Source organism: Phyllobates terribilis, unplaced genomic scaffold, assembly GCF_046119375.1.
Source record: "Phyllobates terribilis strain yellow unplaced genomic scaffold, ASM4611937v1 Scaffold_3__8_contigs__length_932513732, whole genome shotgun sequence".
NCBI lineage: Eukaryota > Metazoa > Chordata > Amphibia > Anura > Dendrobatidae > Phyllobates > Phyllobates terribilis.
In genome coordinates this window covers 819,585,385-819,729,563 of record NW_027362763.1, presented here as the reverse complement: position 1 = coordinate 819,729,563, position 144,179 = coordinate 819,585,385, and positions in this window count along the sequence as shown.

Here is a 144,179-nt window from a genome sequence, read left to right as displayed (position 1 = left end):
CGCTCAGCATAAGTGAGTACACCACTGTATTATCAGTACATTATATATACAGCGCTCAGTATAAGTGAGTACACCCCTGTATTATCAGTACATTATATATACAGGGCTCAGCATAAGAGAGTACACCCCTGTATTATCAGTACATTATATATGCAGTGCTCAGCATAAGTGAGTACACCCCTGTATTATCAGTACATTATATATACAGTGCTCAGTATAAGTGAGTACACCCCTGTATTATCAGTACATTATATATACAGGGCTCAGCATAAGTGAGTACACCCCTGTATTATCAGTACATTATATATACAGAGCTCAGCATAAGTGAGTACACCCCCTGTATTATCAGTACATTATATATACAGGGCTCAGCATAAGTGAGTACACCCCTGTATTATCAGTACATTATATATACAGAGCTCAGCATAAGTGAGTACACCCCCTGTATTAAAAGTACATTATATATACAGGGCTCAGCATAAGTGAGTACACCCCTGTATTATCAGTACATTATATATATAGGGCTCAGCATAAGTGAGTACACCCCCTGTATTATCAGTACATTATATATACAGTGCTCAGTATAAGTGAGTACACCCCGGTATTATCAGTACATTATATATACAGGGCTCAGCATAAGTGAGTACACCCCTGTATTATCAGTACATTATATACACAGCGCTTAGCATAAGTGAGTACACCCCTCTATTGCCAGTACATTATATATACAGTGCTCAGTATAAGTGAGTACACCCCCAGAATTATCAGTACATTATATATAGAGGGCTCAGCATAAGTGAGTACACCCCTTGTATTATCAGTACATTATATATAGAGGGCTCAACATAAGTGAGTACACCCCTGTATTAGCCGTACATTATATATACAGGGCTCAGCATAAGTGAGTACACCCCTGTATTATCAGTACATTATATATACAGGGCTCAGCATAAGTGAGTACACCCCCTGTATTATCAGTACATTATATATACAGTGCTCAGTGTAAGTGTGTACACCCCGGTATTATCAGTACATTATATATATAGGGCTCAGCATAAGTGAGTACACCCCTCTATTGTGAGTACATTATATATACAGTGCTCAGCATAAGTGAGTACACCCCTGTATTATCAGTACATTATAAATATAGGGCTCAGCATAAGTGAGTACACCCCTGTATTATCAGTACATTATATATACAGTGCTCAGCATAAGTGAGTACACCCCCGTATTATCAGTACATTATATATACAGTGCTCAGCATAAGTGAGTACACCCCTGTATTATCAGTACATTATATATACAGTGCTCCACATAAGTGAGTACACCCCTGTATTATCAGTACATTATATATACAGAGCTCAGCATAAGTGAGTACACCCCCTGTATTATCAGTACATTATATATACAGTGCTCAGCATAAGTGAGTACACCCCCTGTATTATCAGTACATTATATATACAGTGCTCAGCATAAGTGAGTACACCCCTGTATTATCAGTACTTTAAATATACAGCGCTCAGCATAAGTGAGTACACCCTGTATTATCAGTACATTATATATACAGGGCTCAGCATAAGTGAGTACACCCCTGTATTATCAGTACATTATATATACAGTGCTCAGTATAAGTGAGTACACCACTGTATTATCAGTACATTATATATATAGGGCTCAGCATAAGTGAGTACACCCCTGTATTATCAGTACATTATATACACAGCGCTTAGCATAAGTGAGTACACCCCTGTATTGCCAGTACATTATATATACAGTGCTCAGTATAAGTGAGTAAACCCCCAGTATTATCAGTACATTATATATAGAGGGCTCAGTATAAGAGAGTACACCCCTGTATTATCAGTACATTATATATAGAGGGCTCAACATAAGTGAGTACACCCCTGTATTATCAGTACATTATATATAGAGGGCTCAACATAAGTGAGTACACCCCTGTATTATCCGTACATTATATATACAGGGATCAGCATAAGTGAGTACACCCCTGTATTATCAGTACAATATATATACAGGGCTCAGCATAAGTGAGTACACCCTCTGTATTATCAGTATATTATATATACAGTGCTCAGTGTAAGTGAGTACACCCCGGTATTATCAGTACATTATATATACAGGGCTCAGCATAAGTGAGCACACCCCTGTATTATCAGTACATTATATATACAGTGCTCAGTATAAGTGAGTACACCCCCTGTATTATCAGTACATTATATATAGAAGGCTTAGCATAAGTGAGTACACCCCCTGTATTATCAGTACATTATATATACAGTGCTCAGCATAAGTGAGTAAACCCCTGTATTATCAATACATTATATATACAGCGCTCAGCATAAGTGAGAACACCCCTGTATTATCAGTACAATATATATACAGGGCTCAGTATAAGTGAGTACACCCCCTGTATTATCAGTACATTATATATACAGGGCTCAGCATAAGTGAGTAGAACCCTGTATTATCAGTACATTATATATACAGGGCTCAGCATAAGTGGGTACACCCCCTGTATTATCAGTACATTATATATACAGGGCTCAGCATAAGTGAGTAGAACCCTGTATTATCAGTACATTACATATACAGTACTCAGCATAAGTGAGTACACCCCCTGTATTGTCAGTACATTATATATAGAAGGCTCAGCATAAGTGAGTACACCCCCTGTATTATCAGTACATTATATACACAGCGCTCAGCATAAGTGAGTACACCCCTTGTATTATCAGTACATTAAATATACAGTACTCAGCATAAGTGAGTACACCCCCTGTATTGTCAGTACATTAAATATACAGTACTCAGCATAAGTGAGTACACCCCCTGTATTATCAGTACATTAAATATACAGTACTCAGCATAAGTGAGTACACCCCCTGTATTGTCAGTACATTATATATAGAAGGCTCAGCATAAGTGAGTACACCCCCTGTATTATCAGTACATTATATATACAGCGCTCAGCATAAGTGAGTACACCCCTTGTATTATCAGTACATTATATATAGAGGGCTCAACATAAGTGAGTACACCCCTGTATTATCCGTACATTATATATACAGGGCTCAGCATAAGTGAGTACACCCCTGTATTATCAGTACATTATATATACAGCGCTCAGCATAAGTGAGTACACCTCCTGTATTATCAGTACATTATATATACAGTGCTCAGCATAAGTGAGTACACCCCCTGTATTATTAGTACATTATATATACAGTGCTCAGCATAAGTGAGTACACCCCTGTATTATCAGTACATTATATATACAGTGCTCAGTATAAGTGAGTACACCATTGTATTATCAGTACATTATATATAGGGCTCAGCATAAGTGAGTACACCCCTGTATTATCAGTACATTATATATACAGCGCTTAGCATAAGTGAGTACACCCCTGTATTGCCAGTACATTATATATACAGTGCTCAGATTAAGTGAGTACACCCACAGGATTATCAGTACATTATATATACAGGGCTCAGCATAAGTGAGTACACCCCTTGTATTATCAGTACATTATATATAGAGGGCTCAACATAAGTGAGTACACCCCTGTATTATCCGTACATTATATATACAGGGCTCAGCATAAGTGAGTACACCCCTGTATTATCAGTACATTATATATACAGTGCTCAGTGTAAGTGAGTACACCCCGGTATTATCAGTACATTATATATACAGGGCTCACCATAAGTGAGTACACCCCTGTATTATCAGTACATTATATATACCGTGCTCAGCATAAGTGAGTACACCCCCTGTATTATCAGTACATTATATATACAGGGCTCAGCATAAGTGAGTACACCCCTGTATTATCAATACATTATATATACAGCGCTCAGCATAAGTGAGTACACCCCCTGTATTATAAGTACATTATATATACAGGGCTCAGCATTAGTGAGTACACCCCCTGTATTATCAGTACATTATATATACAGTGCTCAGCATAAGTGAGTAAACCCCTGTATTATCAATACATTATATATACAGCGCTCAGCATAAGTGAGTACACCCCTGTATTATCAGTACAATATATATACAGGGCTCAGCATAAGTGAGTACACCCCCTGTATTATCAGTACATTATATATAAAGTGCTCAGCATAAGTGAGTACACCCCCTGTATTATCAGTACATTATATATACAGGGCTCAGTATAAGTAAGTACACCCCTGTATTATCAGTACATTATATATACAGTGCTCAGTATAAGTGAGTACACCCCTGTATTATCAGTACAATATATATATAGGGCTCAGCATAAGTGAGTACACCCCCTGTATTATCAGTACATTATATATACAGTGCTCAGCATAAGTGAGTACACCCCCTGTATTATCAGTACATTATATATACAGGGCTCAGTATAAGTAAGTACACCCCTGTATTATCAGTACATTATATATACAGTGCTCAGCATAAGTGAGTAGAACCCTGTATTATCAGTACATTATATATACAGGGCTCAGCATAAGTGAGTACACCCCTTGTATTATCAGTACATTATATATAGAGGGCTCAACATAAGTGAGTACACCCCTGTATTATCTGTACATTATATATACAGGGCTCAGCATAAGTGAGTACACCCCTGTATTATCAGTACATTATATATACAGGGCTCAGCATAAGTGAGTACACCCCCTGTATTATCAGTACATTATATATACAGTGCTCAGTGTAAGTGAGTACACCCCGGTATTATCAGTACATTATATATACAGGGCTCAGCATAAGTGAGTACACCCCTGTATTATCAGTACATTATATATACCGTGCTCAGCATAAGGGAGTACACCCCTGTATTATCAGTAAATTATATATACAGGGCTCAGCAAAAGTGAGTACACCCCTGTATTATCAGTACATTATATATACAGCGCTCAGAATAAGTGAGTACACCCCCTGTATTATCAGTACATTATATATACAGGGCTCAGCATAAGTGAGTACACCCCCTGTATTATCAGTACATTATATATACAGTGCTCAGCATAAGTGAGTACACCCCTGTATTATCAGTACAATATATATACAGGGTTCAGCATAAGTGAGTACACTCCCTGTATTATCAGTACATTATATATACAGGGCTCAGCATAAGTGAGTACACCCCTGTATTATCAGTACATTATATATACAGTGCTCAGCATAAGTGAGTACACCCCCTGTATTATCAGTACATTATATATACAGGGCTCAGCATAAGTGAGTACACCCCTGTATTATCAGTACAATATATATACAGGGTTCAGCATAAGTGAGTACACTCCCTGTATTATCAGTACATTATATATACAGGGCTCAGCATAAGTGAGTACACCCCTGTATTATCAGTACATTATATATACAGCGCTTAGCATAAGTGAGTACACCCCTGTATTGCCAGTACATTATATATACAGTGCTCAGTATAAGTGAGTACACCCCCTGTATTATCAGTACATTATATATACAGGGCTCAGCATAAGTGAGCACACCCCTGTATTATCAATACATTATATATACAGCGCTCAGCATAAGTGAGTACACCCCCTGTATTATCAGTACATTATATATACAGGGCTCAGCATAAGTGAGTACACCCCCTGTATTATCAGTACATTATATATACAGTGCTCAGCATAAGTGAGTAAACCCCTGTATTATCAATACATTATATATACAGCGCTCAGCATAAGTGAGTACACCCCTGTATTATCAGTACAATATATATACAGGGCTCAGCATAAGTGAGTACACCCCCTGTATTATCAGTACATTATATATAAAGTGCTCAGCATAAGTGAGTACACCCCCTGTATTATCAGTACATTATATATACAGGGCTCAGTATAAGTAAGTACACCCCTGTATTATCAGTACATTATATATACAGTGCTCAGTATAAGTGAGTACACCCCTGTATTATCAGTACATTATATATACAGTGCTCAGTATAAGTGAGTACACCCCTGTATTATCAGTACAATATATATATAGGGCTCAGCATAAGTGAGTACACCCCCTGTATTATCAGTACATTATATATACAGTGCTCAGCATAAGTGAGTACACCCCCTGTATTATCAGTACATTATATATACAGGGATCAGTATAAGTAAGTACACCCCTGTATTATCAGTACATTATATATACAGTGCTCAGCATAAGTGAGTAGAACCCTGTATTATCAGTACATTATATATACAGGGCTCAGCATAAGTGAGTACACCCCTTGTATTATCAGTACATTATATATAGAGGGCTCAACATAAGTGAGTACACCCCTGTATTATCTGTACATTATATATACAGGGCTCAGCATAAGTGAGTACACCACTGTATTATCAGTACATTATATATACAGTGATCAGCATAAGTGAGTACACCCCTGTATTATCAGTACATTATATATACAGAGCTCAGCATAAGTGAGTACACCCCCTGTATTATCAGTACATTAAATATACAGCGCTCAGCATAAGTGAGTACACCCCCTGTATTATCAGTACATTAAATATACAGCGCTCAGCATAAGTGAGTACACCCCCTGTATTATCAGTACATTATATATACAGAGCTCAGCATAAGTGAGTACACCCCTTTATTATCAGTACATTATATATACAGAGCTCAGCATAAGTGAGTACACCCCCTGTATTATCAGTACATTATATATACAGGGCTCAGCATAAGTGAGTACACCCCTGTATTATCAGTACATTATATATACAGTGCTCAGTATAAGTGAGTACACCCCTGTATTATCAGTACATTATATATACAGCGCTCAGTATAAGTGAGTACACCCCGGTATTATCAGTACATTATATATACAGTGCTCAGTGTGAGTACACCCCGGTATTATCAGTACATTATATATACAGTGCTCAGCATAAGTGAGTACACCCCTGTATTATCAGTACATTATATATACAGCGCTCAGCATAAGTGAGAACACCCCTGTATTATCAGTACATTATATATACAGTGCTCAGTATAAGTGAGTACACCCCTGTATTATCAGTACATTATATATACAGCGCTCAGCATAAGTGAGTACACCCCTGTATTATCAGTACATTATATATACAGTGCTCAGTATAAGTGAGTACACCCCGGTATTATCAGTACATTATATATACAGTGCTCAGCATAAGTGAGTACACCCCTGTAATATCAGTACATTATATATATAGGGCTCAGCATAAGTGAGTACACCCCTTTATTAGCAGTACATTATATATACAGCGCTTAGCATAAGTGAGTACACCCCCTGTATTACCAGTACATTATGTATACAGAGCTCAGCATAAGTGAGTACACCCTTGTATTATCAGTACATTATATATACAGAGCTCAGCATAAGTGAGTACACCCCCTGTATTATCAGTACATTATATATACAGGGCTCAGCATAAGTGAGTACACCCCTGTATTATCAGTACATTATATATACAGTGCTCAGTGTAAGTGAGTACACCCCGGTATTATCAGTACATTATATATACAGTGCTGAGCATAAGTGAGTACACCCCTGTATTATCAGTACATTATATATACAGTGCTCAGCATAAGTGAGTACACCCCTGTATTATCAGTACATTATATATACAGAGCTCAGCATAAGTGAGTACACCCCCTGTATTATCAGTACATTATATATACAGGGCTCAGCATAAGTGAGTACACCCCTGTATTATCAGTACATTATATATACAGTGCTCAGTGTAAGTGAGTACACTCCGGTATTATCAGTACATTATATATACAGTGCTGAGCATAAGTGAGTACACCCCTGTATTATCAGTACATTATATATGCAGTGCTCAGCATAAGTGAGTACACCCCTGTATTATCAGTACATTATATATATAGGGCTCAGCATAAGTGAGTACACCCCTTTATTAGCAGTACATTATATATACAGCGCTTAGCATAAGTGAGTACACCCCCTGTATTACCAGTACATTATGTATACAGAGCTCAGCATAAGTGAGTACACCCCTGTATTATCAGTACATTATATATACATTGCTCAGCATAAGTGAGTACATCCCCTGTATTATCAGTACATTGTATATATAGGGCTCAGCATAAGTGAGTACACCCCTGTATTATCAGTACATTATATATATAGGGCTCAGCATAAGTGAGTACACCCCTCTATTGTGAGTACATTATATATACAGTGCTCAGCATAAGTGAGTACACCCCTGTATTATCAGTACATTATATATACAGCGCTCAGTATAAGTGAGTACACCCCGGTATTATCAGTACATTATATATACAGTGCTCAGTGTGAGTACACCCCGGTATTATCAGTACATTATATATACAGTGCTCAGCATAAGTGAGTACACCCCTGTATTATCAGTACATTATATATACAGCGCTCAGCATAAGTGAGAACACCCCTGTATTATCAGTACATTATATATACAGTGCTCAGTATAAGTGAGTACACCCCTGTATTATCAGTACATTATATATACAGCGCTCAGCATAAGTGAGTACACCCCTGTATTATCAGTACATTATATATACAGTGCTCAGTATAAGTGAGTACACCCCGGTATTATCAGTACATTATATATACAGTGCTCAGCATAAGTGAGTACACCCCTGTAATATCAGTACATTATATATATAGGGCTCAGCATAAGTGAGTACACCCCTTTATTAGCAGTACATTATATATACAGCGCTTAGCATAAGTGAGTACACCCCCTGTATTACCAGTACATTATGTATACAGAGCTCAGCATAAGTGAGTACACCCTTGTATTATCAGTACATTATATATACAGAGCTCAGCATAAGTGAGTACACCCCCTGTATTATCAGTACATTATATATACAGGGCTCAGCATAAGTGAGTACACCCCTGTATTATCAGTACATTATATATACAGTGCTCAGTGTAAGTGAGTACACCCCGGTATTATCAGTACATTATATATACAGTGCTGAGCATAAGTGAGTACACCCCTGTATTATCAGTACATTATATATACAGTGCTCAGCATAAGTGAGTACACCCCTGTATTATCAGTACATTATATATACAGAGCTCAGCATAAGTGAGTACACCCCCTGTATTATCAGTACATTATATATACAGGGCTCAGCATAAGTGAGTACACCCCTGTATTATCAGTACATTATATATACAGTGCTCAGTGTAAGTGAGTACACTCCGGTATTATCAGTACATTATATATACAGTGCTGAGCATAAGTGAGTACACCCCTGTATTATCAGTACATTATATATGCAGTGCTCAGCATAAGTGAGTACACCCCTGTATTATCAGTACATTATATATATAGGGCTCAGCATAAGTGAGTACACCCCTTTATTAGCAGTACATTATATATACAGCGCTTAGCATAAGTGAGTACACCCCCTGTATTACCAGTACATTATGTATACAGAGCTCAGCATAAGTGAGTACACCCCTGTATTATCAGTACATTATATATACATTGCTCAGCATAAGTGAGTACATCCCCTGTATTATCAGTACATTGTATATATAGGGCTCAGCATAAGTGAGTACACCCCTGTATTATCAGTACATTATATATATAGGGCTCAGCATAAGTGAGTACACCCCTCTATTGTGAGTACATTATATATACAGTGCTCAGCATAAGTGAGTACACCCCTGTATTATCAGTACATTATAAATATAGGGCTCAGCATAAGTGAGTACACCGCTGTATTATCAGTACATTATATATACAGTGCTCAGCATAAGTGAGTACACCCCCGTATTATCAGTACATTATATATACAGTGCTCAGCATAAGTGAGTACATCCCTGTATTATCAGTACATTATATATACAGTGCTCCACATAAGTGAGTACACCCCTGTATTATCAGTACATTATATATACAGAGCTCAGCATAAGTGAGTACACCCCCTGTATTATCAGTACATTATATATACAGTGCTCAGCATAAGTGAGTACACCCCCTGTATTATCAGTACATTATATATACAGTGCTCAGCATAAGTGAGTACACCCCTGTATTATCAGTACATTAAATATACAGCGCTCAGCATAAGTGAGTACACCCTGTATTATAAGTACATTATATATACAGGGCTCAGCATAAGTGAGTACACCCCTCTATTATCAGTACATTATATATACAGCGCTCAGGATAAGTGAGTACACCCCTGTATTATCAGTACATTATATATACAGTGCTCAGTATAAGTGAGTACACCCCCAGTATTATCAGTACATTATATATACAGGGCTCAGCATAAGTGAGTACACCCCTGTATTATCAGTACATTATATACACAGCGCTTAGCATAAGTGAGTACACCCCTCTATTGCCAGTACATTATATATACAGTGCTCAGTATAAGTGAGTACACCCCCAGTATTATCAGTACATTATATATAGAGGGCTCAGCATAAGTGAGTACACCCCTTGTATTATCAGTACATTATATATAGAGGGCTCAACATAAGTGAGTACACCCCTGTATTAGCCGTACATTATATATACAGGGCTCAGCATAAGTGAGTACACCCCTGTATTATCAGTACATTATATATACAGGGCTCAGCATAAGTGAGTACACCCCCTGTATTATCAGTACATTATATATACAGTGCTCAGTGTAAGTGAGTACACCCCGGTATTATCAGTACATTATATATATAGGGCTCAGCATAAGTGAGTACACCCCTCTATTGTGAGTACATTATATATACAGTGCTCAGCATAAGTGAGTACACCCCTGTATTATCAGTACATTATAAATATAGGGCTCAGCATAAGTGAGTACACCCCTGTATTATCAGTACATTATATATACAGTGCTCAGCATAAGTGAGTACACCCCCGTATTATCAGTACATTATATATACAGTGCTCAGCATAAGTGAGTACACCCCTGTATTATCAGTACATTATATATACAGTGCTCCACATAAGTGAGTACACCCCTGTATTATCAGTACATTATATATACAGAGCTCAGCATAAGTGAGTACACCCCCTGTATTATCAGTACATTATATATACAGTGCTCAGCATAAGTGAGTAAACCCCCTGTATTATCAGTACATTATATATACAGTGCTCAGCATAAGTGAGTACACCCCTGTATTATCAGTACTTTAAATATACAGCGCTCAGCATAAGTGAGTACACCCTGTATTATCAGTACATTATATATACAGGGCTCAGCATAAGTGAGTACACCCCTGTATTATCAGTACATTATATATACAGTGCTCAGTATAAGTGAGTACACCCCTGTATTATCAGTACATTATATACACAGCGCTTAGCATAAGTGAGTACACCCTGTATTGCCAGTACATTATATATACAGTGCTCAGTATAAGTGAGTAAACCCCCAGTATTATCAGTACATTATATATAGAGGGCTCAGCATAAGTGAGTACACCCCTTGTATTATCAGTACATTATATATAGAGGGCTCAACATAAGTGAGTACACCCCTGTATTATCCGTACATTATATATACAGGGATCAGCATAAGTGAGTACACCCCTGTATTATCAGTACATTATATATACAGGGCTCAGCATAAGTGAGTACACCCCCTGTATTATCAGTATATTATATATACAGTGCTCAGTGTAAGTGAGTACACCCCGGTATTATCAGTACATTATATATACAGGGCTCAGCATAAGTGAGCACACCCCTGTATTATCAGTACATTATATATACCGTGCTCAGCATAAGTAAGTACACCCCCTGTATTATTAGTACATTATATATACAGGGCTCAGCATAAGTGAGTACACCCCTGTATTATCAGTACATTATATATACAGCGCTCAGCATAAGTGAGTACACCCCCTGTATTGTCAGTACATTATATATAGAAGGCTCAGCATAAGTGAGTACACCCCCTGTATTATCAGTACATTATATATACAGTGCTCAGCATAAGTGAGTAAACCCCTGTATTATCAATACATTATATATACAGCGCTCAGCATAAGTGAGAACACCCCTGTATTATCAGTACAATATATATACAGGGCTCAGCATAAGTGAGTACACCCCCTGTATTATCAGTACATTATATATACAGGGCTCAGCATAAGTGAGTAGAACCCTGTATTATCAGTACATTATATATACAGGGCTCAGCATAAGTGGGTACACCCCCTGTATTATCAGTACATTATATATACAGGGCTCAGCATAAGTGAGTAGAACCCTGTATTATCAGTACATTACATATACAGTACTCAGCATAAGTGAGTACACCCCCTGTATTGTCAGTACATTATATATAGAAGGCTCAGCATAAGTGAGTACACCCCCTGTATTATCAGTACATTATATATACAGCGCTCAGCATAAGTGAGTACACCCCTTGTATTATCAGTACATTAAATATACAGTACTCAGCATAAGTGAGTACACCCCCTGTATTGTCAGTACATTAAATATACAGTACTCAGCATAAGTAAGTACACCCCCTGTATTATCAGTACATTAAATATACAGTACTCAGCATAAGTGAGTACACCCCCTGTATTGTCAGTACATTACATATAGAAGGCTCAGCATAAGTGAGTACACCCCCTGTATTATCAGTACATTATATATACAGCGCTCAGCATAAGTGAGTACACCCCTTGTATTATCAGTACATTATATATAGAGGGCTCAACATAAGTGAGTACACCCCTGTATTATCCGTACATTATATATACAGGGCTCAGCATAAGTGAGTACACCCCTGTATTATCAGTACATTATATATACAGCGCTCAGCATAAGTGAGTACACCCCCTGTATTATCAGTACATTATATATACAGGGCTCAGCATCAGTGAGTACACCCCCTGTATTATCAGTACATTATATATACAGTGCTCAGCATAAGTGAGTACACCCCTGTATTATCAGTACAATATATATACAGGGCTCAGCATAAGTGAGTACACCCCCTGTATTATCAGTACATTATATATACAGGGCTCAGCATAAGTGAGTACACCACTGTATTATCAGTACATTATATATACAGTGCTCAGCATAAGTGAGTACACCCCCTGTATTATCGGTACATAATATATATAGGGCTCAGCATAAGTGAGTACACCCTGTATTACCAGTACATTATGTATACAGAGCTCAGCATAACTGAGTACACCCCTGCATTATCAGTACATTATATATACAGTGCTCAGCATAAGTGAGTACACCCCCTGTATTATCAGTACATTATATATATAGGGCTCAGCATAAGTGAGTACACCCCTGTATTATCAATACATTATATATATAGGGCTCAGCATAAGTGAGTACACCCCTCTATTGTGAGTACATTATATATACAGTGCTCAGCATAAGTGAGTACACCCCTGTATTATCAATACATTATATATATAGGGCTCAGCATAAGTGAGTACACCCCTCTATTGTGAGTACATTATATATACAGTGCTCAGCATAAGTGAGTAAACCCCTGTATTATCAATACATTATATATACAGCGCTCAGCATAAGTGAGAACACCTCTGTATTATCAGTACAATATATATACAGGGCTCAGCATAAGTGAGTACACCCCCTGTATTATCAGTACATTATATATACAGGGCTCAGCATAAGTGAGTAGAACCCTGTATTATCAGTACATTATATATACAGGGCTCAGCATAAGTGGGTACACCCCCTGTATTATCAGTACATTATATATACAGGGCTCAGCATAAGTGAGTAGAACCCTGTATTATCAGTACATTACATATACAGTACTCAGCATAAGTGAGTACACCCCCTGTATTGTCAGTACATTATATATAGAAGGCTCAGCATAAGTGAGTACACCCCCTGTATTATCAGTACATTATATATACAGCGCTCAGCATAAGTGAGTACACCCCTTGTATTATCAGTACATTAAATATACAGTACTCAGCATAAGTGAGTACACCCCCTGTATTGTCAGTACATTAAATATACAGTACTCAGCATAAGTGAGTACACCCCCTGTATTATCAGTACATTAAATATACAGTACTCAGCATAAGTGAGTACACCCCCTGTATTGTCAGTACATTACATATAGAAGGCTCAGCATAAGTGAGTACACCCCCTGTATTATCAGTACATTATATATACAGCGCTCAGCATAAGTGAGTACACCCCTTGTATTATCAGTACATTATATATAGAGGGCTCAACATAAGTGAGTACACCCCTGTATTATCCGTACATTATATATACAGGGCTCAGCATAAGTGAGTACACCCCTGTATTATCAGTACATTATATATACAGCGCTCAGCATAAGTGAGTACACCCCCTGTATTATCAGTACATTATATATACAGGGCTCAGCATCAGTGAGTACACCCCCTGTATTATCAGTACATTATATATACAGTGCTCAGCATAAGTGAGTACACCCCTGTATTATCAGTACAATATATATACAGGGCTCAGCATAAGTGAGTACACCCCCTGTATTATCAGTACATTATATATACAGGGCTCAGCATAAGTGAGTACACCACTGTATTATCAGTACATTATATATACAGTGCTCAGCATAAGTGAGTACACCCCCTGTATTATCGGTACATTATATATATAGGGCTCAGCATAAGTGAGTACACCCTGTATTACCAGTACATTATGTATACAGAGCTCAGCATAACTGAGTACACCCCTGCATTATCAGTACATTATATATACAGTGCTCAGCATAAGTGAGTACACCCCCTGTATTATCAGTACATTATATATATAGGGCTCAGCATAAGTGAGTACACCCCTGTATTATCAATACATTATATATATAGGGCTCAGCATAAGTGAGTACACCCCTCTATTGTGAGTACATTATATATACAGTGCTCAGCATAAGTGAGTACACCCCTGTATTATCAATACATTATATATATAGGGCTCAGCATAAGTGAGTACACCCCTCTATTGTGAGTACATTATATATACAGTGCTCAGCATAAGTGAGTACACCCCTGTATTATCAGTACATTATATATATAGGGCTCAGCATAAGTGAGTACACCCCTGTATTATCAGTACATTATATATACAGGGCTCAGCATAAGTGAGTACACCCCTGTATTATCAGTACATTATATATACAGTGCTCAGCATAAGTGAGTACACCCCTGTATTATCAGTACATTAAATATACAGCGCTCAGCATAAGTGAGTACACCCTGTATTATCAGTACATTATATATACAGGGCTCAGCATAAGTGAGTACACCCCTGTATTATCAGTACATTATATATACAGTGCTCAGTGTAAGTGAGTACACCCCGGTATTATCAGTACATTATATATACAGTGCTCAGCATAAGTGAGTACACCCCTGTATTATCAGTACATTATATATATAGGGCTCAGCATAAGTGAGTACACCCCGGTATTATCAGTACATTATATATACAGTGCTCAGCTTAAGTGAGTACACCCCCTGTATTATCAGTACATTATATATACAGTGCTCAGTATAAGTGAGTACACCCCGGTATTATCAGTACATTATATATACAGTGCTCAGTATAAGTGAGTACATCCCCTGTATTATCAGTACATTATACATACAGTGCTCAGCATAAGTGAGTACACCCCCTGTATTATCAGTACATTATATATACAGTGCTCAGTATAAGTGAGTACACCCCGGTATTATCAGTACATTATATATACAGAGCTCAGCATAAGTGAGTACACCCCTTTATTAGCAGTACATTATATATACAGCGCTTAGCATAAGTGAGTACACCCCCTGTATTACCAGTACATTATGTATACAGAGCTCAGCATAAGTGAGTACACCCCTGTATTATCAGTACATTATATATACAGAGCTCAGCATAAGTGAGTACAACCCTGTATTATCAGTACATTATATATACAGAGCTCAGCATAAGTGAGTACACCCCCTGTATTATCAGTACATTATATATACAGGGCTCAGCATAAGTGAGTACACCCCTGTATTATCAGTACATTATATATACAGTGCTCAGTGTAAGTGAGTACACCCCGGTATTATCAGTACATTATATATACAGTGCTCAGCATAAGTGAGTACACCACTGTATTATCAGTACATTATATATACAGTGCTCAGCATAAGTGAGTACACCCCCTGTATTATCAGTACATTATATATACAGTGCTCAGAATAAGTGAGTACACCCCGGTATTATCAGTACATTATATATACAGTGCTCAGCATAAGTGAGTACACCCCTGTATTATCAGTACATTATATATATATGGCTCAGCATAAGTGAGTACACCCCCTGTATTATCAGTACATTATATATACAGTGCTCAGTATAAGTGAGTACACCCCGGTATTATCAGTACATTATATATACAGAGCTCAGCATAAGTGAGTACACCCCTTTATTAGCAGTACATTATATATACAGCGCTTAGCATAAGTGAGTACACCCCCTGTATTACCAGTACATTATGTATACAGAGCTCAGCATAAGTGAGTACACCCCTGTATTATCAGTACATTATATATACAGAGCTCAGCATAAGTGAGTACAACCCTGTATTATCAGTACATTATATATACAGTGCTCAGTGTAAGTGAATACACCCCGGTATTATCAGTACATTATATATACAGTGCTGAGCATAAGTGAATACACCCCTGTATTATCAGTACATTATAAATACGTTGCTCAGTATAAGTGAGTACACCCCGGTATTATCAGTACATTATATATACAGTGCTCAGCATAAGTGAGTACACCCCTGTATTATCAGTACATTATATATATAGGGCTCAGCATAAGTGAGTACACGCTTTTATTAGCAGTACATTATATATACGGCGCTTAGCATAAGTGAGTACACCCCCTGTATTACCAGTACATTATGTATACAGAGCTCAGCATAAGTGAGTACACCCCTGTATTATCAGTACATAATATATACAGGGCTCAGCATAAGTGAGTACACCCCCTGTATTATCAGTACATTATATATACAGGGCTCAGCATAAGTGAGTAGAACCCTGTATTAGCAGTACATTATATATACAGGGCTCAGCATAAGTGAGTACACCCCTTGTATTATCAGTACATTATATATAGAGGGCTCAACATAAGTGAGTACACCCCTGTATTATCCGTACATTTTATATACAGGGCTCAGCATAAGTGAGTACACCCCTGTATTATCAGTACATTATATATATAGGGCTCAGCATAAGTGAGTACACCCCTCTATTGTGAGTACATTATATATACAGTGCTCAGCATAAGTGAGTACACCCCTGTATTATCAGTACATTATGTATATAGGGCTCAGCATAAGTGAGTACACCCCTGTATTATCAGTACATTATATATACAGGGCTCAGCAAAAGTGAGTACACCCCTGTATTATCAGTACATTATATATACAGTGCTCAGCATAAGTGAGTACACCCCTGTATTATCAGTACATTAAATATACAGCGCTCAGCATAAGTGAGTACACCCTGTATTATCAGTACATTATATATACAGGGCTCAGCATAAGTGAGTACACCCCTGTATTATCAGTACATTATATATACAGAGCTCAGCATAAGTGAGTACACCTCCTGTATTATCAGTACATTATATATACAGGGCTCAGCATAAGTGAGTACACCCCTGTATTATCAGTACATTATATATACAGTGCTCAGTGTAAGTGAGTACACCCCGGTATTATCAGTACATTATATATACAGTGCTCAGCATAAGTGAGTACACCACTGTATTATCAGTACATTATATATACAGTGCTCAGTATAAGTGAGTACACCCCGGTATTATCAGTACATTATATATACAGTGCTCAGCATAAGTGAGTACACCCCTGTATTATCAGTACATTATATACATAGGGCTCAGCATAAGTGAGTACACCCCGGTATTATCAGTACATTATATATACAGTGCTCAGCATAAGTGAGTACACCCCCTGTATTATCAGGACATTATATATACAGTGCTCAGTATAAGTGAGTACACCCCGGTATTATCAGTACATTATATATACAGTGCTCAGTATAAGTGAGTACATCCCCTGTATTATCAGTACATTATATATACAGTGCTCAGCATAAGTGAGTACACCCCCTGCATTATCAGTACATTATATATACAGTGCTCAGTATAAGTGAGTACACCCCGGTATTATCAGTACATTATATATACAGAGCTCAGCATAAGTGAGTACACCCCTTTATTAGCAGTACATTATATATACAGCGCTTAGCATAAGTGAGTACACCCCCTGTATTACCAGTACATTATGTATACAGAGCTCAGCATAAGTGAGTACTCCACTGTATTATCAGTACATTATATATACAGAGCTCAGCATAAGTGAGTACACCCCTTTATTAGCAGTACATTATATATACAGCGCTTAGCATAAGTGAGTACACCCCCTGTATTACCAGTACATTTTGTATACAGAGCTCAGCATAAGTGAGTACACCCCTGTATTATCAGTACATTATATATACAGAGCTCAGCATAAGTGAGTACAACCCTGTATTATCAGTACATTATATATACAGTGCTCAGCATAAGTGAGTACACCCCTGTATTATCAGTACATTATATATACGTTGCTCAGTATAAGAGAGTACACCCCGGTATTATCAGTACATTATATATACAGTGCTCAGCATAAGTGAGTACACCCCTGTATTATCAGTACATTATATATATAGGGCTCAGCATAAGTGAGTACACCCCTTTATTAGCAGTACATTATATATACGGCGCTTAGCATAAGTGAGTACACCCCCTGTATTACCAGTACATTATGTATACAGAGCTCAGCATAAGTGAGTACACCCCTGTATTATCAGTACATAATATATACAGGGCTCAGTATAAGTGAGTACACCCCCTGTATTATCAGTACATTATATATACAGGGCTCAGCATAAGTGAGTAGAACCCTGTATTAGCAGTACATTATATAAACAGGGCTCAGCATAAGTGAGTACACCCCTTGTATTATCAGTACATTATATATAGAGGGCTCAACATAAGTGAGTACACCCCTGTATTATCCGTACATTATATATACAGGGCTCAGCATAAGTGAGTACACCCCTGTATTATCAGTACATTATATATACAGCGCTCAGCATAAGTGAGTACACCCCCTGTATTATCAGTACATTATATATACAGGGCTCAGCATAAGTGAGTACACCCCCTTTATTATCAGTACATTATATATACAGTGCTCAGCATAAGTGAGTACACCCCTGTATTATCAGTACAATATATATACAGGGCTCAGCATAAGTGAGTACACCCCCTGTATTATCAGTACATTATATATACAGGGCTCAGCATAAGTGAGTACACCCCTGTATTATCAGTACAATATATATACAGGGCTCAGCATAAGTGAGTACACCCCCTGTATTATCAGTACATTATATATACAGGGCTCAGCATAAGTGAGTAGAACCCTGTATTATCAGTACATTATATATACAGGGCTCAGCATAAGTGGGTACACCCCCTGTATTATCAGTACATTATATATACAGGGCTCAGCATAAGTGAGTAGAACCCTGTATTATCAGTACATTATATATACAGGGCTCAGCATAAGTGGGTACACCCCCTGTATTATCAGTACATTATATATACAGGGCTCAGCATAAGTGAGTAGAACCCTGTATTATCAGTACATTACATATACAGGGCTCAGCATAAGTGAGTACACCCCTTGTATTATCAGTACATTATATATACAGGGCTCAGCATAAGTGAGTACACCCCTGTATTATCAGTACATTATATATACAGTGCTGAGCATAAGTGAGTACACCCCTGTATTATCAGTACATTATATATACAGCGCTCAGCATAAGTGAGTACACCCCCTGTATTATCAGTACATTATATATACAGGGCTCAGCATAAGTGAGTACACCCCCTGTATTATCAGTACATTATATATACAGTGCTCAGCATAAGTGAGTACACCCCTGTATTATCAGTACAATATATATACAGGGCTCAGCATAAGTGAGTACACCCCCTGTATTATCAGTACATTATATATACAGGGCTCAGCATAAGTGAGTACACCCCTGTATTATCAGTACATTATATATACAGTGCTCAGCATAAGTGAGTACACCCCCTGTATTATCAGTACATTATATATATAGGGCTCAGCATAAGTGAGTACACCCTGTATTACCAGTACATTATGTATACAGAGCTCAGCATAACTGAGTACACCCCTGCATTATCAGTACATTATATATACAGTGCTCAGCATAAGTGAGTACACCCCCTGTATTATCAGTACATTATATATATAGGGCTCAGCATAAGTGAGTACACCCCTGTATTATCAATACATTATATATATAGGGCTCAGCATAAGTGAGTACACCCCTCTATTGTGAGTACATTATATATACAGTGCTCAGCATAAGTGAGTACACCCCGGTATTATCAGTACATTATATATATAGGGCTCAGCATAAGTGAGTACACCACTCTATTGTGAGTACATTATATATACAGTGCTCAGCATAAGTGAGTACACCCCCTGTATTATCAGTATATTATATATACAGTGCTCAGTGTAAGTGAGTACACCCCTGTATTATCAGTACATTATATATACCGTGCTCAGCATAAGTGAGTACACCCCCTGTATTATCAGTACATTATATATACAGGGCTCAGCATAAGTGAGTACACCCCTGTATTATCAGTACATTATATATACAGCGCTCAGCATAAGTGAGTACACCCCCTGTATTGTCAGTACATTATATATAGAGTGCTGAGCATAAGAGAGTACACCCCTGTATTATCAGTACATTATATATACAGGGCTCAGCATAAGTGAGTACACCCCCTGTATTATCAGTACATTATATATACAGGGCTCAGCATAAGTGAGTACACCACCTGTATTATCAGTACATTATATATACAGTGCTCAGCATAAGTGAGTAAACCCCTGTATTAGCAATACATTATATATACAGCGCTCAGCATAAGTGAGAACACCCATGTATTATCAGTACAATATATATACAGGGCTCAGCATAAGTGAGTACACCCCCTGTATTATCAGTACAATATATATACAGGGCTCAGCATAAGTGAGTAGAACCCTGTATTATCAGTACATTATATATACAGGGCTCAGCATAAGTGGGTACACCCCCTGTATTATCAGTACATTATATATACAGGGCTCAGCTTAAGTGAGTAGAACCCTGTATTATCAGTACATTACATATACAGGGCTCAGCATAAGTGAGTACACCCCTTGTATTATCAGTACATTATATATAGAGGGCTCAACATGAGTGAGTACACCCCTGTATTATCCGTACATTATATATACAGGGCTCAGCATAAGTGAGTACACCCCTGTATTATCAGTACATTATATATACAGCGCTCAGCATAAGTGAGTACACCCCCTGTATTATCAGTACATTATATATACAGGGCTCAGCATAAGTGAGTACACCCCCTGTATTATCAGTACATTATATATACAATGCTCAGCATAAGTGAGTACACCCCTGTATTATCAGTACAATATATATACAGGGCTCAGCATAAGTGAGTACACCCCCTGTATTATCAGTACATTATATATACAGGGCTCAGCATAAGTGAGTACACCCCTGTATTATCAGTACATTATATATACAGTGCTCAGCATAAGTGAGTACACCCCCTGTATTATCAGTACATTATATATATAGGGCACAGCATAAGTGAGTACACCCTGTATTACCAGTACATTATGTATACAGAGCTCAGCATAACTGAGTACACCCCTGCATTATCAGTACATTATATATACAGTGCTCAGCATAAGTGAGTACACCCCCTGTATTATCAGTACATTATATATATAGGGCTCAGCATAAGTGAGTACACCCCTGTATTATCAATACATTATATATATAGGGCTCAGCATAAGTGAGTACACCCCTCTATTGTGAGTACATTATATATACAGTGCTCAGCATAAGTGAGTACTCCCCTGTATTATCAGTACATTATATATATAGGGCTCAGCATAAGTGAGTACACCCCTCTATTGTGAGTACATTATATATACAGTGCTCAGCATAAGTGAGTACACCCCTGTATTATCAGTACATTATATATATAGGGCTCAGCATAAGTGAGTACACCCCTGTATTATCAGTACATTATATATACAGGGCTCAGCATAAGTGAGTACACCCCTGTATTATCAGTACATTATATATACAGTGCTCAGCATAAGTGAGTACACCCCCTGTATTATCAGGACATTATATATACAGCGCTCAGTATAAGTGAGTACACCCCGGTATTATCAGTACATTATATATACAGTGCTCAGTATAAGTGAGTACATCCCCTGTATTATCAGTACATTATATATACAGTGCTCAGCATAAGTGAGTACACCCCCTGTATTATCAGTACATTATATATACAGTGCTCAGAATAAGTGAGTACACCCCGGTATTATCAGTACATTATATATATAGGGCTCAGCATAAGTGAGTACACCACTCTATTGTGAGTACATTATATATACAGTGCTCAGCATAAGTGAGTACACCCCCTGTATTATCAGTATATTATATATACAGTGCTCAGTGTCAGTGAGTACACCCCTGTATTATCAGTACATTATATATACCGTGCTCAGCATAAGTGAGTACACCCCCTGTATTATCAGTACATTATATATACAGGGCTCAGCATAAGTGAGTACACCCCTGTATTATCAGTACATTATATATACAGCGCTCAGCATAAGTGAGTACACCCCCTGTATTGTCAGTACATTATATATAGAGTGCTGAGCATAAGAGAGTACACCCCTGTATTATCAGTACATTATATACACAGGGCTCAGCATAAGTGAGTACACCCCCTGTATTATCAGTACATTATATATACAGGGCTCAGCATAAGTGAGTACACCACCTGTATTATCAGTACATTATATATACAGTGCTCAGCATAAGTGAGTAAACCCCTGTATTAGCAATACATTATATATACAGCGCTCAGCATAAGTGAGAACACCCCTGTATTATCAGTACAATATATATACAGGGCTCAGCATAAGTGAGTACACCCCCTGTATTATCAGTACAATATATATACAGGGCTCAGCATAAGTGAGTAGAACCCTGTATTATCAGTACATTATATATACAGGGCTCAGCATAAGTGGGTACACCCCCTGTATTATCAGTACATTATATATACAGGGCTCAGCTTAAGTGAGTAGAACCCTGTATTATCAGTACATTACATATACAGGGCTCAGCATAAGTGAGTACACCCCTTGTATTATCAGTACATTATATATAGAGGGCTCAACATGAGTGAGTACACCCCTGTATTATCCGTACATTATATATACAGGGCTCAGCATAAGTGAGTACACCCCTGTATTATCAGTACATTATATATACAGCGCTCAGCATAAGTGGGTACACCCTCTGTATTATCAGTACATTATATATACAGGGCTCAGCATAAGTGAGTACACCCCCTGTATTATCAGTACATTATATATACAGTGCTCAGCATAAGTGAGTACACCCCTGTATTATCAGTACAATATATATACAGGGCTCAGCATAAGTGAGTACACCCCCTGTATTATCAGTACATTATATATACAGGGCTCAGCATAAGTGAGTACACCCCTGTATTATCAGTACATTATATATACAGTGCTCAGCATAAGTGAGTACACCCCCTGTATTATCAGTACATTATATATATAGGGCACAGCATAAGTGAGTACACCCTGTATTACCAGTACATTATGTATACAGAGCTCAGCATAACTGAGTACACCCCTGCATTATCAGTACATTATATATACAGTGCTCAGCATAAGTGAGTACACCCCCTGTATTATCAGTACATTATATATATAGGGCTCAGCATAAGTGAGTACACCCCTGTATTATCAATACATTATATATATAGGGCTCAGCATAAGTGAGTACACCCCTCTATTGTGAGTACATTATATATACAGTGCTCAGCATAAGTGAGTACTCCCCTGTATTATCAGTACATTATATATATAGGGCTCAGCATAAGTGAGTACACCCCTCTATTGTGAGTACATTATATATACAGTGCTCAGCATAAGTGAGTACACCCCTGTATTATCAGTACATTATATATATAGGGCTCAGCATAAGTGAGTACACCCCTGTATTATCAGTACATTATATATACAGGGCTCAGCATAAGTGAGTACACCCCTGTATTATCAGTACATTATATATACAGTGCTCAGCATAAGTGAGTACACCCCCTGTATTATCAGGACATTATATATACAGCGCTCAGTATAAGTGAGTACACCCCGGTATTATCAGTACATTATATATACAGTGCTCAGTATAAGTGAGTACATCCCCTGTATTATCAGTACATTATATATACAGTGCTCAGCATAAGTGAGTACACCCCCTGTATTATCAGTACATTATATATACAGTGCTCAGTATAAGTGAGTACACCCCGGTATTATCAGTACATTATATATACAGAGCTCAGCATAAGTGAGTACACCCCCTGTATTACCAGTACATTATGTATACAGAGCTCAGCATAAGTGAGTACACCACTGTATTATCAGTACATTATATATACAGAGCTCAGCATAAGTGAGTACACCCCTTTATTAGCAGTACATTATATATACAGCGCTTAGCATAAGTGAGTACACCCCCTGTATTACCAGTACATTATGTATACAGAGCTCAGCATAAGTGAGTACACCCCTGTATTATCAGTACATTATATATACAGAGCTCAGCATAAGTGAGTACAACCCTGTATTATCAGTACATTATATATACAGTGCTCAGCATAAGTGAGTACACCCCTGTATTATCAGTACATTATATATACGTTGCTCAGTATAAGAGAGTACACCCCGGTATTATCAGTACATTATATATACAGTGCTCAGCATAAGTGAGTACACCCCTGTATTATCAGTACATTATATATATAGGGCTCAGCATAAGTGAGTACACCCCTTTATTAGCAGTACATTATATATACGGCGCTTAGCATAAGTGAGTACACCCCCTGTATTACCAGTACATTATGTATACAGAGCTCAGCATAAGTGAGTACACCCCTGTATTATCAGTACATAATATATACAGGGCTCAGTATAAGTGAGTACACCCCCTGTATTATCAGTACATTATATATACAGGGCTCAGCATAAGTGAGTACACCCCTGTATTATCAGTACATTATATATACAGGGCTCAGCATAAGTGAGTACACCCCTGTATTATCAGTACATTATATGTATAGTGCTCAGCATAAGTGAGTACACCCCTGTATTATCAGTACATTATATATACAGCGCTCAGTATAAGTGAGTACACCCCGGTATTATCAGTACATTATATATACAGTGCTCAGTATAAGTGAGTACACCCCTTGTATTATCAGTACATTATATATAGAGGGCTCAACATAAGTGAGTACACCCCTGTATTATCCGTACATTATATATACAGGGCTCAGCATAAGTGAGTACACCCCTTGTATTATCAGTACATTATATATAGAGGGCTCAACATAAGTGAGTACACCCCTGTATTATCCGTACATTATATATACAGGGCTCAGCATAAGTGAGTACACCCCTGTATTATCAGTACATTATATATACAGCGCTCAGCATAAGTGAGTACACACCCTGTATTATCAGTACATTATATATACAGGGCTCAGCATAAGTGAGTACACCCCCTGTATTATCAGTACATTATATATACAGTGCTCAGCATAAGTGAGTACACCCCTGTATTATCAGTACAATATATATACAGGGCTCAGCATAAGTGAGTACACCCCTGTATTATCAGTACATTATATATACAGCGCTCAGCATAAGTGAGTACACCCCCTGTATTATCAGTACATTACATATACAGGGCTCAGCATAAGTGAGTACACCACCTGTATTATCAGTACATTATATATACAGTGCTCAGCATAAGTGAGTAAACCCCTGTATTATCAATACATTATATATACAGCGCTCAGCATAAGTGAGTACACCCCTGTATTATCAGCACAATATATATACAGGGCTCAGCATAAGTGAATACACCCCCTGTATTATTAGTACATTATATATACGGTGCTCAGCATAAGTGAGTAGACCCCCTGTATTATTAGTACATTATATATACAGAGCTCAGTATAAGTGAGTACACCCCCTGTATTATCAGTACATTATATATACAGTGCTCAATGTAAGTGAGTACACCCCGGTATTATCAGTACATTATATATACAGGGCTCAGCATAAGTGAGTACACCCCCTGTATTATCAGTACATTATATATACAGAGCTCAGCATAAGTGAGTACACCCCTGTATTATCAGTACATTATATATACAGGGCTCAGCATAAGTGAGTACACCCCCTGTATTATCAGTACATTATATATACAGAGCTCAGCATAAGTGAGTACACCCTGTATTATCAGTACATTATATATACAGTGCTCAGCATAAGTGAGTACACCCCGGTATTATCAGTACATTATATATAGAGGGCTCAGTATAAGTGAGTACACCCCGGTATTATCAGTACATTATATATACAGTGCTCAGTATAAGTGAGTACACCACTGTATTATCAGTACATTATATATACAGTGCTCAGCATAAGTGAGTACACCACTGTATTATCAGTACATTATATATACAGTGCTCAGTGTAAGTGAGTACACCACTGTATTATCAGTACATTATATATACAGAGCTCAGCATAAGTGAGTACACCCCTGTATTATCAGTACATTACATATACAGGGCTCAGCATAAGTGAGTACACCCCCGTATTATCAGTACATTATATATAGAGGGCTCAGTATAAGTGAGTACACCCCGGTATTATCAGTACATTATATATACAGTGCTCAGCATAAGTGTGTACACCACTGTATTATCAGTACATTATATATACAGTGCTCAGTGTAAGTGAGTACACCACTGTATTATCAGTACATTATATATACAGAGCTCAGCATAAGTGAGTACACCCCTGTATTATCAGTACATTACATATACAGGGCTCAGCATAAGTGAGTACACCCCCGTATTATCAGTACATTATATATACAGTGCTCAGTATAAGTGAGTACACCCCCTGTATTATCAGTACATTATATATACAGTGCTCAGCATAAGTGAGTACACCCCCTGTATTATCAGTACATTATATATACGGGGCTCAGCATAAGTGAGTACACCCCCGTATTATCAGTACATTTTATATATTTTGGACGCTATCTGTTGTCTGTAGCCAGGATCAGTGTCACCTGTGCAGTGAGTCGCCAGAGTCAGTATGTGTGTATACCGCACTGCTGCGCCATTTTATTGAAGACACTGCGTTTGCGAATTCACAGACAGAGTCTTCAATAAAATGGAGCTGGATATCGTGGGATGCGCACGCCGGGCATTACAATTATCCCTATAGGCGGGTGTGCGCTCTGCTATGTTGCCGGAGTCAGAACGTGCGCATCCTGCGATATCCAGCTCCATTTTACTGAAGACACTGTCTGTAAATTCGCAGACATAATGTCTTTAAAAAATGGCGCAGGATAGCGCGATAAGCGCACGCGCCGACTCCTCTGCCATTAATAAAATTAAAAATGTACCAATAAAAATGCTCGCCACCCGGCCGTAGAACGGGTTCAATAGCTAGTTTTTATATCAATATATACACACAAGCTTTGAACGCTCTTTAATGCAGGTACCCCTGATGAAGCCGCACTAGTAACGGCGATTCGAGTGGGGGAACACCCTTCCAGGTCTTATCCTGTACTGAGTAGCTCAGAATAGTATCCTACTTAAATGGGTTGTACCACCATAAACCGACTAGAAAAGGTGGAAATAGTTTTGTAATTTCTAGTCACCCCCTCCACCTGCGCTCACAGCTGATCTCCAGGTGAGATACCTCCTCCCCCTGCACTCACAGCTGATCTCCAGGTGAGACACCCCCTCCCCCTGCAATCACAGCTGATCTCCAGGTGAGATACCCCCTCCTCCTGCACTCACAGCTGATCTCCAGGTGAGATACCCCCTCCCCCTGCACTCACAGCTGATCTCCGGGTGAGATACCCCCTCCTCCTGGCCTCACAGCTGATCTCCAGGTGAGACACCCCCTCCCCCTGCCCTCACAGCTGATCTCCAGGTGAGACACCCCCTCCCCCTGCACTCACAGCTGATCTCCAGGTGAGATACCCCCTCCTCCTGCGCTCACAGCTGATCTCCGGGTGAGATACCCCCTCCCCCTGCACTCACAGCTGATCTCCGGGTGAGATACCCCCTCCCCCTGCACTCACAGCTGATCTCCAGGTGAGATACCCCCTCCACCTGCGCTCACAGCTGATCTCCAGGTGAGATACCCCCTCCTCCTGCGCTCACAGCTGATCTCCGGGTGAGATACCCCCTCCCCCTGCACTCACAGCTGATCTCCGGGTGAGATACCCCCTCCCCCTGCACTCACAGCTGATCTCCGGGTGAGAAACCCCCTCCACCTGAGCTCACAGCTGATCTCCGGGTGAGATACCCACTCCCCAGGCGTTCACAGTTGATCTCCAGGTGAGATACCTCCTCCCCCTGCACTCACAGCTGATCTCCGGGTGAGACACTCCCTCCCCCTGCCTCACAGCTGATCTCCGGGTGAGACACCCCCTCCCCCTGCCCTCACAGCTGATCTCCGGGTGAGACACCCCCTCCCCCTGCACTCACAGCTGATCTCCAGGTGAGACACACCCTCCTCCTGCACTCACAGCTGATCTCCAGGTGAGATACCTCCTCCCCCTGCACTCACAGCTGATCTCCAGGTGAGATACCCCCTCCTCCTGCACTCACAGTTGATCTCAGGGTGAGACACCCCCTCCCCCTGCACTCACAGCTGATCTCCAGGTGAGACACCCCCTCCCCCTGCACTCACAGCTGATCTCCAGGTGAGACACACCCACCTCCTGCACTCACAGCTGATCTCCAGGTGAGACACCTCCTCCCCCTGCACTCACAGCTGATCTCCAGGTGAGATACCCTCTCCTCCTGCACTCACAGCTGATCTCCAGGTGAGACACACCCTCCTCCTGCACTCACAGCTGATCTCCAGGTGAGATACCCCCTCCCTCTGCACTCACAGCTGATCTCCAGGTGAGATACCCTCTCCTCCTGCACTCACAGCTGATCTCCAGGTGAGACACCTCCTCCCCCTGCACTCACAGCTGATCTCCAGGTGAGACACCTCCTCCCCCTGCACTCACAGCTGATCTCCAGGTGAGATACCCCCTCCCCCTGCACTCACAGCTGATCTCCGGGTGAGAAACCCCCTCCACCTGAGCTCACAGCTGATCTCCGGGTGAGATACCCACTCCCCAGGCGTTCACAGTTGATCTCCAGGTGAGATACCTCCTCCCCCTGCACTCACAGCTGATCTCCGGGTGAGACACTCCCTCCCCCTGCCTCACAGTTGATCTCCGGGTGAGACACCCCCTCCCCCTGCCCTCACAGCTGATCTCCGGGTGAGACACCCCCTCCCCCTGCACTCACAGCTGATCTCCAGGTGAGACACACCCTCCTCCTGCACTCACAGCTGATCTCCAGGTGAGATACCTCCTCCCCCTGCACTCACAGCTGACCTCCAGGTGAGATACCCCCTCCTCCTGCACTCACAGCTGATCTCAGGGTGAGACACCCCCTCCCCCTGCACTCACAGCTGATCTCCAGGTGAGACACCCCCTCCCCCTGCACTCACAGCTGATCTCCAGGTGAGACACCTCCTCCCCCTGCACTCACAGCTGATCTCCAGGTGAGATACCCCCTCCCTCTGCACTCACAGCTGATCTCCAGGTGAGACACCCCCTCCCCCTGCACTCACAGCTGATCTCCAGGTGAGACACACCCACCTCCTGCACTCACAGCTGATCTCCAGGTGAGACACCTCCTCCCCCTGCACTCACAGCTGATCTCCAGGTGAGATACCCCCTCCTCCTGCACTCACAGCTGATCTCCAGGTGAGACACACCCTCCTCCTGCACTCACAGCTGATCTCCAGGTGAGATACCCCCTCCCTCTGCACTCACAGCTGATCTCCAGGTGAGATACCCTCTCCTCCTGCACTCACAGCTGATCTCCAGGTGAGACACCCCCTCCCCCTGCACTCACAGCTGATCTCCAGGTGAGATACCCCCTCCTCCTGCACTCACAGATGATCTCAGGGTGAGACACCCCCTCCCCCTGCACTGACAGCTGATCTCCAGGTGATTCACTACCTCCACCTGCATTCACAGCTGATCTCTGCGTGAGATCATCTGATTCACAGACTAAGCACAGGAAGAGTCTCTGCTATGCTGCTTACAAGTCTGTGAACTAGATGATCTCACCCGGAGATCAGCAGTCAGCGCAGGGGGAGGAGGTGTCTCATCCAGATTTCAGCTGTGAGTGCAGGGGGAGGAGGTGTCTCATCCAGATTTCAGCTGTGAGTGCAGGGGGAGGGGGTATCTCACCTGGAGATCAGCTGTGAGTGCAGAGGGAGGGGGTGTCTCACCTGGAGATCAGCTGTGAGTGCAGGGGGAGGAGGTGTCTCACCTGGAGATCAGCTGTGAGTGCAGGGGGAGGGGGTATGTCACCTGGAGATCAGCTGTGAGTGCAGAGGGAGGGGGTGTCTCACCCGGAGATCAGCTGTGAGTGCAGGGGGAGGGGGTGTCTCACCTGGAGATCAGCTGTGAGTGCAGGGGGAGGAGGTGTCTCACCCGGAGATCAGCTGTGAGTGCAGGGGGAGGGGGTGTCTCACCTGGAGATCAGCTGTGAGTGCAGGGGGAGGAGGTGTCTCATCCAGATTTCAGCTGTGAGTGCAGGGGGAGGAGGTGTCTCATCCAGATTTCAGCTGTGAGTGCAGGGGGAGGGGGTGTCTCACCCAGAGATCAGCTATGAGTGCAGAGGGAGGGGGTGTCTCACCCGGAGAACAGCTGTGAGTGCAGGGGGAGGGGGTGTCTCATCTGGAGATCAGCTGTGAGTGCAGGGGGAGGGGTGAATCACCTGGAGATCAGCTGTGAGTGCAGGGAGATGGGTGAATCACCTGGAGATCAGTTGTGAGTGCAGGGGGAGAGGGTGTCTCATCTGGAGAACAGCTGTGAGTGCAGGGGGTGGGGTGAATCACGTGGAGATCAGCTGTGAATGCAGGGGGAGAGGGTGTCTCATCTGCAGAACAGCTGTGAGTGCAGGGGGTGGGGTGAATCACGTGGAGATCAGTTGTGAGTGCAGGGGGAGGAGGTGTCTCATCTGCAGAACAGCTGTGAGTGCAGGGGGTGGGGTGAATCACCCGGAGATCATCTGTGAGTGCAGGGGGAGAGGGTGAATCACCTGGAGATCAGTTGTGAGTGCAGGGGGAGAGGGTGAATCACCAGGAAACCAGATGTGAGTGCAGGGGGTGGGGTGAATCACCTGGAGATCAGTTGTGAGTGCAGGGGGAGAGGGTGAATCACCAGGAAACCAGATGTGAGTGCAGGGGGTGGGGTGAATCACCCGGAGATCAGTTGTGAGTGCAGGGGAGAGAGTGAATCACCAGGAAACCAGATGTGAGTGCAGGGGGAGAGGGTGAATCACCTGGAGATGAGCTGTGAGTCCAGGGGGAGAGGGTGAATCACCAGGAAATCAGATGTGAGTGCAGGGGGTGGGGTGAATCACCTGGAGATGAGCTGTGAGTGCAGGGGGAGAGGGTGAATCACCAGGAAACCAGATGTGAGTGCAGGGGGAGAGGGTGAATCACCTGGAGATGAGCTGTGAGTGCAGGGGGAGAGGGTGAATCACCAGGAAATCAGATGTGAGTGCAGGGGGAGGGTCTGAATCTGAGCCTTGTGACAGAGAATACATTGTGCACGCTGCGGGTGGGGAGCTCTTATGACAGGAACTGCGCAAATTCAACCAGCTGATCACCCACTACCAGGACGTAATGGAATAACATGAGGGGGCACCAGAGAGCAGCATTCAAAAAATAAAAGCTTGGTAACTTTTGAATGAAGCATAATTTTGAATCACTATGAATTACAAAACTATTTCCACCTTTTCTGGTTGGTTTACTGTATTCTTTATGGTGGCACAACCCCTCTAAATGGACCCACTTTTAATTGGTGGTGCTGGTATTGTATTACTCTTTTATAGTGAGCTCATGCTAATCTACTCTGTACTAAAAACTCCTCATAAGTGCTGAATACCAAAACTGCAGATTAACATTAGTAATGCTGCGGATTGATATAGGATTTTATTCACATATTTGCTGCTGTGTATACGTAAAGCATATTTGCTTCCCATTGCACTTGATATGAATGTTATGCACTTTCTATATTCTTGAGTACATTAAATTTATCAAGTATATGAGCCCTGACTAATCTGTATGTAATCATCTTTTTTGTATAATTATTAAACATGTTATACACCAATCATGTTATACATTGTTTGAGGTTTCAGGGCAGTTGGCTGGACCCAAGTCCTACAGAGACTAGGTCAGTTTTTGTCTTATTATCGTTTTGGTCTTTTTAAATGTTTTTTACATTATACGAGAGTAGAAGCCAACCCGAATAAAAGCCGAGGCACCTAATTTTACCACAAAAAATAGGAAAAAGTATTGACTCGAGTATAAGCCAGGGGTGGGAAATGCAGCAACTACTGGTAAATTTCCCCTTCCTGGCAAGCATTGCCCCTCATCCCCAATCCTTGTATGCATGGGTCCCTCATCCCTCATCCTGGTATGCATGGGCCCCTCATCCCCAATCCTGGCATGCATGGGCCCCTCATCCCCAATCCTGGCATGCGTGGGCCCCTCATCCCCAATCCTGGTATGCGTGGGTCCCTCATCCCTAATCCTGGAATGCATGGGTTCCTCACCCTAATCCTGGTATGCATGAGTCCCTCATCCCCAATCCTGGTAGGTATGGCCCCCTCATCCCCAATCCTCATATGCATGGTCCCCCAATCCTGGTATATATGGCCCTCTCATCTAATCCTGGTATGCATGGCTCCCGTCATCACCAATCCTGGTAAGCATGGTCCCCTCATACCCAATTCTGGTATGAATGGTCCCCTCATCCCCAATCCGGGTATGCATGGTCACCTTATCACCAATCCTGCTATGTATGGCAACCCTCATCCCCAATCGTGGTATGCATGGCCCCCTATCCTGGTATACATGCCCCCCCCATCACCGCACACAAGAAAAAAATAAACACTTTAACTCACCTTCCTTCCTCCCCTCTGCTCCAGCGCTGTATCCTGTTCTGCCACTAGTTCATCTCAGCACTTGAGCATCGCATGATGTCACTGCCATGCGCCCTCAGATGCCAATGTGAGCTGTGGGGATATTCACTCCTCTTCACACCAGGACTATGGGCGTGGAGAGGAGTGAATATCCACTTTCTTTAACAGCGCATACTGTCAGCAACAATCCTGTGTGTGCCCATGGGAGTGGAGAGGAGTGAATATTCATTCTCTCTAATAGTGGTCACAGAGGATAGCTGAGCCGCAGCAGAAGCTGCGGCGCTGCTGACAGTGCGCGCTATTAAAGAAAATTAATATTCACTCCTCTCCACTCACATGAGCATGGAGAAGAGTGAGTATTAATTTTCTTTTAGCAGCGGGCACACGTGGTAGCTGCAGCAGCGGCTACTGCCTGTGCAGTGCTCTTCTGCTGCCGCAACCTCCCCACCACCATCGGAACGTATATACTATACCTGAGTATATAACGTATAAGCCGATGGGGGCTTTTTCAACATAAAAAATGTTCTGAAAAAGTCAGCTTAGACTTGCGTATATACGGTATATACCATTTGATCATGTCAACTAAATAAAATTGCCTTTACATCACGTGAGGTTTGAATAACTGTTACTACATGACTGAGAAAAATTAAGAATGTGATTTTTAATAAAGTGTATCACATTCCCATCATCCACACAGGGCTGTGCATGGTCTATAGAAAATAAATTAATAGGTTAGTTGAGAAAGTGATTTACAAAAATAAAAAGCTACAAGGGAGTAGAGAGAGACTCTGAAAGTTGCAAAACAAAGTGCTGTATTACATTAGAATCTCCTCTTCATTAAAATCACTGGGGAGGGCTGAGAAGCATATACATCAGTAGGGACAGCTGGTGTATATATACATCAATGTGGAGGGCTAGGGGGCACAGACATCCCTGGGGGCATAGACATCACTGAGGAGGGCTGGGAGGCATATACATCAATGGGGTGAGCTGGGGTCATAGATAACGCTGGGGGGCATAAATATCACTGAGTAGGGCTGGGGGTATGGACATCACTGGGGAAGGCTCCCAGCCTGCCCAGTAATGTCTATACCCCGAGCCCTATAAAAATTAATAAAAAACGTTTGATTTAAAAAAAAAATAGTCGTAAGATAAAGTTTTGGCAATGGGTTTCTTGACACAAGCAGATTTTACTGGTACGCTATAAAAGATAAAATCTCTAATAGCAGAATGACAGCAGATAGGAAAAACAAGGCAAAGACAAACTTGATTATTTTCATGCTGTCATTAAAAAGTAATTAAAGCAATTTAAGAACTTGACAACACCTCATTAAATAACAGTGGATGAACATAGTAGTTGCTGTATAAAGTATGTAGACTGCATGGGAATCATTAAAGGGAACCTGTCAACTAATTTGTGCTGAGTAAATCATGGGCAGCACGAATCAGAGCCTGGCAGCACGAATGCCAGTGACTCTCTCAGCCAGCTTATCACAGTGATGCACCAGGGAATTGAGAGGACTCTCCCTATGTACACACAGGAGAGACCTGTCAATCAGGTAGGTTGCAGGATACAGTGCAGAACAGAGCCAATCAAGATTTTCTTTATGAGTGAATCAGTGAAGATATATACACACACACAAACATATACGTATGTACAAATATATATTAGAAATAGTTACTACAGACAGTATAAAACACACACACACACACACACATATATAACATTCTATATTCCCACTTACAGTAGGGCAGCCGGTCGTGAACTAAGAATCACAGCCTGTGATAAAATTCTTATATAAAATGTGGAAGGCCGGCATTGTTTTTATTGGCTTTTCTTCTTTTAGATTACACGAACTGTTGATGGAAAAATAAAGAGGTTTCAATAAATAAATACTCTTGACTCTTGCAATCAAGTCTTTACAAGTCTGGTAATTTAACACAGATAATATTATGTGTATATATATATTATGTTTTTTTGAAGAGAATTAAGTTAGGCTAAAAAGCTTTTCTCACCACTTTCCAAAAAATGCTAATGACGCTTCAAGGTTACATGGACAGCTTGGTGAACATCAAGCCACAGGTAAACTAAATGCAACATGGTAAGAAAGGATCCCGCACTTTACACAAGCCCACTCCTTCTGAAATGATCCTCTACCTGACTCAGGCATGTGCCAGCTGCATGCCAACACAGGGGGGTGGGGGGGAGGTATTGCTTTATCACTTTTATGTATCATCCTAACAACCCTTTTAACAGGTCTAATACAAGGAGAGGACTGGAAATAACATTTTCATAAAACAGAAGGAATTTGAAATTTCCAATTAATTAAAAGATTTCAACCAGGACTTAATTGTAGAAGTCAACTTCTAGATCATTATTACTATAGGAATACAATAAATCATTATTGATATCGAAAAAAGATTTTCTTTCCATTTTCCATATTACAATATTTAAAAGAAAAAACTGAAATATTGTAATTTTCACACATCGCTGAGCATAATACTGGATTTCCTGTTCTGTACAGATGACTTTTCAGCAGTCGCATTATCATTACATTCAGAACTACAACAGCTTCATTTACAATCACCATTCATTAAGCTGCATGTCAACAGCGTTATCATGCTGCACGGCGCCTGCGCGTAGCCGAATGCAGCGGGGAGAAAATTAACTGTATTCTCCCCACCAGCGTTCAGTTTCAGTCATGGGGGTGAGGGTGGTGCTGGCCAAGTCACCTGCTCCGAGTATAGACCGCAGCGGCTGTAATGGCGCCCCAGCATTGACTGACAATCAGCCGCAATGCAGAGCCAATGTCAGTCAGGGCCGGGGGTGCGGTTAAACTTGCAGATTAACCGGATATCTGCAAGTTAATAGTATTATTTCTGATGACTAGTGATGAGCGAGTATGTTCTGTTAACCCTTTCATCGAGCATGCTCGAGTGCTCGCCGAGTATTTTCAGCGTGCTCGGGTGTTATGTTTAAGTCTCTCTGTGCGCATGATTTGCGATTGTTTGACAGCTTTAATACATGTGAGGAATGCCTAAGAAACAGGCATTCCTCACATGAATTAAAGCTGTCAAACAGTTGCAAATCATGTGCACGGAGTGAGTCAAACATAACACCCGAGCACGCTGAAAATACTTGGAAAACGCTTGACCATGCTCGTAAATCTCGAGTAACGAGCATGCTCGCTCATCACTACTGGTAACATGTTCCCTTTAAGGTGACTTAAAAGTAAAGTAAAGTAAAAATAAAATAAAAACTTTGTTCATAAAACATAAAAAATCCAATTATACAAAAGTTTATAATCAGTCCTTTGTTCCCTTCAAAAATAAAAAAGTTAAAAATTAGTATAAAAAAACAGCAGCTCGGGATGCAAAAAAGCAAGACCCCCAGAGCTCCATTGATGGACAGGTCTCAGAAAATGGCAGCTTTTCTGCAATAGATTTTTATCATTATTTATGAAAAGTATAGCAAGATAACACAGAATTGCAAGAACAAGCAGTTACAAGAAAACATCTGCTAGCACACAGGCCAGCATATATAAAATGTAGTATATATCATATAATGTGATATGGAAAATGCCATCATATGTCAGCCTGTCAAGTATGAGTAAAATAAGAGAAGAGGAAGAAAGAAGAAATAAACTTAAGATGTGCAAGATGGGGAAAGAAGGAGGAAGGGATGAAGAATAAAGATTTGGAGGGGGAGTAGGTAGGGGTGAGGAGGTAAAGAAAATAGCAAACAAAAGACTAAGACTATGTTCACACACGTTGTGTTTTTCAGCGAATTTTGTGGCAGATTTTTATGCAAATTTTCAGTTGCGTTTTGAAGTACCAGCAAAGTCTATGAGAAACCAGAATTCTCTGTTCACACAACTTGTGTTTTTTTGCTGCGTATTTTCTGCCTTGGTTGGGTTTTTGGAAAATAGAGCATGTCACTTCTTTCAGCGTTTTTTCACCCATAGGAAGTAATGAGTGGTAAAAAAAACCCGTTGAAAAAACGCACCAAAAAACGCAGGTACATTTTTTCAGCATTTTTGATGGCAAAATAGAAAGGGGTTCTTTTTTTCACAGAATTTTATGTACATGCATGAATAGAGACAGAAGGACAGTGAAAAAAATGCTGAAAAACCCCTGAAAAAAAGCAGCAAAACAAGCATTTTTTAGGCAGATTTCCTGCCAGAGATCAGTTTTGCTGCATATTTTTGATTGAAAAAAACACAACGTGTGTGAACATAGCCTAAGACTCAATAGAAGAAGTAGCCAAAGACTAGGATGACCACAGGGACCATATTTTTCAATTTCAATTGCCAGTTTCATGATGAAAATGAGTTTATTTTAAGTGGGATATCTTCAACGACAATATTCAGATCTGCTAAACCTGGATGTGCCTGGATGTCAGTTTTAGTAACCATAGAAAGAGGTTTTAAAATATCAGTCCGAATTCCACTCACTATTGGACAAAACCACCAAGCATGGCTTAGATTCCTGGTTGGAAACAGCCTTTCCAACAGAAAGGAAAAAACCTTGAGAACAGTTGGCTAGTCTTCCAAGTGTCAAATAGCATCTCTATAGCAAGGGTGGAGAATCTCAGGGCCAAGGGCCATTTACAGCCCTAGATGGCCTTTTTTCCTGCCGCCAAGCAGATTTCTGGGGACTACAGTGCGTGGGTTGGCAGCTTAGTTTTGATGCCCCTTAGTTTCTTCTTACTCTGTGAGCACATGCAATGCAGCTTTCACTACTGAACGCTTTCACTACGTAATGCTGATTACGTCCTGACACCAGTGCCAGCGTTAAGGCTTAATTTGTGGGTGGAGTTAGCATACAATTTGTACGGTCCCCGAAGGATGGTATGAATATCCAAATGGAGGTTTCTTCACCCCTGTTCTATAGGACTAATACATGTAGTTGTTTTTTGAGACCCAACTAGAGCTCAATGACACTGCGTTCATGTAAATGGAAAGGATGAACCCTCCTTCCATTTGACCATATAAGGGAGTTTCTGATCATCCAGGGGGCATTTAACAACTTGTAAATAATTGAGGACTTGTGTATTAAGAGAAAAGTTTTGAAAGGGAAAGAAAGAAGAATTACAAGAGTAAGGGAAAACGGAAGATAAAGTGTCTAATCTGCAGATATTGGTAAAAACTATCCATGTTGAAGAGACGAAAAGGAACTTAACAGCTGATACATTCTGCCCGATCAAAGGGCACCATGTATCAAACCCTGGCTGCATGATTCCAGCCATATAAGTCTAACTCTGAAATGCCATAGTGTTTCAGATAAAAACATAGTTGGAAAGCTACCGGGTACTGTCATACAAGAGACTAGTCAGACGGGAGGGTCCCTGGTGGCTTCTCGCCAACACCTTGCCCTAGAATGAGAGGTCTCTCCCTGCAGAGGGAGAGACGTGTCCATGGCCGCAGTCCACGGCGACTATTAAACTATGTTTTTCTCTGAAACTCTGCAGTGTTTCACAGTTGCACATGAATGGCTGAAGTCGTGCAGCTAGTGTCTGATACATGCTGCCCGGTCCACGGGCAGCATGTATCAGCTGTCAGGTGCCCTTTAACAATCTCATCAAATGATAAAGGAGAGGAACTTCCACACGTCTGCTAGAGTCAATAACTCATGATGACATATTTAGATAAGGAATATGATTTAACGGAAATCTCAGATAAATGGACATGTTTTTAATCATCCAGTGTTTCCAAACGGTGATGATAGCAGACATGGTTGGAGAATTGAAGCAAAAGAGGATGCTTTCATATCTTCTGTATCAAGAGTTCATCTAGCAGAACAAAGCTTAGCAAACTAATTTTAAATCTGTTACCACCTACCGTATTTTGCGGATTATTAGAAACACTGGATTATAAAACGTACCACAAATTTTGAAGAAGAAAATAGGAAAATTTTTTTTAAAATAAAATGATGGTGCGTCTTATAGTCTGTTTTTACGGTAGCTGGAGGCAGGAGTGGGGCGATGCTGTGGGCCCCAGGCTGGTAGGAGAGGGTGTTCAGTAGTGCGGGGGCTCTGCTGACATTTTGTGAAGGTGGCACATGCGTAGATTGATATCTCAGCACCAAGATGTCGATCTGCCATGCGCCGCCTTCGGCGACCATTTTCCCAAAGTCCACTGCATTCAAAATCATGGAAAGTGTGGGGGCTCCAGGCTTTCTCAAAATGTCGGCGAACCCCTCCACTGCCCAACACCGAATCCTACCAGCCTGGGAACAACAGCATCGCCGCACTCCTCCAAACGCCCCCAGTTTCCTGCAGCAATGACCCTGGGTCCCTGCTCCACCTCAGCCGGTAAGCTACATTCAGATTATAAGACGCACCCCCATTTCCCCTGCAAATTTTGAGGAAAGAAAGTGTGTCTTATAATCTGAAAAATAAGGTATGTGTCATATTTGAAATACACCAACCTTTAGTCAAGTCTAAAATTGCAGGCTTAGCATAGACCATAACGTGAGGGGCTCCCATCAGACATAAATTATTAGAAAAAAACATCCCTTTTTGTGCAAATCTTGGGCCCAGAATCAGTACGACTGGCGTTTCGCACAAATTTATTAAGACCCACTTAATAAATTTTGCACATCTTATAAAAACTGGAATAACATTTTTGCCATAAGAGAAAAAAAATAAATAAAAAAATCGCAATTTTTTTTCGCAACATCAATTTGCAAAAAATTTTTATGAGCCTTTTCAAAAAGTTTTGGCCGAAAACACTTTGATGAATAGAGCTTGGAATTTAGAGATTCGAGTCCTTGGAATGTTTACAGCAATGCTTCTGAAGAGATACAAAATCTTCGTCATGAAGATCATTCTAAAATAGTGGACTGCAGATCAGATTTGAGAGAGATATAAAGATCAAAGTTCTTTTTCACAATCATGTGAGAAGTAGTCAGTGCAATCCCTTGTTTGCGATACCCTCCTCAGACTGTCTGAATGAAAATAGTGATTCAAGATTGGCCTTACTTTGTATAAGGACATAAATTGGGAAAATCAGGGACTTCGTAGCCTCAAAGGGGTGGTTGGGCACCTAAAATGTATTTTCTAATTATCTATCCTTACACCCTAACCACGTTTGTAATGAGTTTTATTACACAAGACCCTACACTTTTCCATATCTAGCTAATCTCTAAATGTGCTTTTTACTGTACTTCCTGTGACGTTTCATTTGAGGAGTCTCAAACGTGAAGTCACAGAAGGCTTGGACTGCACTCACTCCCCTCAGAGTCCATTGCCTGTCTGGAACAGGATGTCACAGGGGACAGTGCTGCAATTACTCACTAGTTTCTTGCATCGCTGCCCCCTCTGAAGAAGTCCTGAATCATGGGTATGGATGCCATGGGAGATGTGAGTGCTTCTATCTCAACTGTCGCTTCTGTGAACGAAGACGTCATCAGGGGGCGGAGATAATGTAGAAGCAGTGAGTAATACCAGCATCGCCCAACAGCTTCTAGTACCGCCCTCAAACAAATCATCATCCGGGGGAAAGACTCTTCTCAAACAAAACGTCACAGGATGTACAGTAAGAAAATACATTTAGAGATTAGGTAGATAGGGAAAAGTGTAGGGAGTTACGCACGTGGTTGTGGAACTACTATGCCACAGTCCGGGGAGAGTCTGGAGAGGCATAACTAAGTGACCACTTGGTTCTTCACTAGAATCCCTGACGGTGGGGCAGACCCCGGAGCCGCAGCAACTGTCCCCCAAAGGGTCAGGGAAGCAGAACCGGCAAGGAACTGGTAAATAGGAAGACGTGTGGCTGGTTAGACAGTACAGGTTCAGGATCTGGACTGCTCGGCTGGTAGACAGAACAGGTTCTGGATCAGGAATGGACAGGATAGGTTAAGAAACACAAGCAGGGTCACAGGTGCAGGTTCAGACTGAATTGGTGAGGGTAGCGGTATACAGTGCTGGCCAAAAGTATTGGCACCCCTGCAATTCTGTCAGATAATACTCAGTTTCTTATTGAAAATGGTTGCAATCACAAATTCTTTGGTATTATTCTCTTCATTTAATTTGCTTGCAAGGAAAAAACACAAAAGAGAATGAAGCAAAAATCAAATCATTGATCATTTCACACAAAACTCCAAAAATGGGCCAGACAAAAGTATTGGCACCCTCAGCCTAATACTTGGTTGCACAACCTTTAGCCAAAATAACTGCGAACAACCGCTTCCGGTAACCATCAATGAGTTTCTTACAATGCTCTGCTGGAATTGTAGACCATTCTTCTTTGGCAAACTGCTCCAGGTCCCTGATATTTGAAGGGTGCCTTCTCCAAACTGCCATTTTGAGATCTCTCCTCAGGTGTTCTATGGGATTTAGGTCTGGACTCATTGCTGGCCACCTTAGAAGTCTCTAGTGCTTTCTCTAAAACCATTTTATAGTGCTTTTGGAAGTGTGTTTTGGGTCATTGTCCAGCTGGAAGACCCATGACCTCTGAGGGAGACCCAGCTTTCTCACACTGGGCCCTACATTATACTGCAAAATTTGTTGGTAGTCTTCAGACTTCATAATGCCATGCACACGGTCAAGCAGTCCAGTGACAGAGGCAGCAAAGCAACTCCAAAACATCAGGGAACCTCCGCCATGTTTGACTGTAGGGACCGTGTTCTTTTCTTTGAATGCCTCTTTTTTTTCCTGTACACTCTATGTTGATGCTTTTTCCCAAAAAGCTCTACTTTTGTCTCATCTGACCAGAGAACATTCTTCCAAAACGTTTTAGGCTTTCTCAGGTATGTTTTGGCAAACTCCAGCCTGGCTTTTTTATGTATCGGGGTAAGAAGTGGGGTCTTCCTGGGTATCCTACCATACAGTCCCTTTTCCTTCAGACGTCGACGGATAGTACGGGTTGACACTGTTGTACCCTCGGACTGCAGGGCAGCTTGAACTTGTTTGGATGTTAGTCGAGGTTCTTTATCCACCATCCGCACAATCTTGCGTTGAAATCTCTCATCAATTTTTCTTTTCCGTCCACATCTAGGGAGGTTAGCCACAGTGCCATGGGCTTTAAACTTCTTGATGACACTGCGCACGGAAGACACAGGAACATTCAGGTCTTTGGAGATGGACTTGTAGCCTTGAGATTGCTCATGCTTCCTCACAATTTGGTTTCTCAAGTCCTCAGACAGTTCTTTGGTCTTCTTTCTTTTCTCCATGCTCAATGTGGTACACAAGGACACAGGACAGAGGTTGAGTCAACTTTAATCCATGTTAACTGGCTGCAAGTGTGATTTAGTTATAGCCAACACCAGTTAGGTGCCACAGGTAAGTTACAGGTGCTGTTAATTACACGAATTAGAGAAGCATCACATGATTTTTCAAAGGGTGCCAATACTTTTGTCTACCCCCTTTTTTAGGTTTGGTGTGGAATTATATCGAATTTGGCTTTAGGACAATTCTTTTTGTGTTTTTTTCATTGAAGACAAATTAAATGATGAGAATAATACCAAAGAATTTGTGATTGCAATCATTTTCAGGAATAAACTGAGTATTATCTGACAGAATTGCAGGGGTGCCAATACTTTTGGCCAGCACTGTAGGTGCGGACAATGCAGATCAGACTCAGGACTTTGTAGAGATAGGACTGGCTCAGAAACAGGTTACAGAGAAATGGGCAGGATCACGATCAGACAGGACAAACCCAGAGCCCCAACATGTGTGTTTTACCCTGCTTCCGCAGGTGACGTGTGTAAAGGGGAGAAAGTGCTGTGGATTAAAGTATTGTGTAATGACCAATAGAATGAGGCCAGAACCGCAATTCCAGCTGAAATCAATAAGCATTCAAGTCGCGTGTGTGGCGCATAGCATGTCGGCTCATGGGATGGTGTAATGTCCTCTTTCTGTTTCGGGGCAGCGAGACGCAAGCCAGGCCCAGACACCATTGTAGCGATGTGCAAAGTACGTCCAGCATGCGCCGGAGTCCCGCTGTGCTGTGCTACATGAGCAGGAACCCAGGAGTTAAGGTCAAGCATGCGCACTTCGACACGAGGTGACGAGGAACCTCAACGAGTAGCAGGAGCGTTATTGCACTATTAAGAACAACAGCATGTCAAGGATGAATGAATGAGTGTGGCTGCTCCGATATATGCAAGGGCTTAGAAAAATCTTTAGCACCGAGTATCCAAGGAAGGCATTAAATGAATGGATGATGACTACCCCTAATAATAAACGTACTTTGTGTGCATGGAAGAAGATAGGTAAATGATGGTGATAATAGACCAATATAGACTATAGACCATGAAGTAAATATAACAAATGGGATCCTAAACAATATTGGAATTATTGAAAGTAAAAGTGTAAAAAAGAATTAACAATAAATAAAAAACATACATAACAAATACATAGCTAAAAATATATATATGTATATATGTAATACATAAATAATAATGAATACATTATTTTTTTCAACTTTTGTTTTTTTATTCATTATTATTAGTTATTTATTATTTTTGCATGCGATTGTGCATTGTTCTGCATGAAAATCATGTTTTTCTGGGAAGATGCAGTCTTTTCCTGCAGCACAGCTTCTAAAATCTGGCAGTAGGTTTGGAAGTTGACATTGAGTTTTCAACCAAAAAAAAGTCCAAATAGCTAATCTTTAATAAAACCAGCCCATAGCAGTACCCCACCTCCACCTTGCTGGCATATGAGTCGAAGTTGAGGTCTCTGCCCACTACTGATCCAGGAATGAGAGTAATGATGGTGACCAGCAGCTAGAAGAACATTCTGGGTCCACAGACACAGAAATGTTTGAAATAGAGGAACACAGTATTGTAACTGAGGAGCAAATTGAAGTTGCTTCACATGAACAGCAACATGATAGTTTAGATGATCTTGTTGAAACTGTGTCAATACGTTCTTTCATTCATCACATGCGCTGTGTTGTGCATACGCTACAGCTGGTTATAAGAGACTGTCTGCAAGAAGGACATGCTGCTGCACTGATTGGCAAGGTGAGAAAATTGGCTACTGTTGCCAGAACCCCTAAAGTTGACTCAATTTTGAAGAGACGTGCTGGAAAAAGGGCAATTATTGATCAAGCCACACGATGGGGCAGTACTTACTTAATGATTCAGCGCTTGGTTGAACTGAAAACCTTTCTTGTAGACATGGCTAACCCTCAACTGACGCTAAATGAAAGTCAGTGGCATCAGGTGACTGAGCTGGAAAAATTGCTAGAGCACCCATTTACAGTGACTAAAAAATTACAAGCAGAGGACTTAACTCCAGGTATTTTCTTAAAGGAGTGGAAGAACCTGATGTTTCGCCTGTCCCAAAGAGGAGGGTTAATTGCAAGTGGCATTGCTACATCAATGAAACGGAGAGAGGAGCTACTATTACAAAATAACATTCTTTTGGCAGCTGTTTAGGTAGACCCAATGCATCGGATTCTTCTAGATGATCAACAGCTAACTAAAGGAAAAGAAGCTCTGTTTGAAATAGCAGTAAGGATGAAAGGGTTGCAGAACAGTCAGGAGGAACAAGAAGAATTTGGTCGTCCTGCCACATCTTCACCCTCATCAACTGATGAAGAATTTAATTTAGAAAAATATTTGGATCACAAGGACCGTGCAAAGCGTTCCCGCATAGAAGAGTCATCCCCATCAAAGAACACAGCCAGTACATTTCAGCAGAATTTTTCATGTGCACTAAAAGAAATTGAGAAATTTGACCGTTCATCAAAAATAACAGTGCAACAAGCGATTCCTCTGTATCCTGACATTGTCAGAGATGTTGCCCGAGTGGTTACTGCTTTGCCACCAACCCAAGTTAGTGTAGAGAGGTTGTTCTCTGCTCTCAAAATAATTAGATCAGATTTGAGGGCATCCATGAAGGAGGATCTGACAGAGGCAATACTTTTTCTGAGGACAAATTTATAGACTTCTTATTAACTGCATAACAGTGTTTATTGCATATTTACTTACAAGAGTTTAGAAAAGTTTATAAAAGTTATTTGCTATATTCTAATTGTATTCTAATAAATATAGTTTTTGCTCTAAGTGGTCTGATTACTTATATGATGGTGAGAAACTGAATAAGCACAATGTTAATATTTTACAACAGTAAATTTATTGTTACAAATTGGCCATTTATGAAGGAGTCGGAGTCGGAGCCGGAACCTGATAAAATCCAGGAGTCGGAGTCGCAACTGTGGCTTACCGACTCCACAGCCCTGGTTTACGCTCCCCTTCTTTTTCTTGAGCAGCCACCACGTCGGCTGCAAAATGAGTGAAATCCGTGTTCTCGTCGCCTTCTAGATCTTCATCTGTGTCTCCCTTTGGACTTACTGAAGTGACTTGAGACAAATATCGGCATGGATATTCTGAGCTTTTGACCAATACGCGATTCAGCACTGGTACTTGGATATTCTGGCAACCCACCTTTGTTCCAGCGCTCCTAACTTTGCATTTTCGCGATGAGCAAGGGGATTGTTATCGGTTCTCACCTGAACCTCTGACCCTGACAGATCCTTAACAACCTTTTCAGCTCTAACTTGAATGAACTGTTGTTATCAGGGTTCCTTTCAGTTTCTCTCAGTGACCAACTAGCATATACAATCACCCGTTCTTTGCCTTCTTGAATTTGCACTAATACTGCTCCTAAGCCGTACAGACTTCCATCGTGTATAGTAAGAAGGGTTGGGAGAAGTCGCCATAGGCCGATATGGGAGCATTGGTTAATGCCATATTCAGGGTACAAAAGGCTTCTTGCTGTGGGCGCCCCTACTGAATGGCCCATTGTCTATGTTCCCCAGCTGATCCTCTCAGAAGCTTGTGGTGAGGGGTCGCTATTTAGGCAAAATCTTTGATGAATCTTCGATAGTAGCCTGCCAGGCCCAGGAACGCTCTTAGCTCTCTTATATTAGTCGGAATGGGCCAGTTCTGTACAGCCAACACTTTTTCTTGGGTGGGGTAGACCCCAGCACAGGAGACTGTGCCCCAGATACTCAATCTCCCTCTGGAACAAGTGAAATTTCAGAGTATTAATCTTCAGCCCAAGCTTTTGGATCCTCTCTAACACTTGTTCTAACCGACGGAGATCTTCCTCGAAGGTGGAAAATAATACAATGTCATCCAGATAGATTAAGCTCGCTTTTAAATTGATCTCTCCATCAACCGTTGAAAAGTTCCAGGTGCGTTAGTTAGGCCAAAGGGCATCTGGTTGAACTCGTACAGACCAATGGGGAGGATGAAGGCAGTCTTCAACCGACCCTTATCGGCTGTCACGGCACAGCTGCCGAGTGCACAGGGTTCAGGGGCTCCTACCCTGACCCTAACACTAGGGGGCGCCCTTGCTTGCCCTATTCCACAGGATACCTCTGAAGATGAGGATACCGTGGCATCCACCCTCTCCCTAACTCTTGAGTTAGCCCTCCGATTGATCTCCTCCCCCACCCGGGGAAGAGGGGCGCTTCTGTGCACCGAAGTACACCCACCCGACAAACAGGGCAACACAGAAAGGGGTAAACAGAAAACTCCAGGCACACAAAATATTCTCTCACATATAACAGAGGGAATCACCAGGGTGTGAATGAACCAAAATGGAAAAGGAATAACCACACATACGAACAAAACACCAGTCACAAGTAATTCCTCCAAAGCTCCTTTTCATAAACTCCACTCTCCACTAGCCATGCAGCAAGATGCTAGCTCTGACAAAGAACAGAGTCAGAGCCCAGATTATAAAGGGAGAGTGAGTGATTAACCTAGCTCAGCTGTGAACAGGGAAATTCAAGATGCCCGCTTAACCCCTGTTCTGCCAAAAGAAACCAACACATTTAAAATGAAGGAGAAGTGCTTCTTCTCAAAGCAGCAGTAGGAGCCATCTGACTCTGAGGTCTTCTGGCTCTAAACTGTCACGGTAACCCCGTGACGTCGGCCATAGGAACTTGCCAGTAGCCGCTGGCCAGCTTGAGGGAGGAGAAATATTAAGCTTTTCCTAAATCAGACAGGGACTCTTCAATCCGCGGCAGGGGATAGGAATCCCACATCGTACAAGCGTTCAACCGTCCCATTCTTCTTCCGAACTAGTACAATGGGTGCAGCCCAAGGGCTCTGACTTTCTCAAATTACTCCATTTCGTAACATATGGGACAAGAGGTCTTTCACTTCTTGATACATTCGTGGCAGAATCTTACGGTATCTCTCTCTAATGAGAGCGGTGTCCCCCATAGGTATCTCATTCTGGATAGCCTCAGTGCACCCAAAATAGTCTTCACGACGAGCGAACACCCCGTGATAACGCTGCAGTAGGCCCTCAATTTGTTCTGCTTGCTCAGGGGAAAATTCGGTAAGGTCAGCCTTCATCTGTTCTAGGAGAGAGCAACCAACCCGTGCTCCCCTTTCTTTTATTCTCTTAGTGAGAGACACTGATAGAGTCCATGGATCTCCTTCCAGGGGTGTTAACTCAATGGAGTCTAGTTTGGGGAGATCCTCTGGCATTAAGTTCACCTGGGCGATTTCATTCTGAGGGTTCAACTATAAATTTATTTCGCTCAAGTTAACGCAGCATACTGGCACATGCCTGTGCCATACTGGGGTGAGAGTTCAGGTGACCAAGAGCCCAGGTTTTGTCACCTTCTCTGGGCTCAATTTGCAACTTCACCCCCTCGATAGGTACACAAGCCCTTACAGGGAGGGTGAGTGTAGTTTGTCCAATGGGTAGAGTCACGGCAGCCTCCGGAGGCATAATCACTTTGCCAAGAAGCTGAGAGGTGTCTGGTAAGTTCTGGACCTGACTCCCTTGGATGAGTTATTGAAAAACACTTTGTCTAACGTGACGCCTGGTTACGCGATTCCAGTTGCCTCTTTGTGATTCACCAATCAGGAACTCCCCTACTTCCTTTAGGCTATTCATTCTCAATGTCTCTATGGGCCCGGGGATTATTGGGCCTTTCACCAACACAATCCTTTTCTTTCCTAATTTTCATCCACACATACAGACAGTCATCCATATCACCCCAGCCACTGGAATGGGGAGCTGGTTGGCAGCTACTAGTCTAATATTCGGCCCCTTGTTGGACCAGCTGACTGCAGGGAAGTGAGCGTGGAAGTATTCTTCAGCCACAGTGGTCACCCCATGTCCATTAAACATTGAATGCATTTCCCATCAAATCCGTCCCAAATCATGGGCCTTTCAGAGACAATGTTTTCGGAGCCTTCCTCCCCTTCTCCTGGGACATGGTACCCCACGGTGTGCTCCTCAACTGTGGGGCTCCTTAGTTTAAAGGATGCCCCCTTCTTCCTTGGCTCCGGCTTGGGCACTCTCAGGATATATGTCCTCAGCCACCACAGTTCCAACATTCAACTCTTTGCTCTTCCGTCCGGTGACGGGTCTGAGACAAGGAATGTGTGGGTATAGCATCCTCTCCTTGGTCCTTCTTTTATATATCTGAGGGGCCATCCCTTGGCAAGTTACTAGAGGCTCCTTTGAGATTGTGTAACTCTCCTCGAATATTTCTAATATCCTGACGAAATTCTCGTGCCCAGTCAGGTTCCCTGTTAGCCTCCGATGCGGTAGCTACCTGGTGACTCCAGACCAAACCCATCAAGGCGGGTGCCTCTTTTTCTCGAACTTGTGCCTCAGCCCCGTTTCCAAGAAAGTCATGTCCGGATTAGTCAGTTACTGCTCCTTCAGAGCCTGTCGCAGGCAGGGCTCCCTTAATCCGGCAACAAATTGATCTCACAGTACTTCGTCTAAGGATCCCAGCCCTTGAAATTCCTCTTCTTGGCGATATGGGCCGTCACCTCCCGCAGAGCAATAGTCTCACTTTCCCCTTGAATTAATTTAAATAAGCGCATGGGTAAGTTACCAAGGTCAGTAGTGTCACTGTGCATAAAGGCTAGCTCTGCCTGCATGGCTGGGGTCATAGGGTACATGCTGATCATCATCTGCAGTCTCTCCACCCAATCCCTCAACTCTATATTATTCCCCGCAAATTTTGGGAAGTTACTGAGCAGGGCCCCTAGGGCAATACTTCTCCTGACATGTCCGCCATCACCCTGTCCCGCCTTTTCCGCACTGGAATGTTGCATCCTGCCGAATACGCCAAATATAGTGCAGTCAAACAAGTAATATAAACTGTAAAATGTATTATATGGTAACAATTTCTTTACAACATTTGACAGTAAAATTAGCAGCCAATCACATAACAGAATAAATTATCAGAGTACACTAGAATTCAGGGGTTGGTAGTTTCAAATGATCTATTGGAGGAAAGGGGAACTATGTTAACTATAGTGGGCAAGAGGCAGTCTTTTAAAGCTTTGGCAATACTCTGTTCCTATCACAACTCGCTGTCCCTTTGCCCCGTAACTCCCTATCCACTTTTGCAATGCCGCTCTGGCGTCTGCTGGTCCTCGAATGACTACTGTCTTTCCCTCTATCTGTGACCGGTACCATATGTCCCTGTCAGCGGTAACGGCCCGTTTCGTGTATCCTTCTTGGTCGTCGACCCGACCATGAATCTCCAATCTGACAACTGAAAAGCTTTTGCAACGTCTTGTCACTGCCGCACACGTCTGAGAACTGTGCCACCACAACCTGTTCCCGTTCTGTTGACAGACGTCACCCGTATGAAGAATCTTGACTGGCATCGCTCGAGTCTTCACCGTCGACTTCTGGGCTGGGAACCTTTACTGGCATCACTTGGGTCTTCGGGGCTTGAACGTGGACGTCTGTCCTCGGTGGATACGTGGCACCTTTCTTCCTGACAGGAGCTCCGGACGCTACTGTTGCTCCTCCCGTCTCTCTCTTTAGTGTCATAACCACCTCAGAACTTGTACACGTGCTGTTTTTCTCCTCAGCTCATTTTCCTGACAATGCTGTCCCCAGAGACCTGATCAAACTCCTCCCCTCTGCCACACCTCCATGCTGTTCTGGTACCAGTGTCTTGTCTCTTCACACACAAAAAAAATTGTATATCATGTGGGAGACTCCTCAAATGTATGGAAGAAGGTGCAGTGGTCAGATGAGACCAAAATAGAACTTTTTGGCCACCAAGGTAAATGCTATGTCTGGCACCAAACCAACACAGCTCATCAACCCAAGAACACCGCACTGAAGCATGGTGGTCGCAACATCATGCTGTGGGGATGTTTTTCAGCAGCAGAGACATTGAAAATGGTCCGAGTCTGAGGTAAGGTGGATGGCGCTAAATACAGGGATATTCTTCAGCAAAACCTGTTTCAGTCTGTCAGTGATTTGAGACTGGGAAGGAGGTTAGCCTTCCAAAAAGACAATGATCCAAAGCATACTGCTAAAGCAACACTCAAGTGGTTTAAGGGGAAATGTGTAAATGTTTTGCAGTGGCCTAGTGAAAGCTCAGACCTTAATCCAATTGAGAATCTGTAGTCAGACTTGAAGATTAGTGTTCATCAGAGGAAACCACATGACTTGAAGGAACTGGAGCACTTTTGCCTTGAGTAATGGGCAAAACTCCCAGTGACAAAGCGATAAAGAAAGCTCAGAGACTTATCCAAAGTGACTTTCAGCTGTAATTGCAGCAAAAGGAGGCACAACAAAGTAGTCACTTTAGGGGGGTGAATAGTTATGCACACTGAAGTTTTCAGGTATTTTGTCCTATATGTTGTTTTCTTCACAATAAAAAGAAAACCAAATGTTCACATTTGTAGGCATGTTTTTTATATAAACTTATGCAAACCCTTAAAAAAAAATCTGTGAAATTCCATGTTAGGTAGCAAAACACGAAGGGGGGTGAATACTTCCAAAAGCCACTGTATATAGTTTTTTTTATGTTTGGCTGCTGTCATGCTGTCACACACTAAAAGACGCATTGTTTTGCAAAATAAAGTTTTTGCATCGCCATATTTTGAGAGCTATCATTTTCACGCCGACAGAGTCATGTGAGGGCTCTATTTTTGCGGGACAAGTTGATGTTTTTATTGGTACCATTTTTTAGCTTATAACATTTTTTGATCGCTTTTGTATTATGATTTTTGGGAGGCAGAATTAACAAAAAAGAGCAATTCAGAAATTGTTTTTTGGGCGGTTTTATTTAATGGCGTTCACAGTGTGGTAAAAGTGATAACATTTCTTTATTCTTCTCTTCGGGTCAGTACGATTACAGCGATACCACATTTATATAATTTTTTATGTTTTGTCACTTCTTCACAATAAAAACTATTTTATAGAAAAAATATTGTTTTTGCATCGCTTTATTCTGAGAGCTATAACTTTTTTATTTTTTTCACTGATGGGGCTGTATGTTGGCTTGTTTTTTGAAGGGCAAGGTTGTATTTTCAGCGATACTCTTTTTAGTAACATTGGTCTTTTTGACTGTGTTTTATTCTACTTTTTTTCCACCGGTATGATGAAAAACCATAGTTTTTTCCACTTTTTTTTTTTACAGTGTTCACTGAAAACGTTAACTAGTGAGACAGTTTTGTAGATCAAATCGTTCCAGACGTGGCAATACTAAATGTGTGTACTTTTTTGTTTTTGCATCATGCATTGCAATGTATGAGACCTGTGTGATTACACAGGCAGAACCACTGTTATAACCAGTCTATGGCTGGGTGTAACAGGCCACTGTACATGGCACACCAGGTGGTTATTGTTTGACATCTGGGTGCCGTGACAACCATCGACTCCCCTTGATTTGGTCACGGGGGTGCCAATGGGATTTAGAGAGGGAGCCGCCTCCCTCTCACAACCTTTCAAATGTTGCGATCGCTCTCAATCGTGGCATCTGGAGGGATAATGAGCCTGGGGCTGTGCTGGCACCGTCTCTGGCTCTCATTGCAGGAGCTCGGTTGTTAGCTGCGTCAAGCTCCTGCGGGGATCATGTGGGAGGTGCTGATATTTTAATACTTCCTGCATGATCATACTGTGTCAGTCACATTGACTGACCAAACACAGCACTCTGAGCACGTTGACCACCGGCATGGGTCCCCGCACCTCTTCCCGTGCTGCTCAGCTGTTAGCATGTTACTGTCACAGCATGTTTACACGCATTGACAGTTTTAAATCACAATGGACATAGCACGTCATGATGTGGAAACTGCTCATGACATGCTATGTCCGCCATTGGTCGTAAAGGGGTTAAACAAACCGCCAGTACTGTGTTTTGTTGCTCTGGTCCCTGTTGTGTGGATTCAGCAGTGACGCTACGTCGAGAGCCCTGCAGCTAATCACTCCACTCAGCAGGTCTGCGAATGTAAATGGCAGAAGCTACGGAGTTTAGTATTGTTTGGGTGCAGCGCTGTTGACATTATGCTGCAGCTAAACAGAGAGAGGGGTAGTGGGGAAGACTCAGTATATAACCCAGTAAGAGCAAGCAAAGCTAGCGTGCAAAAGATTGCTGAAAGAGGACAATCCCTTCAACCCCTTCATCCCAGGGTGATTTTCCGTTTTCACCTCCACCTTTTCCAAGAGCCATAACTCCTTTACTATTCCAACAAAATAGAAGTATGATGGCTTGTTTTTTTGTGGGGTGAGTTGCACTTTTAAATTACATCATTCATTTTATCATGTGATGCACTGGAAAGCAGAGAAAAAAAATAAAAGTGTGCTGAGTTGCAAAAAAATTGCAATACCAAAATTGTTTTTTGGGTTTACCATGTACACTAAAGTATGTAGTAAAACGGACCGGGCAGTATGATTCTCCAAGTCAGTCAGAGTATGTAGATACCACATACAGTGGTGGCCAAAAGTATTGGCACCCCTGCAATTCTGTCAGATAATACTCAGTTTCTTCCTGAAAATGATTGCAATCACAAATTCTTTGGTATTAGTGCCTTCATTTAATTTGTCTAAATTGAAAAAACACAAAAAGAATTGTACTAAAGCCAAATTGGATACAATTCCACACCAAACCTAAAAAAGGGTCCGGACAAAAGTATTGGCACTGTTTGAAAAATCATGAGATGCTTCTCTAATTCGTGTAATTAACAGCACCTGTAACTTACCTGTGGCACCTAACAGGTGTTGGCAATAACTAAATCACACTTGCAGCCAGTTAACATGGATTAAAGTTGACTCAACCTCTGTCCTGTGTCCTTGTGTGTACCACATTGAGCATGGAGAAAATAAAGAAGACCAAAGAACTGTCTGAGGACTTGAGAAACCAAATTGTGAGGAAGCATGAGTAATCTCAAGGCTACAAGTCCATCTCCAAAGACCTGAATGTTCCTGGGTCTTCCGTGTGCAGTGTCATCAAGAAGTTTAAAGCCCATGGGACTGTGGCTATCCTCCCTAGGTGTGGACGGAAAAGAAAAATTGACGAGAGATTTCAACGCAAGATTGTGCGGATGGTGGATAAAGAACCTCGACTAACATCCAAACAAGTTCAAGCTGCCCTGCAGTCCGAGGGTACAACAGTGTCAACCCGTACTATCCGTCGGCATCTGAATGAAAAGGGACTGTATGGTAGGATACCCAGGAAGACCCCACTTCTTACCCCGAGACATAAAAAATCCAGGCTGGAGTTTGCCAAAACTTACCTGAGAAAGCCTAAAACGTTTTGGAAGAATGTTCTCTGGTCAGATGAGACAAAAGTAGAGCTTTTTGGGAAAAAGCATCAACATAAAGTGTACAGGAAAAAAAAAGAGGCATTCAAAGAAAAGAACACGGTCCCTACAGTCAAACATGGCAGAGGTTCCCTGATGTTTTGGGGTTGCTTTGCTGCCTCTGGCACTGGACTGCTTGACCGTGTGCATGGCATTATGAAGTCTGAAGACTACCAACAAATTTTGCAGCATAATGTAGGGCCAAGTGTGAGAAAGCTGGGTCTCCCTCAGAGGTCATGGGTCTTCCAGCAGGACAATGACGCAAAACACACTTCCAAAAGCACTATAAAATGGTTTGAGAGAAAGCACTGGAGACTTCTAAGATAGCCAGCAATGAGTCCAGACCTGAATCCCATAGAACACCTGTGGAGAGATCTCAAAATGGCAGTTTGGAGAAGGCACCCTTCAAATATCAGGGACCTGGAGCAGTTTGCCAAAGAAGAATGGTCTACAATTCCAGCAGAGCATTGTAAGAAACTCATTGATGGTTACCGGAAGCGGTTGTTCGCAGTTATTTTGGCTAAAGGTTGTGCAACCAAGTATTAGGCTGAGGGTGGCAATACTTTTGTCTGGCCCATTTTTGGAGTTTTGTGTGAAATGATCAATGATTTGATTTTTGCTTCATTCTCTTTTGTGTTTTTTCCTTGCAAGCAAATTAAATGAAGATAATAATACCAAAGAATTTGTGATTGCAATCATTTTCAGGAAGAAACGGAGTATTATCTGACAGAATTGCAGGGGTGCCAATACTTTTGGCCACCACTGTATGCGGGGCTGGTGCCACCATCCGGCGAACCCAGGAAATGCTGGGGTAATTGGACAAACGGGGAGGCCAACTCGCTGTCGGCATGGGGAATAACTACCGCAGTCGCAGTTGTGATTGCCTGGGCCCAGCGGGTGAGGAGCCCGCCAACATCAGCAAATATTTTAGCTAGATGTGCATCCTCGGACGCACATTCAACTGAAGTGTAGTGTAGCGAACAGACCCATTGGGTCCGTGCGCAGCAAAACACACTGCCAGCCAATCAGAGGTAAGCAGCTGACGTTGGCGTGCACGTGACCGGGGTCGCATGGGGTCAACTTTTATATATATTGCCTGGAAAAGTGCGGGCTCAGTGTTGGAGCCCGCGCTGAACAGGGGGTTATGATATCAGGAGTACTATTACGTCTGACGTCATAAAGTGGTTAATATATGGAACACTATAGGCTGTTCATTATACTGTATGGGTGACTATGGGTTGCGCATTATACTACATTGATAAAAAAAAATATGAAAATGGGCTGTGAAAATGGGCTGTGCATTATACTATATGGATTACTATTGGTTTTGCATTATACAACAAGGATGACTATGGGATGAGCATTATACTCCATGGATAACTATGGAATGAGCATTATACTCCATGGTTGACTATGGGATGAGCATTATACTCCATGAATGACTATTGGCTGTGTATTATACTACATATATGGATGACTATGGGCTGTGCATTGCACTACTACATTGATGACATTTTTTTATTTAAATGGTGAAAAAAAATTATGAAATTCTTAAGACAAAATTTTGCTTTGTCGCCATTTTCCCAAGACCTATAGCATTTTTATTTTTTGTGATATGGAGCTATATGAGGGGCTATCTTTTGTGCCGTGAGCTGACATTATATTGATACCATTTTGGGATAGATACAATGTTTTGATCGTTCTTTACAGCATTTTATTGCAATGTTGTGGCGGCCCAAAAAAAAGTAATTCTGGAGTTTCAACTTTTTTCTCATTACGTTATTTACAAATCTGATTAGCTTACTTTATATTTTTTATTTGTTTTATTTTGAATGGAGCAAAAGGGGGTGTTTTGAACTTTTGGTTTTCATTTTTTTATTACTTTTTAAAACTTTTTTTTTTTTTAACTTTTTACTGGCTTCAATAGTCCCCTTAGGAGACTTTGAAGCTGTGATCATCCGATCGCCTGTGCTACACATAGAAGGGCTTTAGCCCTGCTAAGTGTAGTTGAAATCACTATCTCTTATGAATGCCGAATCTTCGGCAGACCCCTGGCTCTCATGACAACCCATCGGCGCCCCGTGATCACGTGACAGGAGTGTTGATGGGTGGGTCTTGTGACACAGTTCTAGACATTGCGTGTTAAATGCTGCTGTCAGTGATTAACAGCCGCATGTGGATGTCGCATGAGCAGGGAAAGATGCGGGCTCAGCATCGGAGCCCGTATCAAAGGAAGGGACACGACCTTGGACGTACCAATATGTCCAAGGTTGTGAGGGGGTTATACCTTCTACTAAATTTAGGTCATTATAATTTAGGACTAATTATGAATATATCTGAAATTTGATGAAAATTTTAAAAATTTTAATTTGTATACCTTTAAAACAGTCAGTTCACATAAAATGGTTAATAGATAACTTTTACAGAATTAAACCTACAGTACATTTAAGACCATGTCCAGCATTTAGTCAGTATTTTACATCAGTAAGCCAAAATCAGGAACGGAACAATAAGGCCACGTGTATACGTGAAGTATTTGGTGAGTATTTTAGCTGAGGATTTGTAAGCCAAAACAAGGAGTAGAACAAAGTATAAGGCTACATTCCCACAATGAGCTTTTGATGTTGCCGAATTTCTGCACCATTTCTACACCTATTATTTAAATTAAGTCATTTGCATTTTTTCATTGTGTTTTTGTGAGCGTTATTTAACACTGTCTCTGTTTGGTGTGTCATTCTTTAAATAAAGCTGCTTTGTTTTTGAAACTCCTTGGTATTTTGATTTCATTGAAATTTATTCATATAGTTAGGTGCGGATTACATGTGTTTTTGATGCGTTTAAGCTGTGTAAATGCACTAAAAACACATGTGCATTTTTACCTGCGGATTTTCCGAATCTAGCGTAAGTTTATGAGGAAAATCTGCACAGAAACCTCAGCGTACCCTCAAGGGAAATTGACATGTTGCGCATTTGAAAAATGGACCTCAGGTCAGTTTACACAACGTAAAGAAGAAGCACGGTGGGCGTGAGATTTCTAGAAATCCCATCCACTTTGCTGGAACTGTAAGATGTTGCGTTTAAGATGCAGGGAAAATGCGCAGTGTCAAAAACGCAATAAAAGCTCATCATGGGAACGAAGCCCGTAGAAACACGCAACACTTCTGTATTTTTCACCCACTCCTGATTTTGGCTTACAAATACTGATGTAAAATACTGAACATGTGAACGTAGCCTAAATCTCCAAACACACTACAACAAGACCCCTGTGAGATGAACTAAACACAAAACAAACCAAATGGGACAGGAACCAGTTAAGGCCATTTGCACAAGCGTCTTTTTCAGCTACATTCTGCCCAGAATCCGCTTGAAAAAGTGCCACATAGGCATCCCATAAAATGAGCATTGTGCACAGTAATGTATTGTGATTGCTGGCCACGTTATGCCTTATTTCACTTCTTTTAACTGTTTTAGGGTTCGTAAACCCTGAAGCGGTTAGAAAAAGTAACATGTTCAATCTTTGGGCGGCTTCTTTTGGGAAGCTGCCATGCTCTATATTCAGAGTACAAATTGAAAACCGCCAGTGAAACTGCTTTAGGAAAACAATTGCAGGCGTTATCATCAAGTGGCTTCAATTGGGAATATGTGGCAGCTGCGATGCTGTGTGCACATACCCTAATACTGGATTTGTCAAATGAAAAAAAAAGATTGTAATAATAATATAAGAGGCCAAACTAAAAAGATAAGCATCAGGGGGAAGTTCTGAAAATATGGTAGCAAACAAAAGTCTCCCTGATGCAAGAGGCATTCCCCCCCCCTCCACATTTTGTAGCCATCGGTTTACAATAGTAATGTGGCACTAGCAACACTAGGAAAGCAATTAGCATATATTATCAATATAATTGTACATGTCATAAGAAATACTGAAAGTCACACAGTGTAATAATGTTAGATATAACTAAGATAATACCACAATCATGAAACCAAGAGCTCAGAGATGATCCCAGAAATAAAGGACCTTTATATAGATACAATATATTACTTGCCAGTTAAACAGCGTAAAGAGCAACAAGCCTACTGTGAGACAGTGAGTGGAATTATATTCGAGGACCGGTATGTATCCCCCAGGATGTGCTTAAAAGCATATTGAATCGCTGGAGAGCAGAGTAATCACAGTTACTATACAAAATAAAAGTGTGGACTGGGTCAAGTTATTTGACCAAATCAGTTTAGGAAAACCTGTATTGGGCTTTTATTTTTGGAGAGATCTGTAGGATGGTAGTGGGACGGATTTCTCCCTCCATTCTGGACTGTACAAATGGCCCATGGTCATGGTTTTTATTTAAACCTGCAGTTAAGATTTGGATTTCACATGAAGCAGAACTGAAGGCACTGTGGATGTATGACTAGCTGTGTGAAGCTAGCACAGACCAGAGCCAGCAACGTGGGCATCAACGATGGCACCCAAGAGCCTTACGGGGATGCAAGTGCTAGCTGCACTGGGCTTTATTGAAGTGTTCCCAGCTGCTAATCGGAGGTGAGCAATTTCATGTGTGCAGTATTTGGACAATAAAGGACATTTTACTTAACTTGCCTAGGTCACTGTCTCACTAAATTTTGTGGTGGAAACACTGCTGCCTTACATATGGTGGAGAATGCGAGCAGTGTGAATTGAAACATACCCCAAAGAAAACTGCGTGTCGGTAATTAAGGCTGCAAAATTACAAATCAGGCCCTTGGTCCTCCCCCAGCAGCAGCAGCTGCAGTTTAAGTGGCAACAACAGGATCAGCACAAACAGCAACAGCTGTACCAGTAGAAGCAGACGAACAATCTGATTCTGCAACAGACTGTGGCCCTGCGAGAGACTGCCAACCCTGGTTCGTCTTGAGGCCTGGGACATAGTCAGGTCGACACTGAGGAAGATGAGTCCAGAGGACAACATAGAAGCTTTCCTCACCATGTTTGAATGCACAGCGAAGTGGGAGAGCTTGCCAATTTTACAGTGGGCTGAAGTGGTTGACTCCGTTCCTGATGCGAGACTCCCAGCCAGGAACGGAGGTACTTTAACCTCCGCCAGGAGGATGGCCAGAACTATGGGAAACTCAAAGGTGAGATCCTTGCCCGTATGGAAGTTAATACATATGTATGGGAACACCTTGAGTACCAGTTGTCATTTGTAGAAACCAGCCCCGCTTGGCGTTTGATTTGTTACAGTTACAGTAAAAAATGGCTCCAGCCTGAGACCTTGAGCCCAGCCTAGATGGTAGAGAGGGTAGTAGTCGACCAGTTGGTGCGACCTTCGCCAGTAGCCATACAGCGCTTGGCGTGACAAGGGGACCCATGAAGCCTATATCAGGTGGCCTGATCTAGGGTAAGGTGGCCACACACGACTTTGTACGAGATTCTGCCCCACTGCAAATATCATGCCGGGCCCTACGAGCCCAGAAACATGTCATAGGGATACGATTCTCTGCTGCGGTTAGTCCGGACCATGCCACAATTGAGGGGGAAGAGTCCAGTATACCCTAAACCGATCTCGCTAAGTCCCACTGCTATCAGGTGCTGGCTGTGCCAAGGGCCAGGACATGTGGTGGCTGCCAACTTCTCCCTGACTGCAAAGCCCAATGACTGCGGGTTTACTCAACGGTTATCTATATATGCCCAGACAAGCAATGAGGGGAATGATGGGGTCATCAGATGGTTTCTGTCCTTAAAAAAAATTAGTTTTTGAGTGGAACATCGAGGTAGGAAGTCACAAAGGAATGTGGATGCCCTGTCACGGGCACCCTGTTCACAGGTGTTCAACCCCACAAGTTACAACAGAGGGGTGGGTGGTAGGATAATGAGGGGAATCAAATTCGAGGGCCATTATGTATTCACCAAAATGTGCTAAGAAGCATACTGAACCGCTGGAGTACATACTAATCACAGCCACGGCTGTTGTTATCATGCAAAGTAAAAGTAAGTGTGGACTGGGTCAAGTTATTTGACCAAGTCAGTTTAGGAAAACAACCCTCAATACACCAGTAAACAAGCAAAATCTTGGTTCCAGTCCAACAAATTGGAGGTTATGGAGTGGCCAGCCCAATCCCCGGACCTTAATCCGATAGAATACTTGTGGGGTGACATAAAAAATGCAGTTTCTGAGGCAAAGCCAACAAATGCCAAAAAATTGTGGGATGTAGTCAAAGCATCCTGGGCTGGAATAACAGTTGACAGGTCCCAGAAGTTCGTTGACTCTATGCAACATAGATATGAAGCAGTTCCAAAAAAACTGTGGGTATACAACTAAATATTAGGTTAGTGATCCACAGGAATGCTAAATCTCCAAAAAAGAGTACATATTGTGAGTTTGTAAAGACAAATGCAGACACTGCTATTATTTTGAACAGCCCAATGTTCATTTTTTTGTTATTTTCTGTAAAGTAGTTAAAAATTATATACATTTCTCTTCATGTTTTGAATTAGAAAACAGTGTGCAATGTTTCCAATGAATCGAAATAAAAACTAGTATGAAGATTTTGTGCTTAACTCATGTTTTTGAACTCTGCTATTATTTTGAACACTACTCTATAGGTCATTAAGGGTATACAATTAACTTTCAAAGTTTCATATTTTTCAAAATTTTCTGAAACTTTGAAATATTTTCATGAATAACAACAAAACATACTGATCTAAATTTACCAGTAGCAACAGGTACAATGTGTTACAAAAACAGGATTTTTGGTTACTGACCGTAAAATCTGTTTCTCAGAGCCTTCATTGGGGGACACAGGAAACCATGGGTGTATGTTGCTGCCACTAGAAGGCTGACACTATGCTGGGGAGGAGCTATTTTTTTTTGTACATTGTACACCTCACCAACTGCCATTAAGTTAATCAGTTTGTATACAAGCAGTAGGAGAAGCAACATTAAACAGAGAGAAATACAAGAAAAAAACAAACTGTAACATAACAATAAAAGTTAGTAAAGCTGTCAAAATGGGAGGGTGCTATGTTCCCCAATGAAGACTCCGAGAAACAGATTTTATGGTGAGTAACCAAAAATCCTGCTTTCTCTATTGGTTCATTGGGGGACACAGGAAACCATGGGATGTCCAAAACCAGTCCCTGGCGAGGGAAACAACAGAAAGAAACTCCATTCAGGTGGGAGAACTAACCACTGTCACCTGAAGGATTCTCCTACCTAGGGTGGCATCTGCTGAAGAATAGGTATGAAACCTGTAAAACTTGGTGAACGTGTGGATGGAGGACCAGGTTGCCGCTTTGCAAAGCTGTTGTCACAGCTGTGTCAGGTTTGACAGACAGTCATTCTGGATCCAGCTATAGAAAGTCTCTGCACTTGGCCTTGCAGACATCTTCTTGATCCTTCCATCATCGGAGGACCCAGCGGTGATCTCCACCTTCTACGGCTAATTGACACACCTTTGCTGGATCTTTAACCCCTTTCCGACGTGGTCAGTAATAGTACGCACCACATCGGAAAGGCCGGTTCAGCGGGGGCTCCGGCGCTGAGCCCACGCTGAACCGGGCACATGTCAGCTGATTTATACAGCTGACATGTGCCCGCAACAGCCGCGGGTGCAATCGCGATCCACCCGCGGCTGTTAACCAGTTAAATGCCGCTGTTAATCTATGACGGCGGGATTTAACTTGCACTTACAGGAAGCATGTCCTAAGCCCCGCCCATCGGTGACCCAGTCCCGTAATCGTGGGTCATCGATGGATTGGCATGTCTCGATTGCTTTGAGCGCCACCCAGTGGTCGGCACTCATAGTAAGTGAGCATTTCTACTACATAGAGGCGATCTGCTCATCGCCTCTATGTAGCAGAGGCGATCGGACAGCTGCTGCTTTTAGTCTCCTATGGAGACTATTGAAGCAAGCAAAAAGTGTAAAAAAAATGTTTTTAAAAATATTAAAAAAATATAAAAGTTTAAATCACCCCCCTTTTGCCACATTCAAAATAAAATAAAAAATAAACCCCACATACACATATTTAGTATTGCCGCGTTCAGAATCGCCCGATCTATCAATATAAAAAAAGAATTAATCCGATCGTTAAACAGCGTAACGAGAAAAAATTTCCAAACGCCAGAATTACGTTTTTTTTGGTCGCCGCAACATTGTAATAAAATGCAATAAAGGGCGATCAAAACATGGGATCTACCCCAAAATGGTATTAATAAAAATGTCAGCCCAGCGCGCAAAACATAAGCCCTCACCCGGCCCCAGATCCTGAAAAATGGAGACGCTACGGGTCTCTAAACATTTTTTTTACCAAATTTTGGAATTTGTTTTCACCACTTAAATAAAAAATAACCTACACATGTTTGGTGTTTAAGAACTCATAATGACCTGGAGAATAATAATGGCAGGTCAGTTTTAGCATTCAGTGAACGTGGTAAAAAAACAAAAAACAAATGTGGAATTGCATTTTTTTTGCAATTTCACCGCACTTGGAATTTTTTTCTTGTTTTCCAGTACACAATATGGTAAAACCAGTGATGGCATTTAAAAGTAAAACTCGTCTCGCAAAAAATGAACCCTCACATGGCCATATTGAGCAAAAAATAAAAAAGTTCTGGCTCTGGAAAGAAGGGGAGCAAAAAAGAAAACGCAAAATGATCCGGTCATTAAGGGGTTAAATACACTCAGTTTATCCAGAAACTTGCTGGTGATAGAGTAAATTCCTCTGTACAGGTCTGAATTCTAGTAGTCGGCTAGGTTATCCTTGGAGTTCCTTTGTAGATTGTAGTCGTTATCTCTCTGGTGTCTTCTCAAAGTTAAGTGTATCCCCTTGTATGTCTCCCTTGTTTGTCTTTAGTTGCAGTGGGGCTGACTAGTGCTCACCCCTCCCTAACTAGGGCCTAGCTCTAGGGTCAGCCAGGGCTAAGGTATCCTGCTTGGCGATCGGTGCGGAACCTATTTAGGGATGATAGGGGAGTCATGGAGTTGTTAGATCTGCATTGGGGTCTCCACTCCCCCTTTTCTCTAGTTGCTGGGCTAACCACCTTTTCCCATCTTCGTACGCTGGGTTTTTTCCATAGCTAGCATGACAGCTGTAGAGCGGACTGCCCAGGAGGCGCCAATAGCTCTGGTAGATTGGGCTTAATTCCGGGAGGACCAGTCCTGTTCTTACTCTGGTATGCCTCAAAGATTGCCGTCCGGATCCAGAGAGAAATTGTAGCCTTAAAAGCCGGAAGGCCTTCCGCACCCCCTCAGGGATAACAAAGAGGTATTCGTCTTCCGGAAGGGGGCGGCCCTTGCAAGATAAACCCTAACTGCTCTGACAATGTCCAACCTATTCAGGGAACACACCAGAGGGTGACAGAGCCAGACAAAAACAAGGGAGGATGAGGTCCTCACTGAAGTGAAAGGTGGAGACCACCTGGGGAGGAACGAAGGCACCGGTCGCAAGACCACCTTGTCCTGGTGGAGGATCAGGAAAGGAGATCAATAGAAAAAAAGGCCGCCAGCTCTGAAATACACCGAGTGAAAGTGATGTCCACCAGAAAGACCACCTTCCAAGAGAAAAAAGACAGAGGCACTTCTTGCAGCAGTTCAAAGGGGGAACTCCTAATGGCCCCCTGAACTAGGTTGAGGCCCACCCGGGATCGACGAGCGTTCGGTACGGAGGGACAGAGTGAGCTATTCCCTGAAGAAAGGTTTTGACCTGAGAGCGAGATGCCAAATTCTTCTGGAAGAGGATAGTAAGTGCAGAGACTTGGCCCTTCAAGGAGCTGACAGCAAGTCGTGCGTCAAGCCCAGCCTGAAGGAAGGCCAAAATTGCCGGAAGGGCGAATGTCATAGGTGCGTTGTGATTAATCTCACAATGGAAAAAGGCCGTCTGATAGTATACTCGAGACGATGATGGCTTCCATACCCAGATCATCGTCTCAGCAACTCGTTCTGAAAATCCAGATGCTCTTAGGACCAGGGTTTCAACAGCCAAGCCGTCAAATCGAGCAACCGAGAATTTCCGGTGGGAGATGGGGCCCTGGGAAAGCAGAGCTGATCTGTCCTGGAGCTTCCAAGGGGCATCTGCGAGAAGACTGATGACCTCTACATACAAGGACCTCGTGGGCCAATCCGGAGCGATCATGATGACCGGCACCCCTTCTGCTTTGATCTTCTTCAACAGTCTGGGAAGAAGGGAAAGAGGCGGGAACAGATAAGGAAGTGCAAACTGCAACCAGGGTATCGACAGCACGTCGACTCCCACCATGAGGGGGTCGGAGGGACCTGGAAATGAACTGCGGCACCTTCCGGTTAAACCAGGACACCATGAGATCTACAACCGAAGTGCCCCTCCTCAGGCAAATCTGAAGGAAGACGTCCTGATGTAGAGACCATACCATCGCGACTGAGAAAATCGGCGGACCAGTTCTCGACGCCGGGGATATGCACTGCGGATATTGCCGGAACCCTGCTATCAGCACAGAGAAGGATCTTGGAGACTTCGGATAATGCCAAATGACTCAAGAGTCTCTCCCTGGTGGTTGACATATGCCACCACCGTGGCATTGTCTGTCTGAACTCGGACTGGTAGGCCTCCGAGAAGGTCCTGCAGTGACAAAGGGACAATGGAATGGCTCTGATCTCTAGAATATTGATCGGCAGAGTGGACTCCTCCTACGACCAATGTCCCTGGACAGCAATGTTGTGGAGTACCGCTCCCCAGTCAAGGAGGCTGGCATCTGTAGTCACCACTTGCCAGTGAACGGGGAGAAGGAATCGACCCTGATTAATAAGAGGGGAACACAGTCACCAGTTCAGAGACATCCTGACCCGGGACGAGATCCGAACTGGACGGTCAAGGGAGAGAGATGATCTGTTCCATTAGGAAAGGATGGCGTGCGGAAGTGGTCTGTTGCGGAACTGCTCAAAACGAATCGCTACCAACACCGCCACCATCCTCCCCAGGAAAGCCATAGCCGAGCAGAGCGATAATGGTTGAGGGGTCTGAAGAGAGCTAACAATCGGCTGGTGCGCAGAGAATAGGATGCCGAGGAAGATCAGGCGCTGGGTAGGAACAAGACAAGATTTTTTCCTGTTTACAAGTCACCCGAGTCGAGACAGTGTATCAAGAGCAATGGAAAGACTCTCCTGGGCGAGGGAGAAGGATGGAACCTTGACGAGAATATCTCAAGGTAAGGAATGATCACTAGGCCCCTGACCTGAAGGACCATTACCGCTGCCATTATCTTTGTGAAAAGTCTGAGCTGTAGAAAGGCCGAATGGCAGGGTGACGAAATGGAAGTGGTCCTGAAGTACCGTAAAGCGCAGGAATCTCTGATCCACTGGGAAGATAGGGACATGGAGGTACAGTACAGACCAAAAGTTTGGACACACCTTCTCATTTAAAGATTTTTCTGTATTTTCATGACTATGAAAATTGTACATTCACATTGAAGGCATCAAAACTATGAATTAACACATGTGGAATTATATACTTAACAAAAAAGTGTGAAATAACTGAAAATATGTCTTATATTCTAGGTTCTTCAAAGTGGCCACCTTTTGCTTTGATGACTGCTTTGCACACTCTTGGCATTCTCTTGATGAGCTTCAAGAGGTAGTCATCGGAAATGGTTTTCACTTCACAGGTGTGCCCTGTCAGGTTTAATAAGTGTGATTTCTTGCCTTATAAATGGGGTTGGGACCATCAGTTGTGCTGTGCAGAACTCTGGTGGATACACAGCTGATAGTCCTACTGAATAGGCTGTTAAAATTTGTATTATGGCAAGAAAAAAGCAGTTAAGTAAAGAAAAACGAGCGGCCATCATTACTTTAAAAAATGAAGGTCAGTCAGTCCGAAAAATTGGGAAAACTTTGAAAGTATCCCCTAGTGCAGTTGCAAAAACCATCAATCGCTACAAAGAAACTGGCTCACATGAGGACCGACCCAGGAAAGGAAGACCAAGAGTCATCTTTGCTCCTGAGGATAAGATTATCCGAGTCACCAGCCTCAGAAATCGCAGGTTAACAGCAGCTCAGATTAGAGACCAGGTCAATGCCACACAGAGTTCTAGCAGCAGACACATCTCTTCAACAACTGTTAAGAGGAGACTTTGTGCAGCAGGCCTTCATGGTAAAATAGCTGCTAGGAAACCACTGATAAGGACAGGCAACAAGCAGAAGAGACTTGTTTGGGCTAAAGAACACAAGAAATGGACATTAGACCAGTGGAAATCTGTGCTTTGGTCTGATGAGTCCAAATTTGAGATCTTTGGTTCCAACCACCGTGTCTTTGTGTGACGCAGAAAAGGTGAATGGATGGACTCTACATGCCTGGGTGCCCACTGTGAAGCATGGAGGAGAAGGTGTGATGGTGTGGGGGTGCTTTGCTGGTGACACTGTTGGGGATTTATTCAAAACTGAAGGCATACTGAATCAGCATGGCTACCACAGCATCTTGCAGCGGCATGCTATTCCATCCGGTTTGCGTTTAGTTGGACCATCATTTATTTTTCAACAGGACAATGACCCCAAACATACCTCCAGGCTGTGTAAGGGCTATTTGACCAAGAGGGAGAGTGATGGGGTGCTACGCCAGATGACCTGGCCTCCAGTCACCAGACCTGAACCCAATCGAGATGGTTTGGGGTGAGCTGGACCGCAGAGTGAAGACAAAAGGGCCAACAAGTGCTAAGCATCTCTGGGAACTCCTTCAAGATTGTTGGAAGACCATTTCCGGTGATTACCTCTTGAAGCTCATCAAGAGAATGCCAAGAGTGTGCAAAGCAGTCATCAAAGCAAAAGGTGGCCACTTTGAAGAACCTAGAATATAAGACATATTTTCAGTTGTTTCACACTTTTTTGTTAAGTATATAATTCCACATGTGTTAATTCATAGTTTTGATGCCTTCAGTGTGAATGTACAATTTTCATAGTCATGAAAATACAGAAAAATCTTTAAATGAGGTGTGTCCAAACTTTTGGTCTGTACTGTAGGTGTCTTGGATGTCTATAGAGCACAGGAACTCTTGCAACTCCATGGAAGCTATTACTGAACGAATGGTGAAGACAAACCTTTCTGTTCAGCAATTTTAAATCCAGGATGGGACAAACTGACCAGTCCTTCTTTGGAACCACAAAGAGTCTCGAATAAAAGCCTGTGAAACGTTCCTGAATTGGAATACGAACGATGACCCCTGATTTGAGGAGAGAGGCAACGGCTTCCAAAAAAACCCAGGACCAGAGATGGATCCCTTGGGGAGAAGGATTCGAAGTAATCTCAAGGCCACAAAACAAAATCTGTCTTGTATCCTGAAGATACAACTTCTCTGACCCAGGTGTCCTCAATGGAAGCTAGCCAGATGTCCTTGAAATACATGAGACGACCGCCCAACCTGTGGGAATCCCTGGGTGGTAGTGAGTAAAGCGGAGGAGAACATGCCAGGCTGGGCCGTGGAGGATCTGCCTTGAAAGGGGTTGGTTTAAAGGAAACCCTTTTCCTCTCCTTACGTGCCTGCTGCTTCTCCCAGCTTGAGGGCTCATCCGTGGATGAAAGGGGCGAAAAGACCAAAGCTTAAGTTTCGGAGGAGGACGTCGGGGTTTGGCCAGAGGACGGAGAGAGCTTGTCCCTACCATGGCGTCCTTAATAATCTGGTCCAGCTTGGTACCAAATAGCTGCGATCCCTGGAAAGGTAGATTGGTAAGGGACTTCTTAGATGTCAAGTCCACTTGCCACGCCTTTAGCCAAATGGTTCTGCGGATGGCCACTACATTACTGGCCACTTGGGCGGCACATGAAGCAGCGTAAAAGGAGGAAAATACCACGTATTTTCCCGCATGAGATATCTGATCCGCCAAATCAGCTAACTCCTCAGCCCGAGCTCCAGTGAGGATGACTTGACTGAGTTGTTTAGCCCATGCAGAGATGGATTTTGAAACCCATGTAGTGGCAAAGGCAGTGCACAACATGGAAGATGCTGCTTCGAAGGCTGATTTGGAAAACTACTCTAAGAGCCTGTCATGGGAGTCCTTGAGGGATGCCCCGTCCGTAACAGGAAGACCCATGTTGGTGGATAACCTAGAGACTGGAGGTCTACCATGGGGGATGTGGTCCAGTTCTCAGTAACGTCAGAGAGCAAAGCGGTACAGGATGCCGAGACGCTTCCCTCTCTGGAAGCATCTGGTGAGGTATTCTCGCTCCCTGGAAAGGACCTCTTCAAATTCCTTTTGAGCAGCGAATAAATTAGGGGTTGGTCTAGACCATCAAAAACAAAACTGGCTGTTCAGCGGCTTCCGTAGCGGTATCCTTAATGTTAAAGGTCTGGTTGACAGCTAAAATAAAGCTCTGAACTATGTCCCACTTGTTAGAGGCCTGGTCATAGTCCATGTCAGAGTCAGGTTCGGTAAACGTATCCGAGTCTGGCTCGACAGGTGAGTCAGGGGATGAGGACCGGGAAGAAGCTGCCCGCCGGGAAGGACCAGGGGGAGTGTGGGAGAGAGAGGAGGACCTGGAACGGCTTTCCTGCCTAGATCTCTTACAGCCGAAATTGGTAGGCTTAGCCGGAGGTTCCTGTGATTCGTTGGCAGTGGTAGAAGCAGGTGTAGCTAATCTGTATAATGCAGATACCAGGATCTGAGATACAATCTGTCACGGACCTTACCAGGGTAACAGGGAAGTCGCCCACCCGTGATAGGGGGAACACTCACTCCGGACGCAATGGGACCTCTGGGGTAGCAGGAGCGGGAGTAATGTTGCAGTTCCGACAGAGGAAAGAAAAGTGACCCGAAGGGAGACTGCATTTACATAAAGAACAGACAAATTCAGTTACCAGAGTAGTAGAGGCTGGAGGGCGAGAGTGCTCTCCTTTAGACTTAGACATGATAAAAGAGACGGCAGAGTCACTAACCAATGCCAGAGGTCAGGGGACAGGTAAAGATTTGCTGAGGAGAGTGCCAGTTTGCAGAGCAGAGCTTACCCACAGAAGTGATGAGGTCCTAAAGTCTGCTGCTAGTAGTCTGAGGAGAGGATGTACCAGGAAGGAACTGCTGAAGATACTCCTGGAGAAGGGAGGGCTCAGGGCGACCGGAGGAAAGCGCCTGTCACAAGCTGGCTGGATGTCGGCAAATAGGGGGCAGCAGGATGAAGCAGGAGAAAGAGGAGGTAAAAAGGCACGCAGATTCCGCGCCACTGGGAAGGGGACTTGACCGAGGCAGACAGAGAAGCCCATTCAATGAGGCCGGATAAGGGTGGAGCTAACCACAGACAGAGAAAAGCCCGCTTGAGGGGACAGGGAAGGGGCAGAGCTAAACACTGCAATTAGGCCACACTGAAGCCAGAGCCTAAATTAGAAAGTGAGGCCGGCGAAGAGGGGGGTTGCGGCATGAAGGCTGTAAAAGACGTTGCAAGTAGCCTAGAGTCCCATTTAACATGCCCAGATACAGCCTGCTGCAGGGGAAACACAAATAAGCAGGGCCCCTGTAGAGATAAATGCACAAAGTTCAGACTAACGTGCCCGGGTAAGCACAATGTAACAGTACACAGTAACAATAAAATCAGCCCCATGCCTATGGAATCTTCTTTCTTCTTCCTATCGAACTTTGTCTTCTCTTAGCCTCTGGAATGAGAACCTGATGGAGAGCGAAAAAGAAGTACCTCTCCATCCCTGAAGATGTAGTGGGATCAAAAGATGTCCAGGCTTCATTGGGTTGTAGGACGTCCACCGCTCCTGAAACTGTCAAGCTCTGGTAGACAACCGGGCAGGAGAGGGGTGCGAGGAACGATGATTGGATCACCTGAACACACTGTAAGGGGTTGGGGTCCTAGCCGATAGTCATGAGGATATGGAGTGGCAGTTCACACCATACTCATAGCCTTTAAATGGGAGTACAGTGTGACCGTCGCACACTGTATCCCTCCAGAGCTAATCTAGGAGAAGAGCCTTCTGAAGAAGAGGGAGACACTACTGGAAAACTACGAAACTCGAGGTAAATCTGGGTCTAGTAAAATATCAGTGTCCACCTCCTACTGACACTAAACTAAACTGATTAACTTAATGCCAGTCAGTGGGGTGTACATTGCTGGGGAGAAGCTAACTTTTTTGTGCATAGTGTCAGCCTCCTAGTGGCAGCAGCATACACCCATGGTTTCCTGGGTCACCTAATGAAGCGAAAGAGAAAAGAAAATCACAATCTCAGTATCACTGGCAGAAGCATTTTACAGTTATTACCACATAAATTGATGTGTCAAACTTGAATAATGGGGCTGTCAGGAAGGTTAATACTGATTACCACAAGACAAGGTTAGGAGACATGGAATGGTAATGTGCAGTACATACCTGACAAATCAAGAGTCATGCTCTTCTTATGCTAAATAGTAATTAGAGGAAATACTGATTAGTCAGGGTAATACAATAATGTATGTAACATGAAAATAGGTGATATATTTATGCATGTTTAAATGTAATTTTTTTTGCAGTGCTCAGCAAAAAGTGACCACAACTCCTTCAAAAAGTAGGATTTTAACTAATACCTCACTGAACACAAGAACAATTTCCAAAATGCTGATAAGAAGGGTTTCACAGAACATTTTTTTTGACCCATAAAGCATAAAGGTAAGGTTAATATTATAACTTTCTTTACAAACTCTTCAGTTTTCCCACATTAGTTGATGCAAAAATGTATACACCCCACATCAAAACTACTACATGTAGTATTTTGTATGACCTCTATATTGTTAAGGACAGCACCAAGTCTTCTAGACATGGAATGAAAAAGTTGGTGACATATTGTAACATCTATCTTTTTCTATTCTTATAGAAGGACCTTTTTAGAGCCTGAGGCTGTGTGCCCACGTAGCATTTTTCAAGCGTATATGCTGCGGAATTTCCGCAGCGTAAACGCTTGAAAAACGCATGTAGATCCGCACCCCATGGTCCCCAATGGCATTCCGCAATGTCAATGCCCATGCTGCGGATTTTTCCGCAGCGTATATGCTGCAGTCAAAAATCCGCAGCATGTTCATTAATTTTGCGGAAGCGCTGCGGAATCAATGTGCGGATGGTACCCAAGTCTGGAGGAGAGGAGACTCTCATCCAGACGTGGGTACCAAAGAACCTGTAAAAAAAAGAATAAAATAAAGTTTATACTTATCTTCTGATGTTTTCCCTCCGTCGCGCTGTTGTCTGAAGGACCTGCCACGTCATTGAGTCATGTGACCCACCACATGACTCAATGACGTCACCGCAGGTCCTGCACACAGCAGCGTGAGCCGCTCAAGCCTCCGGACGGGGCAGAGAATGCATCAGAAGGTGAGTATAAAGTTTATTTTTTTATTTTTTACCATTCTGAACAAGTTGTCAAGCACTTTTCCAAGTGATGCTTGGAGAAGTGCTTGATAACCCGCATGCGGAAATGCATGCAAAGACGCCTCACAAACGCTTCTACCTGGCGGGAAAACCGCATGTAATATCCGCATGCGATTTTCCCGCCAGGGAGAAGCGTAAAAAATATGCTTCAGGTCCGCAACGTGGGCACATAGCCTGAATGTAGAGCGATTCTTAACTTGTCTCTTTAGAATTCCCCCACAGCTGTTCAGGTTGGGTTCAGACAGTCACAGAGGTACAGTGGGGCAATCATATTGAATTGGGGGTGTGGAGCCAACACATTTTGTGGGCAGCATTCTGTGCATATGGTGGCTGTGTGAGGAGGGATCTGTTTGGTATCATACCTTGTGTGTGTCTGGGGGAGAACTTTGAGGAATGATACTGTATGTATGGGGTACCATAAAATGTGTAGGGTGAACAGTAGTCATCCTGCCATAGGGGCATCCTACTATGTGTATGGTGGCTGTGATGGCTATTATACTGTGCGTGGGAGGGAGCTTTGGGGCATGGGCGATATAAAAATCAATAAATTATATGGTTTTGATTGGCTGCTCGAAGTAAGAGCACGTTACAATAAGCTCTATTAATAGTGGCAGTTGATCAACATGCTTGTGATAAATAGCAAGCAGTCAAAATTAATATAATAATAACTTTGCTTAATATTTCTACTAATATTCTTAAATTCAGTGTGTTGGTTTAACCCTGCACAACAGGCGCAGTCTCTTATGTGAGCCCTTGAGAAAACTAATTGCTGACCCCAGATCCATGCTCTATTGAAGGGAATCTGTCAGCAGGTTTTGTCTATGTAATCTGAGGACAGCAGGAGATAGAGGCTGAAACACAGAATTCAAGGATGTGTCACTTGTCAAACTGCATGCAGTTATTTGCTAACTGTGAAGGGTTTATCACTAAGCCATTGTTTATATGTATCCTTTATAAAAGACATAAAAATTTGGAATAAATAAAATAAGGACATACCGCATGAATGATACAAATGTTCCACAATGCTGTAGATTAGAAAAAAGCACATTACTACATGCATGTGCAAAATATTAACTACAATAAAAAAATTAAAAAAGAAAACTGTTATAGAGTAAAACAATAGTACTGAAATTTACATTAAAGGGAAACTTTCAAGTGAAACAACGCAATTAACCTGCACATATGGAGATAATCTGCAGGTTAATACAATTCTACACCTGCCCTGCGCCGACACTTAGACCCCCCAAATTAAATTTCCCCCGGTAGTGATTAGGTTTCAGTCATGGGGGTGGCACCAACATTGGTTCAGTCACTGCTCTGATTAATAAAGTTAATGAATAAAGTTAATTTCCTGCCAGCTGCAGGAGTCTAAATGCCGGCGCCAGGCAGGTTCAGAACGCAAGGATATTTTATTAGACAGAGGACAGCCCCTTGCTAATATGTTCCAAAGAGAAGAAAAACTAACAGCATCAAAAGGGTTCCCTATAAAGGAATGCTCATATACAGTACCAATAATAAGTTTGAACATAAATAATTTTCCTTTATTTTATTGAAATGTGCTCATTGTAGATTCAGACTGAAGGCAGCAAAATCACGAAGGTACACAAATGGAAACTAGGAGTAAAGAAATACACTTAAAACAAACCAGGATATGTGTTAAATCTTTAGGCTATGTGCCTACAATGCAGAACTGATGCAGACTTTTCCTAAGCATTTCTGCCTCTCCCTGGCAGAAAAAAAGCATGCGGATTTTACTTGTGTTTTTTTCTGCCAGGGAGAAGCGTTTTTGCATGCGTTTTTTCAAGCGCTTTTCCAAGCGATTTTGAGCATCACTTGACAAGTTGGTTACACAATATAAATCCATGCAACTGGCATGGATTTATATTGTGTGACCAACTTATGCTGCTTTAAATGCAGCATGAATAGTAAAAAAAATGAATTAAAATGTAAAAAAAAAACCATTACACTTACCTTTCTGGTGGCCCCCGGTCTCCTCTCTGGTGGCGCCCTCTGTCATCGGCATCCCGCGGTGTTCTCAAAGGACCTGCGTTGACGTCATTTAGTCAGCTGACAGGTCACGCGACCGTCGACGTCAGCGGTCGCGTGACCATCACATGACTAAATGAAGTCACCGCAGGTCCTTTGAGAACATTGCGGGACGCCGAGGACAGAGCACGCCACAGGAGAGGAGACCGGGGGCCACCGGAGTGGTAAGTATGTTTTTTTTATTTTACGTTTTAATTCTTTTTTTACTAATGGTACCCGGGTCTGGAGGAGAGTCTCATTTTCACCAGACCTGGGTACCATCCACGCATTGAACCGCATAACATCCGCAAGTATGTATGTATGCAGTTCAATGCAAGTCAATGGCGGCGATTTTGCACAATAAATGGTTGCGCTGCGGATTTTTCTGCAATGATAATCCGCAGTGGAAATTTCCGCAGCATGTGCACAGCACATGCGGATTATCATTGGGAAACATGGCAGACAACTTAACAAGCGTTTTTAATGTGTTTTCGCGGTGGAAACGCCGCCGCGGAAAGGCATTGAATCCGCATCGTGGGCACACAGCCTTAAGTCTAAATCTACAATGAGTACTTTCCAATAAAAAAAGGAAAACCATTGCATAAAAAGGATTCTTCAAACTTTTGATTAGTACTGAGCTTAACCCTTTCATGACACGATGTGACGTATAGGGAAGTGGTATGTTGTGTCTCTCCCTTTGATGAGGCTCCGGCGCTGAGCCTTGATCTTTTCAGGCACATGACAGCTGATCTGATCAGCAGTCATGTGCCTCTAACAGAAGCGGGTGTAATCGTGATCCACACGCGGCTGTTAACATGTTAAATGTTGGTGTCAACCTCTGACAGCGGCATTTAACATGCCCGGGCTGGAAGCGCGTCAATGGCTACGGCCATCGGCGCATCTGTAACATGATCGCGGGGCGCCCATGGGTTGGCCTGCCAACACGGGTTTTGTAGAAGACTGCAGGTTGTCTGCTATGAGCGCCACCCAGTGGCCAGTGTTCATAGCATATGAGCATTTCTGCTACACATAGCAAGGCTGAAACCCTAATATGTTCAGCACAAGCAATCGGATAACCGCAGCTTGAAGTCTCCCAAGAAAAGTAAAGATTTCCAAAAATATTTAAAAAATTAAAACCATACAAAGTTCAAATCGCCACTGTGATGAACCTGTAGCCGCCATCTTGGTAATGATAAATCATATCCAGGGATGGCCACACTTCAGCAGCCCCCACCCTTGGGACCTTCTGTTAAAACGTCAACTAGATAGTTTCCCCCCATCCAGGCTCCTGTAAGATAAGAAGCCCCGGGGCCTACTTAACACTTGAATGCTAGGAGCTTCAAAGACTTCGAGAGGAAACACAGCCAGCAGGGGGGGGGTGCTTCGTCTATCTGTACCTGACCATTTGTCCCATAGGACTAGTTTCTTTGTCTGTCACAAGCATGGAGGCATAAGATATAGAAACATGAAAAGTACACGCATGTTGCGTGGGATGGGCCAATAAAAAAATATCACGGCGTCCCGGAGCCATTGCGCACACAAGCCTCCGCGGTAGACGTTTGTACGTGCTCTGGAAGCCAAGATATAGCGCTGAGCCATTCCTGAGGACCGTATGGTATCATAATTGATATCAAAAGGTCGGTTACGGCGGCCCGAATCCATGGGAACCCCTGGGGGTATCCTGAGACCATCCCAGAAGAAGTTATTGGGTTCCTTAGAATTTGGGCTTCTGATCGAAGTTAGACCTGAGGGTGGAGACTGAGTCAGCTGACCTCACCAGCAGTGGGCGGGACAGGGCAGGTAAGATAGCAGGACAGACAAGAGACAAGTCAGTTTTGACCCAAGAGTGGTGTGCTGAACATCTGAGCACCAGCTGAGGCCACCAAGGGGAGGAGCAGTTTGACCATGCGGTGGTAGGCCTCAGCCTGTAACAAAGAACCGTGCCTGCGACCGCAGAATCCTCTCCCTGCGTCACAAGAAAATCAAGAAACCGGTAACTGATATGCTGTGGTGATTCTGTGTGTTGTATTCCATTGTTGTATAGTTTAGCCTGACCTTATACCTGTGTATATTTAGTTGTATATCGTGTATCTAGTGTATTATTATAATCAATTACCTCAAGTAATTGTGGGCCTGCCTTTTATTCTGCATAACGAACGCACGTCCGTGTGAGCTCGGCTCAAGCCAAAAACGCTACCCAGGGTTGGTTCCTGACCCGATATAGGCCCATTCACGGACTGGGCGTATATCTAAAATAGGGACTGGTGGCAGCATACCAACTGGGGATTGGGGAAGGCTGGTAGTGACGGTCGGAGGTTCAGATATATATATTCCTGGCGCGGCCAAGGAAGATATATATACCGCCCTCACTACAGAGGGCCCCGATACCCAGTAGGTTACAGGACAGTCTCTCTGGCGACCGCTTATCCTAGGTGCAGTTCCTTGACTGACCTGAGGCTAAGAGGGCGCTAGCGAGTTGTGCTGTGTAGTGACGTTACGGTTTAGTGACGTTGAAGGGAACACTCTACCGTGTTCCCTGCGCTGGTTGCAGCTTCCTGGCACTACTTTCTCTAGGTGCAGTACCTTGACTGACCTGAGAGGTAAGGGGGCGCCAGAGAGCTGCACCCACCGGCCGGCTTTCATCACATTGGTGGCAGAGCGGTGGGATTGCAGAATAATAGTGTTGTGGGACCCCTACTCCCAGGCACTAAAGACTGCCAGTGGTAACTTCCACTGCTGGAGTCTTAAGGTCAGCCCAACGTTAGACGGTCAGGCTAAAAGTATAACAAGGTGTGTGCAAACTCAGGGTTGCAGCGGTGTCGGTTACCAAGATGGCAGACGGCACCAGGAGCAAGACCCTGCAGGAGGCTAATGCTACGGTCCGTGTGGCAGGAGGGGAGGACATTGTTACTCATGGCGAGGAGGAGTCCAGCCCGGGCACCTCAGGGAGCCAGTCCCCAGTATACGGTCCCGCAGTGGGCTGCCCACCACCTACCCAGCCCAGCCTGTCCAGATCACAAGCCCTTTTACAAGCGGCTATGGCAAGTCTCCAGTCTCATGGCGATGCCGTCTACAAAACCCTCCTGGCAGCATCAGAGAAGGCAGCGGAGGAGGAGCGTGCAGAGCGGGCTGCGGAGCGGGCTGCGGAGCGGGCTGCGGAGCGTGAAGCTGCAGAGCGCCGGGAGGCTGCGGAGCGTGAAGCTGCAGAGCGCCGGGAGGCTGCGGAGCGTGAAGCTGCAGAGCGCCGGGAGGTTGCGGAGCGTGCAGAGCGAGCTGCGGAGCGCCAGCACCAACTGGACCTGGCCCAGCGGGGGCTTCCGCTAGAGCAACCAACCCATCAGGAGACCAAGTCGTCCAAAGTCCGAGCTGAGGACTTCCCTCTACTGGAGAAGGATGGGGACCTGGACTCCTTTCTGGTGGCATTTGAACGGACCTGTCTTCAGCACCATCTGGCCCGGGATCAGTGGGCCAGATACCTGACCCCCCGTTTGAGGGGTAAGTCCCTGGATGCCTTGGGGGACTTACCTGCCGGGGAGGTACAGAACTACGACTGCATCAAGCGGGCCCTGATCCGGCAGTACAACCTCACTCCCGAGTCGTACCGCCAGAAGTTCCGGAGCCTGCTGCGTGGCCCCAAGGACACCTGGACCGATCATATGCGGGCGCTGTTGAGAGCCGCAGAGCACTGGACCTCGGGTCTAGCGCTTACTACCCGCCAGGAGGTCCAGGAACTGTTCGTCACGGAGCAGTTCTTGTGGAACTGCCCAGAGGACCTCCGACAGTTCCTCCGTGACCGAAAACCAACAGGGGCTTCTGCTACAGCCGCCCTGGCAGACGAGTATGCCAATAACAGGGCGCCTGAGCTGAAGAAATCTGCCAGCAGCACCTGGAGAGGGGGTAAGCCCAGTCATGCCCCTGTTTCCCCGGCCCCTAGAACACAAGGGGTGTATCCCCCTGTTGCCCTCTCCAGGCAAGGACCAGACGTAAGACGTTGTCATCTATGCAACAAACCAGGACACTTTAGGGCTGAGTGTCCCCAGCGCCAAAAGACCCCATCCCAGTCCCAGAGAGCGCCCAATGTTTTGTGTGTGGGAGGGGGTGGTGGTAGGTCCCTGGACAACATCCAACCCGTCACCATAGGCCGTTCTGCGGTCATGGGACTGCGGGACACGGGCGCTGAACGAACACTGGTACGGCCTGAGGTGGTGTCCCCCCAGGACTTGGTACCAGGAAAGACTCTTTCCGTCTCCGGGGTTGGAGGCGTGGAGCCGGCACTTCCCGTTGCCATGGTGTATTTGGACTGGGGTGCCGGAAGGGGGATGCGGGAGGTGGGAGTAACGCCAAATATTCCCGCAAATGTTTTATTAGGGACCGACTTGGGGCGTCTAGTATCGCAGTATGTACCCTCTGAACCCCCAAGTTCGGCCCCCCAAGAGTGTATTGATTTGTCTGCTGCTAATGCCAACCATGTTGTATGTAGTGTGTGTCCTGCTGAGGAGGAGGGAGTGAAACCTGAGGGTAACACCTGCACAGACACAACACAAACAGGGTTAGTGAAAGCAGGTGGGGAGTGTGGGGATGCCCGCAGAGGTGCTCAGCCGGCGTGCCGTGACCTCTTGTCCTCCGGTGAGGGAGGGGGCGGGCAGGATTCTGTAGAGGGAAGCTCAGGGATGGAGAGGGGGGCAGCTACCGGCAGTGTAGGGCTCCCAGGGGTATCCAGGCTGCTGAGTATAGGCCCACTGCAGGGGGAGGAACAGGCCATGGGAGGTGGGGGTGTCCCAAGAGAGGAGCCGCCAGGTAAGACCCCAGGGCAGGAGTTCCCCACATCCGAGATGTCCAAAGGCCTAGGAAGCCTGCCTGATCGGGCGGCTTGGTCAGAAACAGAGGGGAAGCAGGCACTACCCACGGTCACAGCGGTCATAGCCGCTGTCACCAGGAGTGGGAGCGCCGGAGCCCAAGGAGCCTTGCAGAGGTCCGACGGCTTCCCCACTTCTGACCAAGTGTCTGCCGGGTCAGACAGCGGCCAGGTGACATGCCCGGAGGGGCTGACGGAGGATGTGGCAGTTTCGTCGATTCTGGCCACATCAAGTCAGGAATTTCAGGCTGCGTTGGAAGCAGACGACAGCCTGAAAGCTCTCAAGGAACAGGCGGCACAGCCTCCCATGGAGTCAGACTGCGAGCGTGTGGTCTGGGACCAGGGACGGCTGTACCGGGTAACGGTCCAGCAGGGTTCACCGGAGGCGTGGCCCAGGGACCGACAGTTAGTGGTACCCTATCCGTTCAGGGCGGAATTGTTGCGGATCGCACACGAGATTCCGATGGCCGGACACCTAGGGATCGCTAAAACCAAGGCCAGGATAGCTCAGCATTTCTACTGGCCTGGGATGGGAGCCGCGGTGGGTGCCTACTGCCGTTCGTGTGACACCTGTCAGAGGGTGGGGAAGGCGGGGCCGCGCCCCAAAGCCCCACTGGTAACTCTGCCAATCATCGAAGAGCCTTTCTCGAGGGTTGCTGTGGATCTTATTGGACCTCTGTCCACTCCCAGCCACTCCGGGAAATGCTTCATACTCACGGTAGTGGACTATGCCACCCGGTACCCGGAAGCGGTAGCTTTGTCGTCCATTCGGGCCGACAAGGTGGCTACCGCCTTACTGGAGATCTTCTCCAGAGTGGGTTTCCCCCAAGAAATGCTCACCGACCGAGGGACCCAGTTCATGTCGCGGCTGATGGAGTCCCTCTGTAAGCAAATGCAGGTGCAACATCTGGTGGCCAGCCCGTATCACCCACAGACTAATGGCCTGTGTGAGCGGTTCAATGGCACCTTAAAGCAGATGCTTAAGATGTTGGTCGACTCCCACGGGAGAGACTGGGAGCGTTACCTCCCACACCTCCTATTTGCTTACCGGGAGGTTCCGCAGGCCTCAACGGGGTTCTCCCCCTTTGAGCTCCTGTACGGGCGACGGGTACGGGGCCCCCTGGCTCTGGTGAAGGAAGCATGGGAAGGGGATTTGGCCACCCCCGAGGTGTCGGTCATCGAGTATGTCGTGCGCCACCGGGACAGGATGATGGCCTTGGCAAAGCTGGTGCAGGACAATATGGCCCAGGCCCAGGCCGACCAGAAGCGGTGGTACGACCAGAATGCTTGTGAGAGGACCTACCAGGTGGGTCAAAAGGTGTGGGTACTGGTCCCCGTACCACAGAACAAGCTTCAGGCAGCCTGGGAAGGTCCCTACTTCGTGCACCAGAAACTCAACGCCGTCACCTATCTGGTCACCCTGGATCACGCCCGTGGAAGGAGGAAGGCCTTCCACGTGAACATGATGAAGGCTCATCATGAGCGGGAAGCGACTGCCCACCCAGTGTGCAACCTTCCCGAGGAAGGAGAGGTAGAAACCCTCCTGGATCTGCTCACCCAAGCCAAGGCGGGTGGGTCCATCGAGGATGTGGGGGTTGGCCACCAGCTCACGGAGGACCAACGGTCCCAGCTGGGGACCACCCTGCACCCCTTCCGGGGGCTGTTCAGCAGCCTGCCCGGAAGGACTGAGATGGCTGTCCACGACGTGGACACTGGCGATCACCCGCCGATCCGGCGTTCAGCATATCGGGTCTCTTTCGAGGTGCAGGGAAACGTGCGCCAAGAGATAGACGAGATGCTGAAGCTGGGGGTGATCCAGGCATCCAGCAGCGCGTGGGCCTCGCCTGTAGTCCTCGTACCAAAGAAGGACCGAACTACACGGTTCTGCGTGGACTACCGGGGGCTCAACGCTGTAACAGCCACCGATGCGTTCCCCATACCACGCATCGATGACCTGCTCGATCGGATGGCCGGGGCTACGTACCTGACCATCATGGATCTGAGCCGGGGGTACTGGCAGATTCCTCTGACCCCCGCGGCAAGGGAACGCTCTGCCTTTATCACCCCTTTTGGACTGTACGAGTCCACAGTGATGCCATTCGGCATGAAGAATGCCCCTGCCACTTTTCAGCGGATGGTCAATACGCTGCTTGAGGGACTTGAAGGGTACGCGGCTGCGTACTTGGACGATATTGCAGTCTTCAGTCCCACTTGGGAGGATCACCTAGAGCACCTGCGGCAGGTGCTCGGTCGGATCCACCGGGCAGGCTTGACCATCAAGCCGGAAAAGTGCCAGCTGGGCATGAGTGAGGTCCTCTACCTGGGTCACCGGGTAGGCGGGGGGGTTCTGAAGCCAGAACCGGGGAAAGTGGATGCCATCGCATCCTGGCCCACTCCTAGGACCAAAAAGCAGGTGATGTCCTTCTTGGGGACCGCCGGGTACTATAGGAGGTTCGTCCCACACTATAGCACCCTGGCCAAGCCCCTGACGGACCTCACCAAGAAGAAGCTGCCCGTCGCAGTCGACTGGACAGTCGCCTGCGAGACAGCTTTCGGGGCACTCAAGGCCGCCCTAAGTAGCTCCCCTGTACTGCAAGCTGCCGACTTCGACCGGCCGTTTGTGGTACAGACCGACGCCAGTGACTTTGGCCTCGGTGCTGTGCTAAGTCAGGTCAACACGACAGGCCAGGAACATCCTGTCTTGTACCTGAGCAGGAAGCTACTGCCCCGGGAGGTGGCTTACTCCACGGTGGCAAAAGAATGCCTGGCAATTGTATGGGCCCTGCAGCGTCTGCAGCCCTACTTGTACGGGAGCCATTTCACCGTGGAGACGGACCACAACCCCCTCAGCTGGTTACACACGGTCTCTGGGTCGAATGGCAGGTTGCTACGCTGGAGCCTCGCTCTCCAGCAGTACCACTTCTCCATTCGCCACAGAAGAGGCCGTGACCACGGTAACGCTGACGGGTTATCCCGGCAAGGGGAGGGTGCAGAAGGACGCACGGGGGAACACAGGAATGTGCTACCCCCTCGCGCCCTCGTATAGGGGGAGGTGTGATGAACCTGTAGCCGCCATCTTGGTAATGATAAATCATATCCAGGGATGGCCACACTTCAGCAGCCCCCACCCTTGGGACCTTCTGTTAAAACGTCAACTAGATAGTTTCCCCCCATCCAGGCTCCTGTAAGATAAGAAGCCCCGGGGCCTACTTAACACTTGAATGCTAGGAGCTTCAAAGACTTCGAGAGGAAACACAGCCAGCAGGGGGGGGTGCTTCGTCTATCTGTACCTGACCATTTGTCCCATAGGACTAGTTTCTTTGTCTGTCACAAGCATGGAGGCATAAGATATAGAAACATGAAAAGTACACGCATGTTGCGTGGGATGGGCCAATAAAAAAATATCACGGCGTCCCGGAGCCATTGCGCACACAAGCCTCCGCGGTAGACGTTTGTACGTGCTCTGGAAGCCAAGATATAGCGCTGAGCCATTCCTGAGGACCGTATGGTATCATAATTGATATCAAAAGGTCGGTTACGGCGGCCCGAATCCATGGGAACCCCTGGGGGTATCCTGAGACCATCCCAGAAGAAGTTATTGGGTTCCTTAGAATTTGGGCTTCTGATCGAAGTTAGACCTGAGGGTGGAGACTGAGTCAGCTGACCTCACCAGCAGTGGGCGGGACAGGGCAGGTAAGATAGCAGGACAGACAAGAGACAAGTCAGTTTTGACCCAAGAGTGGTGTGCTGAACATCTGAGCACCAGCTGAGGCCACCAAGGGGAGGAGCAGTTTGACCATGCGGTGGTAGGCCTCAGCCTGTAACAAAGAACCGTGCCTGCGACCGCAGAATCCTCTCCCTGCGTCACAAGAAAATCAAGAAACCGGTAACTGATATGCTGTGGTGATTCTGTGTGTTGTATTCCATTGTTGTATAGTTTAGCCTGACCTTATACCTGTGTATATTTAGTTGTATATCGTGTATCTAGTGTATTATTATAATCAATTACTTCAAGTAATTGTGGGCCTGCCTTTTATTCTGCATAACGAACGCACGTCCGTGTGAGCTCGGCTCAAGCCAAAAACGCTACCCAGGGTTGGTTCCTGACCCGATATAGGCCCATTCACGGACTGGGCGTATATCTAAAATAGGGACTGGTGGCAGCATACCAACTGGGGATTGGGGAAGGCTGGTAGTGACGGTCGGAGGTTCAGATATATATATTCCTGGCGCGGCCAAGGAAGATATATATACCGCCCTCACTACAGAGGGCCCCGATACCCAGTAGGTTACAGGACAGTCTCCCTGGCGACCGCTTATCCTAGGTGCAGTTCCTTGACTGACCTGAGGCTAAGAGGGCGCTAGCGAGTTGTGCTGTGTAGTGACGTTACGGTTTAGTGACGTTGAAGGGAACACTCTACCGTGTTCCCTGCGCTGGTTGCAGCTTCCTGGCACTACTTTCTCTAGGTGCAGTACCTTGACTGACCTGAGAGGTAAGGGGGCGCCAGAGAGCTGCACCCACCGGCCGGCTTTCATCACAGCCACCCTTTTGCGCCATTCAAAATAAAACTATATAAAAAAAACCCAAAAAACACATATTTGTGATATACGAATCGGCAGGTTCAGAAATGCCCGATCTATCAAAATATAAAAATAATTAATCTGATCGGTAAATGGCCTAATGAGTAAAAAATTCAAAACGCCTGAATTACATTTTTTTTGGTCGCCTCAACATTTCAATAAAAGGGGATCAAAACATTGTATGTACCCCAAAATGGTATCGATAAAAACGTCAGCTCAGGCCGCAAAAAATAATGCCCAAAATCCGGAAAAATGGAGACGCTACGGGACTCAGAAATGGCGACATTTTTGTTTTTTTTTTTACCAACTTTGGATTTTTTTTCACCACTTACACAAATAAGAACCTATACATGTTTGGCATCTGTGAACTCGTAAAGACATGTAGAATAATAATGGCAGATCACTTTTAGAATTTAGCTAACATGGTAAAAAAAACACAATTGTGGAATTGCACTTATTTAAAAAAAAAACAAAACATCGCACTTGGAATTTTTTCCCCGTTTTCCAGTACACTATATGGTAAATTCAATGATGTCTTTCAAAAGTACAACTCCCTCAAAATACAAGCCCTCACATGGCTATATTGAGGGAAAAATAAAAAAGTTATTGCTCTGGGAAGAAAGGGAACAAAAATCAAAAATGAAAACAAAGCAGAAAATTGCCGGGGAGCGAAGGGGTTAAAAGGTAACGGACACATGCTGCCTAATCCGTGGGCAGCATATCTCCATCACTCACTGAATGAACTCAGCCATGTATATTTTACTCTGAAACGATGTGTTCTTAGGTTCCCTTTAAGTACAGTACCAAACAGAGAAAAACAAACTTTTACTAGCCACTCGCTTCCCTGACATGACAGGCCTCTGCCTATGAGCGCGTACAGCCCGAGCCCTAGTGATTATGAATAAGAGCATATAGCCAACATAGATAACATAGCACCTGGCTTAGCCCTAGAATGGTCCAGCTGTGCAAAACAGCATATATATGGCTAGAAAAGACACTATCACTTTGCTTTATGCATATTATGTTCATATTAACTTTTACTTTAAGTTAAGTTTAGGTTGAATTCAAAAGTTATACAAATTGTTAATCTTTTATTTCTATTATTCTATGTTGTCAAAATTACTTACAACTCTGAATCTTCCACGACACAGATGAACTTGCGGGGGGGGATGTCTTTACACCCACATGATTTACTGCAGAAACATACAAATCAAGGTCTCTTTTAGTATTAAAAACAAAATAAAAATAAACATTTTAACTAATAAAATCATCATGGTGGGGGCATTGTCCTAGCAAATGTGGAGTGAAGACGTGTTCATTGTTCTCCTGGGCCCTAATCCACAACTAATCAGATTGCATTTTACCTAACCAGATGGGTGGCAAAAGAGAAGATAGACACCTACACCATCACAAGACACTACAATTACCATGGAAGGCAGCATCCACCAATTCCTTACTGATACCTCAGATTGCGCTCCTAGATTCAGATGCAGACAGTTCAAGGTTCTGGAGTGTCCATCTCAGTCTCCTTACCTCAATATCATTAAGCCACTCTGGGGAGATCTGAAGCGCACATTTCATGCTAGACAGCCCAGGAATTTACAGAAACTGGAGGCTTTTTGCCAAGAAGAATGGGCAGCTTTACCATCAGAGAATATAAAGAACCTCAACTACCACAAAAGACTTCAAGCTGTCATTGATGTTAGAGGGGGCAATACACGGTATTAAGAACTGGGGTATGTGAACTTTTGATCAGGGTCATTTGGATGTTTTTGGTTGTCATTAAGATTTAAAAAGAGAAAACACAGTAGTTTGACAATAAATGGCTTCACCCAACCAATGATGAATTTATGTATCAATGGTGTATTTAAGTACTGATGGTGATGCATGTGGAATACTGATGGAATGTTCTGGTGATGTATTCATTTAATGATGATGGTTCTGTTGACGCCTTCCCTCATTAAAAATAAAATAACAATTTAAAATATTTGGTATGTCCACATCCACAAAAGTCTTATTTTGTGCTTACTTTGCCTCTACAGTCTCTTCCTCTTCCACAATTATTGGCCTTTTTCTTTTTTTCTGTTTCCTTCCTAAAATATATAACAAAACTGATTATGATTCTCATTCATCTCCATATTTACACATTGTCAAAAGCAGCAGTCTCCACCTCTCACTAATGAAAGAAGCAGAACCTATTACACACCATATGGATAAACCTATTGAGACACATACACATTACTCCCAGAGATGCTTTTATGGCATTCCTTTTTAAATCCAGGGTCATTAATATGGAGTTGATCTCCCTTTGCAGGTAATAAAGCTTCCACTCTTTTGGAAGGCTTTCTTAAAAAAAAAATTGGGAATATTTCTATGTTGACTTTTATCCACTCTTCTAGAAGAGCATTTATCAGGTCAGTCGCTGATGTTGGACAGGAGGACCTGGCTTGCAATCTCTAGCTCATCTGATAAAGGTATCTGATGGAGTTGAGGTTAATCAAGTTCTTCCACATCAAACTCATCCAACTATGGCTTATTTGGACTTTCATGAACTGCCTTAAGACAACATATTACAGCAACTTGCTGAATTCAGTGAGCTCTTTAGAACAAGCCATTCTTTCACAAATGTTTGCAGAGGCAGACTACATGTTTAGGTGCTGGATTTTATATACCCGTGCCATTGGGACCAAAAGAGAAAACCTGAATTCAATGATTAAGAGGTGACTTTCCATCCTTGTCCATACAGTGTAAGGGCTCTTTCACACGTCAGTGTGTCCGGTACGTGTGGTGTCAGTTTCCACACGTACCGAAGACACCAAATGAATGGGTCTACGCAAATGTCAGTGTGTTTCCACGGACCGTGTGTCCGAGTGACACACACGTAGACATGTCTGTCTTTGGCCAGCAGCTTGGATCACATGGACCCATTCAAGTCAATGGGTCTGTGTAAACACATACGGCACACGGATGCTATCCGTATGACACGTACCGGAGCCTGGGATCAGCGGTACAGTTAGCGCTGTTCCCAAGTGTCGGGTGCTGAACGCTGCTCTCATCATTGTTCTCTGCTTGCACTGTGATCAGCACCAGCAGGGACAATGATGAATAGTAGTATTCTGCTCCCACAGTGTCCAACTGTAAAATAAAAAAAACTTATATTCACCTGTCCTAGGTGTCCCCCGCTGTAATCCATGCGAATGATCACATGACGCGCTGCAGCGAGCGGGCCCCGGAGCTGCACTCAGTGAGTGACAGGACACCGCTTGATGAGCTCAGCAGAGGTCCGGTGCCCTCTTGCTGCAGGAGCCATTTTCCCCGGCTCCTCTGTGTGAGCGGCTGCATGGATTACAGCAGTGGACACTTAGGACAGATGTGTATAAGTTTTTTTTTTGTTTAATTCTCATTTCTACAGTTGGACAATGCGGGAGCAGACACTTCTATTCTCAAAATTGTCCCTGCTGGTGCTGATCACAGCGCAAGCAGGGAACTATGATGAAGGCAGAGTTCAGCACCCACCCGGAGCTTGGGAACAGGGCTAACTGTACACTGATTCCCCAGCCCCTGTACGTGTGATCCACACACGGACACAGATATCTCCGGTACTGGTGTTTCTGGTACCGGAAATATCAGGACATGTGAAAGAGCCCTAAAGCCTCCTTCACATGTATGTGTTTCCGGTACGTGTGGCATCCGGTTTCACATGCACCGGAGACAAGTATCCACACATACTTATTATAATCTATGGTGATCTTCATATGAACCACACGGAGACCAGTCCATTTTTATCCCGGCTGCATGGATGACAAGGGCCAATACAAGTTTATGGCTCTGTGTAAAACATCCTTGTAACATCTGTGTGCTGTACATGTTTAACATTGCAAAGTATAGGAGAAGCTTTTGAATTGATATTTCTGAAGTCATAGTGGAAAAAAATGGATGGCACACGGATGGAACACTGATCCAAAATACTGATGACAATGGTACCAGTATTATATGGATGTGTTAAGGGGAATCTATTACACATGTCATCCTTCGAATAACAAACCCTGAGCAGGAGGTTGCAACGAGGTAGACATAGAGCTTTTTCCCAGGATAGTGTAACTTTGTCTTTTACTCCCCTTCTAATAAGAGCCATAAACTTTTTATATTTCAACATAGCTGCAAGAGGGCTTGTTATTTGCAGAACACCATTTATTTATGAAATAAGTGGAAACGGTGAGGAGAAAAACACTAGTTCCACAAATTCTTATTTGGAGTTTTGCATTAGCTCTGCTCACTTTGTGGTAATGTGGTGGTGATCTGTTAACTTTGTTCTATGGGTCAGTATGGTTACGGGATACCAAATCTATATATTCTTCTTTTGATTTACTACTTAAAAATAAAATAAAAACAATTACAAAAACAATTTGGCTTTGTCGACAATTTTCTGACAGCCATAATTTTTTAAAAAGTGGGCATCCGGCAATCAAGATAACCCTTCGGAAATCTGCGTCCATACTGCACGGTGGGCACATGGTCAATAGAACTGATGGCCACCATGTTGAAGTCTTTTACATGCCACTATCACACTTTAAAGAAGTAAAACTGATGTGAACAGAGACAACTGTAAGGCTAGGTACACACTCTGTTTATGCTTGACATTGGCCACAGTCAGGATGGGTGTCATCCATCAGCTATAGGGGCACACTGCAAGGAAAACATACTGTATAGCATACGTTTCTCTGCCGTGGGCTTCTGTGTAGAAAGGCACAGCCCACTGTGATTTGCTTTTCCAGTTTTTTTGCCAAGTTTTTAATTTATTTTTTAACGGTGTTCACTGAAGGGGTTAAGTTCAGTTTTATAGATCAGGTCATTTCGACGATAACAAATGTGTACTTTTATTTTTGTTTTTACTTAAATATAGTTATTTATTGGTATGTTTATTATTTTTATTTTGTAATTTTTTTTTTAGATTTTTACAATTTTTTACTTTTTATTTTGTCCTATAGGATTTTAATTTTTATTACTCTAGATTACTGGTACAACACATTTCAATGTTCCAGCACTGCAATACATTATACCTGTCAGTGTTAGGCAATGTTCACATATTGCGTTTTTGATTCTTTTTTTTTATGCAAATTAACCTCTTCACCCCCTGGCCATTTTCAATTTTTGTGGTTTCGTTTTTTGCTCCCCTTCTTTCTAGAGCCATAACTTTTTTTATTTTTCTGTCAATATGGCTGTGTGAGGACTTATTTTTTTGCAGGACGAGTTGTACTTTTCAACAACACCATTGATTTTACCCTATAATGTACTGAAAAACAGGAAAAAAAACTTCCAAGTGTGGTGAAATTCCAAAAAAAGTGCAATTCCACAACTGTTTTTTTTTTTTTTTTAATCTACCATGCTCACTAAATGTTAAAACTAACCTGCCATTATGATTCTCCAGGTCATTACAAGTTTGCAGATACAAAACATGTAGGTTCTCATTTATTTAAAGGGGTACTCTGGGGAGATAAAAAAATGTGTACTGTTCCTGCACTCATACACTATAAAGACAAAATGGTCAGTGCAGTTTAATTATCTTTATAACCCTTGCAATTCCACGTGACAGAATCTGCTCCTGACCACTCACCCTTCCCATCTGGGTCATTACATAATACACAAGTGTTCAGCCCCTCCCCCCACCCCCCCGTAAGGAACAGTCACCCTGAGAAGAGGGGACGTGGCCTGTTCCAGCGCTGTTCAGAGCTCCAGCGCCATGATATCTGTCTGGTTAGTTCAAAAATAGGGGGCATGCTCCCTTCTAGCAGGGCTGTGGAGTCGGGAGTCGGTGCCCATTTTGGTGGAGTCGGAATCCATAAAAAATGGACCAACTGCAACTCCTAAAATGTATAATAAATTGGGTACAGTAGTTCAATGCAGTTTGTGGGGAATATTTTTTCATAAGAATTTGGGAAAGTTATGAAATGTCCTATAAATGTCTGTCCTATTCCTGATCTCAGGTTCTAGACTTTTAGCTGAGATTAATCTGTGATACAGTAAATTTATCACTTAAACATGAGCCATGCATGAGGGAGTTGGTGTCATGGAAATTGAGGAGTCAGAGGTTTGGCAAACCGACTCCACAGTCCTGCCTTCTAGTAGCAGTCATGTCAACAAGAAGATGCAAACACATGCTCGGTTGTACAACAGGAAAAAATGGACCCCAAAATTTCAAAATTTGTTGTACAATTTATCCTGAGTACACCGATACCCCATATGTGGGGGAAAACCACTGTTTTGGAGCACGGCATGGCTCGGAAGGGAAGCATCGCCATTTGATTTTTTTGGATGTAAAATTTCCTTGAATATTTAGCAGATGCCATGTCGTGTTTGGGGAGCCCCTGATGTGCCTAAACAGTGGAAACAATCCACAAGTGACACCATTTTGGAAACTAGACCCCTTAAGGAACTTATCTAGATGTGTGGTGAGCACTTTGAACCCCAAGTGCTTTACAAAAGTTTATAACGTAGAGCCGTGAAAATAAAAAAAATCACTTTTTTTCAACAAAAATTATCTCCTGAGTAGTGTTGAGCGATAACTTCCGATATCAGGAAATATCGGATTGGATCGGGCCGATACCCAAAAAGTATCGGATATCGCCGATTCCGATACCGGAAACCAATGCAAGTCAATGGGACACAAATATCGGAATAAAAATAAACCCTTTCTTTCCTTGTAGGTTAATTCTACATGAAGGAAAACAACTAACAGTAATGTAGAATGTATTGGGGGAGGTGGTTGCCCAAATCGATGGGGACAGTGCTCACAGTGAAACATGAAAAGCCGGCAATTCAGCAGCGGCATACACCGGTACCCGACAATATAGAACAGAAAGAATAGAGCTTCACGCATAGATTAGATAGATAGAAACATGTCAGTCATATATATATGAAGTACAGTGACAGTGTTGCTTACTGTACTTGTCATTTAGTGTAAAGGATTTATTTAAAAAAATATTAGTGTTTTCATGCACCGTCTCTTTAAAAAAGCCGGCCGGCAATTCAGCATCGGTACCCGACAATTTAGAATAGAAAGAATAGAGAATCACACGTAGGTTAGATAGATAGAAACATGTCAGTCACATATATAATAAGTACAGTGATAGTGTTGGTTACTGTACTTGTCATTTAGTGTTAAAATAAAGGATTTATTTAAAAAAAAATTGTCGTGGGGTTCCCCGTAATTTTAGGCTCTAGCGGAGGTTAAGCAGACGGCTGGGGCAGATGTTTGAAGCCTGGGAAGAGGGTAATACCCACGGAGCTTCCCAGGCTACTAATATCAGCCCCCAGCTGAATACCTAGCCTTTACTAGCTATTAAAATGGGGGACCCCACAAAAATATTGACGTGGGGTCCCCCCTATTTAAATAGCTAGCAAAGGCTAGGCAGACAGCTGGGGGCTGATATTAATAGCCCAGTAAAGGGTGCCATGAATATTGGCCCCCTCCCAGGCTAGAAATACCAGCCGTCAGCCGCCCCAGAAATGGCGCATCCATAGGATGTGCGACTTCTGGCACTTAGCCTCGCTCTTCCCACTGCCCTGTAGCGGTGGCAGTGGGGTAATAGGGCTGGGGTTGATGTCAGCTTATAATGCCAGCTGACATCAAGCCCAGGTTAGTAATGGAGAGGCGTCTATAAGACACCCCCATTACTAACCCCATAGTCAAAGTTAAAAAAACACAAACACCCAGAATGAAGTCCTTTAATTGAAATAAACACACAATTCTTTAATGTTCTAAATTAAACCATACTTACCATCACGCCCATTCCAGCTGAAGCCAACGATCTCCTGCAATAAAAGTAAAATAATAAAGCAACATCATCCTTACATTTCGATGGTTCCCAGGACAGCTCCAGCTCTGCTACATCGAGATGACAGGCTGGATCGCAGCAGAAAGCTGCCATCCAGCCTGTCATCCCGCGGACACTGAAAAGCGCAGGCATGCTTGCGCTCCTCAGTGTCTGGCTGTGACGGCATCCAGATGAGCCGACAATGAACTCAGCTCACCTCATGCACGTCACTGACAGCGTGGGAGAATTCTCCTGCGCATGCGGTGAGCGTGAGAGACTCGGCTCATCTGGATGCCGTCACAGCCAGACACTGAGGAGCGCAAGCATGCATGCGCTTCTCAGTGTCTGCGGGATGACAGGCTGGATGGCAGCTTTCTTCTGCGATCCAGCCTGTCATGTGAATGTAGCAGAGCTGAAGCTGTCCTGGGAACCATGGAAAGGTAAGGTAGATGTTGCTTTATTATTTTACTTTTATTGCAGGAGATCATTGGCTTCAGCTGGAATGGGCATGACGGTAAGTAGAGTTTAATTTAGAACAATAAAGAATTGTGTGTTTATTTCAATTAAAGGACTTTATTCTGGGTGTTGTGTTTTTTTTAAATACTTAACTAGAAATTCATGGCGGTCATGTCTAATATTGGCGTGACCCCATGAATTTCGGGCTTAGGGCCAGCGGATAATACAAAGCTGGCCCTAACCCCTTTATTACCCAGTGAGCCACCGCACCAGGGCCCTAGATGAGCTGGATACAGCGCCAGAAGATGGCGCTTCTATGAACGCAACATTTTCTGGGGTGGCTGCGGACTGCAGTTCGCAGCAGGGGGGGGCCACAATGCTTGGGCCACCCTGCGCTGTGGATTCCAGCCCCCAGCTGCTTAGTTGTACCTGGCTGGACACAAAAATAGGGCGAAGTCCCACGTACTTTTTTTTTTTAACTTATTTCATGAAATTCATGAAATAATAAAAAAAAGGGCTTCCCTATATTGTTGTGTCCGGCCAGGTACAAATAGGCAGCTGGGAGTTGGGGGCAGCCCGTTCCTGGATGCTGTACCTGGCTGGCATACAAAAATATGGCAAAGCCCAAGTCAAAATTTTTGGGAAAAATTAATTAAAAAATAAATAATAATTTAGGGACGGCATCTTTATTAACCCCTCAAGTGTCATTTAGTGTTAAAATAAAGGATTTATTGAAAAAAAAAATTGGCGTGGGATCCCCCATAATTTTAGTCTCTAGCGGAGGTTAAGCAGACAGCTGGGGCAGATGTTTGAAGCCTGGGAAGGAGGTAATACCCACGGAGCTTCCCAGGCTACTAATATCAGCCCCCAGCTGAATACCTAGCCTTTACTAGCTATTAAAATGGGGGACCCCCCCAAAAAAAATGACGTGGGGTCCCCCCTATTTTAATAGCTAGCAAAGGCTAGGCAGACAGCTGGGGGCTGATATTAATAGCCCAGGAAGGGTGCCATGAATATTGGCCCCCTCCCAGGCTAGAAACAACAGCCGTCAGCTGCCCCAGAAATGGCGCATCCATAGGATGCGCCAATTCTGGCACTTAGCCTCGCTCTTCCACGCTGCCCTGGTGCGGTGGCAGGGGGTAATAGTGGTCGGGTTCATGTCAGCGCCAGCTGCCATGAAGCCCAGGTTAGTAATGATGGGCGTCTATAAGACACCCTCATTGCTAACCTACAAAGTGTTAAAAAGAAAAAACACACACTACACCCAGAAAAAAATAATTTATTTGAAATAAAACACACCATTTTATTTAATTCTTAGTTTACTAAAAAAAAATAGTCACCTGTCCACGTTCCTGCGCTGATCTCCCATGCACAGCTGTCACATCTGGAGATGGTGACAGCTGTGCATGGCTGCTGTAAGCTCACACTGCCGGGAACACGTCCGCTCCCGGCAGCCTGAGCCCCTGACTGAGGTCACCGGAGTGCATTCAGTCAGCGCAGCTCCGGAGACCTCCTTTACGGCACTGCTGTACCGTGGGAATTTCTCACGGTACAGCAGGGCCGTAAAGGAGCTAACCGGAGCAGCGCTGCCTGAACTCCGGCGAACCCGCTTATGCAATGATGGGGCTGCTTTACGGCCCCGCCATTCTAGCGGCGGCAGCGGTTCAGAGCGGTCACATTCTATGTGGCTGCTCTAAACTGGAGATCATCGTGGGACACTCGTGGACTACTACGGAGGGGTAAGGATAAGGTTGTGGTTTATTATTTTATATTTTATTACAGGAGATCGATGGCTTCGGGGAATTAGGTATCTAGGTGAGTATAGGTGTAGTTTTTTATTTTTTACTTTATTTTAGGTGGCGATCGGCGGGGACAGGTAATGTATAAACTAATTTATTTTAGGTAACCACTGGCCACAAATGAAATGTATTTAAAATTTATTGGGGACCAAAAACAAAAAAAAAATATGGGGGCCTAAAAAAATAAAACATGTATAGGGGCAAAAATAACATATGGGGCAGTTTAAATAGCAGGATCAGGCTGATGGGAACTACTGCTCCCATCAAGCTGATCCTGCTGGCACGAGTGGACGGGGGACAGACATAGGCCGATGGGAGTAGTAGTGTCACATCGGCCTATGTCTGCCTGCACGCAGACACCCGCAGACATCGCATAGACACCGCGCACACACCAATCATGACCGGTGTGATCGTCTGGGAGGTGAGGCTGACCTGTGGGGCCGTGGGAAAGTTCATGTGAGTTCATGCAATGCAGTCAAGCATGAACTCACATGAACCCTCTGAGGGCACCGCGGCTACTTCAAATGAACAGCTGATCGGCATCAGCTGATACCTCAGCTGTTCATTTGAAATAACCGGCGGGAGAGCGCAGCACAGAACGGGACAGCCGGCGGTGAAGTCTTTTCACTGCAGGCTTCCCCGCCTGGGTGGTAGGCTGCGGAGAAGCAGTATGGGGCTGTGTGATTGTTTAAAAGCCAGCAGCTTTTTACCGCCCGCCGGCTTTTTACCACCCCCCGGCTTTTAAACAATCAGGAGAATTCTCTCACGCTGGGGTGGCATTCTGATGACAGGCTGGATCGCAGCTGAGCGCTGCCATCCAGCTTGTCATCCTTCAGAGACACTGCAGAGCGCAGGCATTATGGGAACTTCCAATTCCGGTATTCGATATTGTAAAAGTATCGGAACTCAGTATCGGAACTCCGATACCGCGAATATCGGCCGATACCCGATATTACAGTATCGGAATACTCAACACTACTCCTGAGTACGTTGAGGCCTCCATATGTGGGGTAAAACTATTGTTTGTCCACACGGCAGGGCTCAGAAAGGAAGACGTATAATTATGGAATGCACATTTTGATGGAATGGTCTGTGGGTGTCATATCGTGTTTGGAGAGCCCCTGATGTGCTTAAACCAGGGCTGTGGAGTCGGTAAGCCAAACCTTGGACTTTGACTCCTCAATTTCCCTGACACCAACTCCGACTCCATGACTCTGACTCCCTCATACATTACTCATGTTTAATTGATAAATTTACTGTAGCACAGATTCATCTCAGCTAAAAGTCTAGACCCTGAGATCAGGAATAGGACATTCATAGGACATTTCATAACTTTCCCAAATTCTTGTAAAAAAATATTCCCCACAAACTGCATTGAACTACTGCACCCAATTTATTATATATTTTAGGAGTCAGAGTCGGTCCATTTTATACCAACTCCACAACTCCAACTCCACAGCCCTGGCTTAAACAGTGGAAAACCCCCACAAGTGACCCCATTTTGGAAGCTAGACCCTTTAAGGAACTTATCTAGATGTATAGTGAGCACTTTGAACCCCAAGTGTTTTACAAAAGTTTATAATGTAGAGCCGTGAAAATAAAAAAAAACACTTTTTTTCAACAAAAATAATCTTTTAGGCCCAATTTTTTTATCTTCATAAGGATAACATGAGAAATTGAACCCCAAAAGTTGTTGAGCCATTTCTCCTGAGTACGGTGATGCCCCCATATGTGGGGTAAAACTATTGTTTGGGCGCACGGCAGGGCTCAGAAAGGAAGAAGAGAAATTTTGGAATGCACACTTTGATGGAATAGTCTGCAGGTGTCATATTGCGTTTGGAGAGCCCCTGATGTGCTTTAACAGTGGAAAAACCATACAAATGACCCCATTTTGGAAACTAGACACAAGGAATTTATCTAGATGTGTGGTGAGCGCAGGTGCATCACAGAATTTTACAAAATGGATGTGTAAAAATAAAAAATATATACAGTATTTTCCCCACAAAAAATTTGTTTTAGCCCCCAATATTTTCATTTTCACAAGGATAGCAGGGAAAATGAACTCATCTAGCGGTGCAGTGAGCATGTTGACACCACATGTGCCTCACAGAAATTTACCCCATTGGGCGGTGAAGAAAGAATAATTATATTTTTCACCACCAAAGTTTTGTTTTAGATTTTACATTTTCACACAGGAAAATGGGTAAAAATGGCACCAAAATTTGTCCCACAATTTATGCTGAATGTGGAAATACCCCACATGTGGCTGTACAGTACTGCTTAGCCACATGGTGAGACTCTGGAGGGACGGACCGCTAATTGCCTCCTGGAGCGCAGATTTTGCTAGAATAGTTTGCAGACTCCATTAACAGAGACCCTAAGTGCTAAAAGAGCAGAATCTCCCCTCAAGTGACTCCATTTTGGAAATTATACCCCTTTGAGAATTTATGTACAGGTGTGGTGAGGATTTTAACTACATGGGTGTTTTCCAGAAACAAGCAGCAGTGGATGCTGCTGACTGAAAATTGCAAACTGCCATTGTAGTGACTAGTACGTTATGCCTAGCTTGTGCTTCTGGAGACATGCACCCGTAAATTAGGCGGGCTCTTGTTGCAAAAGTAATTCCAAACATGTGGATGCTAACTGCGATTTAGGCACACTGTGGGGCTCAAAAGGGAGGTGGGCATTTGTATTTGGGAGCACAGAATTTACTGAATTTCTTTTGGGGGCTAGAGCCATTTCGCTTTTCCAGAGCTTTTGTGCTACTAATAACGTGGAAGCCCCCTATATTTCCGTTAACAGATGATGGACCTGAGTGGGTACTTGCTTTTTTCGTGGATTGAGTCAAAGCTTTTATTGTGATCCAAAATGTTATGTAAAATGTTCCCATTTATCCTGTGCTCTAAGCTCAGCAGTGATATCGGGGTTTCCATTTAAATCTAAGAGTGACATAATTCAGATGAAACTCCTGAGGGATCCATTCATTATAATGAGGCAGCAGAGTTACTCTGGACCCTGTCTGGCCTCTGTTTAGCAGTGTCCTTTTTTTCAGAGGTGAATAAAACTATGGCCGACGGCACTTTTTTATGCACACCTAATAAAAAGACGGACACCGTGGGATTACAGGCCACACGGCGTCCACAGGGTCTCCATTTGCCTCATTATAGGGAATCTGAATCACATATTTCAGAGATTTGCACAGGAAGCGCTGTAAGTGCTCAGCACAGGATAAATGTGAGCCGAGCCTTACTGCAATCTTTGGGAGGCAGAAGGAACAAATCAGCACCAGGTGAAGAATTGGTTTAATTTATTTTTTACGCTATTCCTTGTGCGGTGTAAGTGATTAGATGACTTTATTCTTCAGGTCGGTGCGATTACAGCGATACCAGATTTATAATGGGTTTTTATGTTTGGCAGCTGTCACACACTAAAAGTGCTTTTTTTTTTTCTCCAAACACTAGTTTTTGCATCGCCATATTTTGAGAGCTATAATTTTTTCAGATTTCGGCTGACAGAGTCATGTAGTTTTGCAGGACAAGATAACGATTTTAGCGGTAACATTTTTCTTTACATTTGTCTTTTTGATCGTGTTTTATTCCACTTTTTCTTCAGCGGCATGATGATAAAACACCTTTTTTTTCCTTCATTTTTTATTTTTTTTTTTTACCGTGTTCACTAAAGGGGTAAATAGTGGGATTGTTTCATAGGTCAGGTCATTTCTGACGAGGCATAATATTTATGGGTACTATATATATATGTATATATATATATATATATATATATATATATATATATATATATATAAATATATATTTTTTATTTTGTGATTTTTTAAAAAAAATATATATTTTTACAATTTTTTTTATTTTTCACTTAGTCCCTATGGAACTTTCACTTTCTGCAGTGTGATCGCAGTTATAATGTATAGCAGGGAAGGATCACTGCTATACCTTATAACCTCTCAGCCTTGCAGACACAACATAGTTTGATCATGCACTGCGCATGCTCAAACTACCTTGCCAGTGCCTGGTGACCCGGATGTTGTCATGACAACATCGGGTCATGATGACAATGATCAGGACCCCGCGATGAGGTCGTGGGGTCTCCAATCCAAGAACAGGGGGACTTCTGTCCCTCTGCTCGCTTGCTAAATGCAGCATTTAGTGAGTTAAAGTGCCATAAGCGGTGCGAGCACTGCTCCTGGCACTGAGTTACAGTTGTCAGCTGTCAGAATCAGCTGACACCCGGTGGCGATCGCGCTCTGTGCGGGCGTGATCCGTATCTATACATATTTAGTCACTAAAGCCCAGGGCACAGGGACATATTATTGCGGCCCACATCAGAAAAAGGTTGAAATAAACTGCATTTTAAGGTCCTATTCAATTTTGAAGTAACTTTGAAGGGCCTCTTTATTATAATCTCCTAAAAGTCACCCCAGTTTAAAGAATGGAGGTTTCAAAGTATACAACAAGTTTGCTAATCCTTGATGTGCTTTATATTAATACAAAATGGAATAAAAAAATAAAAATTCCATTCAGCTAGCATGCACAATTTACTATGCAATTTCTCTTGAAAGCTGCATTACCCAATATAAAGCAGGCACTAATGTTTCATAGCTATATAGGGGCAGCACGGTGGCTCAGTGGTTAGCAATGCAGCATTGCAGCACTGGGGTCTTGGGTTCAAATTCCACAAAGGACAACATCTGCAAGGAGTTTGTATGTTATCTCTGTGTTTGCATGGGTTTGCTCCCACACTCCAAAGACATATTGATAGGAAATTTAGACTGTGAGAAGTCATACTTGGTCACTGAATCATTTTCAATCTGTTCTTCAGAAATGCAACGTGTGTGTTTTCGATCATAGCTATGCTGGAAAAGTGGTAGCAGCTTCTTTTTCAATATAGACCAGTACAATATAAAGTCCTGATATCTACAATGAAATTTTGCTCCCCAACATCAGCAGCACTCATGCAGCCCCACATAAGGACACTGCTGCCACCACCATGTTTCACTGTAGGCCTCATGCATTTTTCTAAATTCATATTTCTAAATGAATAATGCTTACAGTAAAACATGGTGTCCTTATGCAGAGCTGTATGAGTACGGCTGATGTTGGGGAGCTACATTTCATTGAAGGTATCATGAGTTCAAAGATGAACTGCTCTACATGGAAAGAAAAGATGCAACCATAACTCTGTGCCCTTGGTAGACATACAAGTTTCAAACATAACAATAATCCAAAAACACATACAGTACAGACCAAAAGTTTGGACGCACCTTCTCATTTAAAGATTTTTCTGTATTTTCATGACTATGAAAATTGTACATTCACACTGAAGGCATCAAAACTATGAGTTAACACATGTGGAATTATATACTTAACAAAAAAGTGTGAAATAACTGAAAATATGTCTTATATTCTAGGTTCTTCAAAGTAGCCACCTTTTGATTTGATGACTGCTTTGCACACTCTTGGCATTCTCTTGATGAGCTTCAAGTGGTAGTCACCAGAAATGTTTTTCACTTCACAGCTGTGCCCTGTTAGGTTTAATAAGTGGGATTTCTTGCCTTATAAATGGGGTTGGGACCATCAGTTGTGTTGTGCAGAAGTCTGGTGGATACACAGCTGATAGTCCTACTGAATAGACTGTTAGAATTTGCATTATGGCAAGAAAAAAGCAGCTAATTTGAGCCGACAATTTGTTAGCGGATATCATGTTGCATTTGGAGAGTCCCTGTGTGTCCAAACATTGGAGCTCCCCCACAAGTGACCCCATTTTGGAAACTAGACCCCCCAAGGCACCTATCTAGATTCATAGTGAGCACTTGGAACCCCAGGTGCTTCACAAATTGATTCATAAAAATGAAAAAGTGTTTTTTTTTTCACTTTTTCATTATTACGAATCAATTTGTGAAGCACCTGGGGGTTCCAAGTGCTCACTATGCATCTAGAAAGGTGCCTTGGGGGGTCTAGTTTCCAAAATGGGGTCACTTGTGGGGGAGCTCCAAAGTTTGGGCACAGAGCGGCTCTACAAACGCAATGTGGTGTCCGCTAACAATTTGAGACGATTTTCCATTCAATTTGTTAGCGGATACCATGTTGCATTTAGAGAGTCCCTGTGTGCCCAAACATTGGAGCTCCCCCACAAGTGACCCCATTTTGGAAACTAGACCCCCCCAAGGCACCTTTCTAGATGCATAGTGAGCACTTGGAACCCCCAGGTGCTTCACAAATTGATTCGTAAAAATGAAAAAGTGAAAAAAAAAACACTTTTTCATTTTTATGAATCAATTTGTGAAGCACCTGGGGTTCCACGTGCTCATTATGAATCTAGATAGGTGCCTTGGGGGGTCTAGTTTCCAAAATGGGGTCACTTGTGGGGGAGCTCCAATGTTTGGGCACGCAGGGGCTCTCCAAATGCAACATGGCGTCCGCTAACAATTTGAGCCGATTTTCCATTCAATTTGTTAGCGGACACCATGTCGCGTTTGGAGAGCCCGTGATGTGCCTAAACAGTGGAGCTCCCTCACAAGTGTCCCCATTTTGGAAACTATACCCCTCAAGGATTTTATTAAGGTGTATAGTGAACATTTTGAACCCAGAGGTACGGCACAGAATTTGTTTACATTAGGTCATCATATTGAATAAGTTGTCATTATTCTTGAGCGCAAGTGCTCGCTACTTGAGTTTGCATCGGGTACTCAGGTATGCACCATGTACAGCGTGTGCTCGAGTGACATGCTCGAGTCCCTGCTCCGCGTGTTTCACGGTTATTAGACACCCAAAAAAAAACATGCGGGGATCGCTCGTGCATGGCAGGCAATCCCCGTAAAGTTTTTTGGCCGCGAAGCATATGGGGCAGAGACTCGAGCATGTCACTCAAATACCCACGATACTCAATGCATACCAGAGCACCCGATGCAAACTCAAGTAGCGAGCACTTGCTCTCAACACTAGTCGCCATATCGTCATCTTTTTTTCTTACTTTTGAAAAAAATCCCAACCCCAGCCCTAACCCTAGCCCTAGCACAACCCTAGCCCCAGCACAACCCTAGCCCCAGCACAACCCTAACCCCAGCACAACCCTAGCCCTAGCACAACCCTAGCCCCAGCACAACCCTAGCCCCAGCACAACCCTAGCCCCAAATCCAGCCCTAACCCTAGCCCAATCCTAACCCAAGAGTTTATTTTTCACGCCGTTCCTTGTGCGGTATAAGTGATTAGACGACTTTATTCTTCGGGTCGGTGTGATTACAGCAATGCCAGAATCATATGGGGTTTTATGACTGACAGCTGTCACACACTAAAAGACGCATTTTTTGTAAAATCTAGTTTTTGCATCGCCATATTTTGAGAGCTATAATTTTTCCAGATTTTGGCAGACAGTCATGTGACGGCTCGTTTTTTGCAGGATGACTTGACGTTGTTATTGGTGCCATTTTCAGGCACGTGACATTTTTTGATCGCTTTCTATTCCGATTTTTGGGAGGCAGAATAAACAAAAACCAACAATTCAGGAATTGTTTTTTTTTTTTTTTATTCTGTTCCGCGTGTGGTAAAATTGATGAGGTAGCTTTATTCTTCGGGTCAGTACGTTTACAGCGGTACCACATTTGTATCATTTTTCTATGTTTTGGCGCTTATACACAATAAAAGCTATTTTATAGAAAAAAATATTTTTTAGCATCGCTTTATTCTGAGAGCTATAACTTTTTTATTTTTTGGCTGATGGAGCTGTATGGCGGCTTGTTTTTTGCGGGACGAGATGACGTTTTCAGCGGTATCATTTTTATTTATATGCGTCTTTTTGATCGCGTGTTATTCCACTTTTTGTTTGGCGGTATGGTGATAAAGCATTGTTTTTTGCTTCGTTTTTTTTTTTTTTTTTTTTTTTTTACCGTGTTCACTGAAGGGGTTAACTAGTGGGACAGTTTTATAGGTCAGGTTGTTCCGGACGCGGCGATACCAAATATGTGTACTTTTATTGTTTTTTTTTAATATTTTTTTTATAATAATATTTATTGATGGGTACATTATATTTTATTTTTGGTGTATTATTTTTTTATAATATTTTTGCACTTTTTTTTTTTTTCCACTTTCACACAGTTTATACACTTTATTACTTTGTCCCACTCTGGGACTTTCACTTTTTTTTTTCTGATCGCCTGCATGGCACAGGAATGGAGCACCATACCTATGCCATGAAGGCTGTCAGAAGTGCACAGTGTGAAGATTGCTTGGAGATGCACTGCGCATGTCCAAGCAATCTTCCTGCTCTCTGGTGACCCGGATGTTGTCATGACGACATTGAGTCGTCATGGCAACACCCGGGAAGCCTTTGCAGACTGCGCTGGAAGCCGGAAGAGGAGGTGAGTATCGCCGATCACCTCCCCATGCCCCCGCAATGCCGCGATCGACTTCGATCGCAGCATCGCGGGGGTTAATGTGCTGGGAGCGGTGCAGGACCGCTCCCAGCACATAGTACCGGGTGTCAGCTGTGACAATCAGCTGACACCCGGCGGCGATCGCGCCCGCACAGCCTGTGTGCGCGCGCGATCGCGATGACGTACTAATACGGGTCTGGGTCTTAAGTCCCAGGGCACAGACGCGTATTAGTACGTCAGATGTTATTAAGGGGTTAAAGAGGTTGTTCCATGAACAGAAGTTCATTTTAATCAATAGATTTTGAAATAATTATAACTTCCACAATTAGATGTGTTTAAAAAAAAGGTTTCTGTGCTGAGATAATCTTACAAATGTGCCCCTGCTGTGTACTATGTAATGGCCGTGTCTGACCGTGCAGGAACATGATCTGATCATACTACATCTCCTGGGCAAGGGGGTAGAAAAAAAGTGAATAGACATTACAGCAGGGGATCGCAGATGATTCTTTCTTTGAAGTAAAACATTGTTTAAGAACAGGCAGGGAAATGTTTTATCTCACAAAAAGAATCAGCTGTGAACCCATGCTGTAATGTCTGTATACTCTTTGGCTCCCCCCACCCCCTGCCCAAGAGATGTAGCATTATCAGACTATGTCTCTGTATGGTCGGTGAGACACGGCCATTACACAGTACACAACAGGGGCACATTTATAAGATCTCAGCAAAGAAACATTTTATTTAAACACATCCGATTGTGGAACTTATTATTCCAAAATCTATTGATTAAAATGTACTTTTGTTCATGTGAAAAACCCCTTTAAGCATCACTCTCATCCAGCATCCAGGCTCTAAAAGAGGTTGTTCTTGAAAAAAGGGAAGAGATAGATGTTGCAATATGTCGCCAACTTGTTCAGTCCATGCCTAGAAAACTTGGTGCTGTCCTTAAAAGTCATGAAGCTCATACCAAATACTAGATGTAGTAGTTTTTGATGTGGGGTATATACATTTTTGCATTAACTAATTTGAGAAAAAACTGAAGATTTTGTAAGAAAAGTCATATGTTCATACTTTAACTGCTGGCTACAGCAAGCTCCAGGGATAAAAACTGGGAGGTAGCACAGGTGCAAAATACTGGTGAACAACCACTCACACCGACCATTCATAGGGAAAGGGGTGAATGATTAGAATTCTAGATGCATGTGAATAAAACCTGTATAATGTGCCAGTCACACAGATACGTGTAGTGCACCACGCCGGCTTATTATGTATAAGTGCACCCTACAGGGACAAGCATCCTATTTTCCCCACCAACACTACAGAGCCTGGTTGTATCCTGCAAAGATAAAAAATATTTGAGTTAATGGTTTATATTTTGAGCAAAATATGCAAGTTTGTAACCTGTGTCATAGGTCCCCATTTTCTTGTGAGTTCCTACACTAAAATTACATGCAATTCACTGAAAAGGACATTAAATCCCCCAAAACTATAAGAGCAAAAAGCAGCCTAATTTACTAATACTCCAATATTTGATCACAATACTAATGCATTAAGGATGTAGCTGACCACCATGATAAAAAGACAGAATACTACACATACAAAGGGCCAGACTGGCCATTAGACGGGTCGGTACAGCCGTGGGCCACACTGTCTGGTACACTGTTAACAATATCAGCTTCCTGTGGATGCTGATACTGATAAGGACACGTTCACACTAGGTTTTTTTCATCTTTTTTTTTATGAAAATTTTCAGCTATGTTTTACAGTACCAGCAAAGTTTAAGATTTCAGAAATCTCATGCACACACCTTGGTTTTTGTGTCATCAGTATTTTGTGCTTTGCATGTTTTTTTGTTGTACAATAGAGCAAAAAACGCCTAGTGTGAACACAGACATCAGGCTTTGCTGCATTTTTAGTGAAAAAAAATCAAGTACAACAGTACGTGAAACTCATTTATTTTTGTGTTTTTCCCAAGTTTACCATCTTGTCTTGGTCACCTGAGATTACAATTTGGATTAGTACAGTTTAATTAAATTTTTGATGTTTACAACAATAAACACTGGTTGAGCCAGGCGTGTGATTGAAAATACCTGAGCAACTCAATGGCAGACCATAGCTTGAAAATAAATAGTGTCCTATAAACTCAATGCACTGCCAGTGTCTTAAGTAAACTATTCCTGAACAATTCACCTCCCCCAACTGTTATATTTGTAATTCGGGTTAATATAGTTTCACATATATTTTGCATTGGTGACATGTGTTCATGCTTCTGTGATGAAAGCAAAGCTGAATTTTGGGATCTTGAAAAACGCACCAAAACTGGAGTTTTTGACGCAGCTTCTTTCCTGCCAAGAGATCGTGTTTTGCTGCAGAGAAAAACGCTGAAAAAAAGCCTAGTGTGAACATACCTTAACAGTTGTGATTGAGCATAGAGCTACTATATTAGTGCCACATCACTTACTGTTAGGCCACAGGATACCTCTGGCCTGCTGGAGGCCGGCACTGCACAGGGGATATCAGGCTGCGCGGTGACATCACTGCATCACGCCATGCGCATTCACTGAGACACAGGTTAGAAGAGGGGACAGAGACTGGGGACTGTGGAGAACAATCCTACTATATAGTGGACCATGGGGGACTATCTTACTGTATGAGGGCTGTGTGATGCCTTTATACTGTATACTGTATTGGGAGGCCCAACATAATGTTAAGCTAACAGATGGATTAGAGAAGGCACAGCGCGCCAGCTTCAGCAATCAAATGTACTCACGTCTTTCACTTCCGAATCACATCTGGGTGACATCAGCAGCGTAATCAGATCAGCGGCACCGCAGAGGTGCATACAAAGTCGGTGGTAAGTGCTTCAGTGAAGCTGGACAGAAGATTTGTTGTAATAGGGTGGGGAGGGATTTGAGGAGAAAATATGGGGAGCGATCAGAGTTGGGTGCAGACACAGTATGGAGAGCAAGGGGGGATGGGTGCTGACAGTATGAGGAGCGAGGATGGGGAGATGGGTACAGACACAGTATTGGGAGCAAGAGAGGGAGGGATGGTGTCATGTATTCCACAGGGACGACACCGGGGAGATCACGCAATACCTCACCGTGCCGTCACTATCAGGATTTTGACAGGGATCCGCGAGCACACGGCCCCACTACTCACTACGGAGGTATCGGCAAGCAACCAGTGAGCGTATGGCGTCACACCTCTGGATTCCAACGCATGGAATATGTGTTTACGCCCTCCATACGGTCACTGTCAGCTTCACAATAGCCCAATTATTAATATTATTGGCTGCCACCACCGGCCGAGTTTGAAATATAATACAGGCCTGGCCGGACGCCTGCGTTCTGGTAGCATATGGCTTCGGGGGAGGGAACGATTACAGGACAAAAGAAACAGAACTATTTATATTTAATCCAAAAGGGAGGCAGTGTTTAGGAAAAATATATACAAGGATGTTATAAAGGAGACATTTATAGTACAGAATAGACAGTTACATAAAATAAACAGGATTACAGAAGAAACTTATTATAGAGTTCGCAGAGACGAATAAGTATAGCTGTAGGAGGGGCTCCCAGATTTGATTTGAGCGTTATCTAAAGAAATCTGTTGCTTATAGTCTCTATACCCACTTGGCAAAGAACATTGATCAATCTTCCGTCGGCTCTCTTATGTCGAAGGGGAAGATCGACCCACACACCCCTGTGATGACATCATGTGGGCTCGGGCTCCACCCTTCATGTTTGTATTAAAAACCTGCTTTTGAGATAACTTATCGCTTGTTGATCGCAGAAGCTTGCAAACTACACCATTTTTTCTGTTATGATTTTAGCTTCATTTAGAGACCACGCATGGCGCAGTTTCGATCCGTTATTCTGGTGCTTTTGCGCTACAGCTCCACGGAGGGGTTTATGGCTATGCAAAAATAAGCATATTATTCCTTGGCTGATCCTGCCACTAAAAATATAGGTCCCGTTATTATCGGACGTATGGAACTTTAGTTATTCCATATTACGTATCGGAGTCAAAAATCCTGCAGTTTGTGGCTGGGGAATTGTCTTAATTATTGTAAGTGCGTTTGATGCCTAAAAAGCCATTTCCTCTCTCCTTCCATCTCTGCCCATCTGCTGGAGGTGTCTACTTCGCAGGTCTGTGCTAAGAGGAACTGCATTCTTATGTTAAATAGAATAGGCTATTGAGATTCTTGTACTGTTATTGGCATACAGACAGCGGTGTGGAGTGTCAGCTCTTGTCTCGTGACAAATAGGGGATAAGGGAGTGGTGAGGGGGGCTTCAGGGGGAGAAGGAAAATTTTCAATATCTCTCACTATTTCCCTGACAGATGGCTACAGATACAGTATGGTGAGCAAAGTGTGGGAATGGGTGCGGACACAGTATGGGGTGCAAGTAGACAAAATAGACACCGAGGGGATAAATATGTGAGGAGACAGTATGAGGAAGGGGGGAAAAATGTGTGCGGAGACTATTGAGAGGAATAGTGTGTGGGGGCAGTATAAAGAAAGGGCAGCATGGGAGTACAGTGTGCCGAGGATGGGGAATGTGATGAGGGGCACAGTGTAGAGACTGAGCACTATAGGGGAGACAGTGTGAGAGGACAGTGTGAAGAGGGGGCCCAGTATATACAGTATAGGAGAGGGGAAATGAAGGGCAAGTACCATAAGGAGGACAGTGTGTGGAAGTCATATTTTGTTCAGGGAACACAGTGAGAGGCAATTATTTATTGAGGGACTCAGCATCGGGCAGTTATTTTTATTCAGGAACATTATAATCACGCTACTATTTTTATGGGCATTGTGTGGTGATGTACTGCACAAGACCGGAGAAGATGGAAGTGTACAAAGACAAAGTGTGGATGAGAAAAGTCATTATAGCGTCTGAACAAGATGAAGAATAGAGAATGATTTCAATCAGAGACAATGTACCTGGATGTAAATGTTTATATGTGATAATAATTCTCATCAGTACTGTGGTTCCAGCATGGTCCGCAGCCTGATGATGATTTATAACAACAACTCCCAGCATCATCTTACCATTGTTAAGGATATACTGGGAGTTTAGGTTCATGCGATAAAAATGATAAAAATGTGTATGGATCTGATCTGACATTACTATTAATGTACCATGAACTGATGCCGGTTTTGGTGATGTAGTTCTGTGCTGATGGTGGTTCTAGTGCTGAATTCATGAATGAAAAGTGGTCCTGGTGATGTATCAATGGTGGTCCTGGTGATGAATTCATGTACTGCTAGTCATTATGGTAATGAATTTCTGTATTGCTGGTGGTTCTGGTGATGTATATCTGTACTGATGAGGTTTGTGATGGTGTGTTTCTGTATGGATGTCGGTTCTACTGATGCATTTCTGTACTGATAGTGATTTTATTGATGTATTATTGTGCTGTTATTGAATTTGATCGTGTACACATGTAATAATCCATGACTTGTAGGATTACGTGATACATGTCTATATTAATAAAGCATTGTGTTTGACAAATTAAAGGTTACTATATTTTTATTTATGTTAGGAGCATTAAAAGGGTTGTCTAAGTTTGTACTGAAAGTATGCAGTTACTCTACGTGACTGCAGACTTCTGAATTCCCACAGTGCGCACTGCAAGCTAACTGGATTCTCTGGTGCCATCGGTGAGAGCAGGAAGTCAAGAAACCACATGTATGCGATTTACAAACATACATGCAATCATGTGCCAACTAGACATGCATGGCCTCGCTAAATTAAAATTAATTGAGTGAGGCTGGACACATCTAGTCGGAATCTGGTTGGAAGTTTGCAAACACTGCGTTTGTATGACCGTACACTCTTGCCGCCATCATGGAAGAATCCTAAAAGTGTGCAGTACACGCATTGTGAGAATTCAGAAGCCTGTTGTCACCTAGAATGACTGCCCCGTAGCATTCCAATCCTAAAAGCGTGTAATATACTCACTGTCAACTCAGCTTGCTAGTTCCAGAAGTCATCACATGGCCAATTCACTCAAGCGATTTGCATACTTACGGTCAAGTGAAATCTAGCGTTTCTGGTTGCTGCTCTCAGTTTTTCACTGAACATTGAGAATTAGGAAGAGCAGCTAGTCGGCACGTCATTGTAAGTGTGTAAGTCGCATATGAATGAATGGTCACATGACGACTACTCAAACCGCATGAGGAAGGGGGGTTGCGCCAAACTGAATTCTTGCTCCCAGTGCCGGAAAACCTAGATGTCAGGGACAAGATCATAGAACAGCACAAAGCTGGAATGGGCTACAAAACCATAAGTAAGACACTGGATGAGAAGGAGACAACTGTTGGTGCAATAGTAAGAAAATGGAAGAAATAAAAAATGACTGCCAATCGACATCTATCTGGGGCACCATGCAAAATCTCACCTCGTGGGGTATCCTTGATCATGAAGAAGGTGAAAGATCAGCCTAAAACTACACGGGGGGAACTTGTTAATGATCTCAAGGCAGCTGGGACCACAGTCACCGAGAAAATTACGCCTTAAAGCTTTAAGATCCTGCAGTGCCCGCAAGGTCCACCTGCTCAAGAAGGCACATGTGCAGGCCAGTCTGAAGCTTGCCAATGAACACCTGGATGATTCTGTGAGTTATTGGGAGAAGGTGCTGTGGTCAGATGAGACAAAAATTGAGCTCTTTGGCATTAACTCAACTCGCTGTGTTTGGAGGAAGAAGGATGAGTATAACCCTGAGAACATTGTCCCAGTCGTGAAGCATGGTGGGCGAAACATTATACTTTGGGGGTGCTTTTCTGCAAAAGGGGACATGACGACTGCACCTTACTGAAGGGAAGATGGATGGGGTCATGTATCGCAAGATTTTGACCAACAACCTCCTTCCCTCAGTAACAGCCCTGAAGTTGGGTCGTGGCTGGATCTTCCAGCAAGACAATGATGCAAAAAAAAAAAAGCCAAGGCAGCAAAGGGGTGGCTCAAAAAGAAGCACATTAAGGTCATGGAGTGGCCTAGCCAGTCTCCAGACTTTAATCCCATACAAAACTTATGGAGGGAGTTGAAGCTCCAAGTTGCCAAGCGACAGCCTCAAAATCTTAATTATTTAGAGATGATCTGAAAAGAGGAGTGGTCCAAAATTCCTTCTGACATGTGCAAACCTCATCATCAACTACAAAAAACATCTGACTGCTGTGCTTGCCAACAGGGTTTTTGCCATCAAGTATTAAGTGTTGTTTGCCAGAGGGATCAAATACTTATTTCTTCTCAGAAAAAAAGATATTTTAGCCCCAAATTTGTCATTTTCACAGATTACAGAAGTTACAGAAGAAAATGGACAATACGTGTTGTTCAATTTCTCCTGAGTATACCATTACACCACATGTGGGGGAAATTTATTGTTTGGGCACATGGCAGGGCTCTGAACTGAAGAAGCGCCATTTGATTTGATGGCTGGATATTGCGGGATGCACACGTTGACTCCGGTGCCATTTTATTGAATAATTCTACAACAACGTTAACATAGCAGTGTGCACATGCTGGCCGTTGCCATTATCCATATGGTCGTAGCGTTTGCACTGCTATGTTGACATTGTAGTATATTGCTTCAATAAAATGGCGCCAGAGACAGAGCCTGCGCATCCTGCGATCTCCGGCTTCATTTTATTGAAGATACTGTATATGCGACTTCACATACACAGTTTATTCAATAAAATGGCGCCTTAGTGAGGTATGCGCACGGGCTGACTCCGGCGCCACACTGTGCAGGCGAGGGAGGCTTTGGATAGAAGGAAACACCCCCGTTATATTACAGATAAATTTTGGAGAAAAAAAGTGCGTCTTATAGTCCGAAAAATACGGTATTCTGTGTTGAAGATACTTCACAAGAGTAAAGCACCTATGTTGGAGTTTGATAAACTACCAATGCACTAAGCAGCTACAGACGTTTATTTTACTGACCCCATATGCCCAAAACTACAGGAGGTCTGAGAATGAATCAGTCAGGCACACTTCAGCTAATCTAATAAACTGCAGCTGGGCTGAAACACAATGGTTAGGGTATGTGCACACGATGCGGATTTGCTGCAGTTTTGACGCTGCGTTTTTATGCAGCATCAAAACTGCAGCGGTCAGAAGTTACAGCATAATGAATGGGATTTCCCATGCCCACTATGCGTTTTTGTGCACCATGCGGAAACTGACATGAGGCGCGACTTTCCAGACCGCAGCATGTCAATTTCTCTTGCGGAAAAGCATGCAGATTTTCCCCATAGACTTGCATTAGATGAGGAAAATCCGCATGCATAAAAACCGCATGTGTGTTTCAATAGTGTTTCTGCAGGGGAAACGCACACAAAAACGTTACATAATGATCAATAAAGTTTGTTTAAAAAAAACTATTCTCTAAGGGTATGTGCAGACGATCAGAAGCTGACTGCGGCCCCGAGGCTGGAGAAGCCGCCTCAGGATTCAGCTCATTATGCAAATGAGCGGCGGACGTTTTTTTTTTTTTCACAGGCGGACTTTCCTCATAGAGATTAGGTCTATGGGGAAAGCCCACATGCGGACCCGCATGAGGAAATAGACATGTTGCGGTCTGGAAAGACACGCCGCATGTCAGTTTCCGCGGGTGAGCCGCAGACGCATAGTGGGCATGGGATTCGTATAAATCCCATCCACTATGCTGTAACATCTGTCCGCTGCGGATTGCACGCAGCGCACTTGTGCTGCGTCCAATCCACAGCGAACACTGATCATGTGCACATACCCTAATTTCAACATGAAGACATGAAAAACGCATGCATAAAAAACACATGCGGCAAAACCGCATGTAAAAACCGCACCAAAAACTGCAAGTAACCTAATTTGCATATTAGGTGCGGAAATGGTGTAGAAATTCTGCAGCGTCAAAACCGCAGCAAATCCGCACCGTGTGCACATACCCTTATGTGTCCCCGCTGCTGCAGTATAACGTGTCCAACCTGAATACTACACCCTACTTGTATTACACTTGTAATTTACAGCCCTACGTGTTTCCTCATCTAGCTTATTCACTGCTATGATAATCAGGGGCTAGCAGTCTTTTTGATATATACAGTAACCAAGTAACATGTTTAAACTGATAAACGTATTGGCAGGGTTGCTGGCCGTCATTATTATTATAGGCAAAGTATAGAAGACATGCTTCGGCATCACTGGCCCCAAACTGATTGCTCCAGACGTATCACTGTCAATGAAGGTAGAAGTGCAGGTGAGCGCAGCACCGGCACAGAAGCCGGGGAGAGACAGGAGGCAGAGGCACAGCCTCTATATAGCAAGCAGGAGAGTACAACAGCTGAGCACCTCGTAACAGGAATGGATAGGAGGCAAATCGGTGATAGATGGACAAATGGAGAGGATTTGGAGACAAATTACAGGCAGGGATTGTCTCCCTGTCAGAGATATGAGTCCATGGATAGTGACTGTTAACAGGAAAAGAGCATCCAGGAACTGTCAGTAGCAGTCACAGACTACTATTCCAATATAAAAGCTTGCTACTCCAGCCAAATAACAATGGCATAGAGGAGTTGATAATTAATGGAGAGATATGCGTTTCTTTATAAGGGATTCAACTCCCCATCTATGCTTCCCCTTAAATATGTCCAGATGAGGAACAATCAGAATCAAAGGATCATAACTCCTACCCTTAAGATAATGAAGAGACCTTTAAAAGGCTGTCTGCCACCTGTTAATCACATGAATCTAATCAAGAAACTGAGAATAGCTATCAGGAGATGAGTTCTCAAGAGCGCATTAACACAGAGGATTTAACCCTCAACTGGTGAGGTGGGGTTTGGCACACCCCAGGGAATTTTTCATCGGCTGCCACGTTTCATAATGCCCTCAGATTGAATCATCAAAATATTACATTTTCCGACACTTGTGGGTGTCAAAAATTTGTTATACTCATGTGTAATCAATCGCCAATAAGAAAACGATTAAAACTAATGTGATCTTTGCATTTTCAGTAAAAATAAGAAATTTCTAAACACTGGGGTATAGGAAACCCCACCACCAGTTGCGTGACAAAAACCCCACCTCACCAGTTGAGGGTTAAATCTCCACGAGAGAAAGATAGAATCTGCAACCTTACGAACCAATGGTCTAAATTATACTAACACATCCTCTACATCTTCTTACCATAGAAGCAATAGCTTTGTCCCAATTCAATCTGAATACCCCTTGGACACGTCAGATGCAAGCTCTGAAAACTCAAAAGGCATCCAATCACAAAATAATTATAACGAGTCTAATGGTCATCAGTCATTTCAGGTCCTTAATAATTATTTCATTAAGAACATACACGCTACCAACGCACCTGTAAAAGAAGAGTTTGAGGAGAATTTGCAATGCTCTACTTCAATCCCTTGAATGTCGCCCCACCCCAACTCAAGTTAATATTTTAGACAGGTACTTGACTAACCCAGAAGGTAATTTTCTTCACAAAACTACGACCGCAATAGACAAAGTTACCCTTATTCAAGCAATGCCATCAGAGACATTCATTAAGGATATATTAATGGAGGTCAATAGCCCTAATTGACATACCGTATTTTTCGGACCATAAGACGCAGTTTTTTTCCCCAAAATTTGGAAGGAAAGTGGAGGTGCGTCTTATGGTCCGAACAGTACTTTACCGGTGGTGGTGGAGCGGGGATCGCAGGGTCCTCCGGCGGCGGCAGAGGTGAGATGCGGCTGGAGCTGGGGCCTGTAGCTCTGCTGGTGTCCGGCGGTGAGGCAGAGGAGCCAGGGCCTCCGCCAGGCTGTAAGTGGCGTCCGGCGGTGAGGCAGAGGAGCCGGGGCCTCTGCCGGGCTGTGAGCGGTGTCCTGCAGTGCGGCAGAGCAGCGTGTACGGCTTCCGGGGGCTGCGGCCATCTTCCCAAGGCCGTAATCCACGGGAAAATGGCCGCCGGCGCATGCGCCGACCCGGAGCTCCGGCGTCCATTTTCCTGCAGATCACAGCCTCAGGACGCCGGAAACCGCACGCGCTGCTCTGCCGCATCTCCGGAAACCACTCACAGCCCGACAGAGGCCCCGGCTCCTCTGCCTCACCGCCGGACACCAGCAGAGGTACAGGCCCCAGTCCACTGGCCCCAGGTCCAGGCCCGTCCACAAGCCCCAGTCCACAGGCCAGGCCCCAGTCCACAGGCCAGGCCCCAGTCCACAGGTCCAGGCCCGTCCACAAGCCCCAGGCCCGTCCGCAGTCCACAGGCCAGGCCAGGCCCCAGTTCACAGGCCAGGTCCCAGTCCACAGGCCAAGCCAGGACCCAACCAGACACCGGCATCTCACCTCTTCTGCTGCCGCCGAGTTCCTGAGGCAGGGAACGGAGGGACCTGCGATCCTGCTCCACCACCCCCCAGGTAAGATACCTAATCAGAGTATAAGACGGACCCCATCTTATAAAAATTATTTTTTTTCCTATTTACACCCCAAAATTTGGGGTGCGTCTTATGGTCCAGTGCGTCTTATAGTCCGAAAAATACTGTAGTTTAGTTACATCCTCTGAAATTACAAAAATGAAAGTAAGAATCGATAAGGTAGAGAATATCTTAGTAAACAACACAAAATCATTCGGAGATGGTGAGCTCAATTAATTCTTTACAAAAAGGTCTCATCTTTTAAAGCTCAGCTGTCTAATCTTGAAGACATTTCTAGAAGGAACAATTTAAAATAAGAAGCATTCCTAAATCAGTCCAACCAATTAAATTAGATAGCTATATGAACAAAATACTAGCTCAACTAATTTCAAACATATGCAACGATAAGACAGTCGCCAAGGTCTATAGGATTGCAAAGCCTCATTACATCTCTTCCGATATTCCAAGAGACGTTAAAGTAACCTTTTACTCATTTTTAACACGAAATACCACTATCAATGACGTGGAACTCAAAAACTATAGGCCCATTATGATTTCATCTCTTTATAGGTCTATCAAGAGCCACTCTACAAGCCAGGAAATCTGTCTAACAAACTACAAAATAACTACTTTGTGTAGCATCGGCATCTCTGCCCTCTGCCAGGCAGAGACGCCGTCCCCCTTACCGCCGCGCTCCTTCCCCGGCGTCTTCCGGCTCCCCTGCTGCTGCTGTCGGCACGCGCAGCTTCCTGGGCACTGTGCTTAGGGAGCGCGCGCTCCTTCCCCCCTTAAAGGGGCCACGCGCGCTGTCCTAAGGAGTCCCCAACCAATGGCGGGAGGACTTCTCATATATAAGGGACCTCCTCCAAAATGGAGGTGCCCGTGCAAGGTTGTTGCTCTGTGTGCTAACTTTGCTTCAGCCCTCAGGTCCCGCTGCCAGTCTGACTACCAGTCCAGTCCGCCAGCTTGACTACCAGTCCAGTCCGCCAGCCTGACTACCAGTCCAGTCCGCCATCCTGACTACCAGTCCAGCCAGACAGTCAGCTTCCAATCCAGTCCGCCAGTCTGTCTCTCAGCTTGGCCAGTCCGCCTATCTGGAGCCTTTACCTGCTACCTGTCTCCACCAGCCGGAACACACTCCAGCCCGACAGTCTGCCTACGGTCCAACCCGCCAGTCTGTCTATGGGCTTGGCCAGTCCGCCTACCCAGAGAACTTACCAGTAACCTGTCTTGCCTGCCAGCCAGCCTACCTGGAGGCTCCGGCCTGTTACCTGCCGTGCCTACCAGCCTGCCTACCTGGAGGCTCCTGCCTGTTACTTGCTGTGCCTACCAGCCAGCGTACCTGGAGGCTCCTGCCTGTTACCTGCTGTGCCTACCAGCCTGCCTACCTGGAAGCTCCAGCCAGTTACCCGGGGTGTCCGCCAGTCTGTCTACCCGGACCACCCGTCAGCCTGCCTGCCGTGCTCATCTGCTGTACCGGTCAGTCCCTGCCATCTGACCCGTGGGAGTCACCTGCTCTCATACAAAGTCTGGCCCAGAGTGGCACCTGGTCCCTCTGCTCGGTCCCTCCCTGGTTCACGGAGTCGTTTGAGCCGCCGTGCGACCTTGGTCAGTCCGAGTAGATACTTAGTCACGCCCCTCTGGTCCCTCCTTGCACCGCAGCACAGAGGTTCCACCACCCGGATCCATAACACTTTGTGCGGGAATAAGCTACTGTTGGTTAGAAACAGCAACTTTGCAGGTCAATTTAGGAAGCAAGATTTACTTCCTTTTTGCCAGTAGGACTAAATCTTCTAAGAACATTAAGGCTAAGTGCCCTCGATGCAGAAATGCTGCAGATTTTTTCCGCATCTCCCTGGCAGGAAAAAAGCATGAGGATTTTACATGCATTTTTACTGCCAGGTAGAAGCGCTTGTCAAGCGTTTTTACATGCATTTCTGCATGCGGGTTATCAAGCGCTATTCCAAGCGATTTTAACATCACTTGGAAAAGTGCTTGACAACTTGGTCACACTATATAAATCCATGCAACCGGCATGGATTTATATAGTGTGACCAAGTTAATAGTTGAAAAAAAAAAATGAACATTATGATTACCTTGAGATGGCCCCCCGGTCTTTTCTCCGGTGAGTCCGGTCTCTTGTACGGCTCGCGGTGGTCTAAGAGGACCTTTGATGACGTAATTTAGTCATGTGACAGGTAACGCGACCGCCGACGTCAGCGGTCAAGTGACCTGTCACATGACTAAATTACGTCATGTAAGGTCCTTTTAGACCATCGCGAGCCGTACAAGAGACCAGACTCACCGGAGAAAAGACCGGGGGCACTTACGTCATGGACACTCCTTTTGATGATGCTCCAGAGGTTCTCAATGGGGTTGAGGTCAGGGGAGCATGGGGGCCACGCCATAAGTTTGTCCCCTTTTATGCCCACTCCATCCATCTGGACCATCGAACTGTTTTGTTCAGCGATGAGTGCCGTGCAATGCTCGATGGTCCAGATGGATGGAGTGGAGGATGGCTGGTTGATGAACACCCCATGCAAACACGGCTACGGCACCAACAAGGAGGAGGTGGAGTAATGTTTTGGGTTGGAATCATGGGGAGAGAAATTGTCGGCCCCTTTAGGATCCCTGAAGGGGTAAAGATGAACTCCATAATGTGTGTTGAGTTTCTCAAACAGCACTTCCTGCCATGGTTCAAGAAGAAGAACCGTGCATTCCGCAGCAAGATCATTTTCATGCATGATAATGCACCTTCTCATGCTGCACATGACACATCTGCATCTCTGGCTGCTATGGGTATAAAAGGGGACAAACTTATGGTGTGGCCCCCATGTTCCCTTGACCTCAACCCCATTGAGAACCTCTGGAGCATCATCAAAAGGAGTGTCTATGATGGCGGGAGGCAGTTCACATCTAAGCAACAGCTCTGGGAGGGTATTCTGTCCTCATGCAAAACAATTGTAGCAGAAACCATCCAAAACCTGACAAATTCAATGGACGAGAGAGTTCAGAAGCTCCTTTCGGACAAAGGGTCCTATGTGCAAATGTAACATCACCTAGAATAAAGTTTTGAGTTGAAAACTGTTTCATTTCAGTTTGTAATAACCTGCTAATGCTTATACAGTAATTTCAAAAATGACCATTTTTTTGTTCTTTATTAAAATGAAAAGGTTGAAAACTCTGCTGTGCATAATAATTTGGAACATGCATTTTGAGTGCAGTTTGAGTGTTTTATTTTTTTAAAAATATACTGTTATCATAGGCAGTTTGTACAAAAACCTTTCAATTGTACTCTAATAGTAATTTGACTGGAAAATTACAATGACTGCAACAATTCATATAGGTAATTTGGGAAAATCTGAGAAAATATTATTTGCATAATAATTTGGAACACAGTGTATGATCATAAAGTGCTAAGTACTTATATTTAGAAAAAATTGTCTGCATTATCTCATTACATTAGTTGGACCGTAAACAACTGCTTACAACTATGCAAAGTGCCATGGACTAGTCAATATACCTATTAAAAATTGCTACAAACTGACCATATTGACAGCATTTACCTCTCAGAACCCCTACGCCGTTTCGCTGTTAAGCTTCTTCCGGGGGTGTGTCTATCCACTGAGGGGCTTGAGTATATATAGAGCCATGTAGCCAATTGCATTATCTGATGTATGAAAAAGAAAGTAAGAAAAGATGAAAGATATCTAATCATAGGCCGGGGGGGGGGGGGGGGGGCGTCCATAGGAAGTTATCCCGTCAATCATGTGCCAGCTGTAAGGTGCTTTGATGGCGCATCGCGCGCGTGTATACTACACCTGTTTGCAAAAGGGACTTCCGGGTGGTGCGCAGTGGAAAGCATGTGTGGAACGCACCCGGTCCACATGTAGCGCATCCCCGGAAGTCAGTAGGTGATGTCACACGCGCGTGCGCACAGCTCCCATGCTTATTCTTTGCTTTTTCACTATACATACAGTACAGACCAAAAGTTTGGACACACCTTCTCATTTAAAGATTTTTCTGTATTTTCATGACTATGAAAATTGTACATGGCACTTTGCATATTTGTAAGCAGTTGTTTACGGTCCAACTAATGGAATGAGATAATGCAGACAATTTTTTCTAAATATAAGCACTTAGCACTTTATGATCATAGATTTAAATGTCTGACTCCCTACCATTTAATTTAATTAGGGTATTGCAGAATTTGTACTTTGCATTTGCACTTTGTCAAATCTGTTTACATCTGTCTATAATACATGCATCAAGTGAATAAGGTGGTTTAGTTTTCTGTTATACAATCATGATGAATGTGATATGACCAAGCTATATATTGCATCTCTCTTTTATGGATGTCCCCTGTCATTTTTAAAAAATTGTTTTATTTTTCTGTTTTTTTAATATGGATAATGAATAAAAAATATTGATTTTTAATTGAAATTAGAGTCTCTGTTATCCTGGTGGGTTTGAAACAAATAACCACATAGGATTAAGTGTATAGTAATATTTTCACAGTGTCTAGTGTTGCTTAGAATTTCTTGGACTAGGTGAATAATTATGTTTGCTGTTTTCAAACAGCTTGGTCCATTCAAAATACTTAAAATGGATTTAAAAGCCAGAATGAATACCTGGCAAACTAAGGCTTCAGATCTATTCAAACAGGGAACATCCAGTGTTGTCCATGAAACCTCCAACAATAATAAGGAATTAATCTGCCAGTACAGGACTGCTTTATATAAAAAAACAAAAGTATGGTGGAATAAAACATCCTTAGAGAATTATTATACCAAAAGAATCATCCCACGTGGCTTACGTATACAAGTGTACCCATCTTTTGATCTAAAAGACGAGACTTTGAGCAATAAATGGATTAAGGCCGCAACTTTATGCTCGCTGGATTTCATCCAGATCATTATTGAAACAAATACTAAACCCTTGGAGAAAACTATTCACAAGGAGATTACAGGGGAAAATTTTGAAAAACTTATGACTGATATAAATAAAGATGTCGATAAATGGGAAGGAGATATCAGTCAGATAAAATTTAAGAAATACCAACGAGATCTAACTGATTTTGAGAACAATAAAATATTTTGCTGGCAGATTAAAAAACATAAAAACGTCACTAAATTCTTCAATCAAGGTCAGTCTTCTGAAATTCCTTATCAGTCACAGACGGATGAATTTTCATCCTCTAGTGATATTGATAGCACCAGTAGTAGGGGCTTTCATATGGACAAGGGCAAAAAACAGGAACGAAGATTTCCGGATATGTTTGCTAAGGCTGCTGGAACCAAAAAGGGAGAGGACCGCTTACGGGTAATTAACTTGTCTTCACATGTTCTATCTGAAATTCAACTCAGAGTTCTTGAAAGAGTTTTGACGTTTTCTCCTCTTCGTATTTAGACACGTTCTCGGCGGTGAGAGATGTACATCTCCTTGCTATAAAGCTAGTTTTTAAAAAATTGCATAACAAGGCCGACCATCAGAGTATGTTTTCCACCGTGGAAGAAAGGGAAGCACTTCAGATTTTGGAATCATTGGATGATAAAAATCAACTTACAAAGGTTGGTAACATTCCTTCGAACCTTTTTCACAAATCCAAAAATTTCCCCCCTCTAAGTACATGCCCAGCGGTCGATATCTTCCCCAAACTAGTTACTAATGACATTCAATCTCTTCCAAGCTGTCCCCCTGGAAGTCAAACATTAATAAACAGGAGCGAGCAGCTATAAAAGAATTACAATCCCTCCCCGACGTGGTATATAAACCAGCAGATAAGGGGGGAAATCTGGTGGTGCGGCCCACCTATTTATACGAAAAACAAGCCCACAAGCTTTTAAATACACCATCTTGCTATAAAAAACTGGTATATAATCCGACCCCTACCTTCCACAATGAATTAATTTTCATCATGGAGAAGGCTTTGGAGAAGGGTATTATTACCAAAAAAATGTTAGATACAATTAATAACTTTCATCCAAAACTTCCCACATTGTATCTCATTCCAAAGGTCCACAAAAACCACACTGACCCCCCCCAGTAGACCCATTGTTTCAGGCAATGGGGGATTATGTGAGGTCATTTCCGACGTCATTGATTATTTTTTGAAACCTATCGTATCCACCCTACCATCATTCATCCAGGACACCAATGCGGCTCTCCAAAGATTAAACCACCTTTATATTCCAGACCAAGCCATCATGGTAACAGCAGATGTGGAAGCCTTGTATACTTGTATAAAACATGAAGATGGTTTGAGAGCGGCATCTTGGTATCTGAGATCTACAGATTTGGATTCAGAGCTAGTTGACTTAATATTGATCCTCCTGGAATATGTCCTCAAGCATAATGTATTTATTTTTCATAAAATTTTTTATTTACAACTACAGAGTACAGCGATGGAGGCCTCTTGTGCCCCCTCCTATGCCAATTTGTTTTTAGGAGCTTGGGAGAGGGACATATTCCAGGGGGAATCAATTCCTGGCATTGATTTGGTGCAAAGGTGGATGAGATGTATCGATGACTTATGGTTTATGTGGGAGGGGTCAGTGGGGGACTTGGATATTCTGATGAAAGCTCTCAATAATAATAATAATCTTAACATTAAATTGACATATCATTATGGTAGAGAGCTAGACTTCTTGGATCTCAAAATCCACATTTCTAGTGAAGGACGTGTCATTACGGATATATATCGCAAGTCTACGGCCACTAACTCACTGCTACATGCAGAATCATCTCATTTGCCCTCCACCATTAGGGGAATCCCTATTGGTCAGTTGAACAACAAGCCACTAATCTTGCTCAACGCTTTTTGGATAGGGGTTACAGTCGAAGACAAATTAGACGCGGATATATGAGAGCCAAAAAAGTATCCAGAGAACAGCTCATTCATAATGCGCCCAGGAAGATTGATACAAATAATGACGGAGTGGTACGGTTTATATCAACGTATAATAACCAATGGGATGAATTGACATCAATTATCAACAAACATTGGAAAGTTTGGTTTACGGACCATGTTTTGTCCAAAATTCTCCCTTCAGCCCCATCAATGGTGGCAAAGAGATGTAGAAATCTGAAAGATATATTAGTACATAGTTACTATGATCCAACTGCCAAAAACAAGGAACCTTCTACTATTCCACAAGGTTTCTTTCCTTGTGGCCACTGTAAGGCTTGCTGGAATCTCGTGAAAGCCAAAACATTTGCCAACCATAATGGCACCAGAACTTTCCAGATACGCAAACATCTGAATTACAGCTCCAAAGGAAAAATCTACTATGCCGAATGTCCCTGCCGAAAACTTTAAGTTGGCTTTACCACGACAGAATTCAAAATACGGGTAAGAGAGCATGTGAGGGACATCGAAAAAGCAGTTGGCATTGATGACCCCACATTGCTCAAAACTATTCCGTGTCATTTTAAACTGTACCACAATTGTTCCCCTAAAGGTCTTAAGGCATTTGCCATAGATCAGATAGTCCTAGGTCTAAGGGGTGGAGATCTTGGAAAAAGCCTTAGGTTAGTTAGAAAGTCATTGGATTCTTCGATTGGGTACCTTGAATCCACAGGGTTTAAATGAAGCTACGGGTTTTAGTTCTTTCTTGTAATTTATTCATATTTTTTCCCCCATTTTTTCGAGTTGGTAGGTTTCATGTTTTTTTCTGGGTGGCTATTTTTTATGTTTTTATCTTATGGTATTTTAATACCTTTTTAACTTTTCCCTTTTTTTCATTCTGCCCATTTTTCCTGGCGTCTGCGAGGCCGTTTATAGGGTAGCCGAGAATTATGCTGTAATCAGCTTTTAAATAGATCTTAGGTCCAATTTCCCTTCCCTTGTTCCCTTTTTTCCCTCCCCCCCTTCTCATTTTTCATTTTTGTGTATCATGGGTACTGTAAACCATTATGTACTTCTAATTGATTGTGTTTTTTATCCCAGATCAAAGACTTACTTATATCCACTACTTACCTGCTGCCTTGGCTACTTGGGGTGGGGTCTGGTGACCTGGTTGACTCCTCCTTCCGAAGGGGATGGTGTTCCTAGAGCCTTCTGTGGAGATCCATGATAATGGACAATTAGAATCAAGGAACATTAGTTTGGAACCATCTACCAATGATATGCATGGACTATAATTATAGATGGCGCTGTGTCCCTTTAACAAGTGAATCTGAAACATATTGAATATTTTTGAAATTTGTGGCATTGTCCACGGAAATTTATGGCAATTAAGTAAATTAAGTAAGAAATATTTGGATTGGAATTATCCATCAATGATGAACATGGACTATAAAATTGGACGGTGCTGTCTTTTCAACAAGTGATATATATCCAACATGTCAATATTTGATCTCAGGAGTGAGTTGGGGGGTCCCCATTTGGGAAGAACATGTTTTTTGTATATGACGGTTGACACTGATAGAAGGGTAGGCTTCTCCTCTTATTCTCCGTGATTGCGTGGCATAAAATCCTAGCACAATTAAATGTTTCTAATTGTTACACTTAGCCTCTCTTTGATAATAGACATATTAACACTTATTTACATATATCTGTTTTATTAATTTTCACTTATTCTTTGCTTTTTCACTATACATACATTATTTTCGTTATTTATACACTTCACATTCAACAAATACATATTTTCATTCATACATGATTTTTCTTTTTTAATTTACACTTTTACTTTCATTTTCACACCCCCCCCCCTTTCACATTTCACTTTATGGTAATCGATGCTCCTACAGCATCTATTTTCTGTCTTTAGATTTGGTTTATTCTTTTCTTTTCTTCTTCCCTCCTTCCTTCCCCATTCCCCTCCCATTTTCCCTTGTCATTCCTTGATATGTATGCCATGTCCTACAGGTTCATGGTTTAGGAATTGGGGATGGACCTTTTTGAGGTTGCGCTCCATGTGGTCCGCATGCGTTCCACACATGCATTCCACTGCTCTGCACAGCTAGGCTTTACTCCACAGATCCGGTTCCTGTATAGTGGCGTGCGGCCCTTGGGAGCTGTGCGCACGCGCGTGTCACATCACCTACTGACTTCCGGGGATGCGCTACATGTGGACCGCACACATGCGTTCCACTGCGCACCACCCGGAAGTCCTTTTTGCAAACAGGTGTACTATACACATGTACGATGAGCCATCAAAGCACCTTACAGCTGGCACATGATTGATGGGATAACTTCCTATGGACAGCCCCCCGGACGCCTGGCCTATCATTAGATATCTTTAATCTTTTCTTACTTTCTTACCAATTTTTAATAGGTGTATTGACTATTCCATGGCACATTGCATAGTTGTAAGCAGTTGTTTACGGTCCAACTAATGCAATGAAATAATGCAGACAATTTTTTCTAAATATAAGCACTTAGCACTTTATGATCATAGATTTAAATGTCTGACTCCCTACCATTTAATTTAATTTATTATATTTGACTGAGTATTCCATAATTTGCACTTTGTCAAATCTGTTTACATCTGTCTATAATACTGGTTCAAATATGCATCAAGTGAATAAGGTGGTTTAGTTTTCTGCTATACAATCATGATGAATGTGATATGACCAAGCCATATATTGCATCTCTCTTTTCTGGATGTCCCCTGTCATTTTTTTTTTTTTTTAATTTGTTTTTCTGTTTTTTTATATGGATAATGAATAAAAAATATAGATTTTTAATTGAATTTAGAGTCTCTGTTATCCTGGTGGGTTTGAAACAAATAACCACATAGGATTAAGTGTATAGTAATATTTTCACAGTGTCTAGTGTTGCTTAGAATTTCTTGGACTAGGTGAATAAATATCCGCTAATATCTACGGATTTTAACCAAGATTATAACATTATAAACACTTGAATTACAATTCACACTAAATTCGATTACAATATGGGTCAATTTGGGTCTATGCCTTGGACTATTACCATAGAATTACAATCTATCTTCAAGAACCAGATTATAAAAAGATCATAATCCGTTTTTTTTTCATGTTCCAATTGAAACAATCTTCAATATTTGCATTAGGTCAGCGACCTTCTATTCATACTTCATGAAAACTTAAATCGAACTCCTTCCCCCCAGGTAAATGGAGAACATCTTGATCCCCGGCAAGTGTCCACATATATCATTAAGCTACTTTTAATGTACTATATGTGTCTTACTAATTTTTCTGTCTTTCTTTTTTCAGCAATTAATTCATAAGGAATAAGCTATAATTTTAACAAGTGTAAGTTACATGTAAAATTCAAAGACAGCTTTTTGTACACTTGCCTCTCTTTTCCATATTTTCAAAAGGAATTACCTTTTCCTTCCCTTTCCTTCCTTCCCCTAGCTTTACTACCTCCCCTACTCTCCCCCAAACCTTTAGGCTTATATTGTGTGTGCATTTCTCCCTTTAAAATGTTTTAAAATACCAATAAACATAATTGAACAAGAAAAAAGCCTTTGCTTACAAAAATTGTAAGGTATTTTGAGTTTCCCAAAAGACATGTGGGAGTCTCCTCAAATGTGTGGAGGAAGGCGATGTGGTCAGATGAGGCCAAAATTGAACTTTCTTGCCACCAAAGTAAACGCTATGTCTGGTGCCAAACCAACACAACTCATCACCCCAAGAACCCTATCCCCACAGTGAAACATGGTGGTGTTAGCATCATACTATGGGGATGTTTTTCGGCAGCAGGGATAGAGGAAATTGTTCAAGTCCAGGAAAAGATGGATCCTGCGAAATACATGGATATTTCTGAGCAAAACCTGTTTCAGTCTGTCAGTGATTTGAGACTGGGACAGTGGTTCACCTTCCAACAAGACAATGATCCAAAGCAAACTGCTAAAGCAACACTCGAGTGGTTTAAGGGAAAAAGTGTAAGGCTGTGTGCCCACGATGCTGCTTTTTTAAGTGTTTCCGCAGCGGCAAAAACGCTGCAGAAACGCATGGTAGAAGGCCAACCATGGTCCCCAATGATAATCCGCATGTGCTGTGCACATGCTGCGGAAATTTCCGCTGCGGATTATCATTGCGGAAAAAAAGCAGCACTACCAATTATTTTTTTCGCCGCCATTGACTTGCATTGAAACGCATGGATTATGCATCGCTGCATCTGTACATGCGGAATCCAAGCATTTCAATGTGCGGATACTACCCGCTTGTGGAGGACAGGAGACTCTCCTCCGGACAAGGGTACCATAGAACCTGTAAAAAATAGACTAAAATAAAAAATAAATATTATATTTACCTTCTGACGGCCCCCGCTGCGCTCATCCTCCCATGCCGGCAGTTCGGGATGGACTGAAGGACCTGCGCTGACGTCATAGTCATGTGATGGCAGGTCCTTCAGTGCAGTGTACTGCGAGCTGCTGGCAAGGGAGAACAGAGCGAAGCAAGACTTCGGGGCCATCGGAAGGTAAGTATAGATTATTTTTTTTATTTTTAAACATTCTTTAAGATCACACTATATAACACACATGGATTTATATAGTGTGACCAAGTTGTCAAGCACTTTCCAAGTGATGCTAAAATCGCTTGGAAAGCGCTTGTCAATCCGCATGTAGAAATGCATGTGAAGAACACTTCACATCCGCATGTCCCTGGCAGGAAAAAAGCATGTACAATAAGCATGCTTTTTTTCTGCAAGGGAGATGCAGAAACGCTCAGGAAAAATCCGGAGCATTTCTGCATCGTGGGCACATAGCCTAAATGTTTTGTAGTGATAAAGCCCAGACTGTAATCAAATTGAGAATCTGTAGTCAGACTTGAAGATTGCTGTTCACCAGAGGAAATCATCTAACTTGAAGGAGATGGAGCAGTTTGGCCTTGAAGAATGGCCAAAAATCCCAGTGGCAAGAGGTAGAAAGCTCATAGAGACTTACCCAAAACGACCTTCAGCTGTAATTGCTACAAAAGGAGCTTCTACTAAGTACTGACTTTAGACGGGTGAATAGTTATGCGCATTGAAGTTTTTAGGTATTTTGTCCTATTTGTTGTTTGCTTCACAACAAAAATAAAACCAAATGTTCAGAGCTGTAGGCATGTTCTTTACATGATCTCATGCAAAGCCTTTAAAAAACAAATAAATTCCAGGTTGTAAGGTAGAAAAACACAAAAACTGCGAAGGGGGCGAATACTTTTGCAAGCCACTGTATATCGGATTTTTATGTTTGGCTGCTGTCACACACTAAAAAAGTGTTCCCCAACTCCAATTTTTGCAAATTTATTAAAAAAGAAAAACTGAAATATCACATGGTCATAAGTATTCAGATCCTTTGCTCAGACACTCTTATTTAAGTCACATGCTGTCCATTTCCTTGTGATCCTCCTTGAGATGGTTCTACTCCTTCATTGGATTCCAGCTGTGTTTAATTAAACTGATAGGACTTGATTTGGAAAGGTACACGCAAGATCTTACAGCTCAAAGTACATGTCAGACCAAATGAGAATCATGAGCTCAAAGAAACTGCCCAAGGAGCTCAGAGACAGAATTGAGGCAAGGCATAGATCTGGCCAAGATTACAAAAGAATGACTGCATTACTCAAGGTTCCAAAGAGCACAGTGGCCTCCATAATCCTTAAATGGAAGAAGTTTGGGACCACCAGAAGTCTTCCTAGACCTGGCCATCCAGCCAAACTGAGCAATCGTGGGAGAAGAGCCTTGGTGAGAGAGATAAAGAAGAACCCCAAGATCACTGTGGCTGAGCTCCAGAGATGCAGTAGGGAGATGGGAGAAAGTTCCACAAAGTCAACTATCACTGCAGCCCTCCACCAGTCAGGCCTTTATGGCAGAGTGGCCCGAAGGAAACCTCTGCTCAGTGCAAGACATATTAAAGCCCGCATAAAGTTTGCTCAAAAACACATGAAGGACTCCTAGACTATGAGAAATAAGATTCTCTGGTCTGATGAGACAAAGATAGAACTTTTTGGTGGTAATTCTAAGCGGTGTGTGTGCAGAAAACCAGGCACTACTCATCACCTGCCCAATATAATCCCAACTGTGAAACATGGTGGTGGCAGCATCATGCTATGGGGGTGTTTTTCAGCTGCAGGGACAGGATGACTAGTTGCAATTGAAGGAAACATTAATGCGGCCAAGTACAGAGATATTGTGGATGAAAACCTCTTCCAGAATGCTCTGGACCTAAGACTTGGCTGAAGGTTCACCTTCCAACAACACAATGGCCCTAAGCACACAGCTAAAATAACAAAGGAGAGGCTTCAGAACAAATCTGTGACCATTCTAGACTGGCTGAGCCAGAGCCCTGACCTAAACCCAATTGAGAATCTCTGGAGAGACCTGAAAATGGCTGTCCACCAACGTTCATCATCCAACCTGACGGAAGTGGAGAGGATCTGCAAGGAAGAATGGCAGACGATCCCCAAATCCAGGAGTGAAAAACTTGTTGCATCATTCCCAAGAAGACTCATGGCTGTACCAGCTCAAAAGGGTGCTTCTACTCAATACTGAGCAAAGGGTCTGAATACTTATGACCATGTGATATTTCAGTTTTTCTTTTTTAATAAATTTGCAAAAATTTCTGCATTTCTGTTTATTTTCAGTCAAGATGGGGTGCAGAGTGTACTTAAATGAGAAAAAAAAATGAACTTTTTAGAATTTACCAAATGGCTACAATGAAACAAAGAGTGAAAAATTTAAAGGGGTCTGAATACTTTCCGTACCCACTGTACCTTTAATAAAACCTACAAAAAATTTGGAATAAAATATAAAGTCACATATTTCATTATACCATCTGAATTTTCGTAAAATGTCTTACCTCTATAATAGGTGCGGTCTGATGGTCCGCTAGCACTGCAGATTTAAAAAAACAAAACAAAAAAACACATTACTACATGCTTGTAAGAAATAATAACTACAATAAAAAAAGCTTCTTTCCTTGAAGGGAATTTGTCATGTGAAAAAACGAAATTAGCCTGCACATATGGGGATAATCTCTAGGTTAATACTATTCTGAACCCGCCCGGCGCCGACACTTAATCCCCTGCTGTTGGGAGGAAATTAACTTTATTTCTCCCGGCATCCAGTGGGTTTCCATCTCGGGAGTGGCGCAGGTGTAGGTTCAGTCACCACTCTGTCTATAGTGAGCTGTGGCTGTAACCACATCACTGGCACTGACTGAAAGCAGCTCAGCATTACTGCCGGGGATGTGGTTACAGCAGCCCTCTCTATACACAGAGCGGTGACTGAACCACGCCGGCAAAGCCCCCGTGACTGAACCCAGAACACTACCGGGAGGAATAAAGCTCATTTCCTCCTGAGAGCGGGGGTCTAAGTGCAGTGCAAGTTCAGGACACTATTACTCTGCAGATTAACCCCATATCTGCAGATAAATAGCTTTTTTTCACGTCACAGGTTCCCTTTAAGGAACAAAAAAAATATATTACATCAGTGGAGAACCTAGAAACACCAAGGTGCATTCTGATCATAGGGAGAACAACCACAAACCAAGGTTCAAGAAGAACCAAATAGAGGAGAATATATCCGCATGCATTTAGCCGTGTGAGATGCCACCAGTAGCAGTGCAGGAAGGATTGTCAAATTTGGTGACAGATCCACTTTAACCATTCACATGCACAGACATGAACTAAGGAAATTTTACGGTATATGAAAAAAAGAGGATAGTCCCTTGCGTAATAAGTTACAAAGTGAAGAAAAAGTAACAGCACCGAAGGGGTTCCTTATAAAGGGATGCTCATGTACAGTACCAATAAAAAGTTTAACAACAACAGTTCACGCAATAATTTTCATTCACTTTATTGGAATGTGCTAATAGGTCCCTTCATAGGTCCCTCACGAACGATGACGTTACTAAGTTACTGATGTCATCGCTCGTGAGACATGACCAGGAGTGATCTGTGAAGTGTCGTTCTCAGAATGACGCACCAAAGGTTGCTGTACAGAATCGCGAGACGTCGTGGGAACCCCCATGGGTTGCATCACAGCTGCAGGAATTATTATTAATAATAAATTGGTGAATGAGGGAATGTTTCTTGTTTTTATTTAGTTAACTCTCTTTATATGTCTTTCAGGTTCCCATTTTTGGACTACTTCTAATTGGCTGGATTACGTCGGATCTTCATGTTGATTTCTTTGCTTTTTAATAAATTGGCGAGCAAGGTGTGTGGAAGTGTTTTTTAAAATAAACGATTTTTTCCTGTGTTTTTTTTTATGACTACTGGATTAGTAATGGGGGTGTCTGATAGACAACTCTCCATTAATAACCCTTAGGCTTGTTCCTCACTGACATTACAAAGCTGACATCCACCCCATAAACTATTACCCCAATTGCCACCGCACCAGGGCAATCGGGAAGAGTCGGCAAAGTGCCCAAATTGGCGCATCTCATGGATGCGTCAATTCTGGGGCGGCTGAGAGCTTTAATTTTTGGGCTGGGAAAGGGCCAATATCCATGGATCTTCCCAGCTTGATAATATAAGCCCGCACCTGTCTCCTTTACCTAGGCTGGTTATCAAAAGTAGGGGGGACCCCGCGTCATTTTTTAAAATTATTTATGATATACATGTGTTTTTGGGTGCGTTTGCGAGGAGTAAATGTACTTTAACCCCTTTCTGACATTGTCAGTAATAGTACGTCCCTGCGCCTTGGTACTTATGGACCAGGTACCTACGATTATGCACAATGTGATTGCGCCCGCACAGAGGCTGTGCATTTCCGGGGCAAGCAGAGTTAAGAGCGCCTCTCTAACCTTGAATACCGTGACAACATCTGGGTCACCAGGCATCAGGAAGATAGATAGAGCGTGTGCAATGCACGATTTATCTAACTTGTGCCAGTGCAGGGCTGACAGCCTGCATAGCACAAGGATGCTACTGCATCCCTATGCTTTAAAAGCGATCGGCCTGCAAAAAATGAAAGTCCCATAGTGGGACAAAGTGTAAAAGTGAAAAACAGTTATCAGAAAGTGAAAAAAAAATAGTAAAAATATTAAAAAAAAAAAAAATGAAAAAATCCAAGAAAATAAAAATATTCTGTACCCATAAATAAATATTATTATGAAAAAAGATACATATATATATATATAAAAAACCAAGCAATGTGAACTGAGGTCTAAGATGGTAGACATGCAAGAAATAGGAGCATGTTCACACTAGCAAAAAGAAGCAAAACCTACAAAAGACAAAAATATATCTCATACCCTACCATCATTATATATAAATGTAAAGCAAAGTTGCATAATAAATATAGGGTACTTAGTGAACTATTTTTGATCAAAAAAAAAAAAAAAAAAAGTATACAAGCCGTCCCACCAGCGGCAAGGTGACCCTAAATTGGGACGGTACCTATACTGTCTATATTAAAAACCTTATTGTATATCAAAGTTGAAGTAATGCATATAAAAGGGTAGACAAATAGGACCGGGTCCCAACTCCAGACCACCTAGGCCCGTGGTAAGCTACATATATACTAATCAGCTCAACAAAGGGGATGCCACACCCTTAAATTGCACAGAATGCAAACAAGACAAAAAAACAAGCAATGTGAACTGAGGTCTAAGATGGTAGACATGCAAGAAATAGGAGCATGTTCACACTAGCAAAAAGAAGCAAAACCTACAAAAGACAAAAATATATCTCATACCCTACCATCATTATATATAAATGTAAAGCAAAGTTGCATAATAAATATAGGGTACTTAGTGAACTATTTTTGATCAAAAAAAAAAAAAAAAAAGAAAAAACGGCTTGTATACTTTTTTTTTTTTTTTTGATCAAAAATAGTTCACTAAGTACCCTATATTGGACTCGAGCATGTCACTCGTGCACCCGCAATACATGGTGCATACCCAATTCAAACTCAAGTAGCAAGCACATGCGCTCAATAATAATGACAACTTATTCAATATGATGACCTAATGGGTATCAAATTCTGTGTCGTACCTCTGGGTTCAAAATGTTCACTATAACCCTTGATAAAATCCTTGAGGGGTCTAGTTTCTAAAATAGGGTCATTTGTGGGGGGTTTCCACTGTTTAGGCGCATCAGGGGCTCTCCAAACGTGACATGGCATACGCTCTCGATTCCAGCCAATTTTGCGTTCAAAAAGTCACACAGTGCTCCTTCCCTTCTGAACCCTACCGTGCGCTTAAACAGTGTATTTTCCCCATATATGGGGTATCGCTGTACTCAGGAGAAATTGCACAACAGTTTTTGTGGTCCATTTTTTCCTCTTACCCTTGTGAAAATAAAAACATTTGGGGCTAAAACATCATTTTTGTGGAAAAAGTGATTTTTTCATTTTCCTAAAAAGTGATTTCTTTATTTTTAAGAGTGCTCATCACACATCTAGAGAAGATCCTTGGGGGGTCTAGTTTCCAAAATGGGGTCACTTGTGGGGGGTTTCCACTGTTTAGGCACATCAGTGACTCTCCAAACCCGACATGGCATCCGCAAATTATTCAAGCAAATTTTACATTCAAAAAGTCAAATGTCGCTCCTTCCCTTCTGAGCCCTGCCGTGTGCCCAAACAGTGGTTTTCCCCCACATATGGGGTATCGGCTTCTTCAGGAGAAAATGCTCAACAAATATTGTGGTTCATTTTTTCCTGTTGAAAACCCTTGTGAGTGAAAATAAGAAAATTTGGGTCTAATATAACATTTTTGTGAAAAAAGAAAGGTAAAAGTTCATTGTTTTCTTCCACATTCCAAAAAATCCTGTGAAGCACCTGGAAGGTTAATAAACTTCTTGAATGTGGTTTTGAGCACCTTGAGGGTTGCAGTTTTTAGAATGGTGTCACTTTTGGGTATTTTCTGTCATAAAGGCCCCTCAAAGTTGCTGGTCAATTTTTAACCCCTTTTAACCCATTTTTAAAAAATATTGGTTCCAAAATTGTGTTGACGTAAAGTACACATGTGGGAAATGTTATTTAGGGGGTGTGTCCAGATGAGGAGCTGAGCGGCCGCACATAGACCCAGGTCCGAGCTTCCACCGTCAAACAGCGGCTCACAGCGCAAAAAAAAGTAGAGGACTACCTTAATATCATGCAACACAAGCTCCGGTACACTTTGGGCGGCGATGGGGCGCACCACAAAGAGCAGAGATGTGGCACAGGGCAGGATCTCGGTCTTTGTGCCGTCACCCTGTAATATCCAAGATGGCTGCCGTAGAACTCATCATGCAGCCAGAGGCGGTGCAGAACGCTCCATGAGGTCTGATCCTCTGCTATCGGGTCAGACCTCACCTAATAAGAGCGGTTATAGTCCGAGACCAGCACAGGAACATCACCCCCTGACAGAGGACCCATGTGGATCGCCATCCTGCAGCCCAGAGACCTCCAGACACCAAACAGCAAGTATCAAATGCACCTGACACATGGCACAGCTCTGCCCCCATTACAGAGACCACACTGAAGTCCCTTTTAGGGGATCTTAAACAGGGCATACACAGTGATATTACCTCTACCTTCACTGCATTACAGAAAGACATTGTGCACATTGGAGATAGAAAAGCACATATTAAGGAGAAGTTGGAGGAGTTCACTACTGCTCACAATAATCTGGTCGACGCTCATAATGAGGCAGATGAGGAGATTAATGCACGGAGATTAAAGTTGGCGGATATGGAGAACCGCTTCAGACGCAACAATCTACATTTTAGAGAGATACCGGAGAGTATTGCTGCAGACGCACTGAAGGAGTTCCTAACGGACTTTTTTACTGCATTAAACCTTGAGAAGGATCAGCGGGACCTTCTAATAGACAGGGCGCACAGGATCCCCAAACCCAAAAGTGCCCCCACCTCTGCACCCAGAGATGTAATTGCCTGGCTTCACGGACAGGTTCAGGAGCATCATGATGTTCACTGATCTATCTGCTGTCACCCTGAATAGGAGGTGCGAGTTTTCTACAGCGACCAAAATCCTGCGAGACAACGAGATCGTGTACAAGTGGGGCTACCCTGGAAGCTGATCATGACTAAGAAAGGAGTCACACATGTCCTGACATCTCCTTGTCAGGCAATGACTCTGATGCAGAAGTGGTCGCTGGCGACTGTGGAAGAAGGGACAAGTTCTCTAATAAAGAAGAAGAAACCGCCGATGTTGAGGAAGGAGTGGATCTGAACAAGCAGCAAGTTTACTTTCCTAACCGTTGTACCCTCAATGTAGTTGCTCTGCCTAGATCTTTTATTATTTTTTTTGAGCAGATCATACAACTACTTTTTCCAATACTCTGCAGTAGCACGAGAAAAATATTTTTTCATTCTCACTTCCCCTTGTTGTATACTGGATAGCGCGGCATGTCCAGTAGGTTCACTTAGAACTGGACTCTATTCTTGGAACTGTTATAGTTATTTATATCTTTTGAGATTTGTATTTTGTTATTTCCCCATTCTTCCCTAACTGTCTAGTGGTGACATATAGATTTTGTCTGTATTTTGTATATGGTACTTCACATTTCCAATATCAATGTGAAAGGGTTAAATAGTCTGTTTAACCCCTTAATGACCTTGCGATTTTTCGTTTTCATTTTTTGCTCCCCTTCTTCCCAGAGCCATAACTTTTTTATTTTTCGCTCAATATGGCCATGTGAGGGCTTATTTTTTGCGGGACAAGTTGTACTTTTGAACGACATCACTGGTTTTTACCATATCATGTACTAGAAAACGGGCAAAAAATTCCAAGTGCGGTGAAATTGCAAAAAAAATGTTTTTTTGTTTTTTTTTCCCACATTCACTGAATACTAAAACTGACCTGCTATTAATATTCTCTGTGTTATTATGAGTTCGTAGATACCACACTTGTATAGGTTCTTTTTATTTAAGTGGTGAAAAAAAAATCCAAAGTTTCCTTATAGAAAAAAACCACGCCATTTCCGAGACCCTGAGCGTCTCCATTTTTCGGAATGTAGGGCCAGGTGATGGCTTATTTTTTGCGCGTCAAGCTGACGTTTTTATTGATACTATTTTCGGTTAGATCGGCTTTGCTGCATACAGGAGATGAGCAGATTGCCTATATGCAGCAGAATTGTTCACTTGCTATGAGCATCAACCACTGGCCAGCAGCGCTCATAGCAATCAGGACATGACAACCACTGGGGTCTGCTGCAGACCCCGGGTTGTCATGCCAACCCATCGGTGACCCGCGATCATGTGATGGGGTCACCGATGGGCGGGGCTAATACCAAGATTGACAGTGGCATTTAACTGGTTAACAGCTGGGGGTGGATCACGATTCCACCCGCGGCTGTTGCGAGCACATGTCAGTTGTATAAATCACTGGTTCAGTGCAGGCTGAGCGCCGGAGCCCATGCTGAACCGGGGATGATGACCTGGGGCGAACTAGTATGCCCCAGGTCATAAAGGGGTTAAAAGTTCTCTCCTAAAAGCCGATGTACTGTGTGTTCAAGAAACTCACTTAAACAGTGTTGACGCACACAGGTTGCAGAACAGAAACTTCCCAATGTGTTTCACTCTCACGCAATTGGTAAAAAAGGGGAGTAGTAATAGTGATAAAAAACACCGTTGCCTTCCAATTGATCAACAGCATTGTAGACAATGAAGGCAGATACATCATCTTAGTATGCAGAAGAAATAACAAAACTTACACGATCGCCTCCAAATATGCCCCTAATTCCAAGCAGATTTCCTTTGTTAAGGAAACTTTAGCGGTAATAACAGATGCAAAAAAAAGAGCCCTCCTGGTGTGCAGGGATTTTAATATCACCCCATGCCAGGCATAGACAAATCTGTACATCCTCAAAAAAAAGAAAAACCTTGTTCTCTTTCTGAGACTCTCTTGGCGGAAGAACTCTATGATGTTTGGCGAGTTTTGCACGCCTCTGAACGTGATTACACGTTCTATTCACATTCACACAAAGGCTACTCAAGAATCGACCTAATTCTTACAGATAAATGGTTATTACATGACATGCAAAAGCCACGATAGGTAACATCACATGGTCAGACCATGCCCATCTAATACCACATTAAAGAGGGATACAACTACACGACATACTCCCCATGGAGAGTAAATAATTACCTAATCGCAACACATAAAATTAGGCCCCAACTGCAGGAGACCTTGAAAGAATATTTTATAATTAATAATACACCTAACGTGTCCACATCAACAGTATGGTATGCTCATGAGGCTTATATTAGAGGAAAACTAATTCAAATAGCATCCCAAAACAAAAAAGAAAGAATACGCCAAATAGAGGAAATCAACCAAAACAAAGCCTCACTAGAAGAAATGCATAAAAACAGCCCCGTAAACACAACTCTCCAAAAATTACAAAAATTAAGATACGATTTATATCAATTGCTCCAACATAAATACGGGTATAACCTACGGAAAAGCAAAGCTAAATACTATTGGCAGGGAAACAGAGCAGGTAAAATACAAGCGAACAAAGTCAAAGCTAAAATGACCAAACAAAGGTTACCGTATATACATAACGACCAAAATGAGAAAATATACAATCCTAAAGAGATTTCCAATACCTTCGCAAATTATTACTCAACCCTCTACAATTTACAAAAAAAAACAATACAATACCACAACCTAATGCCCAACTGATCAATCAATTTTTAGAAAGTATAAAGCTACCCAAAATATCAGAAGATAAAATATATTAAACCAACCAATATCCCAATTAGAAATAAAGTGTTATGATCTGCAACATGTACTAAGGAAAGATAGGGGAAAGCTGTCCCTACATTAAGACTAAGCTGAATCCCTACGATGTAGCAGGCTGCCTGTTCCTAGCGAACAGACCCGCCTTAGTCCTCGGCTAGTCTATAGCATTAAGGGAGGGGTCCCTAAAAGAACTAAGGACTGTGACAAAAAATGGGACACCTCCTAAACAGAGAAGTTGTTGCAGAACACAAAAACACAAACTGACAAAAGGTACAAGAGGTCCCAGAAGGACCAAGCGAACTGACAGAGAAGGGCACCGAAGCACCAGGCTAGAGAAACAGTCAAACACTGAAGTTCAGCACAGCCAGAAGGGCGGAGCTGGAATATAAAGGCATGGTCACGTGACCGCAAAACACAAGATGGAAAAAACAAACAGGAGGGTTCTAACAGTACCCCCTCTTTTATGTTGATCCTCCGGATCCTCCAGGCCCAGGCCTATCCGGAAACCTCCTGTGGAAAGCTTTAACAAGCCTAGGAGCAGAGACATCATCCGTCCTTACCCAGGAGTTATCTTCGGGACCAAAACCCTTCCAGGAGACAAGATACTGTAATCTCCTTCTATGCCATCTAGAATTCAAGATACGAGAAATTTCATATTCGCCGTCTTCCACCAAAGGAGGAACTGTGACAGTGGCGTCCCTATCAGATACATCAACCTTTTTCAAACATCATTTGTATTTGTTTTTTTCAACAGAACAAATCATAGAAAGACATATAAAACAAATAAATCAAAGCCAGGATGCACATAATAAGGAACCTGTACACAGATCATGCACAATGAATAATGAATAAGTTCCGGTTAGCTGGCTTAACAAATAGACATCTAAACTAAGTATTAGCAAGTTACAGTCATCTACAGTCAATGGAATTAATTAATTAAATAACGATAAATTGTGATGATTATCTCCCCTGCTTTAGTTAACACGTAAGAGTCCTAGGTTATTATTTAGATCCTCCAGAATATACCATTCTGTAGAAGTAAATGGTTTGACAATTTTATTCTTTTCAGACAGAGAACAACATGTTATAATAAACTGCTTCCATTTTGATAGAAATTTGCCAGCTTGCTGTTCTTTGTTACAAAGGGTATCTAATTGCTCTTCTCCCATAAAATGTTTCATTTGGATTATTAGCTCTGCTATAGGGGGAATGATAGGATCCAGCCAATGTTTAAGTAACTTTTTTTGCCAGCAAGAATAGAGTATGAAGTAGTTTTGGGGGGCCTTTTGATTTTTGGTCAGGATTTTCTGGGTTATTCCAATGATGTAGTATGGCTACATATGGAGAGAGAGTGTATCCTGGGCCCCATATAGTCTTTATCACATCTGAGACTTGATTCCAGTATACTGTTGAATCAGGGCAGGACCATAGGCCGTGCATAAGATCAGAGTATGGGTGATGACATTTAGGGCATGCAATCATCCTATTTGACAAGGTATCTTTTTTCGGTATATTAAAAGCGTAAATGGCCCCGTGTATTATTTTATTCTGAGTCTCTCTCCATGATTCGTTTATAATGTATTTTCTAAATATATTCCAGCCTAATCTGATCTTAGTAGGGATTTCAATGTCATCAAGTTGCTGCTTCCAATATTTAAAGAAAATGTCTGGGTGTATCTTTAATAAATTAGATTTCATAGCCGAGTAAAGACTAGAAATTGAGGGAGTACCAGTTGGATATAGTAAAATTATATCTAGTTAGTTTTGAAAGGTCTCGAAGGTGACATCCTTTAAGTTTGACATAATGGATAATCTAATTTGTTCAAATTGGAGGCCATGCTGTAAGGGTAGATCATATTTATCTATACATTCTGGGAACGTCAACCATCTCCGACCGTTTGGGTGAAGTAGGTGAGATATGTTATGTATACCTGCTTGCTGCCATTTAAAAAATAATTTATTTTCACTGCCCTGTGGAAATTCCGGATTCCGCCATAGCGGCAAGTGCTTAGAAATTCTGAAACAAAGGCCATAATTTTTTCTAACTGCTTTCCAAGCGGAAATGGTGTCTTTAAAAGTTACTGATCTTTTGATTGCTGGGGGTACAGAAGAGTAGCGAGAGTGTAGAAGTGCAGTTAAATTAAAGGGGTAAGCATAGTCTGATTCCAAAGAGTAATCAGAGCATGTATGTCTTTTGTGGAGCCAGTCAATTATGTAGCGAAAAAGGCAAGCAAGGTTATAATTCCTGATACTTGGAAAATTGATGCCTCCATCATCCTTGGACGACATAAGTTTGTCAAGGCTAATCCTAGGACGTTTTCCTCTCCATATAAAATGACTAAAGGCCTTATTAAGTGTGATTACGTCAGAGTGTTTCAGCAGTAATGGCAGAGTTTGGAGTTGATACATAATTTTAGAAGTACTTATCATCTTAACGAGATGCGCCCTACCTAAAAAAGACAAGGGCAAATCCTGCCACGATTTCAATTGATCAGTAATTTTTTTGATGAGGGGGGGATAATTTAATGTATATAAAGAAGATGGCAACTGGCCTATTTTTATGCCCAAATACGTGATATGTGATGTAGCTATATTAATATCATAGAAAGATTTTTTTGGGTAGTGTTTCATACCCTTTTCAGTTAATGGTAGCAATTCACATTTTTTTGTGTTTATTTTGAATCCAGAATATGAGCCAACATTTTTAAGTAGATCCAACACCAGAGGTAAATGTAGAAAGGGATCTGACATGAACAAAATGATGTTGTCTGCAAAAAAAGCAGCCTGAATTGATTTTTTGTTAAATTGGATGCCTGAAAAAGTTTTAGGGTCTGACAAAATACGGACTAAGGGCTCTAGTGCCAGATTAAAAAGTAAGGGGATAAAGGACATCCTTGTCTCATTCCCTTTTCAAGAGGGAAGGGAGAGGATAAAAAACCTGGGGTACACACCTGGGCTTTTGGAGACGTGTATAAATTACGAATGTAATTAAAAAAGGGGCCTGACAATGACATCTTCGTTAAAACCATGTATAACCAATCTCAACTTATATTATCAAAGGCTTTTTCGGCGTCAAGGGAGATAATTGCTGTGGATCCCTTTAGATCAGGAGTAGAGTGGATTTTATCGAGCGCCAATAATACTTTCCTAATATTTAGCGTGGCTGAGCGACCTTTAACAAAGCCTGCTTGTACATGGGATATAAGGTGGGGTAGAATGGAGGCCAGTCTATCAGCCATTATTTTAGATAAAAGCTTAATGTCGATATTTATAAGTGAAATCGGTCTGTATGAATTGGGGGATAATGGATCTTTGTCTGGCTTTAGTAATAATTTGACATAAGTCATATTTGCGGAAGGGAAAATGGGATTGCCACAAATTATTTTGTTGAAGATCGGTACTAACAACGGGGACACCTCTTCCGTTAAGGATTTAAAGAAGTCAGAAGTGTATCCATCAGGTCCAGGGGCTTTGTTTGGTTTCAAATTTTTAATTGTAGTGGTAATCTCCTCCAATGAAATAGGTTTATTTAATATAGATTTATGTTCCTCCGAAAAAAAAGGTAATTTGACCTTATCCAAGAGTGTATCAGAGAGGGGCAAGGTTTGTTTTTTTTTTTTTGTATAGGTCCTTATAGAATGAGCCTAAAATCTCATTAATTGATTTAGGGTCCGTGTGAATAACCCCATTAATATTTCTTAATTGAAATATTCCCTGTGGCTTTCTCATACCTTTAGCTAAATTGGCCATCATCCTCCCCGATTTGTTACCAAACCTATAAAAGAATGCTTCTGTTTGAGATAAATGGAATTTTTCTCTCATATCTGCATATTGGTTGAATTCAGATTGTTTTTGAGACCAATGTGTTTTATTAAGAGGGGAAGGATCAAGAAGAAATGTAGTGTAGGCTTATTTCAGTTCAGAGGACAGTTCACTATATTTTTTCATAACCCTTTTTTGAGAGAAAAAGTATACGCCAAAAGATTTCCTCTCAGTACCGCCTTGGCCGATTCCCACAATAATGTGGGGTTATCTTGGTGTGCCGAATTATCAGATAAGAATTCGCTCCACCATATCTTGAGAGAGGAAATAAATGAGTCGTCTTTGCAAAAGTAATCTGGAAATCTCCACAAGAAGTCAGGGCCCCGAGGGAAATCCTTTGATAGTTCCAAGCTCACTGAAGAATGATCAGAAATAACAATATCATCAATTTAGCCAACAGAGGAGAAGATACAAAAAAGTAGTCAATACGAGACCAAGAGTCGTTGGCGTGTTAGAAGCGCGTATATTCCCTATTACTGGGGTTCAAAAACCTCCAAGAATCAATTAATTGGCAGCTAGACAAAAAAGGTGCTAGTGCTTTGTCATGCGAGGTAACCGATTGCAGAGTACCAGTAGTGTTTTTCCTATTCTCATGAACTGAAACCACCGAGTTAAAGTCTCCACCTATTATTTTGTTAGGGTTGGAGTCAAATAAGAGTCTAGTCTCCAATTGTTTAAAAAAAGGTTTGTTGCCTACGTTAGGCGCATATACATTGTAGATAAGGTTCCACAAGACGTAGATAATGTTAATTGAATCAACCTCCCTTCTCCATCCTGCTGCTGACTTATGACCTGGTGTATAAACTGCTTATTAATAAGGATTAAGACTCCAGCCTTTCTATCTACGGACGGTGAACCATAGATACCCCCAACCCATAATTTTTTCATCCGGGGGAAATCTGCTTCAGGCAAATGTGTTTCTTGTAGAAGGGCTATGTCAGGCTTTAAACGTTTTAAATGTCTAAGGACTTTCATCCATTTTTGGGGAGAGCGCAAACCTTTAACATTCCAAGATACGATATACATATTCAAAGACTGTAAAGATAGACATGTTTGGTGAACAACTTACAAAATAATGATGACATGTAGTTAGATTACGTACTAACGAGCAAAGCTCGAACATGTGAAACAAACCCAAAAAAACAATATACAAAAGTTTTAAAGAACTGACCTAGCAAGAGCGTAAACATTTTTAACTGCTCGCTAGGGAAAAGACTATCTCCTGGGCTTCACTTCTGCCCGACCATGTGTGCAATATAACAGATTACATTTAAATTTAGATTCAAATTCAAACCTAACTCCCCCCTTAATTAAGGTAATTTATCAGAATTTTCTCAAACAATTGCCTTCATAAAAGACTTTCACTCCAGGGCCACCAGGCGTATAAAAGGAGAAACTCATTAAATCAACGATTGTTATAGCTCTGGTCTCCTTGTTTCGTGGGTCTCCTAGGTGACTGTGAACTAGAGGAAGTTTTCACCTGGAGGGTCTGTTCAGGACTGGGCCCAGGAGACTGTTGACAAAAGAGTCTGCCTTATCAGATGAGATAAATTCCCGGAAAGAGCCATCAGTGTCTTTCAGGCGAAGAGTAGCCGGGTAGCGTAGTTGAAAGCGGATTTTTTCTTTGCGCAGTCTGGTGCATAAAGCACTGAAGGACTTCCTTTTCCTGGTTACTTCAATTGAGTAGTCTTCGAAAAGCAGGATTTTATGGCCTTGAATGATCAATGGGTGGTTTAATTGTTTGTAAGCTCGGATAATGTCAGCTTTATCATTGAAATCCAAAAATTTCATAATGACCTGTCTTGGCCTGGTAGTATTGTGGGCTCCAGAGACAGAGGGTGGAGGACCAATTCTGTGGACCCTTTCTACCTTTTTACCTTCGGATAATTTTAGGGCTTTTGGAACTTCGTTCTCACATAGTCCCTCTGAAGACCGCTGAGGGAGCGGCCTGAAAAATGCTCGGATCGAGCACCTGAGCATTCCAATTTGCTCGACCCGAGCAATGAGCACCCGAGCATTTTGGTGCTCGCCCATCATTAATTATTACTTAATAATAAATTGGTGAATTAGGGAGTGTTTCTTGTTTTTATTTAACTGTTTTTATGTCTTTCAGGTTCCCATTTTTGGGCTACTCCTGATTTGCTAGATTAAGCCAGATCTTTAGGGTGTTTTTTTTGCTTTTTAATAAGTTGGTGAGTGAAGTGTGGGGGAGTGTTTTCTAAAATAAACTATTTTATCCTGTGTGTGTTTTTTTTATTACTGGGTTAGTAATATATAACAAACTGTGAGGAAAACAATGGCCTGGAAGGGGTATATTGATAATGTATTTACAAAATGGGGAGAACCGCAAAAGAGACCCCTCTCTAACAAGTCATGAAACTTAGCCTTTATTTCATATTTGATTAAAAACGCCTAGGGGTATATAAAAAACTTTGTCCCTAATCTGCCTTTAGTATTTTATAGTGGTATTCGTATTTCTACACACACTTAGCGGCACTTGGGTGCCTTCTATCAAACGGTAAAAAAGAAAAAACTGTACTCATAGCACAAGGAGCAATGCTCTTCTGGCAAACACTGTCAGCAAAGTGAGCTTCTGGTCTTGGATTTTATCCTAAGTCATGTGATAAGGCTCGTTAAAGGGTCAATATTGACTTTTAAGATTGATACTTCCAATAGGTGGCACTACAGTTCTGGCTCTATTCCTCTCTGAAGAGACAATTTGCATAATTCCCAGAAAAACATTGCGGTTTGAAAAGTCTCCTCACTTTGACATTCTTAGCATGTCGCTCTCCGCAACGAGAAACGTTACTTCTTAGATAACGGTCTGATGCCTCTCACCCAGCCAAACCAGAACTCACACTTTGTTCCGACAAGGGGCAGTACCCCAAAACACAGTGTCGGCAAACTGAGTTTCTGGTCTTGGCTTTTATCCTAAGTCATGTGATAAGCATCGTTAAAAGGTCAATATTGACTTTTAGGATTGCTATTCCCAATAGGTGGTGCTAGAGTTCTAGTTCTCTTCCTTTCTGAAGAGACAATTTGCATATTTCCCAGAGGAGCATTGCGGCTTAAAAAGTCTCCTAACCTTGACGTGCTTAGCATGTCGCTCTCCGCAAGGAGAAAAATTACTTCTTAACACCATGGCTTGATGCCAGCTGACATTATGAAGCTGACATCAACCCCATAAACTATTCCCTCGTTTGAAACCATACAAGGGCAATCGGGAAGAGTCGGGCAAAGTGCCCGAATTGGCCCATCTCATAGATGGGAAAATTCTGGGGCGACTGCGGACGTAGGCAGGAAGGGGGCCAATATTCATGGACCTTTCCAGCTTGGTATTATAAACCTGCACCTGTCTGCTTTACTTGGGCTGGTTATCAAAAATAGGGAGGACCCCACATAATTTTTTTAAATTATTTCTTTATTTATGATATACATGCGTTTTTTGCATTGCCGCAAGACCAATTGACATGCTGCGGCTCAAAAACACGCACTGCAGGTGACTTTATGCAGTGTAAAAAAAGAAGCACAGTGGACATGGGATTCTGTTAATCCCATCCACTGTACTTGTACTGTACAACACAGTAAAAATACGCTGCGTCCAAAACGCTACTATTCCTTATCGTGTGCACACAGTCTAAATCTACAATATTCATATTCCAATAAAAACAAGTAAAACCATTGCATTAAAAGGATGCTTCAAATTTTTTGATGCCAAGAATGTGCAAAGGAGTCATCAAAGCAAAAGGTGGCTACTTTGAAGAACCTAGAATATAAGACATATTTTCAGCTGCTTCACACTTTTTTGTTAAGTATATAATTCCACATGTGTTAATTCATAGTTTTGATGCCTTCAGTGTGAATGTACAATTTTCATAGTAATGAAAATACAGAAAAATCTTTAAATGAGAAGGTGTGTCCAAACTTTTGATCTGTACTGTATAGAACCGACCCTCCTGTATACAGCCCCCTGTATACAGATAGATAGATATAAAGCACAATGTACACTCTAATGTAAATTTATCAAAATCAATTGTTTAGCTGAAGCTTATGTTATGACCAAAAATGTTTAACATTTGATAATATTTATTCTATTATTTAACGGATATATTCAGGCCTGTATTTTCCGCTAGTGCCGAAGTTCTTTTTGCAATTTAGATTACTTTTTTCTTCAGAGCACCCGAATAGACCAGTGAGCGACCCCTCTCTTTTCTATTAATCATTTTTGGATCCCTCTCCTGGGACATTGCAGCAGGTACGTGTTCACACTATTAGAAGTTTGATAGCCTTTTTTCTAACCATGCTTCCCTCCCACTAATTCCTTCTATTCATTCAAAGGTGGTTTTAACTTTCTCTACCAGCCCATACATCGCAGGTTTAAAGCCCAAGCAGAGACATATTGTCCATAGAGACTTACAGCCCAAGAGTGGCATATCCAGTGGTAGCTTAGCGTAGTTACCCATCATATGAAGGTTACCTTGTCATGGTTGATAGGCACACATGAATTGGCCAAATTATGCACAAAAAACCTTCATTTTGTAAAGTGACATCAGTCTAGATGCAATATTTCTTATGAATTCATGTATGGAGTGCCGAAGTTCTTTTTGAAATTTGTATTTTCCGCTAGGCACATATTGAAGCCAAGAGGATTATCTATAAACATCTCTGTCCGTTTGCAGTCTGCTCCCTTAGTGCCTGAGATCTGAGCCCCCAAAGTCGGAGGAGCATTTTCAGATGCAGATCTTTAGTGTGAGACTTTGATAGTATGTGCCAAATACGGCACTCACTATCACAGTCTCACACTTAGCATTAACCAGGTAGCCTTGCTTCTTGGGGTGCTGCTCCTCAGGGAAATGGCATACATGAGGAGTACCTTGAAAGGGGAGAGCGAGTGCTACAAAGTGTATATCTCCAATTTTCGATTGGACCTTCGGAACCAGAGCAAGCGGTACAGAAGTTAGACATGTCTGGTACTGGAACCACTTTGACTATTACCAGGTGCCACCACTCATTGTGTAGGTCTACTTGAGCTCTGTACACTCTACAAGTTTGGGCCATCTTGGACCTTCACAAGCCGAGATATCAGCACTGGAAAGTGGGTAACCACATCAGTAGACATGGGCCGCATGGTCAGAGGGGGATCACGGCTCTCGGGGTGCTGCTCCTCGGTAAAAGGTGCGTCTCTCTCAGGAGATGAATTCCTGGAAAGGAGATGGTCCAGTCTACAGAATGTATATCTCGGATTGTTTATTGGACCCATGGTTCCAGAAAAATCCAGGTTAAAGTGAGATAGGGAAACCCCATTCATTCCTCCCATTGACTTAACATGGTCCTGGGGGTGCCCTATTCTCCGAGCCACCAAAAACCACAGGAGGGTTCAATCAAAAAGCTGCATAGTGAATATTGAAGCCAAGAGGATTATCTAAATACATCTCTGTCCGTTTGCAGTCTGCTCACTTAGTGGCTGAGATCTGTGCCCCCAAAGTTGGAGGAGCATTTTCAGATGCAGATCTTTAGTGTGAGACTTTGATAGTATGTGCCAAATACGGCACTCACTATCACAATCTCACACTTAGCATTAACCAGGTATGGGTGCCTTGCTTCTTGGGGTGCTGCCCCTCAGGAAAATGACATACATACACATGTGAGGAGTTGCTTGTAAGGGGAGAGCGAGTGCTACAAAGTGTATGTCGCCGATTTTTGATTGGACCTTCGGAACCGGAGCAAACGGTACCAATTTTAGACATGTCTGGTACTGGAACCACTCTTGATATTAACAAGTGCCACCACTCATTTTGTAGGTCTACTTGAGCTCTGTACACACTGCAAGTTTGGGCCATCTTGGACCTTCACAAGCCGAGATATCAGCACTGGAAAGTGGGTAACCTCATTTAGTAGACATGGGCCGCCTGGTCAGAGGGGGGTCACGGCTCTCGGGGTGCTGCTTCTCAGTACAAGATGCCTCTCACTCAGGAGATGAATCCCTGGAAAGCTGACGGTCCAGTCTACAGAACTTATATCTTGGATTGTTTATCGGACCCACGGTTCTGGAGAAATCGAGGTTAAAGTGAGATAGGGAAATGCCATTGAATCTTCTCATTGATGTAACATGGTGCTGGGGGTGCCCTCTTCCCCGAGCCACCAGAAACCGCAGGAGGGATCAAAGAAAAAGCTGC